We start from the raw sequence: 143468 nt of genomic DNA on the forward strand, positions 1-143468 counted from the left end.
AGGATTGCAAATCTGTTATTGATGTTTGTTTCTCATTTTTGATTACATCTTTCAACTTCAAGTAGTTTTATTGTTATTTGGATTTTTAACATTTTCTCTCAAAATGGCGACCTTGCCAAACGCTCCTCTACTTCACTGGACTCAGTTCAGCAGTTCAGCCAGTAGACTTTAGTCTACTTTGGACCGTAAAATGGCTTATTGTCACTTGCCTTTCCAGATAAAACTAAAAACATTTACTTTTTCTACCAGGTGATCATTGCTGATTTTGCATCAGAAGAAGAACACGATGACCTTGAGGTAACAATCATTACTTACTATATTACACTGAGATTTATAAAGTGTATCCCAAAAAAAGCGGTCAGATTTTTATGCAAAATTAAATCCTCAAAACTCATTTTCTAAATTGGGCTTAAAATAATTGAAATAAAATTACAATTCTCTATGCAATGAATTGATATTCGATTCCCAAGACGATTGAATAGGTTTTTGAGATTGAAATATTGAGTATACAAGTCATAAAATTTGGTATAAGTTATGAAGATTATGGACTATATATAGATTTGTCCGTTTTTTTTGGGACGCACCGTATAAACGCTCGAGACAGATTCTCAATCCTGGCCAAGCAAAATCTTTGATCCGAGATTTTTTTTGAAAGTTGTACCCCTAATGGAGAGCGCTAGATTTAGTTTTCCTAAACACTTATGGTATAGCGCCGTTGAACGTCAGGCTTCTTTGTGGGAAAGAGTTACATCGGATCACCCAAAGTACCTTCATGTTTTTATTTTATTTTCTTATCTCTGATTCTCTTTTCTGACTGTCTGAGTTTCTGAGTTTCTGAGACTTAGTTTCTCATTTCTGACTGAGTTTTCATACCTGTCAATCATTTGTCCATCAATTTCGACCAACCTTATTTTCGACCCGAGCGGGATTCGAACCACCACCAAAGAAAGACCTTCAGATTCGGAAGCCAGCGCTCTATCCATTGAGCCATCGCCGCACATCAAATCCACACAATTCATAACATATTATATCGAACTGGCAAAAGACGGGGGTAATGTTATTATAATATGGGTAAAAGTACCCCTTTTTTAAACCTGACTGAAATTCGAGCCGTTACTAGCAACCCTGCGGGGCCCAAGGCGCCGAGTATGCACCCGGCACAGTGACAAGCCGTTACTAGCAACCCTGACCCTACCTAACTGTTAGTTAATCAATTCCAAACAACAAAACCCCCGGAAAGGTGACTATCAGCGATCCGTGGATAAAAAAATAAAAAAATGAAAAATAAAAAAATGAAGGTAACTTTGGGTGATCCGATATAACTCTCTCCCGTCTCTCCTTCTTTGTGGATACCATTTTCAAAAAATGGCGGATATATCTTTGTCCAGTATGAAGGTCAGTGCTGTATTCAAAGGAAAAGGCAAAAGCTTTGGATTTTTTTTAACACGAAATTTAGCTATTATTTATTTTCCTTCGTGCTATTTCAAAGTATTTCAAAATGTAACTCGGGGTATTAATCCCTAATTTCCCTCAATGTCATATCATTACTATTACTTATACTCTTTATATGAAATTGAATATTTTGATTTTTGCATCTTTTTCAGGATTTCTTTAACAGACATCCCGTGGATGAAGCAGAAAGAGCCATCAAGCAAGCTCTTGAAAATGTTCGAAACAACACTGCATGGCTAGAACGCTTATCAGGTGTATGTTCAATTTTTTAAAAGAGTCAAAGAGCTGAAAGGTATCCACTTTTTTGTACTCTGTAGCAAGTCTGCTTGAAACGGACATGAAACTTGTTGTGAACTGTGATTGTGCACTTTTTTGTACTCTGTGTTGCATCAAGCACCAAGCAAATGACACGCTTTAAAGACAAGAAAGTCGCCAAAATGGTAGACTTTTCTATTGGTTATTGCTAACAACTATTGTTTTGGACCAGACCAATATTGTATTATTCAATGTATTTGAGTGCAGTACCATGAAACTAGTATTTTTTTATTCTCGGAAAAACTTTTCGCGCATCCAGGAGGCCTTTTCGCTGTTTCTTTTCATTAACACTGGCAAAAAAAAGAATTATAAAAAATCTGTTTTCAAAGGCCTCAAAGACTATCGCTTGTGGCTTTTTAACTTGCCGCAGTGTTACTTAAGTTTATATTTGACTGTGGAGTCTCTCTAACTCGAACCTTATTATGATGTCTCTATCGAATGTCTCCTTCACTCGAACAATTTTTCTGTTCCCCTCGGTAAACAATGCCTTATAAACCTTATTCCATATCTCGAAATTTCCTTAACTCAAATAAATTTGTGGACCTAGTGTTGAGTCGTAGACACTCTACTGTATTTCACTGCATTGCTTGCGTATTTCTTTAGAATTATACCAAATGTTATAATGTAAAATGACACAACTAACATGGCCAAGTATAAACCCTGCATGTATTACACTTAATTATATACAATTTACTAAACACCAAACCATGTAACAAAATCTTAGGCTTTATATAAAAATTGAAACAAAAAATTAGATTTTATTTAATTTTGAAATATAAGATATGAAGAAATGAAAGCAAAGAATACTTTGTAGGCATTTTTGCCCATTTTCATAAGACATTGGGTGTTTTAGAGTCCCCAAAGCTCTAAAATGTTCTTATCTTGTTCTTAATCATCAACAATTTCCTATAAGTCATTGTTAGTTCGTTGATAACGTTGCTCTCGGTTGCCCGCCATTATTGGGTTCGCCTCTGATTCCGCATTCGTTATTCGTGCTCCACCTTCTCCATTTTTATAACAATCTCTTTTGGCGCATTCACGATATTTTGGCATTGATTTTTCATTGTTGTTTGCCCACATTCTTGTAAGTACGCTGGGACTAACCTGAGATCAGATTGTGAATGTTTTCTGCACACCACGCTGAAGCTCTAAAGGGATGTGTGAAAACAAACAATCTGACGAATATGCAATCTCGAAATCGTAAGGACCGCGTTCGTCTAAAAGGACTGGGAATGACAACAAAGTTGCGCGATTGTGTTTATGAATAGGGCGCCGTATTAGTTTTTATTTTTCCGGCGCACAACAAGATTCTTGTTGTAGAATTTTCCGCGGGAGGACTATTTTCCTCAGATGTATAATTTTCAAGTGCCTTTAGAGGTTTACCGTGCGCGTAAGAAAATTATGAACATCTGTTATCAAGTTAGCTGGGACAGTATTGTATGCATAAAGCCATAATCAAAATGATTATTGAAATTAACCACTACATATTTTTCGACATATGTTACGCTGGGTGTTTACCTCTCAATGCTTTTAGCTTCTTCTAGAAAAGTCTTTCCCATTGAGTTTAAAGCCCGAAGAGCTAGAGTAGAATCTCTAACCTTTCCCAGGCAAGAAAAAGTAAAGCCAATCATTTCCCACCCAGAACGCGCCTAGAACGCCCCGCAATTATGACGACGGATTGTATCTAGTAGTTCCTTTGTTTTTGAGGACAGCAATTTTTTTAATTCTAGCAATAGATTTTACTTTCAATCCGGCGTTTGTGTGAAAACCACGTACGGGCGTTCTGGATGGGAAATAATTTGTAGTGGCTTCATTTCCCATCCAGGGATGGATCCTTTCGGGCTTGGAACTCAATGGTCTTTCCTTTCTCATGAATAATTAGTAACTATCAACCACTATAGGAAATCTTCCTTGAGCAGTTTATCTCTGTCAGTAGTTTCAGGCCGTGATATTATGATTACTGATATTCAATTCCTTTTTTTTAGAAATGTGATAAAAAGAATATTCGGTCTGTTGGGATATCACAATTTCAGGTTATTAAATTGATCCTCGATTATAATCCTGCTGGACAAAATCCCTAACGCATTAAATTGTCTCCTCAATTTAAATGTGAAAAATTTTGGGACTCGGAAGATATGAACTGAGGTTTCCATTAGATTGACCTTCAATCAGAAAATAAGCAAAAATCTCTTATAAGAGGAAAAAATATATAATCCATATAAAAAATGTCAATCGTCTACAGTTGATTCTCGCTAGTTCGAATTCGAACGGGGAGTTTTATTTATTCGAATAACAGAGAGTTTCAAATTATAGAAAATATCTTGAGAAGGTTTCTCCTTGACGGGGACTGGAAACAAGTTTGAATTTTAGAAAAATTCGAATAATAGAAATTGTGATAAGCGAGAGTTAACTGTACTTTTATCTATCTATATAATATTACGTTTTTTCATATATCTTTACAAAGTTTTAGCAACAACACCTAGGTCACCTTTAATAATTAGCGTACACCGTTTCCTCAAAGAGCCAAAATGGTATCCACTATAGTTAGCTCCACTGCACACATATCGTTGCTGATACCATCTTTTCGGCTATGCAGCTCAAAATGAACCAATTTTCATCTTGAATATAAAGTGTATCCAGAAAAACCGAAAAGCTTTATGAAAATAGAATCCTCATAAAATAAATTTTATTATAACCAATTCAAAGTTAAGTATACACATAGAGGTATAAAGAAAGACAGGAGATGAATTTGTCGGTAATTGGTCGTTAAAGTCTTTTGACTTCTTTTATGTAATAAATCAAAAGAAATTCTAGGCTCGCCCGATGAAATACGACTTTTTAGTAGAACTCAAGTTTGCTCTGAACATTCTTACTATCAGCATCGAAGATTTGTAGCCTTCTAATATACGAGAATAAAATAAAATTTATCTCCACGAAATAAGTTTGCGTTCAATTTTGTCATCCATTAAATTTTGTTTTGAAAAGATATTTTCTCCAGCCAGAAAATAAAAAGTTTTGTATAAGCACACACAATTTCAGACCCAATTTGTAGACAAAAAGTCGCTGGAGAATTTTGGAGGAAAGTATTAAGCAATAGAGTTCACCTTGAAGAAAATGTTGATCGAAAAATCTTGTCATTTGATGAAGGATTGCAAAGTGTACAGGCCTATTTTCTTACACCAATGTCAGAAACAATGAATCTCGTCTCATCTTATTTCCAACACTTAAGTTAGCCAATAAGATTTCACCTATCAACAAAAGAGCTCATTAAAAATGCACGATATATGAGATTATGAGCATGCATACCTCGTAATTTTTTTAATCGTAGGGCGAGCATGGTTACAATAGCATACTTCTCCTGTTTCTTTATACCTCCATGGTATACACTACAGCTCTTCTTTTGCTTGCCATTTTTGAACCAATATTTAAATTCTAACAAATTTTGTACTGTTGAAAAGAACCGCATTTTTCGAGAAAAATGATTTTTTAAATTTTCGATAATGAAGATGAAAAATGAAAAAGAAAGTAGTCTGTAGATGTTCAGGGATGGACAGGGACTCTGTACCAGAGTGTATCTTACGTTTATCGGACCCTCAAGCTTTTTCAAAGCTTCTCAAAGTGTCGAAATGATCAAAGATGAGAAAAAGTGCGCTCTAAGTGTGTAGATTCTTAAAATGGTCAAAAATTTTCCAGAGAATGTACCGTAACAGTCGATTTTCACCCACATTTTACTCCAATTTGGCTAAATTTTCTAAAGGTCTGATTTCAAAGGCTTGATTTTGGGCCGCACGTGCGGTCAATTTTTAATCGAGTACCCCCTTACTATCGGGAGGCTATTTTACCTTATTCACTTTCGCAGTTCTAGGTGTACCAAAAGCATCAAACTTGAAAAAATCAGTACCTTAAAAGACGTCCTTTTTATGAGAACATCGGGTGAAATAAGAAAGTTTCGTGGAAATTTCGATTTATTGCATACAAGCGATATTACGCGACCAAACACCTATCTACATATTGAAAAAACTTTAAACATATAATAGTAACTATATCAGAGTTTAGAAAGATAAGATACAATCTACGTTTCGCCAGTTGATCAAAATTAAGATTCAAAATCTCTCACTACTTTTGTTTTCGATTTTAAATTTATAGGTGATTTTGGAAAGACTTATATTCATTTTCCACTATATTATATGATTTTACTAAATGCAAGAGAGTGTAAATTTGAAATGTGAAGTATGACCATTAAAAATGTTAATTATTTCTAATAGGCCTTAGCGGTATTTTCGATTTTTCTAAAAAAGCGATGCATTGTGTGATTGTTTCGAGTGTATTACAATAGAAATATCTTAGGAATTCCTCGAGGAAATTCTGTTGTAATACCATGGATATACAGGGTGTCCCTAATAAAAGTATCGAGTTTGAACATGCGATTGAGTAGAAAGTTTCAAGTGTGTATTCACAAAATTGTATTTTAAGCTCTCCCTCTTTTTTCTTTGTCATTACGTAACAATAATGTAATGAGCCTATGTGATGGAGAACGTTCTTATATTTTAGCGATAACACACACAAACTTTTTTACTCAATCGCATGTTCAAACTCGATACTTTTATTAGGGACACCCTGTATAAACGACTGGGCATCCATCTCCGTTGTTTTTTTGTAGAAAGGGCTGCTACTTCGTTGCCGCCTCGTTAAAAGCATAAAATGAAACAATAAATTTTGATGATATACCACTTGAGAATACCTTGCTAACAACGTCAAAAATTCGACAATAGACTCTGTTGCTCTACTCCTCTCGCGTCTTTTATCCATATTAAAACAAAAATAACAGAGGCAAAATCATTGTCAGCTTGTCAAAACTCCGACTAATATTTCTAAATTTTGACTTAAAAGTGTCGAATAATTTTAGAGAGTGTCACATTCTAATTTTGATATTCTTATAACACAGGCTCTCAACTTTGGCAAGTTATTTTTTTCAAGCCATAAAAAAATCATTGGAGTGACAAAAGAGATTCAAAAGTATATACGCAGTTGAAATTCTGCATTTCAGAGTTGAAAAATGTTGATAAAATATATTGCAAACTTGTGAAAAAATCGCTTCAAAGAGACAATAAAAGATAGATGTCCAGTCGTTTGTATGTTCATGGTAATACACTCGAAACAGTCCCATGCATAGCTTTTTTTAGAAAAATCAAAAACTCCGATATGGTCTATAGTCGAAGTATTAGTGAAGTTAATTAAATCGGTAAAATCACGACGACGAACGAAAATTTAACAGGCTAGTGAGTTTCAACCAATCAAATTTCGTATTTTCACTAGCCTATTACATTTTTCGTCCGTCGTCGTGATTAACCTGATCGTACTGTCCTTCTTCGAAAAGATTTCGATAAATTAGATAGATTTATGATTATATCCCAAACCGACAAATTGAATACCCCAAAATATGCCAATTACGGTATACGCCTTTTTTATAAGAATGTACTCTATAAGAATATTCATGATTAAATTAGGCAACATAAAATCTCTGATTTTAGCAACTGAACCTAAGAATGTCACTTTTAGAGCATTTTTATAACGTTCACAAAATTGCCATTTTTTGGTTCAGGTATGGATTATACATGCTTTATTCAAGGTTAACTTTGGATCCTAACCTAAGAATACCGTAAGAAAATTTCAGGATGATTTTGCTAAAACACTAGAAAATATCAATGATGACACCATTCTTATTAAAAAAGCGTATGTACCATGGGCGTTAACTTAAATCAAATAAGCGATGTCATTTTCTAGGTGATTAGTTCCTAGTTTTTGTCTATTGTACAATCTCACATTTGACGGTAGGTGTTATAAAACTAATGGAACCCCATGAAAATGTTTCCTCAACAGTAATATATTCATCATAACAATGAACATTGAAAAACACTTGAGGTTCAGGTTCTGGGATCTCAATCTCTTCTGAAACATATCGAGAGTGATTGGATGCACAATCGGAAAAACATTGGTAATAATTTGCATTTCCCTGGCAATTCTTTTGACAACTATCACGATACCATCGAGGGAGATCACAAAAAAGGGCACAATGCTTGTCACCTCTCTCTTTCACCTTTCGAATCATTTCAGTGCTGGTTGTTTCATCTGTTACCTTCTCTATTACTGCTGCATAGGAAGCTTTGCAATCTGACTCGCAGCTATAACTTTTTGAGTGGTTTATGGTTGCAAAAAGCAATAGGATGAAGAATTGCCAAGCCATGTTGTTGTTTCTTTGGCCTGTGACTACCTTTTGTAAGCTTCTTTCCAATTTCAGCATTTATATATACTCAAATCCTAAATCTAATATAGAAAATATTAACACTTCCAAAAAATAATTTGTCAAGGGATTTTTTTCTATCGTGAGCAACATTATTAAATTGGATCACTCAATCTGCAATTTTCTTTTTCACGGGAAATTTTCGATTTGAATTGAAGTTCTTCAATGTATGAATTAGCCAAAAAATCGGTCATTTTCCTAAAAAAGGCTTTTTTTCGTTTGTGACTGGCCTTTCTGGGTACTCCTTTATAGTAATTTTCCCTTTTGAGAACAAGAATATTTTTGCATTGAAGAATTGCTAGTTCCCAGCTCATGAATACCATGTTTGAAAAAATACTCTCGGATACCTATTAGCCGGGGGGTTTAGAAACTTTTAAAAACGACTTTTAAAAGTTAATTTTTGAATCTTTTCAAAGATTCGTTTTTGTTTTTTTGCCAGGCCTAATTCGCGGGCTTCCTCTCAAAAACGTTTCAAAATCCTATCTCCATTTGAACCAATCACATGCAGTGGCGTCCCGCGAAATATGCTACGGATCCTAAGGGTTTGCCACCCTACTTAATTATATGGTTGATTACATTTAGCTTAGATTTGTAAAGGACAAGCGGGGTAATAAATCCGTAATAGCCCCGCTTTTTTGTAATCGCCCTGATGTAAACAAAAATTTCTATTGGTTGAAAGAAAAGTATCGTACGATATTTTGATTGGTTAACAAAATTTTGTACGAAATTTTCAAACCAATCAAAATAAGAGTGTCAGTCGAATGTTTTTTTATAGTTTCGAATGTTTTTATAAGTTTCGAAAAGAATAACGATTGAGTATTCTTCAATTCTTTTTTTGACCATATAATTAACGCGGAATAACATGGTATTCTCGGGTGATTTTGGATTAATAACCCCTCGTTTCATTGAAAACACTTCTGTATCTCACTAAAGTCGATCATTTGAAAAAAAATTCTGATTACGTCAGCAAAAAATTGGATTTTTTCTTTTTTCCTAATTTCTGCTGACGTCATGAAAATTTTGAAAAATTTATTTTCTCAAATGATTGACTTTAGTGAGATACATCTTTAGTGAAAGTTTGAAGACAATTGGATAAACCATTCTTGAGAAATTCAATTTTTAGTTTTTATGACGTCATCGATTATGACGTCATAATTAGTTTTTGCGGTTTTTCGAGAAAATAGGCGAAAAAACAATTAGGTTACACATCAGGTTAGAAACTACATCAAAGTACCCTTCATGTTCAGTCATTTGTTTGGTCGTTTTCTGTCGGCTAATGCGATCTAAAAATTATGGTAATTTTCAGTTTTTCAGACATGCCATAACTTACCCGAGGGGTTCATAAATTGTTTTACCTCTGGCTTTGTTTAAGTTATTCTACCAAATATAAAAAACGTAAGGGTTTAAATCGATGGTTATCGATAAAATATTTGTATAATTCAATAAGAACTTGCTTAAATTGATAAATATTAGATTACAATGTATAGCAATGTGCTTTCCCGGCAACTCCTAAACTTGGGCACATGATGTACGGTTACAAATTTTGTGAATTGCATGGTGGAGTCACAAGATATTTGATACCAATTATTTTAAAGGACATAATTAGGCCAACTCCTACCATTTGCTTGCATAGGCTAAATTTCAAGTGAGAAATCCCAGAAATCCCACTTTTTCCTGGATTTCTTACCCAGAAATTTCTGATTCATAAATCGGATGGCACTCACCCGCCAATCCGCCATCCTGTGAACTTTGTTACACCCTTCGGTCTGGTAACACAATAAAATTTCCAAAAAAATGATTAGTTGTTGTGTGACCCGTTCTAATTGATGGCCCTCCCCAACGGTTTGCGTGATTGCGTGAATGGGCTTTTTCACTTGCGTGAGTGCGTGAAAATTAATAAAAAATTGCGTGAATGTGTGAATCGGAAAGCTTTGCGGAACAAAAATTGCGTGAATTGCGAAAAAAACATTGCGTGAACGTGAATTTGGGAAAAAATATTTGCCTCATTGCTTGAATTGAAGGTCTGCTGGGGGGCTTCTTAGAAGCTGTTTTAGTTATATATGTGGTTAAGGTTAGGCTGTCAGTTCGATCTGTAGAATTTGCTGTTTATGTTTTAAGTGTTACAGTAAACCATGGCTCATTCGAACTTCTATTATTCGAATGTTTTTACAATTCGAAATTGTTTCCAGTCCCCGTCAAGGGGAAACTCTCTTAAAATACTTTCTATAATTCGAATCATTCTGTAATTCGAACAGATGAAATTCCACCCGTTCGAGTTCGAGAGTTAACTGTATAATTTAGTCAGTTTTAATAAGTGACGTATTTTATAATTTCTTTTTCGACGTAGACACCTAATGTCAACGTGCCGACACATATTTCCGTCGGTATTCGACGCCTTTCAACATGACATGTCAACCTGCAGTTGACGTATTGACCCTGATATATTTATTAAAGCTGGTGTTGTCGACGTTTTGTTGTCTGTAGGTTTTTGGACCTACCTCCGGGTACCCCGGTGGAGGTTCTATAAATTAACCCATGTCCGTTCGTCCGTCCGTTCGTTCGTCCGTCCGTCTGTTACCAGCTTTTCTCAGGATTGGCTCATTAGTTTTTTCTGATTTTTTGCACAATGATGCAAAATGGCAATGCCCAGAACGGGACGGAGCCCGATTTTCGAGAAAAAATTTATTTGGGCAAATTTGGGCCAAAAACTACCTAAAAATAGGGTCTTTTGGACTTTGTGCAAAATCTTGTCATTACTTTTTTCTGATTTTTTGTACAAAGATGGAGGGCAAGATTCTCTAAAGAATGGCTGAAGTGGTTTTTCCCCGGAAAATTCTTATTCGCCTTAAAAAACGGATTTTCGTATTTTTGGGGAAATTCCCTTTAACCAAATAAGAAAATATAGCTTTTCTCAATGTTGACTCATTATTTCTTTCTGATTTTTTGCACAATGATGCAAAATGGCAATGCCTAAAATGTGACGGAGCCCGATTTTCGAAAAAAAATATATTTGGGCAAATTTGGGCCAAAAACTGCCTAAAAATAGGGTTTTTTGGACTTTGTGCAAAATCCTGTCATTACTTTTTTTTTTCTGATTTTTTTACAAAGAAGAGGGCAAGATTCTCTAAAGAATGGCTGAAGTGGTTTTTTCCCCGGAAATTCTTATTCGCCTTAAAAAACGGATTTTCGTATTTTGGGGAAATTCCCTTTAACCAAATAAGAAAATATAGCTTTTCTCAAAGTTGACTCATTATTTTTTTGTGATTTTTTGCACAATGATGCAAAATGGCAATGCGAAGGAGCCAGATTTTTAAGGAAAATTTTTTTGGGCAAATTTGGGCCAAAAACAACTTAAAAGGTTTTCTGGGCCTGAATGGTTTAAGTGATTTTCGTATTTGGGGAAATTCCTTTTTACCATTTTACATTATTCAACACACAAGCTTTATTTTTCCATTCTGAATTTTTGTACAATTATTGTCACTTTTTTCTTATTTTCATCTGATGTTAATCATTAGGTAGGTCCATTCAGCATGTTGCTTGTTATGTTTGAGCTGCAGGTGGTGTTGAAGTTGGATTGTCTGCACCATCTGGCAATTTTGTGGAGTGAGCGTCAGGAGTTGCCAAAGGTTTGCCTGTCTATTCCATTTGTTGACATGGCTGTTTTAACTGAATGTGCTATTGGATATTGATTCTTTCTCCCTTCAGGAATAAGTATTTCAATGTGAATTGTAGCTGTTGACGGGAATTGACTATTTTCTTCCTGGATAAACTTTGATTTTTGATCAATCGACGGAACATTTTGAGATGTGTGGTCTTTAATAGGGAGCAATATTCTTGGGGACAATGTAGTAAGCGCTACTGGAGTTTTTTTTCAGTTGTAACAATGAAGATTTGATACCCTTCTCTTGTGATCATAGCTTGAGGTTGTGAGTTTCGCTTTTATCGCTTTTCTATCCAGTCTTTGTACCATACAGGTTTTGATACATCCTCTTTTTCAAAGAGCGACCGTAGTACAGTGGTAGAGCATCCGGCTACGGTTCGCAAGGTTGTGGGTTCAACCCCCAGTCGGGTCATACCAAAGATTCCCAAAATGGTACTTGATGCCTCTCTGCTTGATGCTCAGCAACTAAGAGAAGGATCAAGGGTAAGTGGAGAAATCCAGGGAGAAAGAGTGGCGCCCTCCCCTACCTTCGGGTAGATAGCTATCGAAAGAGGAGCCTTCGGGTCGCCTCCGACTGCGGTCGCAGACTACTACTACTTTTTCATTTTTCATGTAAGCTACATCTCATACGACTTTTGGCATAAATTCATGATATGCACCACTGTAGAGTCTTCTGAGAACTGTTAAAATTTTCCACCCAATACGTCACTTAAACAATAGAAAAAGTGACATATTGGGCTCGGTATCGGGTGGAAAAAACATAATTTCGTTGCAGTGGTACATATCATGAATACACTGTTTCCAGCAATTTCGGATTCTGCATTTAATTACTCTGTTAATGGGCACTGCCACTGGACAAACATTACACTGCTTATATAGATGAGATGTACCAATGATTAGAAGGTTGTAATGGACCATACTCGCGGGGGGGGGGGCAGTCATATGATCCAAACCACGGCATGTGCCGCTTTTAAGGGTAGGTGTTTCGAGACCCTCGAAATGCCTTGTAAGTTTGTACTTTTGATAGAGTGCACTACAAGGGTCTTCTTTTAGCTGGATACACTGTAAGGGTGTGTTTGGGGACTGGTGAATTGCAAGTCTGACAGTAAATTCTGATTTATCTTTATAGTTTTGACTTGCACCCATATTGATTTATTTTGCACATTGTGTCGACATCTCAGGTTCACTTTCAGGTTGCTTCAGCAAAGTAAGATTCGAAATCAAGCTACACTGTAAGGGTGAGAATTGTTCGGTAAAATGCATTATAAGGGTACCTTTTCACTGCTCAAGGGCTGCACTGTAAGTGTCCGATTTTGAAAGCCATATTTAGCAGCACATGACGTCGTTTAGAAATCAAGTGCCCCGCCCCTCCCGGACCATACTACTGCTGCTGATTTGCTCGCCACGACTTCTTTAAGAATATTATCTTATCTGACTTTACGAATATGCGAATCTTATAAGTAGCAGTTCTAATTTTTTATCCAGTGCAGTCCCCGCCTTCATCGTTTTCAATCTAATTGTAAATCTAAAGTTGCTTTCGCATGCACTATATCATTTGATGTATTGATCTATAATGGGAAACATTTGGGAAGAAACTTTGGAAGAGAAAGTGGAATATCATTTAGATATTTTGAAACTTGTTAATATTTTTTAGATGATATTTGGGAATCAACATGCTATCGAATAGCTTTTAAAAATAATTGCTGATGATTGTAATTTGAACAAGCTCTGATATCGTCGAGCACTCTCAGCAGATAGAAGAAAATAGACTTGTAAAAATGAAAATATAAAGGTGTTGAAGGAATGCTAAAGATAATATGAAATATATCAAATCACATTAAATAACTAGCATTATCTGGTAAATAAATAAAATCAATCCTTACTTTGACTTAACGACTACAAAACAGTATAAAAGTAAAAAAATCAAAAAAAGCTCAAGTTAATATGATGCTGACATATTTTTTGATTTTTGCTCTAACCATTATACAACATGTCACGTGTACGGAAAACAACAAAAAAATTCGAGTCTGCCTTCAGCGATGTCGTCATTCAACCAAAAACATTCCAAAATTTCGAAATTGTATCCACAGAAATTGTTTCAGAAGCGTGACAAAGAGTGGAGCACGAATAACGGAGGCGATCACCGCAACAGAGACGACTCCAACAATGCCGGCAACCGAAAAGATGGTGGCCACAACAGAGACGACTCCAACAATGCCGGCAACTGAAAGGATGGTGACCACAACAGAGACGACTCCAACAATACCGGCAAGCGAAAGGATAGTGACCACAATAGAGATGACCCCAACAATACCGGCAACCGAAAGGATAGTGACTTCAACAGAGACCACCCCAACAATACCGGCAAGCGAAAGAATGGTGACCACAACAGAGACCACCCCAACAATATCGGCAACCGAAAGAATTGTGAATAATTGGTCTCATGCGTTACAAGTACCAAAAGAAATTACTGCAACTTCAAGGATCGTTCAGCGATGCTTATTGACAACAATACTAAGGCCCTCTGTAATCGAGATTGACGGAGAATCGATCAACTTTATTTATGAAAAAGTAGTCAGCATCTGTTTTTATTAAGTGTTATGGTAAGTTTGGGGCAGGTAAAGTATCATTCTTAACTATGCATACATTTTTATATTCCATTTTTTTTTCATCATTAAGATAACGGCATAGAGATATTTATTTCCCATCAAGTTTATTTTGGGGTCCCAATTTGTGCTATGTAAAACTATTGTTTATTCTTAAGCCTTGGGGACACAAGAAGTTTTTTTCGCGTTGGTGCAATGCAAGTCTTCGCCCTTTTTTAACAAAAAACAGGCGCAATTGTATTATGGGCAACACCTGAATTGCAATTTCACAGTTTTGATAAGTTGGCCTAAGTTGTGAGCAAGTGTCAATGTTTGTAGGTAAGATAATGAAGGTTTTAAAGTGTATTTTAATTTTGAAAATATTTATGTACCAATGATCTAATTGTAGCATTAGTAACTTTGCATTGAACCACTGTTCAAAATTTGAAACCCAAAGGACTATTTAAAAAAAAGTTATTTAAGAAAACCGTTTTGTAGGTTTTAAGGGGTAAACAACTAGAAGGGCATTTCTTCACTTTGTCGTGAGAAACTGAAAACTGGTTTCTACAAAACATCAATGCTAAAGAAAACCATAGACAGCGTACTTATAACACAAAAAGTTTCAGCCTCAAATTCTACTTAAATTTTCAGATAGGGTGGATTTTCGGAAAATATACCCCTAAGGGTTGCACGTGTGGTAAGTCATTTACCTTGAGTGCCCCCTCCCCTGGGATTTGATGATGTTTTTGGGTTTTGGGTTTTGTATTTTTATATTTGTAAGAACAGGTAACTAATGGACATTTAGATCAAGAAGCTAACTATACCTTTAGATATATGGTCTGTGAGTCTATTACCCTAGTCATTTTCTATATTCGTACATGGAAATTTATAAATTTACAAATTTATTTTAAGAAGAACCAATTATCACATACCGTTCAAGTTGTGAAGGAAAGCTCTCAAGATCCAACAGCTGTGGTAATTATAAGGAATGTTTCAAATTTTTTCCTTTAAGACACGCCCTTCTGACAGACCCATTGGGACCCCTTCCCACTGAAAAAATTGTCCAAAATATCGTCCCCAGTGGAAAGTTATCCTCCAATTTTTGTCCCCAGTGGAAATAGTCAAATAAACCAATATCATGCTATTTTCCCTATCCCCACTGAATTTTCTGGCTCAAAGATAACGGAATTCAAATCCCCAGCCATAAAATACATAGGAATATCAATCCCCGTCGAATTTTGGTCCGTTAATTTTATCCCCACTGGCTGAATGAATCATACCGAATCTGTGAGAAAGGGGTGTTATAAGAATCATTCTCTTAGTGATTATATAATCTTAAAACCACCCGAATTTTTCGCTTCCTGTGTAACACCTACGGTTGATAGAGCTGAGTTAAATTTTTGAATAAGCACTAAATTAATTCTGTCAACTCGGGACAGTCCAAAACCTGGCCTACCTCTGTAGCCCGGCTATATGGCCTACCCTATGGCCTACCTTATGACCTATCAAAAAAAGCTAATTTAAACCTTCGGACGACTTTTTGTTTTTGGGCCAGAGCGCTAGGAAATTTCATTAGGGGGGTCATGGCTTGCCACCGAGCCCAAAAAAGGGACCCTTTAGAGTATTTTGGGAAATGGGCTAAAGATGTGTCCCGCTCAACAGAGGTTACTGACTGTGCTCCATGAAAACGGAAGTTTCCATGCAGACCCCCGTCCAATTACTATCCCGGCACGGAGATGGTTAACCTACATGATGTGACGAGGAAGAGTGTTTCCATCGTGGTATAGTCCTCTGCCTCTAAGATAATCAAATGACTAATAGCCAAAACTACGCGAAATCTATGTCAGGTGTATAAATATAAAATGCAGACTCAAAACTTATGCATTTTGTTTGTTTATTTTGGTCTCATTATTTTTCTAAATGCTAGAAAAATAAAGCCTAACCTTAGCATTGCTTCCAAATTTCAGAGTGATAAGAATCATCGTTTTATAGTTTGCCATAAGGACACGAGGGTAGACCATAAGGCGGGGCCACATAGGTAGGCCAGGTTTCGACTGACCCTCTGACTGTCAAGTCTGTATATATAATTAGGTTTCAAGAATTGATTGTAAAAACAAGTTGTAAAAGATATACGCTGCTGGGAATATTTTTAGCTCAATAATTTAACTTTTGATCAAAAGCTGATTGCCATCGATTTTCAAATATTATCAAGTCGTTTCAATTTGCTAATCTCTAAAAAGCTTGTGAATTGTTTAAATCATATCAGGTAGAGATTTTGAAACTTAAATATAAAGCTTCATATCTCAAAGAGCACTATTGAGGCCCCAACCATGTTTAGATACAAGTCAGCTGCAGTCATTCTTTTTTTCCAATTTGCCGTGCTATCAATCTGCGTTGCAAGTAGACAAAACCAAATTAAAGAATGTCTACAATGTTATCACGAGTGCGAAAAGTCTACTGGTGTTGAGAATCTCCAATGCTGTCTGCAGGAAGAATGTCAACTTCACTGCAAAGAAGACTTCATCTCAGCAATCCGGGATTCAATCCGCAAAGAACGCAACCATCACATCTTTGACACGTGTATCCAGTGTCGCCAACAATGTCGTGGTGGAGCAAACGTAGATTTGTGTTGTTTCCAAGAAAGCTGTCTAAGAGAATGTAACGATTTTTTCAAATCTATCATTGTCGAGAGGATCAGCACTCTTATGGCGACACTAACCCAACAAGGTTGTGTACCGGTCAGTTTTAACAAAGCTGCTCGTATAAACCACTGTATCATTGCTTGCTCTTCGGTGACATCGAACGAGGCAAAAAGTGGTAAAAAATATGAGGTTGATTCTGATTGCTTCAAGCAATGTTCCGAAAATATACGAGTACACCATGAGGGAGTCAACGAGTTTTTTCGACTGAATGAAAATCAAATTGAAGGAAACTTTCTTGGATTGTCTCAAGGAGAAGGGAACGTTGCTCAACCACCTAAAGCAGAGGGGAACCTAGGCTCCGGTAATGAGGAAATCTGTCTTTCCTATCCATCAATGGGTATGCAAAGAACGACATCGGGAACAGTCAGTTGTCATAAAGAGATTCGAAAACAAACTTTTCAAGTTTATGTTAATGGTCAGATTATAATGGCGGATGTTGAACGTGAAGTGTTGGTTTGTGAGATTTCTGACTGAATACTAACCAACAATTACAAAAAGCTTTGTGAAAATTGACAAAAAACTTGTGTATTTTAAAAACAATTTTTCTTTAAAATATATTAAGGATATATTGCTATTCTTCGAAACTTTGTTCGAAACGTGTTACATCTTTGTGGTGCCGTGGCTCAATCGAAGTGCGAGGCCTCGTCTTATTCAACTAAAATGAAAAAAAAACCATTCACATCATATCATATTAGTACTAGTAATCGTATGGTTTGGAGTGCAATTAACGATTAATCACGAGTAACAAAGGAGAAAATAGTAATTTGCACGAGTCCGAAGGACGAGTGCAAATTACGGTATTTTCTCCTTTGTTACGAGTGATTAATCGTTAATTGCACGACAAAACATACGATTCCGAGGTAATCGTCAGTAAATAATCATTAGTAAATCATAGTTTTTTCAGAAAAAGGGAAAACTTTTGACATTCGAATTCTTTCTTTTCAATTAAAAGAAGCTATTGTAACGTAAAATTTCTTTGTTCTTTTTTATATTGAAGAAAAAAATGTCTTTGTTTTTTATTATATAGTAAAAAAAAGTCTCTGACACAGGACTTGGGAGAGAAAAGAATAAGGGGACAAAAGTGTCCCCCCGCCGAAGAGTGCAAAAAGTGGTAATAGTGCAATTAACGATTAATTGCACTCCTCTAAACCAATCAGATTCGAGTAATTTTGCACGGCTGACGATTATATTGTATAATATCTCGTATATTATTACATAATTCTCAAAAAGACAGCATATCCTTGTTTGAATATAATATAAGTTTTAACGGTTGACCGACAATCGAAGCTTTCCTAGCAAGTTTCTGAGTCCTGATTGATACATTTAACCCTCTCTAAATCCAACCTCTGCTATTTGAATCTTTCTGTAATTCGAATCTTTTTGTAATTAAACCTGAAACATTGACCCCCTCATCTGAAAATTGTATAAAATGCTCTCCGTAATTCGAATCTTTCTAAAGTCTGAAGAAAACTTTTAGTAAATTAAAGATCGAATTATAGAGAGAGTCGACTGTATTTTTTCAATCAGATTTATTTTTGTTGAAATGTTTGGTTGGCTGTAGTAAAACAATCCTTATATAAGCGGGATCCTTTTGTACGAAGGTTTCACACTGAAGGATATACCGTTGATGCTATCTGATTCGATCTTCAAGGGGAATCGGATTTTCATCGAATAAGGGATCTTATCGAATAAGAGAGCGTCATTTATTAGAGTTTCTTGTTAACGGCGACTTTAAATCTCATCGAATAAGGGAGCATATCGAATATTAGAACGTCGCATTAGAGAGCGTCAACTGCATATCATACTTACTACACTTGCAGATGTTGCATCCAGAAGCGTTCTTTTGATATCCTTTCGGACAGTGCATCATACACATTACATTCGGACATTCTGATAAACGAAACAAAAAAAAAGATTTTCTAAATATTTATCTTCAATGCAAATTCAATCCTTGGCACTTTGATTGTCGTGAAAAAATCGGTTTGGTCAAGCTACGTAAGGCGGGAGGCGGGAGGCCATTGTGGAAGCAAACATTCGATTTGAGCAAGGAATCGCATCAACAGATTCGAACGTTTGCTTCAATGATGGCGGATATCATGTAACTTAACCAAACATAGGAAACCATAGAATTGATCAGAAACGCAATAAAACCTGTTTAAAAAAAAATACACAGTCAGTTTTGAAATAAAGGAAAAATAAACAAGAACTCACTATTGCATTTACACTGAGAGCAGCCATTTTTGTCCTTTACGAAACCATATTTGCAAAACATTCTACACATGTAAAGTGGACATTCTAGAAAATTGAGACGCCAACAATTTTAGAAGAATAACAACCAGCAGGGTTTCAAGGTTTGGAACAACCAGTTAATTTTAGTTTATTTTACTTTAAGACATCCCTGTCTCGATGCTTCGTCTCGGTGCCATGGTGGCGTTTGTGATAAAACTGTTCTAGGTATACATTCACCCAAAAGAAGAGATATTTGTAACTTCTTCCTGGGTTCAGGGGGTCTTACTTTGACCCTGCGATCGACGGATTTGGCCACATTAAGATACTAAAGAGTTTAAGATTCGCTGGTATTATTATTTTATTTGTTAGCTGAGTAAAAATAATGAAATAACCTCTATGGATAAACTTACTATTACATGAGCAGATTGGGCATCCATCTTTTCCAAGTTCAAATCCATTTTTGCAATACATGCTGCACATTACTTGTGGGCACTCTATGAATTAAATATGTTCAATTTTCAATTCTCAGTTTGCAGAGTATGGCTCGAGATCTCGAGTGCACAACTCGGAAAAAGTCGAGTGCACAACTCGGAAAAAGTGAGGTTTTCAGGTACAAGTGCAGACGGTTTTTTATAGTAAAGGGCATTTTGTAAAATCGCTCGATTGTTTTGTTAGAAGCACTTGTTATACATTTTTGGAAACTTCAACCTTAGAGAAATCGAATAAATTATGATGTTTCCAATTTTTTTTTCGGACACTTTGGTGTGATTTTCGGACAAATATGACGGTCTCAGGCAAAAATCATAGGGTTAAAAATTAATGAAAATTTTGGCTTGAGAAAACGGAGACTTGTTGTATATTTTTGGAAAGCTCTCAAAAAATTAGGATTAGAGATATATTGCAAGTATAGGTGATTTCAGTACCTAACTCGAGATATTGAGCTTCAAAAAGCACAAAACTGGACAAAACAGCTGAAAAACACGGTTTTCAAGGGTTCCACTATTTTCTCCTCAACTGCAATTTTTTGCCTTTTTGGGCCAATTTCCGAGGTATAGGTGCACCTTTTCCCGGACCAAAATTTATCTGGTGCGTTCTTCCAGTGCGGAACTTGGTATTTCCGAATTTTTCCTCGAGTGCAGCCTTGCCATACATAGCGGGCCAAATATATCCCGATGTGGGATAGGTCATTTAACAGGGAACAATTAAAGAGGTGGGTAAGTTTTTAAAGATTTATTGGGCGAACAAAAACAATTTGATACTAAACCCCTGTGAAGTAATAAGTTTTGAAAGGATTTACCTTGTATGAAATATTTGACACTCTTTCCGGACACACTGTACTTATTTAGATTTTTAACACTTTTTTTTCATTCACTTGTCAATGCTCTCTTGCGGTTTTTATGTATTCTGACACTAGACTTGATGAATCATATAAAAATGTGCGGATATATAGGGGGCTGCGGGGTTTTATTATTTTTGGCCTTTTTTTATATGGTCTTTATGTACATGTTTTTTTTATAAGCATACAAAAATCCGAAAACAGGCTCAGAGATTCTTAGGTCGAAAGCTTAATAAGGCTGAAAATCCGTAAAATTCCAGCCAAAAAAAGCCAAAATCTGGAAAAAAACATTTTTCGGCTCAAGTAATGCTTGCCATATGCTTAATATTTCCCCATACCTGAGCCTAGATATGCTTTAAGTGCAATGCTTATAAAAAAACATGTACTTGGTGAAAATGTGGAAAGGTATTCCCCTTGAAATTCCCCTTATCCCTTATGGGCGTGGTGTAAACTTTAACGTGGTTTAAACAGTTAAAGATAAAATAAAATGTTTTCTTACTATTGCAGTCACAAATCTCACATCCATTTTCATCAATTTTAAACCCATTCTTGCAATACATACGGCATTGCTGTTTTGGACAATCTAAAAAAAAAGATAGAGTTGACTTTTTGTTTTGCTCTGTAAGAACAACATCAAAGTGGCCTTTTGTTTCTTTCCATTGTTTCTTACTTAAACTTGCGTTTGAGAAATTAGTTTTTTTGCTCGCTTTTTGATGTCCAACCCACAATTCGAAAATCGACACTTAAAGAGACCATTCTTTGACGTTTTTGCCAAACTTAGTGAGATTATTTCCCCACATTTTGGCTAATTTTTCAAAATTTTAGTCAAAATTTCAAGAATTTATGACTTTTTGAGGGAGTCGATTTTTTTTATTTTCTTAATTTTGGAACCCTTTCAGAGATTCAATTTGCTTTTTATTGGTTTTTGTACTTCTTCCAGGGACTTTTGAGTGTGTAAATAAGGGAGCTTTATGGCTTACACATACTCAGCCAGCACTCATTTTGCCTAGATACCTCCCCACACTAGGTAAAATACATACCTTCTTTCATACATTCGCTATAAGCAACACATGCCAAAACTACCTGAAGAAATGATATAATAGAATGTTTCATTTATTTGAAAACGCCACCTGAACGTTTTAAAAAATTTATGTTTTTATGACAACAACGAAGGTAAAAAATGTCAAAAGTAACAATTATTAAGAACAACCTTGAGTCCTTGAGTCTTGAATGGTTGAATTTAAGCAAAAAAATGGTTGTTGTCTGGGGAATACTAGGTTTGCGAGGTGATGAGCATGTCCGAGCCAAAGTTCGAAAATCGACCCTTTGAATTTCGACGTTTTGCGACCCTCTCACTGACTATTTCAACAATTCTTAGTTCAAAATTAGCAGATTTTAAGAGGATTACCGGACGTTTCCCCGACGGGAAGATTTTTTATATTTCGTAATTTTGGGAACCATTCAAAGAATCAATTGCTGAAGGACCCTTATGGCTCTCTCATACCCTACACCCATTTTGCCTAAGTATCCCCCGGGGTTATTATAAGAAAAATCTTCAAATTTTAATGAATTGGGGAACCTAAATACTGGGAGGGGTTTGGAAATTGTATCTGTAAATACCTCCAAAATAAGGTATTTATTGACAGAAAACCTTGCTATTTAGAGATATTTTGACAACTGAATATACTTTCAAAATTCATTAAACAAGGGGGATTCGAATAAGGTCCGGGGGATTGGTAACAAAATCGAAAAATAAACAGCGGGAGGGCGCTTATAAGGCACCTGAGAGTACACAAAAACAAAAAGATTTCTGATGTTAAAATATAGAATAATTAACAGTTAAGATTGATGAAGCATTTTTCAGAGGTCAGAAAATGTCAAAGTGGACTTACCAAAACTGCCAACAAAAACTTGTGCATTTTTTATATTCAGATAATATTTTACTGCAATATTTGTCAATCCTTTCGTCTCTAAAAAGTCTGTTTGAAAATTGAATGTTAAGATTTTTGTATTTAACTTGTCTTTATTATTCTCTCAAGAGCCAATCAGATTATACTAAATATATGTGGTTCCGAAATACGTATTTTAAGGTCAGTGCAGATAGATGAAATTTCAGTAGATATTGTAACAAGGACCAATTGTATATAATGTTAGTGTTATTTTGATATACAAAGCTAAATAGTTGCATTTACGAAATGATATGTTGTCACCCTATTAGAAAATTATTTTCATCCATGATTTAATTCCTACATATAGACTCTGAAACAATGAGTGCCTGACATCTCTTTTTAAACTAATCTGCCAAATTTTAAACAATAAAAGACCTTATTCATGATATTTTTTCACGTAATTTTGGATACGGAAACACCCCGGTATTTTGGCACTACTGGAAAAAATATCCAGCTCTTTTAGTAGGTCTCCGTATAGAAAAAAATACGGGAATATTGTGAATCTTTCGATTGCTTTCCCGTGTTGTCGTAGGGTTCCGTATAAGAAATATTACAATTCAGATTACGTAAACATTTTGACCGCTTATTGACACTTTATTTCAACAGCTTATAATTTTTATTGATTCAGTTGTACAAAGTATGGGTTTCACAATCATAAGGTTTCAAGAACACTGAACAATAGTCTCACTCCCAAGGCACTCCTTATTTTGACAACTGAACAATGTTACACAGCTACTTAGGTCAAATGTAGAATAAGGTATTACTAGCCGTCCCGGCGTCGTCCGAGACGACTTCTTACTCCTTTTAATACGCTCGCTTCGCTCGCTTTTCTATTTTTCAGAAACTTGTAGGGATTTGTATACAAATGTACTTATTTTGCGAGAAGAAATATTCTTAAATTTAGGCCTTTTTCGTAAAAATTGATGTTTAAAATTTTTAAGGGGACACTAAAATTAATGCACATTAAAAAATATGGTGAAAGTATTTTTAGTTGAATTTTGATTTTTCTTCTCCTTATTAAATTGTATAAATTTGTCATAATTTCTTTTGTTGAAAACCTTCAAACAATAATGTTCTTGACTCGCTAAAAATAATGCTCATGCAAATATTGGTGAAAATTTAGTTAAAAATTTCTCGCGAGAAATCGGTCATACTTTAAACGTGCTTTTTTTTGGGGGTTTTGGGAGAGGAAAGACTATTATTTTCCTCACGCAAGGATGAAGATAAAAAACAAATAGAAATTCAAATTCAGTATTAGAGGTACTTGGCAACACCGATCACTCCAAAGACCACAGTGCTTTACGGTGGAATATAAAGAGTGCCTTTTTTCAATACCTCTTAACAGAGTCAACAATTATTTAACAATTAAACTCAATGCGTAAGTAAAAGCGTTTTCATTTTGCTATCTCAATAGAACAAAAAATAGCAAACATTGATTAAAAAATTTCATAATTGAATTGGGAATAAGTCATCAACTTTTCTCATATTGTCAAGTCCATTAAATTGAAATGTTTTTATCAGAGTATCAAATAGAAGGGAAATGTCATCGGAGCTTTATTAATCTCAAGGGTAATCATAAATATGATGTCTTTTTGAAAACTCAAATTTTATCTTCGACGTATTCCCATGTGAATCAAAATTATTTCATAACCGACATAAACTTTTTTTTTAAAAACTATAAATTATGCTGATAGTGCTATTGCACAGTCAGTTGTGTTTCTCCATCAAGGAGAAATGTGCTATCTTGAATGGAAGTGCACTTGGCGAATAGAATTGAATATACAATCAAAAAGGCGCGAAAAAAATTGCCGTGTATTTAAAGATCGCTAGCGAAAAAGCCTCATGCGAGAATGGGAGAGTTCCGATTTAAGCGTATTATAATATAGATGTCGACCTAAAGCGCACCTTTCCACAATCTCTTACAAAACCTGTCTGTTAAAAACCTGATATGTACGGAAATTTAAAAATTCATTGCCGTACTATGCTAGTTATACGTGAATTGCCAACGGTATCAGAATAGTTTTTAGTCAATTTCAGTCCTTTTATTTCACCAAAATAAATAAGCTATTTTTACAAACAAAATATCCAAGAACAGTTCTTAGTGTGTTAACAAGTGATGCAGTCATCTACTGAGATACAAATAAATACAATGTGCTCAAAACATAAATCTATCTACAAATAATGAATTATGTGATATAAACCCAGTACGATTTCTAGACGACGGCATGTGCCGCCAAAAGAATAGCCTTCAGAATCGGACCCTTACAGTATAGCCCTTGAGTAGTGAAAAGGTACCCTTACATACAGTGCATTTTACTGAACGTTTCTGACCCTTATAGTGTAACTTGATTTCATTTCTTATTTTGATATTGACCTCAGTCTTTTTCACAAACTTCTTCATAACGCTATTTTTTCTTTTTTTTTTGAAGTGCGGTATCGATTATGAAAAGTGAACAATTAGGATTTGGGATGGTGTCAGATGGCACAAAATGTGACCAGGGAAAGGTAAATAGAGAAAAATATCATACGATGAATCATTGGATATACTCACGGTGAAAAATCTGCAATTAATCAAAAAAACTTCGGCTTTTCACTCTATATACCCGGGAAAGTTAAAAGCTTTTTACTGGGGGAAATTTCAAAACATTCAAGATATTTCAAACCAATTTTCTGACTGGTCAGATCCCAAAAAATAACTTTCTAAATCGGACCCTTACCTTGCAGCCCTTGAGTAGTGAAAAGGCACCCTTACATACAGTGCATTTTACTGAACGTTTCTGACCCTTATAGTGTAACTTGCAATTCAGTAGTCTCCGAACACACCCTTACAGTGCATTTGAGGGTCTCGAAAAACCTACCCTAAAGGGCAGCACATGCTGTGGGTCAGACCATATGAGTGCCCCGGGATACAAATATCTAAAAAACTAAGATTTCGTTTCCTTTTGGCTACCAGGTACGTGCGAGCGGTAAGGGTAGTATCCCGAGAGGATTCAAAATACTGATGGTGTGTAGCTTTTTACTCAGATGGATAGCATAGTATTACACTACCTTGTGAAACAGTGTTCAATGATGAACTATTCAGCGTGCTTTGTCTTCCTATGTCGTCTTCAGTTCTACGAAAAGAAAAAAATGTGTGTTTTAGATTAGATAGTTTCTTTTTCGTAAAGAACTTTCGCGTATTAAACCCTTTGCAAAGTTTAGCACTGTTTTTGTAGCCAGATAGTTTTTTTAGTGGAGCCGTAGGCCCTTAAGCTTTAAAAATATAGTTTGATATTAGATGGACAATAATGGCTTAAACAACAACTGGATTATCGAGAATGATTTGTCGAGGAAGAAAGTTTACCCACCGAAATTCAAATTGTCTTGGCAGCTGTTGTCTAGAAACGTTTGCTTGTAAATCATTCATTGTAAAACCACTAGTAAGTCGGATTTTACGGGTGAAACAGTATTTCAAAATGACTTCAACTTCATCACTATGAGGTCCTGAATCTGTTAGATCAAATGCTGGTTGAACCTCGACATGAGATACTGGTGACATTAGTGCGACTTCCTCAATGACTGGTTCATCTCTGGAGAGCTTTGGTAATGGTTTTTCTGGTTTTACTGATGCTTTTCGCTCACGACCCAAACCTTCACGTTGAACAAAACTTTCTGTTTGAGATAATTTACGCTCTTCTGATGCAGGTGGTGTTCCCGGGCAGACGGGTAACGGCATCATTGGCATTGGTTTGGCACTGCTTCGACGACGTTGTGGGGTCCCCGAGGGACTTATTGATGAATTGCTTTCAAAACTTACTTGTCTTGAATTCGGTGTTAAGGATGATTTTCGAGAACCTTAGAAGAAAGTATGATAAAAATAAAATAGTTATTTGTAACAAAAAAGCATAATACACGGGCTGCAAAATTATATCAATGGAGTCAAAACATGTCATTACTCGAAAAAGTTCACGTGATTTACTTGCTTTACTACTTACAGCTGATAACTTTATTAGTGTTATTAAATTCAAACCAAACAGAAATAAATGTCATGTAACAAGCACATAAATATTTCGAGTAAAAGCGTGATTTGTCTTCAGACAACCTGTGTATTGTGATATGGCTTTTTAACACGGCACATAACATAACAGATTTGATTTCTACTTATTCCACTTTGAATATTTTTTACCAACACCTAATTCTTATAACGCATTGCCAAAACCTTATATAAAAAAAGTAAATTTAATAGATGACACACAATCAACACAAACACTACAGCAGATTCACCACTTAAGCTTTAGAGTGATACTACCCCTTATAGCACCGCTTGCACATCTCAATATTATTACCAATACTTCAGTAGCGTAACCAAGAGGAGCGTGAATTTTGTGTAAGAGAACAGACTTTTATGACACAGTAATTATCTATTCATATTTTAAAAAGATAATTACTGTGTCATAAAAATTTGCTCACTTACAGAGATTTTGCGCCCCTCTTGCCGACGCTACTGTAAACGTTATAACACCGCTTGTACATGTTAGGGTGAAAGGAGTTTTGATTAGGATACGTCTCAATATTATTACACGCACCTGCATCAAAGGTTGCGCTTGGTGTTAATCTTCGTTGCTTTATTCCACCATCAATTTGATCAAGACCAGATGGAGGTACCGCACTGCTTTTACGTCTCTGCTCCTCTTTCTAAAAATGGTTTAACAATATATCCTTGTTAATAATACCTCCTTCTCACAGACCCACCGGGAACCCTTCTCACTGGGAAATTTGACCAAAATATCGTGTCCCCAGTGGAATCCTCGAACTTTTGTCCTCACTGAAAATAATCAAATAAACCAATCCTCACTAAAAAATACGTATTATGCTATTTTTTCATCCCAACTGAATTATCTGACTTGAAAACAAAAGAATTCATATCCCCTGCCATAAAAGCTATCTGCATATCAATCCACATCGAGTTTTAATCCGTGATTTTTACCCCCATTGGCGCTGAAAAAATCCTACTGGGTCTGTGAGAAAGGGGTGTTTGATAACCCTTTATTCATAATACAATAATTAATATCTTCAGAGAATTAGATTGGAACTATTTTTACCAGACTTGGATATGCTATCAAATTTTGATATTAGTGACCACGCGCTGGTATAACGATTTCAGATAATCAACTTCATTTCACCCTAAACTTTGAATCTCCTTTCCTGCAAGTTTTTTCAGATGAGATGGAGTTTTTATAAGATACTTTAATAGTTGGTCATTTGAAGTAATAAAAATGACGCGTTCTTTAGAAAAAGTAATAAAATTGTTTTATTACTGGTTAACGACCAATCAAATCAAATAAGAGCTTGTAAAAACTCCATCTCGTCCCAGTTTTTTTGCCGCATAGGCAAACTTTTTGATCGTGTGATTAGAAAAAAAGACCAATCCCAATAAAGAGATTTTGGTAACGTGATCAAAAAGTATGCAAATCGCAACTTGGGTTTTGTCTTTTACCAGCGGAAAAGATTTAAAAATTAAATAAACGGTGGGGGGAGGGGTCCGAAAAAGAATGGGGGAGGGGATCCGTAGAATTTATTCGGGATAATAAAGTAGCATTCATCTACAATGAACATCTACACAAAGTTGTTATCTTTCTTGGTATTAGTAGTAGATCATAAAAATGGTCCCCGAAGATCCTAGCAACAAACCTTTTGTTCGATGACTTTATCTTTAATTCCAGAGAAACATGCATAACAATCTTCCTCGCTATCTGTAGAAATAACTTTAGAAGCCCCAAGATAATCTTTCTTTTCTACATTTGCGACGAGTGCTTTGGCTGGTCGAAATATTTCACTTTGTGGAGGATAGAAAAGCTGAATGGGCTTTCCTTTCTAGAATGAGAAATTGCATTATGGGTAATCAGAAGTTCTAATACTTATTCATAGGTGGTTTTAGACCACGTCGAATTCATCTTCCTCTGATAATTTCAGCGTGGTCTAAAACTACCTGTACCTATAGTGGTGTAGATACTGAAGCGTATAGTGGGTAGAGGAAGTTTCCGATGATTGTACCAAACCTTTTGATTGAGACAATAATTTCAAAACGAGGCAAATGATGTTCGTAACGTAATTTTATGAAAAGGTACTATTGAGTAACTCTTCTTTTCATTCTGCAAAAAAATTGTTTTTCTGCATGATTTAACCCTATTAACCTCAGCTTTTTTGATTTTTGTAGTCCCAGAGGGGGGGAGTAGAATCTAGCCACCCTCGATAATTTTTGATCTAGAAGAGCTATGGCCATGAAATTTGGTACAGATATTCTCCATTATGATATAAATTTCCAGGAAGAAAAAATAAATTGACGACGTCATTCAAAAACCGATGACGTCATCCCCAAATTTCTACCTGTCGACCTGTGACCTCATTTATGATGACGTCATCATTTTTAAACTTTTTTTTAATTTTTAAAATTTATATTGTCAATGGCTATCACGTGTCAAAATTTGAACATGATTGAAAATGATTGAATAAATAGTTCAAAAGTTATTAGCACTGCAAAATTTCGAGTTTTAAGCAATTTTAGATGGGTTTTATGTCAGTTTCACAATAAAGTCATAAAACCTGATCTGGACGACCTATGACCGTAACATTTTGCACAAGTACTCTTAATAAGATTTTGTTAAAAGTCAGAAAGTTTCAGGTCGTTAAAATTTTTTTTCTCTGGGATATACACAAAAGAACTCCAGCGTGGTAGATTCTACCCTATTATAAAGAAAACAAGATAAGATTTTTGAACAAGTAAGAAATCTCTTACAGCGATCTTTTGAATATCTACCATAATTCTTTCATGTCTTTTGTCAGCTTTCATCTCTAAAGCTTGTTTGAGTGATGCTTGTGCGCTTTCATCGTTACCCAAATGGTGATGCGTTGCTGCTTCATTGGTGTAAATCTATAAAATGTGAAGAAAAAACACTTAAAAGTTTCAAACTTTTCCAGATAGTAAGACGCTCCTTTTTACCTCATCGGCCAAAACTTGGTCGGCCCTAAGTGACTAAGTTTTGGCTTGGTGACTAAAATTAGGGCCGATTGAAAATTTAGGCCGACTAAAATTTTGGCCACATTAAAAGTTTATAATTAAGCTTTCCTTAATCCACTTTTCATATCGGTATTACTTTAACAAAGAATTTACGAATATATAATTTTTAGTCGGTCTTAATCATTAGTCGGCCCTTAGCGACTAAATTGACGAGGTGACAAAAATTTGGGCCGACTAAAATTAAGGCCGACTAAGTTTTGGGTGATAAGGTATATCGTCAGCACTATTCTTACATACTTTTGGAGGACCAAGCGTTTATACGCAGCAACAGTTTTATAAGAACAAAGAGCCTCTACCTCTCTTCCTTTGAAAAGAGTGTATGATTTTCCCAGAGAAAGAAACGCTCATCAATTTTTTGTCTTCAATCACAATCACGCAAATCAGCAATCACATATCCCTTTGAAAAAGTCCAAATTACGTATCACGGCTCAAAAATCTTTTAAATCACGATCACGTTTTGACCTCTCATCACGCAATCACGAAGAAAAAAATTCCAAATCACTTAATCACGCTACAAAAAGTCCCTATCACGTCATCACGAAAACCACTTGGGGGCCCTCCTCGCAATGTCCAACTGAGAAGGTTAATAGCAGCAGTCTCAATATGGACTAGCTACAGCAATCCCCCAATTTATATCTGAGACACTTCACATGGTCCCCCTTTCCCCCACTGTCAGCGTTGAGTTCTCGACCATTTCCGGACTCAACACTGACAGTGGGGTCCGGGGGACGGATTTTTATCTTCCAAAAATGTTTAGAAATCTTCTGTCTCAAGATATTTGTTGGGGGATTGAGGGTACGCTAATTTGGAATTCTGTTATACGAATGTTTCGAAATAATTCAAACTAACCCTCTTTAAATTAGTTTCTGTATACGAATTTATGTGGAATTCGAACAAATCAGATTCTCCATTTAAGTTCGAATTAGCGGGAGCTGATTATCACCCTACCTCACAAGAATATAGTTGGAATTTAAAACCAAGTTGTCGATAATCCACAAATTTGTTTCCTCGCAACAGTTCTTGTGATTTTTGAAAGTTTGATAGTGCATCTCGATACCTATGTAGTTATAGAAAGTTTTAATAACTTTAACAAAATTAGATCCATCTTAAAAAGAGAATGTAGCCCAAAACGCACCCACATTAATCGTCATATGGCCATATGTGTAGCATAGAATATGCTGTTTTTACACAGAATACACAGATAGAAAATATGCAGGAAAAGTAAAGAGCTACCAAAGAAAAGTAAAGAACTAGTCTATGGTAGTGGAAATACATATACCGAAAAATAAGCAGTGATACGGAGTTTGAGAGGACACCTCCACCACCTCTTACTAGCTAGGCCCGAAATTTTCATTATCTCGGACAGCTTATCTGTTTTAAAATTATCATGTTATGAAAACTATTTCTTTCTAGACTTTTTCTAACGATAGAATTGTCTTACTCTTAGGTGCCAAATAAACGGTCCCCCCCGCTTGTTAATTTTTCGATTTTTTTCCAACCCCCCCGGACCTTATTAGGACCCCCCCGTTTATTAATTATTGAAAAAATTCCTAGCTTCAAAAAGGAAAATTCCTTGTTTTACTCTAAAAAGCCTAAATTTAGTCTATTTTGACCCTTTTTAGGGTCTTTAAAGGTCCATTTTCCAACCCCCCCGGTAATTAGGTCCCCCCGTTTATTTAATTTCAAAATTTTTTCCAACCCCCCCATTTATTCGAACCCCCCCCCGTTTATTTGGCACCTAAGAGTAGTCTTCAACTCGACAATAATCAACATGGGCTTTCAAGTACGTTTTGATGGTTTTTTCAAGTTTGCCCTTATTGGAACTAATTTTCGCGGGAATTAATTTTAGCGGTTTTTTGGCAAAACCACAAAAATTTGAACCCGCGAAATACAATTTTTTCCAATTTTATCGAAACATTTGAAAAATCTCTAGGAAAATGAAAGAAATTTGTCCACAAAAGGGCAAAACCGCGAAAATCAAAACCCATGAAATGCAATTTTTCCGATTTATTTTTTTTTCGAACGTGAATATTAGTTCCCGTGAAAATTAGTTCCAATAAGTTAGTTATGATTATCATATTGAACTTACTTGTCTTGAAAATAATTTGTCAGTCCAAGGAAAAAGAATCCTAATGCTGAGTGTGGGTCGCTTTTGACTGCTTTTTCATAATTCTAAATGATAGGGAATAGTAAAAAATTAAGTTCAAAAAGTATCATAAGCTTGTTCCAACAGAAAAGCAGGTTTCATAGCTTTTAGTTCGAAGAGAATAAATAGCAAACCCCTGTGTCACGGACCCGGTGGCGCCCCAAAAGAAAATTTGACCGAAATCTCGTCCCCGGTGGAAAACATACCCTACATTCTCAACCCCACTGGGTAATAGACTTTCCAATTGAAGTCAATGTAAAAAATTGCAACAAACAAAACGATCCCCACTGGATGATTTTAGCTTAGGACAATAAAATTTAGATTCCAATTGGGATTTCGATAGAAATCTTATCCCATGGCGAAAATTTCCACCAAGACTTTGCAACAGGGATGTAATAGCGAGGTTATGCATTCGAGATAAATCGAGGGAGACGGTATAAAGCAAAGTTGACATGTCTCCGAAATCACCGTCCACTTTGCTCGACGACAGTAAAAACACCAAAATACAGTCGTCTGTTTAGGTGAGCAAAGGCGATATAGAGCTACACATCAACTATCAACTTTGTTTTGTATCGATTTCACTCACTGTCGCCCTCGATATCCTCCGATACATAAACTCGGTAATAGCTATACCTCTGAAGCACTCTGCAAGTCATTTTTTCTCAAATAACAACACCCAATATTCAATAACATCTTTGCATTCTGTTTTGTATTTTTGAAGACTTCGAGTGCTTCATCAATCCTGTTGATATCATATAGTTGAACTCCTTCATACCAAGCTGCAATATCATCGGCTGAAGACATCTGTTTGGCCATACTGGTTGTTGGTTTAGCAATCTCGTTGGTCTAAAGGAGATGAGTATAAGTTGAGTAAGTTTGCAGCCGAAGGCACCATTTCCTTTGCTGTCTACCCGAAGGTAGCGACGCGCCGTTTGTTGGATATTTCTCCCTTGATTTTTCTCTTTAAGAGATTAGAATAGACCTTTTCATGAATTACGTCACAAACATCACTTGTCTCGTATTCAAACAATTACCATGGGTCTCGTCTTGAGACATTAAATGATTTTTTATGAATATAGGAAGTAGTCTTAATAAAACCCGCTGGCGGGATTTAATCACCATGGCAATAATTTCAAGACGAGGCGAGTGATGTTCCTAACGTAATTCATGAAAAAGACGTTAAGTTAACGTTAAGTTAACGTTTGCTTAGCCGTTTCATATGTTATTAAGTTGAGTTTATCTTACCGCTGTTGATGTTTTTTTTCCCATGTTTTTTAAAAGTTCCATCTTTGTAGTTTATTATCTTCAAATCTTGCTTGAGTGCTCTGAAATTGTTCTACCTTTTCTGATGTTTTCTATCATTGAAATAGTAGGAATAGAAAAACAGTTATGGTATGTTCTGAAATGCTATACCATAAAAGTCGGCAAAATATTATCAAAATATCATTTCTATACGGAAAAAAATAAATTGCTATGAAAAACCAATGAGAAATACAGTGACGTCTGTATAACTCAAACACGCACGCGTTAAACCCACAGCTTTCCGGTTCATAGTTGAATGAATAGGCTTTATGCTACGGTCACTCTTAAGAAAAGACATAATACTTCCATATATGAGGCTCCCCAGTGGACCCTCGATTCACAAAATAGCCCAGATTCACGCATTCACGCAATCAAAAAGTGGATTTTCACGTTCACGCAAGTCTTTTCAATTGACGCATTCACGCATTTCTTTTTAATTTTCACACATTCACGCAACCGAAAATGTCCATTCACGCATTCACGCGAACCCCCGGGAGGGCCCATATATCACAGGAAAAATTTCTATTTCCAAGGTTGAAAATTCAATATTTTTGGGTTGGAAAATTTGATTTAATAATTGAAGGCTGGAAATTTGAGCGATTATCTTAAGCTGATTTGGAAAACGTAAATTACCCATAGGTTTTGTAGAATAAACCAATGTCCTTGAAAAATCAAGTGAAAAAAAAGCAATGTCGAAATGACAATTTTCCAAGGCTGGTTGGAAAAGATGACTTTTTGGGTGGGACATTTTTATTTTTCCAAACAGATTGGGAGATGAAAAAAGCGTCAAAAATCGATGTTGGAAATATGATTTTTTTTAAGATTAAGATTTCAGATTGAAAAACTAGTCTTTTTGCGTTGGAAATGTGTGTTTCTCGAAACAGTTTGGAAAACGTAAAAAATTCATGTGGAAATTACATTTTTGTGAAATTGAGACTCCTCCTTGCAAAACTAGTCTTTTTGCATCGAAAATGTGTTTTTCTCCAAGCAGTTTGGAAAACGGTAAAAACCCATGTGGAAATTACGTTTTTGTACCATTTTCTGCACATGTCCTTTGAGAACACCACAAGCGATTTTTCGCCTAGAACTGTCGTGATATATAGCTAACCTAGATATTAGGCTATAATGTGAGCAGTCAAGCTGTAAGTTTCCGTCAGGTGAGGCGTCCCTTCGGAGCGGCCTCGGTCAATCGCAGTGAGTTCGCACAATGAAGCACATAGGGTACTTGTGTCATAGTTTCAAATGGTGCCCTGCTGAGCTGTGTGGGTGATCTAAGATCAACCACGTATCTGTGCGAACAATAACGAGAGATTGACCGGGAGCCATCGAGCTGAGGCTCGCGAGTGACTGTTCACAAAAACAAAAACCTTGTTTAAGATCTCTTTTTCCACATCTCTGTCATTTCTTTTTGGATTTTGGCTTTTTTCAACCTGGATTTTTGAAAATTCCAACCTTTTTTAGCTTGGATTTTGGCTTTATTCAACCTAGATTTTTGAAAATTCCAAGTTTGTTTACTTTGGATTGTGGCTTTTTTCAACCTGGATTTTTGAAAATTCCAAGCCATGGAAAATGCAAAGATTCCATCCTTGGAGAGTGTCCCAAGTTTCCAGGTTGGATTTTCCATTGGATTTTATCTATTTTCCAACTAAGAAATCTTGAAATTTCCAAACTTGGAAATCGAAATTTTTTTCCTGTGTATATAGCACCTTCTAAAATCCCTGTGTTACAGCACCGTTTAGAAATTGGAACACAAATTTATTCACAAAATTAAAAAAATTTCAAGATGTGGAGTAAGGTTTATAAGGCATTGTTAGCTGAAGGGAATAGTAAACTTGTTCGAGTTGAGGAGAAATTCGAGTTATAGAGGTCCCAGTTAAAGAGACTCCACTGTATTTCGAAAGAGGTCTGTGATTGAGACTAAGAAACTGATAATCGTTAGTATAGGAATTGCTTTACCAAAATGCAAGGCATGCATTCGAGTAATAGAGATATCTTGATTGTTTATACAGAAGCAAGGCATATTTAAACGTTACAGATAACGATAATTAACCTTAAATAAGCAAATGACGGTGCTTGTCCTAACTAAAATCTCATCCCAGGCTCGAACCTGCAATCACCATCTTTTAAAATCAAGAAAAGTCTAAACTGCTCCAAAGTTACACAGGTAAGCTCTGATTCCACCAAAACATTTAATGTACAGAAAGTTTAGAACCATTTAGATGCTTGATGATTAAAAAGCAGGGACTTATGGTCATAATAGCACGAAACTTAATTATCATTCATTAATGTAGAATTTGTTATAAGAATAATTAGACTTTTAATTGCTTATAAATTTCTTCTTGTTTTGTGGCAAAAGGACTAATTGCAGCCAGCAGTGACTGCATCTTAAGTTGACAGGAAACAAAACCATATAATGCCAGTTCAAAATAACAGTTTAGCTTCAAAGAGTTTCTTATGTAGTTCTCTCGTCGAGTTCTAGGACTAAATTAAGTATTTAGTAGACAGGTTCTTAGAGATAAAGCACTAAAGTTAATCAAACACTATTCACGGAGGACATAGAGGATATATTGTTAATAGAATTAAGTGAATTCTCTTCCTACCTTCTCTTTGTAAAACAAATAATTTTAACTCCCACTTTTGATATCTACAATGATTACAATACATACCTTTGATTAGATTATATTCGGATTGGCTTCTCGTGTTGGTTGCCATCTGATTTGTTATTATCATAGGTGGCTTTAGTTAAGGCTGCTGTCTATCCTTTTATACAGTTGAAGCAGAAAATTTTGCAGTGGGGCTGGGGTCTCAGCGGGTCCGTAACACAGGGATGTCTTGACTGCGGTAGTAATCTTACTTACGGAAGTGGCAGCAAAATATTTCAAAGGGCCATAATTTATTATTCCAAGTCTTGTTGAAAATAACTAAAAGATTGGTATAGTGTAAAAGAATAATAATTTCGTAATAGTTCCGTAAAGTTTCGACTGCTTTGGAAAAAACTCTCGTAAACATACGAGACAAAGCAAATGTTCTGGCCATCGAAACAGTATGTTATATATAGTTTGCTCTTATAAAAAAGGTCTAGTCATTCTTATTGTTCAAATTCAGGTATTATTTATTCTGCTATTACATTTAAAGCCATAACAAGATATATTTACAAGGTAGCATCATCATATCTAATACATAAAAATATTTTACAAAATCTCAAAGACATTGATCCCTCTCTAAATCTAAAGTTACAAAAGATAGTATTATTTTTCTCTAAAAAACGAAAAACTTTAAAATACAGAACAAAAAGGCTTAAAAATATTTTTAAGTTAAGATATATTTTTGCAAATAAATAAGACAAAGTGATATAAAATAAATTACTTTCATGTTATCCAACTACAATTTGATGTTATCATGTTATGATGTAGTAGGGTAGCAATGTATTTTTTGCTGCTCCAGGGATTTGATTCCATCTTCGGTCAATTGTGATTGACGTCCAAGAACATCTTGCAGCCTGAAATCAAGTAAAAATATCAATAAGATAATGTTCCAAAGATAATAGAGCATTTGAAAATCATAGTCAATGACATCAAGAAAGTTAAATCGGGGTTAGGTTCTATCTACTTGAATAGTAATCGGGAAGTCTTCTTAGGCTATATCATCTCTTTGATAATGATAGTGTTGTATATATATGTGAAGAAATTTAAAGAGTTTCTGTCCAGCTATCTTCTTTCAGGAATTTGGGTGGCAGAGCAGCATATGCATTTCGTCCTTATTAGGACACGTCAGCACTGCATACTACACCCTGGCTAGGCAGATCGAATTACCTAGCATTTCATATCTCATATCTCTATATAGCGTTGTTGTCAGCTAAAGAAGAAGCCTTAATAGTCGTGAGAGTTAAAGATTTAGTATATCTACCTGAATTCGAGATGCGTTGGTACTTTTTGTTGGCTAGCAATATTTTGAAGATCAGCTATGGTAAATCCTTTCGGTAATCGAACTTTGCTGATGAAATTGTATTGAATTTCAAGCTCGATATCATCTGAAGTTGCCAAAGCTGACGATGCTGGGGTAGATTCAACTGTCTTTTCAACGGTAGCTGTGATTTTTTCTTCTATCTTTGTTTCAACTGCTGGTTCTAACTTTGGCAATTCTTTCTTTGGTGCTATCAGCACCGGTAAGGGTTTATTGGGTCTTGCACCTACAGACATGGATCTTTGTTGCGATGGACCATCAGGTTGATCAATGCTTAACTGTGGTAATACTCCTTTGGGAATGGCTGACACACGCTTTTTTGTTTCTGGTGACTTCTTTTTAGCTGGTTCAGGCATTGCTTCAATCTTGGTGATAAGTTTTTTATTTTGTTTTGGTGAGTTTTGCTCGGCTTTCTATAGATTTGAAAGAAAGAAATACGCGTGTTAAGAAAATTTTTTGGTATTATCATTTGAAAAGTAGTATGAAAAATAACTACGTTTGGCCCAAAAGTTAGATGAAATGTAAATTGAGGATAATCTGACTCGATGCTACTTTGCTGCTTATTGGAGCAGAACCTAAGGATCTTTGATCTAAATCGATTTAAATCGTTTAAAAAATGCTGAAAACGTTATAGGTTAAAGAGATTGCACCCTCAAAGTCTTCCCCGAAGATCCTAGCAAAACAAACCTTTTGTTCGATGACTTTATCTTTAATTCCAGAGAAACATGCATAACAGTCTTCCTCGCTATCTGTAGAAATAACTTTAGAAGCCCCAAGATAATCTTTCTTTTCTACATTTGCGACGAGTGCTTTGGCTGGACGGAACACTTCACTTTTTGGTGGGTAAAACAAATCAAGTTTTGGTCGCTTGCTCTGTAAAAGGAACATAAACATGTTATATTGATGTTAGATTTCATGTTTTCATAATTGATTACCATGAAAAAAGATTATCACAGACATTCAAGAATAAGATTTAAAAGCGAGAGGAATGACGATCGATTCCTAAATCTCGATCCCATAAGAACATTTTATGAACACGTTAAGAATAATCATCAACTGCTACCCTTGTTTACCTTCAGACGGTCAACATCGTTTATGATTCGCTCGTGTTTTTTGTCAGCTCTTTGTTCGTACGCTTGTTGGATCACTTCTTGTGCCTTCGCTAAGTCGTTCAGTCTCAGGTGTGTTCCAGCAATATTTGTCAAGATCTGAAAACGATAAGTAAAGAATTTAAGTTCCAGTTACAGAAAATTCCAATCATCGATGTTCCAATGCAACAGGATGATTCAGTTTCTATCATTACCCCCTGTCTCACAGCCCCGGTGGAACTTCTTCCCACATTTGCAGTGAAAATTTCTATCGAAATCCCAGAGGGGACAGAAATTATTTTGCTCCCAGGGCTAAAAATCCAGTGGGGATGGTTTTGGAGTGCGCAGTTTTTGAACATGGAATTTAGAATCGAGATGAAAACAAAGTCAATTGGACCGAAATTTAACCAAATTATTATTTTTCCAGTGGGCAGGGGTCCCACTGGGTATGTGACACAGGGTTGTTTCATTATTTTGTTAATTACAAGGAAGGAAAGATTGTAATTTTATGTGAAGATGGTTCTGAAATGGAAAAAGTTTAGTACTAATACTAAGTATCTCACGGCAATGATCAGGGGGGGGGGTGGGGGGTAATTAGGCAAAGGTTACGGTTAGGTTAAAGCCTAAAGGTTAACTCTTGTACCCCCGGACAATGATCTCTCCAACCTTTTTCAGTTTTTTCTTGATCGTGCAAAGTTTGTTTATATTTTAGAAGCTTTCCTACTACTGATCCAACCTTTAAAGGGTTATTTGTTTTTCGTAGTAAAGTGCCTTAATTCTTTTGGATATAAAGTATCATCTTACCTCGCAAGCATATAATTGAAATTTGAAACCAAGTTGTCGATAATCCACAAATTTATTTCCTCGTAGTAATGTAAGGGATTTTTCAAAACTTTTGAGTGCATCTTCCAACCTAGAATAAAATTCATCGTAATTTACTTTATATCTCGTATTTTTTCCTTCTCCAGAAATAATTTATATTCCTGATGAATTATTTTTATAGATCTCAATATCCAGGCATAAAATCGTTGGCAAATATTCGTTTAATTTCTTAACCAGATCTACAAGCTTGCTGTGAAAACCTAAAGCTCTCAGTTTTTCTCTTAGTACCGTTGAGTAAAGAAGTGTATACGTTTTGTATAAGAACAGACTATATCAGAACATAAGCCCATAAGGCTTGAATGGCAAAAACATTAAGAACAAATTAAGATCAATTTCTGGCTTGAGGAACTTTAAAACACCCGATCTCGTAGAAAGACAACAATACTCACAAAATGATAAGAACATATTAAGAACGTTTTTAGGTTCAAAACTTAAAAGTTAAGAGCATCCGAAGGCTTCAACAATTTTGGATATTCTTATAAAATCGTGTAGGAAGGTGTAAAAGAGAAGTGGTTAATATATTCTGGAAAAAAGATATCTCACCATTGCTAGGCTAGGATAAACAACTCGGTGCGTAGTGCCTAATACTAATAGAAGTCAAAATTAAATTACTACTTACTTATTCTGAAAGTATTGTGTTAGTCCAAGCATAAAAAATCCCAAAGCCTGATGCGGATCATTTTTCACAGCTTGACCAAATGACTAAAATAAAAAATTCAATTTAGATTGAAAAAATATGGTAATATCAATAATGACCTCAAATTTCTTTCGTTTAAAAAATGAAGGGGTTGGAAACTATAAAAAAATGATTGACAAAGGTATAGCCACGCTTTTTCTGGACCTAGATCTTAAAAAGTTTCTTGTGAAGGATCAAACCTCATTATCTTCAAATATTGTAAATAGGATCATTAAGAACCAAACACTGCATTAACAGTATTACTCAATTACTCAATAACAAGCATTTGAATTAATATTAGCCGTAATTAATTTTAATTATATGTGTATGTACCTCTCCTGCAGTTTGAAGATCATTCTTTCTCAAATAACAACATCCGGTATTCAATAGCATTCTTGCATTTTGTTTGACTGATTTGAATTTCTCAATAGCTTCATCGATTCGATTGACTTCGTAAAGTTGAACGGCTTCGTACCATGACGAGATATCATCTGCTGAAGACATAATTTTTGCGGTACCGGCAGGTTTGATGATATGATTGACCTGAAATGGAGTAATACGAAACATTAATGAGAATCTGGTATTAATTTACAGATGTACGGAAAAATTGACCCCTTACAATATGCCGAAATCAGGTCGCCATAGACAGTAGTCTGGAAATTGGATCCTGTAATTTTACACCCTAACACTTTGAGAAAATTGGATTTTAATACAAATAAAACCCATCAAAACCAATTAAATTCAATTATTTCAATCTCAAAATTATTCACTTAGAATATTATGTATTTATTTGTTTTTGAAAGTATACAATTTCGTCGAGAGTTTTAATTTCCAAATCAAAATTTTATTACTCTCCTCTCGAAAATGCAAACATTAGTTTATCAAAGTTACAATCAAAGTTATGTAAAAAATGAACATTTAATCGTTGACTCATATTTTTGGAAATATCATAACTTTTGTAAATTCTGCGCAAATAAAGTTAAAATTTTCAATTCTAAAGATTGACGAATAATATATTTGAAAACAAGTTTTGCAATTTTTGATAACCAAACATCTCTGCAACATCAAATTCGTTTAAAAAAACACTGTCATTCATACGTAGCAGTTTTTATATCAGAATTGATTTTTATCACAGATTTGTACTAAAAAGTTATCATCAATTCCTTTTTGCTTTTTTATCTTTAAAGCTATTATTATCATAAACCAAAAGAAATGTCAAAATTATAAAATAGATTTTATTGTCAAAAAAGTTAATTGTCAAAAGTAATCGAACAATACCATATTCACAGAGAGGTAATAAAAATTGTTTTAAATAGGTCTTTTTATAAACTTCACAGCAAGTGGCAAAAATGCAATAAAATGATCATAAAAAACCCGATTAAGTTTTTCCAGATGAAATTGCCTTTTAATTAGAAACTTAAAACTTTTTAAAGATAAATCAAAAGGTCAACAATGCCATCTCAGACGATAAATCTAGCATTAACAATAAGCGATAAATACCATTTAATTACCTCCAACAGATCTAATCCTTACACCTAATCCTCCAACTCCGGGGTAGGGGGAACTTGATTGAAAATTTGGGCGAAAAATCAACCCGTACGGTGCATTTAAAAAAATTTCTTTGACCATTTTATCGGTCAGATTTCAGAATTTTACACCCATAAAGTACACTTATTTCATCCTTGCTCATTTTGACCCTTACAGTGGACTTGGGAAGCTTAGAAAAAAGACCTTCTAAGGGCCGCAAGTAGGGTAGGTCATTTTTTTTGAGTGCCCCCGACGCCAGGTGTTAAAACCTACTTGTCTCATCCCGGAACAACCTCATCTGAAAACGACCCATACACGTTTTTTATATAAGAACATCCAAACATTTTTGAAGCCTTCGGATGCTACCTTTTCGAGTTCTAAGCCTAAAAATTTTCTTAGCATGTTCTTGTTTTCAGCATTGTGTGAGTGATTGCGTCCATTTTCCTAAGAAAATAGGTGTTTTAGGGTCCGCAAAGCCTCAAAATGTTTGTAACTTGTTTTTAATACTTAGGTCATCGAAGCCTCATGTTCTTATATACTTTCTTCTTATACAAAAACGTGTATGTGCGGCATAGGGGTAGCGAGATACCCTGCAAAATTTATGGATGAGAGCGGTTTTTACGACACTTTAAAATTATTGTCTTTGTTTTATCAAAAGATAATGAATATGTCATAAACGTCTGAACTCCCTCATAAACTTTGCAGGGTATCTCGCTACGCCTATGTGCAGCCGAAAAGACTTTTAAAATCATACACTCGATCGAAACTGAGGCTAACTTACCAAGATTTGGTTACGTTCAGCATAGTTGTGAAGAAATCGTATTGCGTCACCCTTCATATTTGTAAAATATTTTTCTCAACAATATTTTTGATTATTTTTGTAATTTTTGGTTATTTCAAAACCCTTTACAATTATTTGTGTAACTAAATTGAGTGAAGCGATAATTATAGAGTTTCAGAACTAACTGGTAGATTACAGACATTTATTTGAAATAGGTTCCGTTGCCATCTATTACAGCTACAGATAATCTACTATGACCCATCAATTCTGGCATCTTCTTCTTTCTGGTCACAGATCCGAAGGGGTAAATAACTTGCTTTAAGCCATCACAGGCAAAAAGAATTGAATATCGGAAAGAATATTATTGCTATTGTTTTTGAAAACCCGCAAATGTTCTGATTAGTCAAGCGCTAAAATTATATTGTAATGTCACATGACCTAAGTAGGATTTCCTACCTAACCATGGCACACTTTTCAGCTGAAGCACGATATCTTGCCCCTCAAGCTTTATAGATTTATGTTTCTAGTAGTTTTTGCATGAAAAATTGTATCAAAGTATTTCATCACTGTATTACAATTAACCATTGTGACAGAGGATTACTACTGCTCCTTATCTTAGTGAAAAGCCATCATAAACATATCGGTAATTGGCAGCTGTTTTATTCTTAATCTCCAATGAAAAATGGCACTAAATTTAGGGTAAAATATTTTAGGGTTTAGGGCCTACATTAAGGTATGCAAATCTTCCTTCTAACACGCTCCTTGCTGTGCTGACTTCCTATGTCTATGTTTCCTATGCCCTTAAAAATCTAATTTTGAATCTTTTATACCCCTATTCGATGATGTCATTTCCCCTCGGATTATTTTGCTACACCCCCGTAGAGTACTCCCTAAGAATGTAACCGTGGTAAAAAGATATGTTGTTTTTCTTAACCAATATCTGCCTCTCAGAAAGTCAAGAGTCAAGAGGGAATTTAATGTGTCGAAATCTAATCTAATTTTTCTGCCAAAATATTTACTTCGGTTAGTTGTCAAAACAAGATAACTTTCTTATATAACAAATACTCGGTCTAGCAATATTCAAATTTTGGTTCTGCAGACTTTATCTTCGAAGTGTCGCCTCCAAAGCTTGATAGAATCAACTTTTTTTTGGGCTTTTACTAAAGTTTGCTAGTGGACTAGTAAAATTTGCACTCTTTCATTTTCTGTAATGTTGACTGATCACTTTTGAAGCCTTTAATTTCATCCTAATTTTTTTTCTAAAAGCATTTTTTGTAAATGTCAATCAAATATTTTGTAGGCTTAAAACTCTATACCTGCTCAAGCTAAATCACCACAAAAACTTTCTATGTTTGCATTTTACTTTAACTTTAACCAATATGCAAAAAAAGCTTACTTCATACTAAAATATAAATCTACCAAAACGAAGGTTTTTATCGTTGATTTTTGTTGACTCAGATCTCAGTAACCTAATCTTTAAAGCAAGCACAGTAAATTATATGTAAAGAATTTCTTCATCAAAATATCCAAAAAAATATTTCATCAATGACCTACTTGCCATTCGAGGATATACAAAATGAGTAATTTTTTCAAAATTCTTCAGTCGTTTTATATGTTTACATACAGCAGAAATTGTGTACTGCTCATGCGTAGTTTTTTTGCCAAAATGACGAACATTAAATTGACTCAAAATTCACGGCCAATCAAACTGTGATAGACTCATACATTTTCCCGATAAACAGCATGAAATTCGTAGAATAAGTCGCCAGCAAATAGTAGTTGTAAAGATTACGTAACAAAAAAAAAATTATATACTGCCAAAATATGTTTAATTTTTCAAACAAAGTTTTTGTTTATGATGTCATCATTAGCTTAATTAATTTATCGTGCGAAGTTAAAGTAATTAAGCAAGACGCTAGGGCAAATCATCTTTGTGGTATTTTAACTGATAAAGAATTCCGTGATGAAAAATATCGTCTGTCTTTTCTTTTTAAGAACAAGCAAATCCAAAATCTTCAAGATTAAAATGGGGTTTAGTATAAAGAACTACCCTTGCGTGGACACTGACTGGACAAAGGTCGAAAAAGAGCGATACGAGAAAAATCAAACATTATTATATATTGAAAAAGCGCGTCAAAATCTTAAACTCTTCTTTGGGTTCAATTGAAAGCCCTGCTGAAATGTTAGATAAAGTGATAAAATTTGAAAGCCATTCGGTGTTTTTGAATCACCCTAATTTATCTCCACTAGCTAAAGAATTCCTACCAGGTCACTGAGGGTGGAATGAAACTAAAGTAAAGTTTTATTCGAATTTCAAGAGCTTAAAGAGTCAACCATTGTCGGTTAAGTTTAAGAGTATCAGCAGTTTGGTGTGTTTCATAGATGTTCTTACAAAAAATCATACCGATTAGGAAAAGAAATTTGACTTGGTTGAAGTTACAACAAAACTGATCAATCAAAACTCATTACGTCATCAAATAACAAGCTTATACTAACTGTTACAATGTCTCACCGATAACTTGACGCATACTGCTCCAATAAATCATAATTGCGTTTCTTGCTAGTTACATGTCATTTTTTAAAGCAATCGATAACTTACTAAAAAGCCACTTCGATTTTCTTCAGCTATAATTTCAAGAATCTGAAAATTAGCTTCCTTTAGCCCTATAGGAGCCCTACACAAATTATTGGGAATGATATGAGCGATATGGCAAAGCCTATACCTATAAGTAAGGTAGCAGGTGTGCTTCTGTTACTGTATAACTAAAACGAATAGTGCTGATACAGACGAAGAGAAGCCAGCCCGAAGAGAAGCCAGCCAGCCAGTTCAACAAGCAACAACAATTAAAGAATATCGACCAAGCCTGGACCAAACAAGCTGTTTCAACTCATAAGGATTGATAGTAAATAAGATCGAATTATAACTACTTTTTCAAAATCATTTCTTTCTTTTATATACCCATGTGCCCCATTTTGAAAACAATAGCTTGGCAAAAATGGGTGACGATTTTGTCTTAGCTTAAAGCGTGGGTGTATAAGTTCAGTGGAAATTTAACGGAAAGAGTATTATTTTTGTCATTTGATCATTTGAGCAAATTCTAAGACATTCATAAGTCGTCTTATTAACGTCCCTATTACAATAGTGTCACACGTATGACTTTGGAGACAATAGCGTGTGTCTGATTTTTCTCTCTGCATCTGAAAGTGCTTCGTATTACAAATGATTGTTTGTACAATTGCAAAGGGTAATTTTTTGTACTCTATTTCTTTGAATTTCAATCTTTATTTACTTAAAGTTTTGTCTAAATAGATGACGTCATTACCCATGGTTGTCAGAACACTGCTGTCAGTTCAATCTCCACAAAAAAGCCTTTACACGTGTCTCTTCGTTTTCATTAACTCTTTCTTTGTTGTCATACATAATTCGCATACGTGTCGGCACCATGGTGTCAGCAATTTGAAATTCTCATCTTAAGGTTTATGTTTAGTCGAGACTGAATAATTATGAGGTTAATAAGTCTGCGTACACATTTTTACATCTTCATTAAAAGCTTGTGTTGGTATTATGATGGGGTTTATAACTTTTATTTCTATAAAGAAACAACCCACTAGTTGGCAAGTTTTGCACGAGTTTGATTTGTCGAAACAACAAACGTCATACACGCCTTTTTTAATAATAATGGTGTAAATCCATTTCATTATGGATTATGGATTATGGATATCTTAACTTTTTTGGGAAAATCATCCTAAAATATTCTTACAGCATTCTTAGGTCAGGATCCTAATTCAAACTACAATCAGTGCCATAACATATTGGCACTTTTGGCTAATTTACCATTTTTCGAAAATCGAAGTTCGAGCGAGAATGTCAATTTCGGGCCTTCAACTTGATTTAAACGATTATTTCGGTCTGGGAGGGATTTATTGGTTTCTAGGCTATATTTTAAGCCCTACTGGACCATCTTTGAACTTTTGGATCCTCAGATTTCAAGGTCCTAAGTCAGAGTTAAAACTCTACCCTTCCAACCTACTTTAGAGCACTTGCAAATCAATTGTGGTTTTAAAACACCCCGGTGGATTTCCTTTTTGTGCCAAGTATTTCGTCACCGATTGTAGATGTAACATTTATTTAGTACATACGTCTCAAGCATAAAATGGCATTTTTATGGAGGAGATAGCCTCTTGGGGGTAATTGACATTTATAATTGAAAATGCTCTAAAAATGGCATTCTTAGCTTCAGTAGCCAAATTCCATGATGGTGATATTCTTAGCATTATTCTTAAATTTTTGGCCATTTTCATCATGGACATTCTTATAAAAAAAATCGTGTAATTGCGATGTTTTTCTGGATAGGGTTTGAATTAGTACGATACAGTAGTGGAGTCATATTCAGTCAATTTTTTCAGACAGGTTCTGGAACATTAGGGTCAAACACCCCTGCCACAGCTCTGGTGGAGATAAAGATTTCTATTGAAATCCCGATGGAAATTCTATTGTTCTCAGGTCAAGGAAATTCAGTAGGGATGGTTTTGAAATACAATCTCTTTCAGCTAAACTTTTACACTAGATAAGATTCAGTGAAACGCAAAAAGGTATGATGAAATTAATTTGTCATCCATATCTGTTCCCTGAGAAATAGGGTTGTGACATACCTTAAAAGTACCAATAGAAATCCAACCGGAGCAAATTTGAATTCTACCACAGTCCCCTTCAAGATTTAAGGCTGGATGCTCAAGCTGTAACCATCGAGCTATAATGAGAAGATCTTTGGCAGTTTTTCGGAAACCTTCATAAATTTTTTTTAATTTTCTTTAAAGTTCCTAAAATCAATTTTTGTGATTTTAAGTTACCTTTTCATGGAACAATTTGCTTCTTTTATAGCCTTTTAGAAAGATTTAAAAATGTACCCTTTGGTAGCGCTCGTAAAGACCAGCCCGGTACTTAGGCAAATCGAGGGTACGGTATGTACCGCCCTTAAGGGGGTACCTTTTTTGTATTTCCAAAGTCCCACTAAGGGTCGGAAATATCAGAAAAATCAAATTTCAGTCCCATTAAGGTTCAGAGAAATAGGAAAATTTCAACTTTTTAAACCCGGAAAGATCGAAATTTGGTCAAAATCGGTCAAATTTGTCCCGCTAAGGGTCAGAAAATTCACAAAATTTTCCTTTGTTTTCTCCTTTTCAGTCCCGGTAAGAGTCCGAGGGTCGAAAGTCGGGCGGCACCCCCGTCAGCTCGCAACCCTAGTACTCCCCAGAGGGATCAGCACTCGCAATACATTGCCTAAGTGCTCTCCGTACAGGAATTTCTAACATCCAGATGATCACTGGATGAAATCGAAACAGTGTATGGAATACTTAAAAATCAAGAAAAAATAGTTTCACCATTTTAGTCAAAAAGAATTTAATTTATTTGAAGAAATTGTTTATGGGAGGGATTATAACTGTCATTTGTTTGTTTACATTGCTTTTAGCATGAAAATTCCCCTTATAACTTTCAGACAGTGGGAGAAATCGAAACTTTTACTTACCCACGTGTAACACAATAAATACTTAAGATTTGCTGACAGTGAGATATATAATCTATTCCTTGAAGAACTTGTTATGAGGCATTATATAATGCACTGTATGTCGCAAAACTTTCTACATATGCAAATAACAGTTATTGATTTAATGCATTTAACGTAGGGAGACAATTTTCCTCGACCCCAAAAATACTGCTTGTAGGGGTATTGCTTCGCTTTTGCTAGAAGGCAAATGAAAAAATTAGCTTCGATGAATTTTGAACCCTGTAAATTTTTAAACTAGTCCGCTGTGTCAATAATAGGATCCTTGTACCGGAAAAGTTCTCCGTTCCCGGGGACAAAATCACAGATTTCTGTAAAGCCCGAAGGGCTAGATGCCGTGCTTTAAGCTCTTCAAAGCAAAAAAAAACGGTATATTGCAAAAAATATTGCTGCTATTGTTTTCGAAAGCTTCTTATTGGTCAAGCACTTAAATTCTATTGCAATGTCACGTGACCTAGGTAGCATTTCCTATCAAGCCTCGGCACACTTATTACTTTTAGCCAAAGCACGGCATCTAACAAAATACAACAGAATCTGCAATATTTCTGAATTTGATCAGGAAATCTCTTACTTGTAATTGATGGCGTTTTCTAACACCATTGCTTTCCAACTTAAAATTTTTTTTATTATGATGTATTCGGATGTTTTGCGTAATTTGAGCCTGGTAAACTTGAATACTTGCGCGTAGAAACGGTTCTAAGTGAGCTATCAAGTATGATGACTTTTGAAAATGAAAGATTCGAAAGTACAAAAGTAAACTATTTTTCATTATCAGGAGAAGATAACGAAGTCATTTTCAAGCCCCATCCTACTTTCTGTGGGTGTCTTAAATCTAAGATTGTATATCTTATTGGTTAGAAAATGAGATTGTATGTTCGTCAAATTGTTTGTTTTCACCCATCTCTTCAGAGCTTTAGCGTGGTGGGCAGAAAACAATCACGATCTAATCTCAGGTTATATTCAAGTGGATGTATACTAACGCTAAGAAGTGCTTTCCGTGGTCTCGGTCGGAGAAATAAACGCCTTTTAATGATCAAATAATATCAGAAATTACCAAATCTTTCTTGTCACAAAGTGAGATAAAACACATGACTAATCTTTCATTTGAAAATCAAAATCAGAAAATCCGATTAGAATGACAGTTTTGTTCCGTAGGCGTTTTTTGCGATCGTTGCTGTGACTGAATGTTTGTGATAACATTTTGCAGTAAAAGTCCAAACGAAGTACAATTTACTGACCACCAGAAGGTACTCAGGCCAAATGGACCAAAACAGTCATAAGTATTTTATTGTCGAAACACTTCAAAATTTTAGCTTTGTCGAAGAGTTTGATGTAGGTGGGAGGCGTGCTGTTTTGTGTACGGTTTTATATATTAGAAATAAAGGTACAAAAATTGTACAAAAACAAAATTCAATCATTTTGCTCAATGATTTTCATAAGAACTACACGTTTTTTTTTTTTTAAGAAAGACACTTTTAAGAAACATGAGGCTCAGAATGCCTAAAAACTAAGAAACATCTAAGAAACATGCTGAGGCTGAGAATGAGAAAATAGCACTTTTTAATTCGTTTTTTTTTAAGAACCTTCCAATCAAGGTTCCAGAAATATACATACACAACAGTTAGAAACACTTGAGAAAGTCAGAAAATCAATAGAAGATAGGCAAGATAGGAAAGTACCGTAGATTAGTCAATTAGACTATTGTATTATCGACATGCGTCCTTTAAGCTTGACAAAGTTTAGAAACATGTAAGAAACATTTAAGGATCAAAAGGTCGATTTCTTAAGAAACATTGAGGCTGCTTGGTAAAACTAGTTTCTTGAAAAAACAAAAAAACAACGTGTATTCTATAAGAACAACAAGACTCAAAAGTGTCTATTTCTTAATTAATCAAAACTGCCCAAAATGATTGAAAATCATGTTTGTATGCATATTAGAAGTTTTTTCAAGTACTAAAAATATCTCATTAACCCTCCAAACCCAAGATACGTGTATGCACGTTTCAAATTTGGCAAAATACCAAGTCCCAGACTTAAAACTATAGCTCCTGACCACTTGATTTAAACATCAATGATTTAAACGTAAACCGAATGCTTTATGGTACCAAAACCATTGTCTAACTCTCAAGTTACAAGATTTTATGCCAGATTCAAAATTCAAATAAAAAAAAAAGCGGAAATTTTCATATTTTTCAAAAAATGTTGCGCGCTGGAAAGGTTAAATATATAAAGCGTCTAATGAGTAAAAATGAGTAAAAATAAGGTATCAAACTTTAATTACCTCAAGTTACCTCAGTTTTTCCCTACAATCCTGGACAGAACTATTTGTCCACTCCCCCCCCATCTTCAATGTTGATATGGAGTCGGTGGAACTTGCAAATTTCATCCCTCCGATATTGAAAGTGGGGGAGGGGGGACTCAGCATGGGGAAATGAGTAGTTGGACAGCAGTTATGTCCACGATTGTAGAAATAAGAACATGATTAGAACAATTTTAGGCCCAAAGAGTCACAAGGCTCCACATAAGGTCACCCTCCAGGGGAAAAATTTGCTGCTGTGTTGCTGTTGCTGTGCAAATACTACTCTTTCGGCGTTGGAGGAGTAGTGAAACAATGAAAAGACTGAATGAAGAGAGGGTACTTCTAAACTGTTATTTTTGTTTGGTTAAGTTAAGTAGGCCGTGCGTGGTATATGACAAAATGACGTCACAAGATGTGATAGGTCCAACGTAATCAAAAATCTTTTTTGTAGCGCAATTTTCTTGGAAACCAAAGTTGCATTATCGACAAAAAGTCGTATACCGCGAAAATCAAAAATATAAGCTGATATGTTAAAGTGACGGGTGACAATATTGAAAAATTGCTTCCTACCCCCTGTTGGTTAACGAAGCAAATTTTTCACTTTTTGCATTTTCAAGGCACCGTGAAATGCTATTCTATAGGATATAATAGGTTTTTGACCGCTGTAAATAAAATTTAGTCTTTTTTAAGGGCTTATGAAAATTATTCATAAAATTTGCTTTGGTTTTAGGAAATGGTTTCTTTATTTTAAGTATTTGTCTGAAATCCTGGGACCCCTTCCCAGGGGAATAATTGAAATATCACCCCTAGTGGAAAATAACACTCAAATTTTTGCCCATGCTGAAAATAATCAGATAAGCAAATCCTCGCTGCAAAATATTGTGTTATTTTTTCCATCTTCACTATATAAAGTTTCTGCGGCTCAAAAACAATGGAATTCAAATCCAACGCCATAAAAAAACATCAATCCCCATCGGGTTTCAGTCTGTTGTTTTTGACCTTACATGCTGAAAAAATCCTACTGGATCTGTGAGAAGGAGTATTAGAAAAGCACATTCTCATCTTTCACTTTTCAATGAGCCAGGCATTTCAACAGCGGTTACAAAAGAAAGTTCCCAGAGTTTTTATGGAGAGAAAAAAAACAAAAAAGAAACCCTTTCTGTCATTAATTATACCTTGAGTATACCTTGTTTTATCAACCTAGTTATAAGGTCCTGATGCAGAAACTAACGGAAGTTGAAAGAAACTGTCCCGAACAAAATTTTGTTGCGAGAAAGCCAAAATTATCAACATTCAACATATCACCGAAAGCCGAAAATTATCACATATTCAACAAAGTGACCTCGTCGCTATTTAGAATACTGATACTAAATAAAAGCTTTTCATCAGAATGTCTGAAATGGATTCGAAAACTTGAAAGGGGCTTTTTTAAATGAAAATTGATGAATAATGAAAAATATTTTAAAGTCTTACTGCTTCTGCGTTACGTTGAACCATATTTGATAAAAAGTCCATACTCTGTGCTCCAATAGTTCTGCTCACCCACAATAAACTTCAATAGAAAATTGTTGACTTCTTTCGAAGAGATCTTCACAGTAGTCTGGAGATCAAGCTGACAATATTTCTTTCGCTGTCAATTAATCTATGAAAAAATAAGGCGGGTAGAGGATTGGAATATAGTTACAATGACGCTGCAAAACAATTTCAAGTTTTTTTCTATAGAAATTTGGCTTTCTTTTTTAGGTTTATACAAAAATGACTCAAGTCGAAAACGAAAAAGGAAAAGTTCTCCAAGACGAATTCATTGTTTCATCTAACATTGTACTTAAAACTTAAAATACTAGAAGAATATTAATAGCAGGTTGTCCGGATCAAGCTACTTTGAAATCATTTCATCAAAGCTAAGGCTACACTGATAGTTTTTTCGGGCGGCTGCAATGCAATTAGCGTTGCGTTGCAAGCGCGCGAGAAATTGCAAAATGTAGCACGTCAATTTTTTCTGCAATTGCTCTGCAACGCAATAAAAATATTGCAGAACAAATTGCAAGTGTCTGCAACAAAATCAGTTTGAACTGATTTTGTTGCAGAAGAATCTGCAATTTTTTTGACGATGTATCTGACATTCCAATCTTGTTACGTCATTCGAACGTTGGACCATGTTTTATAATTCGAATGTTTTGTAATTCGAATGTTTGTAATTCGAATGTTTTTATGACGTTTTTCCTGGCTCCTTTTTTTAGATGGCTAGACAGCAACAATTTTCAGGCGGCTGCAATGCAACAATTGCATTGCAGCCGCCTGAAAAAACTATCAGTGTAGCCTTAGCTTAAGGCACCTGGATAAGTGCCTTAGTCAAATTGCAGCCTCTGCAGAAGCTCTTGTAAAAAAATCTCAAAAGAGCGTAGTAAGCCAATGAAAATAGAATCATGAATTTTTTGAATCTGATAGAAAAAAGATAACCTGATAAAATATTGATTAGCAACGGTAAAAATCCACACCGGTCCTTACACTGGTCCTTATTGGCGTTATTTTAGGCTCTTGGCGTAATAAGGGCCGGCGTTAAATTAGGGCCGGCGTTAAAACGACCGAGTCAGAGGTATATAATTTAGGGAACTGGTAACTGGTCAGAAAGATTAAACCATGTACCGTATCGCTGTTTCCTCCTTAGCCAGGAGAAAGCTTACGAAAGGTATGGACTTACCTTAAGGCTTTCCTTTGGCTTTTTAGTACATCCTTGAAAACTTGATATGTTTCCACCAACGAAGGCTCGTAAGAAAAAAAATTTTGAAGCGTTTTTACAAATGGAAAAGAGATTGTGATTTCTATTATGCAAACTTTTTTATAAGAACATCCAAAGTTGTTAAAGCCTTTGGATGTTCTTTACTTTTTGAGTTTCAAGCTTAAAAATGTCCTTAACATGTTCTTATTTTTCCCATTTTTATTTTAACTTTTTGTCCATTTTCCTATGAAATTGGCTTTTTTCGAGTCCGGCAAGCCTTTAAATATTCTTAGCTTGTTCTTAACATTTTTGCCATCGAATTCTTATGTTCTTATACATAGTTCTTGTCCATAGTTCTTATACATAGTTCTTATAAAAAAACGCTGTCATCATAGAAAATCAAAATATTACCAAGTTGAATAACTTGCTAATTTTGACAAATTTTGAATAGAAGGAGTACACGTGAAACAATCTATTCTTTTTTATCGTATTTTACAAATGTTCTTATATAAAAATGAAGTATCAGACCTTCCAACGTACTCCCGTACTATGGCAAAAATGTCGTACCCGTACTATGGCAAGAATGTTGTACCCGCAAAAATAGGTGCTGGGTATATGCAGGCGGGATGAGTCGTTTTTTTACCTTCCCGAGTCTCTCTAATAAAGGGTTGTAAAAAAAACAACCAAAAGTCTTAACCAATAGTATCTGTATGGTTTGGTTTTTCCCTTTTTGAATTATGAAAAGCGTGAACCATAAAATATCTAAGGTTAGGAAATCTTTCGAAAATCTCTCTTTAAGGATCGGTTTTTCGAAGACCGAAGTGCACATAACCACCGAAATTCTCAAACTCTACTAGACCCCTATCTGGGAAAAACCTAGATTCTTTTTATAAACAAAGTATATAAGATCATAAGCCTTCAAGGCCGAAAAATTTAGAAATGTCTAAGGCTTTGCAGGCTCTAACATGTGTAGTTTCCGAATACTCTCAAGAAATGTTGATACCCCTCCTCATGGACTTGGTGTTGCCCCTGCGCAACTTGAAAATTTGTCTAAAATGTCGTCCCGGGGAAGAAACCCTGCAATTTCGTCTTCGTCTTCGACTTTTATTTCTTCTCTATTAGAAATTCAATGTAGAAAATACCACTCCAAAACCCTTCCCACTGTTTTTTTAGCTTGGAACAATTGAATTTCCATATCCATTGGGATTTCGATAGAAATTTTTATCCCATTGTGGAAAAACGCTCCACCGGTGCTTTTGGGACGGGGGTATGTGCTGTCAAATAAAACATTTTCGGAATATTATAAGAAAAATCTTGGGATTAAGACCCAGACAGTTAAGATCACCCAAACAAAAGATTTTATATAAAAAATATATCATAAAATTGACAGACAGTAGGAAGATATAGGATGTGTTTAATCCTTCAAAGATATGATCAGAGATTTGGAAAAAGAGGATAAGAAATGCGCTATTCATCTATTTGAAGCTAGGCTGTAGAATCTTTTGTTTCTATTGAAATGTCTCCGGCCGATCGATTGTTTTCGTTCTGAACCAATCAGAGCGCTTGATTCGTTATGCGCACAAGACTAGAAGTACAAACAAAAATGGTAGCCGTGATTGATATCGAAAGTGAAATTTTTTTTCTTTCTGAAATCGAGAATTTTGTTATTTTTTATAAGCACTTTTCTACTTTGGGCAAGGGATGCAGTGGGTTGCGAGCCTAAAACGAAGCTGGTAAAACTAGTTTATCATTATTCTTGGGCTAAAGTTTCTAAGAAACAATACCATAAAGGCCTCTTCAGTAGGGATAGCGAGGTTGAAAATAAAACCTTGGAGGACAAAAAAACAACAACAAATGTCAAGGAAAGAAAAGGAAAAAAGAAACGATGATCATTCATGATATCAATGCCAGGAGGTCATAAATACCATGAAGGCTTCCTTGTAAGAGCTTTATGAGTTCTAGACAACAAAACATAAAATAATCTTACAATACCATTGAAAAAATACAAAAATTATACCGAAGACATCACCAGGGGATTTCCCAGATATGTTAGAAAAAATATTATATATACAAAAACATCGTAAAAATGAGGTTAAAAAAACTATGCATTTCCATCCAACCCAACAAATAATAGTGTATAAAAATTAAATATTCTTCCACAGTGTATATGTATATTTGAATTACAGATTGTCATTGTTAGTTTGTATTTTTTTCAGTGCATAATATGACTTCACTATTTCTCTGAATATAAATCACAGGTGACTCTTCTTTGCAACTGCTGCAAAAGATTAAGAACAAAAAGACTTTTCAGTATAATTCAACTTCCTTATACACCTCAAATCAATGTGTATTGCATAGCATGAAAAAAAATCAATCACCATTGACTTTACTTGAAGTAAAAAATTGGATATACAATAAAAATGAGCCTTTCCAACTGTGTTCTTGACTAGTACATTTCATACAGATTTTAAGACTTCAAAGTTGATTAAAAATTGTATTATTGCTCCATGAACACTAAATGCAAAAGGTGTATGACTCAATGCTAAAAAAATTTAAATCTAAATTTGAAAAATATAGTTTAAAAATAATATCAGACTGAAAATATGTGATTGTCAAAACAGTCCAGTGCACAATTTAAATTTAAATTATAGAAGCATTTCTGGCTCTTCCTGGTTTGTTTACATTTGGTAGTTTTGGCCTACATGTTCCCTGATTTGATGAATTGTTTTGACGTGCTTCCCAAATTAAGGGGTAGCTCCAGGGCAAAAGCCCCCAAATCAAAATATAGACAAATCAAGTAGACTTATCATCACAGCATGTACCCATTTCATCTATACCATGCAATATGTATTTATGCTTCAAAATTCAGTTTCCAAGGACAACGTGGATAAAAAACAAACATCGAAATAAAGATTCCAAAAAGAAGTTGCATCAAAATCCACTTCGCCAGAGAACATTTACATAATAATGTGTATATCGAAATCCCCAATTTATCGACATCCATCTTTCAAAGGGCATACAGGTCCAACCGCTCAAATCCACTTTTTCCATAAATATAACATCAACACCATAGAATTATTATTCCATTCTGTTCCTGTTGAGTCAAATATATAATACACGTAAAGTTTTCATCAGTTCCCACTCATCTTTTAGCAGACCTTTTCTGCTGGAAACTATAGAGAACAAACATGACAGTTAACATGCAAAAATGTCTGATAATCTTGAGTCAATCGTTGTTGCATCGGCAACCTGTACTTGGATGGCCAATATTTCTATGGGGCGGTGTTGTTAACAGCCTTTCACAAAGAATATGATAACTAGCCTGAAAATATATAAAATGGAAATCTGTATATGAAATTACCCTAATCCGTTAAATACAAAATGTAAATTCCACGGACTAAATAATATTTTGAATGTAGAAGAACCAAAGCCTTGCAGCTTCTGAGTCAATCCATTGACTGGTCAAAATCATGGCCCTTCAGGTAGTCACAATTTATAAATATCACCTGTCAAAGTTATGTTTTCTGAGATGTTTTTGTTGTTGAAACTTGAAATTTCCAACCCAAAAGTCAATGGTTTCCCTAGATAAAGCTAAAAGTACCACAGAGGAAATCAAGTATACTTACTGAATCTCAATTCCATTACCATGGAGGAAGTTTTTCTAAGATTACACTATTTTTCTCATCTAAAAGTTGAAAAAAACAACAAAACTATTAATCGATTTTGCCCTTCTAAAATCGAAATCAAAATGCCGAGAAGTTCTAGAGAGTGCCATGGAAAACTAAGATATAGGTGGTCACAATCAACCTTCCTACTACCCATAAAAATTATGTCTGCAACACAAAAAATTCATTCAGTGCAATACAAGCCAGAGAGAAATGAGTACCAATTTTTCAAAATTTCAAGCATGCCTCATGTCCGCCATCTTTACTCCCAGAATATAGAATGAATTTCCTCGATTTTCTCAGGGGAAACCCCCAAAAGATCAAAGTTTCACTCCCCAGTCTCTTTTTCACAGATAACCCACTGGAAAGCTTTATTCAAGGACTTCTTTCTTGCTTGAACATTGGTTAACCTGTACGTAACGCCATTTTGTTTCGGCCTTCCTTCTTGCTCAACTATTCTACAGCCTTGCTTCTTCAAAGGGTGCCGAATTCAAAGGGAAAGAATAGGAAAACAGCGAGCGGCAGCGGCGTTTCTTATCCTCTTTTTCCAAATCTCTGATTTGATCTTTCAAACTAAATATGGTAACTTAAACGGTACAATCTTGTTCCCAGTATTGTATTGACGATGACTTTGATTATCACCAAGACGACACTTGTTTATTTAAAGCTCGGTTTTCAATGAGAAAATATTGGATAAAACTTGAATCAAAAAAATGAATCATTGTATCGGAATAAAAAGATTTTGTAAACACATTTCTGCACATATTCAAGAGACCCCCCCCAGCGGTTGACATGATGGCGTGATGGAGGGTTTTTCGTGGCGTAATGGTGTGAATTTTGGACCTACTGGGGGCCTCATTCAATTCCACAACCCTCAAATAGTGCTGTTGAGAAACTTAAGTTAGAGGGCCTAAATTTGAAATCAATTAAAATACTGACCAGCGCTTATGTAAACAGTGTTATGTGAGTATCACAGCGTATGAATATAACGTAGTCAATCTTTCGATAAATATTTCTTCTTCAAATACACGTTTTTTATAAGAACAAACTATATAAGAATATAAGTACAGAAGGCTTCGATGGCCAAAATGTTAAGAACAAGTTAAGAACATTTGAAGGCTTTGGGGACTCTAAAACACCCGATTTCTTAGGAACATGGTCAAAAGTGTTCACAAAATGATCAAAATGAGAACATGTTAAGAACATTTTTAAGCTTCAAAAAGTTATGAACACCCAAACAAAGGCTTCAAAAATTTTGTATGTTCTTATAAAAAAACAAACGTGTACAACAAGTAGGTTTTTTTATCTGAAAATTTATAAGCAATAACAATGAGATAAATAAACCTTGATAAAATATTCTTGCATACGAGGCGAATAATTCAAGCGAACGGGATTGACGGGTGCAGCCCATAGGCTTGCACTTAGATCCGTTACGGTAAAAAAATCACTGAAACTTTGTTGACGGATATTCAACCTTTAGAAAGCTTAAATACATCCTTAAAAGAGTATACCTTTAAGGGCTGACTCTGAACATGAAAATATTGATAAAAAAGAGTATACCTTTAAGGGCTGACTCTAAACATTAAAATATTGATAAAAAAGAGTATACCTTTAAGGACTGACTCTAAACATTAAAATATTGATAAAAATATTTGCAAAAAATAGTCATTTAAAATTATTTCATGACCACCTTATTTCACTTTCTCAATGTATTGATTGTCACTTTTATCTCTTTACCACCAGAATGTATTTTACTGGTAAACCATTTGCAACTAATAAGCTTCACCAAGAATTGACGAAACTCTTTTGATCAACCAAATGTAAACAAAGACATTTATAATGTTATTCATAAGAAATATACAAGTTGCAGTTTGTATCATACGTGACATTACCAAATTGTCTTCAAAGTAGCTTAAGTATACTGCCACAGTGTAAAGAACCCTCCATGGTACGATCAAAAGAATATAAAGGACCAGTAGCCAAGTTAAAGTCTTCAAGGCTGTTTCTATCCTATATGTTCTACTTTTTGGTAAAGTATTTGAATTTGTGGTGGTGACATTCCTTGAAATACTTTTGATATATCCAGCAATTTTATTTCGATAAGAGCACATGAGTATCATGGGTAGAAAAGTATCAAAAATACGATAGTAAATTTGCAAGGAACTGAACTCGAATTTACTATATGATTTCTTTAAAACGCAGCATCCATATTGATTTAACTCAACGTCGAAAAGCTCTGGAAGATATATCAACCAAGATGCAATTACGTTTAAGATACTCAAAAAGAAGTATTGTTTTTTATTCAACCGACTACCGAAAGGGCATAAAATACCTCTGTAACGTTCATAAAATATAAAAACAAGAGCCCATATTGATGCTAATGACATTGTCTCTAAAGCCGAGGCTCCAAGCTGGCAAGACAGAGCTGACATTGCCGAGTCTTGTTGATATTTTGATATAACCAAACCCCAACAAGTAACTGAATCAAATATGGCAAGTAGAATTATAAGAAAATGATATGACGACATCTTCTTGATTCGACGGTGGTTTTGATGTACAAAATAAGCAATAATGAGAGTGTTGCCAATGATTCCAATGCTAACTGCTGTATTTTGTATCTTGCTAGTGAGGCTGGTGGCTTCTAGCATACATTTACGATCAATAACAGCTGATGATGTTCCATTTTGATCATACGAGAGCTTATTTGAAGTGTTGGAAAACTCAAAATCGTTTTTCATGACTCCCTCTATCTTCCTTTTCAGAACTGGCAAAAGCGTGGTCGTGTGTCTAAGTAGTTGATTATCAAATGATAATCTTTAAAAATCTATAAACCGCCCAATGTTTACAGGACTGTCCCCTTTTCAAGGATTTACTATTCAAATCACGAGGAGAATCACAAAGAAGACTTTTTAATTCTTTATGACAACATAGAGTGGGTAGGAAGTAAAAATTAAAAACTTTTTTTTTTCGTTAGATTATTTCTTAGAATTAAAATGTAACTTGATACTTATAAGTTGTACTTGATTTTACAGACCCCCTAAATTTGCTGACAAACTAAAATGTTTTGATTGGATAAGGCTATAGACTTTTCATATTACGTAATCTTTGAATTCTTCATAATTGTTACAAACTTGTCCCCAGCCCCCTGTCTCTTAATCGATTTTAAAAGATATATCGATGGATCTTTCTTTGCATTGCACTAATCAGTAAAACTAAAAAATGGGTAAATTGCTTTGGGTACGGAGGGGGGGGGGGAGGGGGTACATAGGCAAAAATAAAAAAGAAAGGGGCCCTTCTAACACCCTCAATATTAGTCTCTCAATAGAAAATTGAAAATGGGGAACGATCTTTCAAACGGGCGTGAAACGTAAAAAAAAGCACGTTTAATAAGAATAATCTTTATAAAACTATATAAGAACACAAGGCTTCGATCGCCAAAATGGTTAGAAAATTTTGGATGTTCTTATAAAAAAACGTGTGATTATTTTCACCATTTTGAGAGTATTTTTTGTCCATTTTCTAAAGAAGTTGGCCATTTTTGAGTCAGCAAATCCTTTAAATGTTCTTAACTAGTTCTTAACATTTTGGCAATCGAAGTCTCATGTTCTTATGTAAATTGTTCTTGTTTTCAAAAAAAATCTCTAATTACACTTCGGGCACTATGCCCTCGTTTTTTGCTCATTGTATTCGGCGTTCATTAGATTCAAGCTTTCTCTGACAAAACAGGTTACAGTTCACAATGCTTACTAAGAACTTCCGAAAGTCTTTGATCAAATACAAATATACGAAAACATTGATGATATTGTTTAAGGCGAAAACACAAGTTGCTGATTGTAGGATTTGCAAATTGTGTTTGATAACAAGTTCTTCTTCAAAATAGATCAGGTACAACGCTACGTTATACAGTATTTTCCATGGAACGATTAAAAAGGTGTAAAAACCCAGTAAATGTGTTAAAGTCTTCAATGCAATATTGTTCCGATTTTGCCGACTGTTTTGGTGATTTCGTGAGTTGTCAGTCGTCCTTATCGTCATCGAGATCCTTTTTACATAGTTTGAAATCTTCCGCTGGAAATAAAACATTAAAGCGGTAGGTAAGATGGTATCGAAAAGTCGGTAATAGATTAAAAGGCAATGAAATTCAATTTTAGTATAAGATTTCTTTAAAACACAACGCTCAAATTTGTCGACTTTGACTTCAAAGTATTCTGGAATATACAGCATCCAGGAAAGTATTGTATATAACAAAGTCAATCCGAAATATTTCTTTTTGTTTAGTTTTCTTTTGAACGGGTATACAATTCCTTTATACCGTTCATAAAATAATAACACCAAAGCCCATATAGCTGCCAAAGATGAGACCTCCAATATTGCGGAACCAAAACGACAGTACAATACAGTCATTGACCAGTTGTATTGATATTTAGATAACAATAGCCACAGGCACATGTTAAAATCTTCAAACGCTAACAGGACCAGTAAAAAATGGTAGGCTGACATCTTGAATATGTTTTTACGGCTAACACACACAAAATAAATCATGATAACGATATTTCCTATGATTCCAATATAATAAATTGTCAATTGTACTTTGGTACTAATATCTTCAAAATCTCCAGTGATACTAGAAGTATTTTCCACTAATACTGATGTGATGTCGTTGGCAATATCACTCATATTAACAGAACTGTTATCATAAGTTCCCATAGTGCTGAGATACTCAGTTGTCAATATGGAAAATCTATGCAAAGCCACCTCATCTCAATCATTTTTTAATTTTTTTCTGAAAATGAGCCAATAGCATGTATCCATGTCAAATCAAAAATATTTATGCATTTTTGGGAATATGTTCGAAAACAACTCGAAGGCGTTTATTTGAAAATCATAATGGTATTATCAGTAGTGGTAGGAGTTTTGAAGAGTTTTATTTATTTGGAAGTCCTGTAGAACTATAAATATAGAAGGTAGCCTGAATAAACACGGTTGAGGTCTATGAATTTCTTGATAGAAAACTTCGTAGAAAACAACAAAGGAAAAAAATTGATCACTGTTTTGAAACGAAATCTATTTATATTATCATTATATTAGACTTGCTCATGGAATTTAAAACCCTAAAAGGCACTTGGATGGCGAAAGAATGAACACTTATTTCCCATCCAAAACGCGCAACCTCCGTGTTTTCCCACAAATAAAGATTAAAAATAAAATTTATCTTAAGGATTTTGGAAAATGTACCATTTAAAAACAAAGAAAGCGTTAGATTTAACCCGTTGTTCCATAACCGCGAAAATCATAAAGGCTACACTTTTTCTTACTATTTTTTTGCGGCAAAGCTTGATGACTTTGACGTTACCCCAGATTTCTAAATAGGATTTAAGTTGTTATAAAACACTAAAGCTTTTTCAGCTATTTCTAAAAGATTCGAGATTAGATTTTAATTCATTCAGAATTCTGGAATATATAGTATCCAGGGAAAAGCTGTTTGTAACAAAAGTCAATCTCTTAATATCTTCGGGTTTTGTTTAAAAAGTTAAATAGCTCTGAGGTTCATCGCATTTTCCTACTAGTAGAATCACTTCCATAGATTATTATTCGTTTGCTTAAATTTCGGAAATATTGTCAATCTTAGATTTGCGGAAAATGGCGGAAAAAGGAGAGATCTATGCACGCTTTTTTTATAAAAATGGTGTTTTTCTTAACTCTTTGGGAAAAATCATTCTTGTATATTCTTATGGCATATTTTTAGGTTAGGATCCAACCTAGACTAATATATACCACGAGAGCAAAGATATGGTATTTTTGGGAAAGGTTTTAATATTGCTGGAAGATAATTGGCAATTTACAGGTTAAATGCTCTAAGAATCGGCATTCTTAGGTTCAGCTGTCAAATTCCACGATGGTGTTATTCTTAGCATATTTTTAATTTTTTTTGGCCAATTTCGTCATGAATATTGGAGTATTATTATTCATAGGTACCATCCGTACTCTAATCTTCATTTCAATACTTTTATAAACCAGTGTGTGGTTGCCGAGAGTAAATGAAGTATTATTTCCTTTATTTTGATTTGGTTAGTAGTACTTTTATAAGTAGATACAAAAATTTTGAGCTCTTCCGAAGTTCTTAATTTTCTTTATTCTTTCGTGAGTTTTAAGCCTGGAAATGTTTTTAAAATGTTCTTATTTTCACCATTTTGTGTGTATTTTTATACGATTTCCTAAAAAGTTGGTTGTTTTTGAAATCGCAAAAGCCTTAAAATGTTATTTTCGAAGCTTTATGTTCTCATACAGTTTTTTCTTATAATAAACCTGTACATATATCCACCTCTGATTTATTCATTTGGTTAAGTTTTTATGTAATTCAATTAATCCCTAAACATCCTGACCTTGATTGATTATATGTCCGGTTTATGAATCTCCAAAGTTAGATTTTTCCCGGACACACCTTATCAATTGAATTGAATACGGTATACGGTTATTCAAGGAAATCACTAACTAAATCTTTGATGTAAATAAATAAACAAAGTTGTGAATTGCTTCGTCATCAGAAATTGGTAATTAGTGTTAATTTCGTCATTAGCAAGTTTATGTATTTTCGTTTTTGAGGACGACTGGGTGACTGAAGCGATGACGGCAAAAGTGCCTATTTTCAAACCCTGTGTCATAGTCCTGCCGGGTAGAAAAATACCCTAGATTTTTTCAGCCCAACTGGAATATTGACTTTGATTTCATCCCCATTCAAATTTCAATAGGAGAAAATGCACTCCAAAACCATCCTGACTAGGCTTTCTGACCTGAGAACATTAGAATTTCTATCCCCATTGGGATTTCGATAGAAATTTTCATCCCCACTGTGAGAAGAAGTTCTGGGGCTGTGAGACAGGGGTGTTTTTCAGTTGTCCTCGGTCAACCAGGAAGACAAACCAGAAACTTAGAGTCTTCGCCGCTGAAAAACATGATTGTCAAAGTACATGCCAATGCCTATTACATCTACTCTCATGTCAGATTAATGGTATTCAATATCTCTCGCTTCTTGGTATTCATTGACCTGCTTGAAAGCGCACTTGAAAAGCGAATAGTAGTAAGACACTATGCATTCAACTCGGGACTCCTAGCTAGAAACCAAGCGATAACAACGTGTAGGTCCTGATTTGAGGGATAGAAGTTTTAATTATTAGCCAAATAAAATGTTAGTGGCGTAAAGGATGCTCCCTGCCTCAATAATTCACTGAGTGTTTCCAGCCAGCTGGAAGCTAAATCGGGGTGGAAAATATTTGCTTTTAATGGATTGAGATTCGGGGTACAATAAATGTGGAATTGTCTGCAAGAAAAAACAAAAAGATTTTAAAGTGTCTTTTTAGTGCATTTTAATTTATTAGGGAATGTAGTGTTTCAATTCTGAGTTTTACACTCAGAACCTTAGCATCTTTAGGATCAAAAAATATCAAACATGTTCCAAAATGGTCTAGGATATAGCCTGTAATCCACAACGATGTTTTATGTTATTAAGTGTAAAAGCTAAAATCACCATTCTCACCCGAACTTTAAATTCTGAAAGCAGCGAAAAAGCCCAAAAACTTTAACGTATTTCGATGTCGATTGTACTAACCTCGACGAGTTACAGGTTTAGCCGCTGTGGCCCGAACAAAATAATATGACTTGTAGGATTCTCTCTAGTCTAGTAGTCCGTAGAAATTTAGTCATTTTTGCCAAAGTTTGCAAAAAAGTAGCCCTAATTGGAGTTGAATACAAAAAATGTTTGACTTCTCCAACTTCTAACCAAAGATAAATGTTGGGAACTGAATTTTCAATCTAGTGTTTTGCGACCTTGGACTGGTGTTAGCAAATAAGGTGACCTGCCCAGCGGTATCCACGTACCTCTTTTTGCTTTACCTTAGAAAAGGATTTTAAATCATATCGTTTACAGTTGGAAAACTCGATTGGGAAAATTGAACGACTTTCGGGTGAAATTTCATAGTATTGTACCAGTTATCATGGATACTTTTTTTCTCCTTTGAATAAACCTCTGTTTGCTATCAGAGTGTGTCCACTGTAATCCCTTGGTCTGTGACACTGGAGTGTGCTACACATTAGAATGACATTGAGATAACTGTCAAAGATCTCCTTTTTATCTAAAGAAACCGAAATCCTAAAACAAAAAGATTCAAAAGAACATTTTCAAATCTTCAATTTGACTGCGGTTGGCTCTTTTTAAGAAACATATTGTGAGTCATTATGGCATTAGCTATTGTTGCCTTACTAATCATGTTTTCGTTTTCCTTTACATCACCTTGTTATAATACCTATGGTAAAAATAAAGTACAAAATTTTCTAAATCAGTTAATTATTATACAAATGTAACTTTTTTTGTAAACAAAGAATGGATACATTGTTTTTCCGGGCGGTCTAGGTCAGCTTACTGTCCGCTCCAAATCAAAATATAATGCATGCTCTGATTTCACATCCGGGTGCCATGACGTCCATTAATGCATTGTTTTTTTGTTCAATTTTCTGGTTGAGTTGTGTTTTTTGTATATTTTTGTTTATATAAGGGGCTTTGCCATCTGATTTCAAAAACATTTTCGACAGTGATATTCATCCGTCCAGATTATTTTGGCTTCTGGTAGCCAAGAATATTCTGCGAGCATTTTGTGTGAATATCATATTTGCTGGAAAACCATCAAGCAAGAAGGTGTTAGCCTTGATAATCCAGTTTTATCACGTGATTATTGAACAGGTAAATTTAATGTTAATGATATAACTTACTAATTAAGTTTTAATTTCATTTTGGATCTAAATTGAGTCGGTAATAGTGTTTTGAGTTTTTTCCTTGGATCCAAAAACAGCTTCTTCAGTTTGTTTCATAGATTCACATTGATGATAATTTTGCTAAAAATATTTTCTTTATTTCAGCTAATCTTTCAAGTCAACATTCAAGATGAAACTGTTCATTCAACTTAGCGTTTTATGTGCTTACTTTATGCTTGCTAGAGGTGAGGCTTATCTTAATAAAGTTTTTAGAAAAACTTACTCTATTGAACTGAATGGCATTCGACCTTTTTTTGATTTTCAGCATTTTCTTCTTCTTCTTCACTCTTGAGTCTTAAACTACTTATCCCATATTCCCAGGACAAATTTTTGCTTTTCCTTGAATCGTTGTGTATTCTACTTTTACGGTTTTGACTTAATTTTCTAATGAAGATTATTCTTAGATTTTGTTAAATTCTTTTCCATAGCCCAGCTTCATTGTTCTTATAAAATTTGTCCCAATAAAAACATGTTTCTTCTTGTTACATTCTTATAGGTTACCAAACATGTGTGGACTTTACGGTGAAAGAAAATTTCTGTTCCGAAAATAATGTTTGTGAGTTACCGATCGCCAGGATAAATCATCCTTGTCCAGCTAAATGCGGTCGATGTGGTACGTTCTTTCTCGTCAAGTTGTACTCCTGATCGATATAAACAACAATCCATTCTTTTTTATCCATTTCAAACCAAAAGCCATTATTACTGGGTTGATGAAGTTTTGATTTTAACCGAAATCTATTTTTGTTTTTAGAGCGTCCAAAACCGACCCGGAGAAGCAAATCATTGAAAGGTAAGTTGAAAATGAAAGAGGGAAGAGGGGGCAGGAGGGGGTGATGAGAGAGAAATAAATAAAGAGTGAAAGAGTGAATTGAAAGAGTGGTAGAGTGAAAAGGTGATATAATAACGAGTAAACGAGTGAAAGAGTGAAGAATGAAAGAGTGAAAGAATGAAATAGCGAATGAGTGAAAGAGTGAAAGAGTGAAAGAGTGAAAGAGTGAAAGAGTGAAAGAGTGAAAGAACGAAGGAGTGAAAGAACGAAAGATTAAAAGCTTGAGAGAGTAAAAGAGTGAAAGAATGCCGAAAGTATGAAAAAGTGAAAGAATATACAGGTGAAAGAGTGAAAGAATTAAAGAGTGAAAGAGTGAAAGAGTGAAAGAGTGAAAGAGTGAAAAAGTGAAAAAGTGAACGAGTGAACGAGCTGAAGAGCAAAAAATTTTCCAAAAAGCCTGAAAACGTGAAAGGAGTGGATGAAACAAAATGTAAGAAAATGAGAGGCTATAAAAACATAAGACTGTCAAACTTGAAATTTACGAATTGATTTCAATTTACAGATTCCTGCCTGCAATTTATCAATGAGAAAAGGAGTTTTCATAAGAATACGCCTCCTATGGAATGGAATTACGTCCACGAAACAGATGCGCAAGGTTGTGTTCAGAACCTCAACGATTGTTTAAACAATCAAGTGCTGTATGGATATATAAACTTACCAGATTTTGGTTCTTATGCTGACTCAAATGAAGATATTTGCAGGATGGCTATTGATGAAATGTAAGATTGAACCAATAGAACTTTTCAACCCCTATATTTTTATAATATTTTCAGACACCTTTGCTAGGTTGCTCAAAAAGTTTCCTTTTGATAATGATGATGATGGCGATGACTGACTTCTTTTCGCAGAGGATGCCCGGTTCTGTATTGGGCGGTCTATGATTCGTCTCTTCCGAACCGTTCCACTGCCTACCAGTTTGCAAGACACCTGACACACTTTTTTATTACTTATTTTATAAGTACACAAGTGTACCTTTAAATCTATCAATCTAAATCTGACGAACTTGTGAGGCTAGCATTGTCATTGTGTTTAGGATTCTTTTCGAATATTTATTTCTAGATACAAAGAGGGCAAGAATTACAATTATAAAGATCCAGAGCCAATGTTCTTCACAGATCATTTCACTCAGTTGGTTTGGAGATCAACTCTTCAAGTAGGCATTGGTATAAATGAAGGAAACATTCTAATATTCTTTACAAAGAAAGGCAATGTAGCTGGTGAATATCTAAAAAATGTGCTTCCGTTAACTCACGAAGGGTTGAAGCGTGCTGCAGAGGCTACTTCGTCTACTACAACGACCACTCCTACAACGACAACGACCACTCCTAAAACCACGACGACCACTCCTTCGACGACAACGACCACTCCTAAAACCACGACAACCACTCCTTCAACGACAACGACCACTCCTACAACAACAACACCCACTCCTACAACCACGACGACCACTCCTTCAACAACAACGACCACTCCTACAACGACAATGACCACCTCCACAAAAGCATTCAAAAGAATTGTTAAAGTGATAAAAAAGATAAAGATAGTGAAAGTGAAGAGAGTAGGCAAAAAATTAAAAGAAGCTGCAGAAAATCTAGAAAAAAGTACTTCTTCAAAAACAGCAATAGAAAAGCCGACAACCACCACCGAAAAGCCGACAACCACCACTGAAGAGCCGACAACAACCATCGAAAAGACGACAACAACCACCAAAAAGCCGACAACAACCATCGAAAAGCCAACAACAACCATCGAAAAGCCGACAACAACCACCGAAGAAGTAAAAACAAAAGTACCAAAAAAAGATAGGAAAGGGAAAAAATCAAAAAAAAAGACCAACATAAAATCTAAAGAATCAATTGTTAAAGCTGACCACAATAAAGTACAGGAAAAGGCCACCAAAGAAATAACAACGAAAACCAAAGAGACAACAACGAACACCAAAAAGCAAACAACAACAACCACCAAAAAACCGACAACGACCACCAAAAAGCCAACAACGACCACTAAAAAGCCGACAACAACCACCAAAACGCCCACAACGACCACCAAAAAGCCTACAACGACCACTAAAAAGCCAACAACAACCACCAAAAAGCCGACAACAACAACCAAAAAGCCGACAACGACTACCAAAAAGCCGACAGCAACCACCACCAAAAAGCCAACAACAACCACCAAAAAGCCGACAACAACCACCACCAAAAAGCCGACCATAACTACAACGACCACCGAAGAAGATCTATCAGATGACATCTCAGAAGGATTTCCACAACATTTGAGAGGTAAAATAAACACTGTTTTTGTTAGTAATTCTACAGCTATAGATTAGTTTCGAACACCCCTTCTCACAAACTCACTGAGAACCCTACCCAATGGAAAAATTGCCCAAAATATCGTCCCTAGTGGAAAATTGTACAACCATTTTTGTCCCCACTGACAATAATCAAATAAACCAATCCTCACTGCAAAATATTATGTTGTTTTTCCCATCCCCACTGAATTTTCTGACTTGAAAGCAATGGAATTCAAATCCCTAACCATAAAAGATATGAGATTATCATTGCCCATCGAGCTTTAGTCTGCTATTTTTATCCCCACTGGCTGAAAATATCCTACCGGATCTGTGAGAAGAGGGTTTTTTTCGAATTTGCTCCAAAATTAAATGGCAGTTTCAATCACTTAATAAGGTCAATAGAATTTGAAGGCATATATTATCCAACAATTAGGTAACAACCGGTGGGACCGAAGGATTTCCTCAAAAAATCGTTCTGGTGATGAAAATATCTTAAAACATCTTCTCACTGGGAAACTACGTTTAGCCAAACTCTCATCCCCAGAAAATTCTAACCGATTGACTGAACAGGGGTGTTCTCATTTAGAATACAAATTAAGATTTTAATTACCTAAGTCATACGCGAATCTCGAAATCCATGCCATTATAACCTTTTGAAATGATTGTTTTTGTTTTTAGATATGTTTTTGAGATTACATAACATCAGGCGGGTAAGACACGTGGATACTGCTCCTTTGGAATACAGTACAGAACTTGAACAATCATCTTTGCAGTGGGCCAAAGATTTAGCAGGTCATCCTGAAAAATATTATATCGAGCATGAATCTCAAGACACGAATCCTTATGGTGAAAATTTGTACGCTGGTTGGGGTCGATATCAACACAGTGAAGAAGCTATTGAATATTCTTTTAAAGGATGGTATGTTATAAAGTATGAACTTTCTTTTAGGGTATTTTTTTCATCCTTGCCTATTACCGAAGGCATTCAACGAGTGATATTGTGCAGTTTTTAATGTATAATTTTCATTTAGAAAGTTAGACCCATTAGTTCTGGATCGGTGATCTATAAAGACATTTTTTTCTCGAATTTTTTAGTCATGTGATAAGAATTAAAGCCGATCTCAAAGGGAAATATTGTTTTTCAAAACTGAAGCTAAGCGCTGTATGTTTATAAGAACCTAAAAATTTACAAAGCAATAAAATATCAGCCTAGACTTTTTTTTACATGATACGATCAATGATTTTTATATGATATAGTTGTTTGTGCATTCTTCGAATCTTGTACCCAGAGCCAAGGGCTCCCCTTTTTGATTTTAGACGTACCGTCGTTTTGCATAAGATTCCCATTTCCGCACTAAGATTCTTGTCAATTTTCCGGAATATTTCCGCTGTTTTTCGCAGGATAACCGACATAAATTTCGAAAGAATTTGTTTCTAAAGGTTTGGAGAATCTTGTCTTTACTGACGAAAAGTGTCTAACTTTCCGAAGCTTACTTTCCAACTCGGTGAGTCCTGGTCTTTATCCGCTAGAAAATCGGCAAAAGAATCTTAGTGCAGAAATGGAAATCTTACACAAAAACGATACAGTACGTTGGGACCATTGAGTTTAAAGCCCGAAGGGCTAGAGTAGACTCTCTAACCTTTCTCAGGCAAAAAAAAGTGAAGCCTTAAAAAATGCACCGTATTTTTGACGACAGATTGAATCTAGCAATTTCTTTGTTTACGATTGATATTTTTTTCGAAATTTAGCGGTAAATTTTAGTTTCAATCTGTCATTTGAGTAAAAACCACGCGAGCCGCTCAAGGCCGCGCAATTTTGGTAGGATTTGTTGGCTTCAAAGTCCTACCAAAGAGATTGACTTCTAGTCTTCGGCTTCTACTTCATTGGTTGGTACAGATCCTTCCGTGTGAGCGCTATCATAATCATTTTAAAGCGAACTAAGGGACTGGGCTCGAGTTTGACATTTTTCTCTTTTTTTAACTTTATAGGTATGACCATGAAATCAAGCCATATTATGAATCTTTCAAAGGTGAATTTGACTTCTCAACTGGACACTTTACAGCAATGGTATGGAGAAATACAAAAAAAGTTGGATGTGCGATCGCGCGAAATGATCACGGGGATAAAACAGTGACTGTTTGCAGGTATGATCCACCAGGGAATATTCTTTCAGACATTATCAAAAATGGTGATAAAATGACTTATGTATTGGAAAATGATCAAGTCGGAGATTTGAAACCAGGATATACGTATCATATGTAGAGAGCTATATACTGAAAGACAACTCTTTCAGGAATATGTAGAGAGCTATATACTGAAAGGCAACTCTTTTTCGCCATTCACCACATCTTTATGGTCCATTGCGTCATCAATGTACTGCGGTTTTTAAAATTTTTATACATCGGTGAGAGTTACAGAGAGTACTTTGCAATTGCGAATCCAAATTACTTCTGAACTTTCACTTTTCAGTATATATCAATTCAGTCCACTTTCATAATGTTTTTTACAAGCACTTGACATTTCCATTACTTTGGTTAGTGGAAAGAAAACATTTTATTTGAGGATATTAATGGTGGGACTGTACAACCCAGCTGGTACACAACGTTGTTTCGACGTTCACCTAACATATGGACCTTGTGAGCGTCAGATAAACGTCGAAACAACGTTGTGTGCCAGCTGGGGTATGTTGAAAAATTAAAAGTTAAGAAGTAATTTGGGATCGCAATGGCAAACTGTGGGTATTGTCTGGAATTTGTACTTGTCTTTTTCGGTTACTTAATCAAAACGCCGAAAAAATGATAGTTCGCTAGAAATCCTCTCGCACACAATGTATAGAAAACTTTCTCCATAAAAATATTACTAATTAGTCGCAATGAACTAATTAAGAGCTAAGTGAGAGTGTGTCAATCACCGTACTAAAAATAGCACTATGGAGCATCAAGTGATATCCTTTTTAAACTTTTATCAGCCATATTTAGAAGTGTTAATTTTAATGCCAAAAATACAAGCAAAGTGCATCCTGATTAATCCAAACTTATTCACAGACACTTTACATTTTTTTATAAGAACATCCAAAATTTTTGAAGTCTTTGTTGTTGTTTTTAACTTTTCGAGTTTAAAGCCTAAAAATGTTCTTAACATGTTCTTATTTTGACCATTTTGTGAATATTTTTTAACATTTTTCTAAGAAATAGGGTGTTTTTGATTCCACAAAACCTTAAAAGATTCTTAACTTGTTCCTAACATTTTGGCCAGCGGAGCCTTATGTTCTTATATAGTTTGTTCTTATAAAAAACGTGTATTCAAAGACATTTTTAACAGTTTCCCAATTGAACTCACATGAGGTATATAAAAATAATTATCCTCGTTGAAAAGATAATCATGTGTGGAAAGTTTTGAAAAAATGAAAAGGAAATAGTGAAGTTTGGAAAACTTTGAGCATTTACACAAGGAAAAGCATATGCGTATTAAAGTCTGTCCAGATATAATTGGCAGTGGAAACAAGAATGCCTGTAACTTTTGATAGTCAAATATAATTATGGAAATTTTTTTTGCTTGTTTTAGAGAATCAAAAGCGCTATATTTGAAAGTATTTTTGGCTGAAAAATTCGCGATTTTAAGCGTTTAAATTTGCGATTGCAAAAATTGAGCTTTTTTTCTACTTATGCTAACACGTTCATTTTTACACCAGTGGTAGTTCAACCTTAGGTTAAAAAGTTTGTTAAATTTCAAGGCAAACAAAAAAGTCCTTCGGAAGATATGGGACCCGAAATACCCCTTGGTAGCACTTTTCTGTGAAATATCAAATCTCCAACTTATTACTAAAAACGGGGGTTATGTTATCTTTTTTGAACAGCGCAATTAAAAGTTGGAAAATGTTAAGTGTTGGTGCATCGGTAGTATTGCTATTGGTACCATTTATTAGTTCGAAACGAAGTGAAATCACAGTATAATTGTTTTTATTGAAAAAATAAGCATGAACTTATATTGCCTTTGTTATTTTCAAGTCTAAAGAACTTTTCTAATTCCCAAAACACTAAACACAGTTTGGCTATGAGGTCATTAAAGGGATCGTAAAATGTGTTATGATCGAAAAACTGTTTTATCAATCATATCACTACCCCCGTTTTTAGTAATAAGTTGGAGATTTGATATTTCACAGAAAAGTGCTACCAAGGGGTATTTCGGGTCCCATATCTTCTGAAGGACTTTTCTGTTTGCCTTGAAATTTAATAAACTTCTTAACCTAAGGTTGAACTACCACTGGTGTAAAAATGAACGTTATAGCATAAGTAGAAAAAAAGCTCACTTTTTGCAATCGCAAATTTAACCGCTAAAAATCGCGAATTTTTCAACCAAAAATACATTCAAATACAGCACCTTTGACTCTCTAAAACAAGCAAAAAAAATTTCCATAATCATATCTGACTATCAAAAGTTACAGGCATTCTTGTTTCCACTGCCAATTATATCTGGACAGACTTTGTATTTAGATTTTCATATCTTCTCTACTAGATAAAAATTAAAGTTCCTTTTGCCAATTTCTAACCAATTGTTGCAGTCGTTCGAACCCAATTTGATAGGCTGTAACTTTTGATTGTAGAATAATTTGATTTGCTAAACCTAGAGCTTTCCAAATATATTATTCTTGACGGCTAAAAAAATAATTTCTATTTCTAGATATAATTTCTTAGATTGTCATCTTGATAAAATGTAAATGTATTTTTTTAATATTTAGATGAAATAATCAGATATAATATTGTATATTTTATAAGGAATTCGAAGAAAACGAAAACAAATTTAAGTAACTTTTTTCTTTTATTTTTTCCTGTCTCTTCTTCTGTATGAACAATCCTAAACGTTTGCTTATACATAGTATCCAATGAATTTTCCCTTGTCTCTTTTAGTTTTTAATTTTATAAATTTGCACGTTTTAAACATGCTTGATGAGCTTCAAAGGGTTTAAATTCATCATTCTCTTGGGCTCGGATCGTAAATAAGCTTAAATCGAATGTTTAATTCCCGCATTTGGATGATCCAAAAAAAATAAGGGGTACAAATTTTCTTAAGAATTGCTTTATTATAAAAAAGACTAATTTTCTGAATTCTGGAAAATTCTGGAAAAACTTCTAAAGTTGTCTACAAATTGTTAGCATTAAATCCCTGTTACCCAAGCCTCGGCATTTTCAGTCAAATAAATTTCCCAAGTACTCATGATAACTTAAACAGTTATCAATTGATTAAATACAGGTGTTTCTTTAAAGATATCTATTTCTTAAAACCTGTCCTATCTTAGTATATGTTAATCAAAAATGAATTTTGAGACATACAATTTTTAGTTATTCTCAATTGAAAGCGAAAATCTTTGATAGAACATCTATAAACACAATTATTACAAATCAATAAAAATCATCAATTTTATTTATAAATACAAATATTAATTATTAAAAGTTTTTTGGGTTTGGATTTCTTAGAAAAAAAAATAATTACGAAATAAAGAAAACGATAGTTGTGTCACTAAATAAAAAGCTTAGTTTAGTAAAATTAGTCCCCGAAGATTCTTTAGTTCACCCTTTCTAGAATGGGCTTTTCCAGAAAAAAACGTATACCCCCTGTTGAGGAGGCCCAAACTTTTGTTGATGGAAATGTTGGAATTCCAGCCAGTTTTATGTTTAAACCCCTTTGGAATTCCGAATTTTTGTAGGATTTATAATATTAGTTACCTCCATGAAATTCCAACTACTTTGGCAGATTTTTGTATATCCCAATGGAATTCCAAGACATACCCCCCTTAGAACAGAAATGGACTTCCTCTAAAGTGGATATATGGTTTTTTTCTGAAAAAGCCCAATACCCTCTAAAGACTAGATATAAATTCCTTGAAAATACCATGGTGCTCCCCTGAGAAAGAATCAACAGTTCCCTAAAGACAGATGTGAAAAAAAACTACAAAATAAATTTATTATCCCCTAAAAAGAATTTTAAACCTAAATAACATACCGATCGATTGGAATCACTATTTCATAAAATGATTATAATTAAATTATAGTAGTAAAACGTATGCACATAAAAAAATATTTTTTTAAATCATCTAACAGACAATTATTTGTTTTAAGCCGTTACTGATATTAGACTTATAAGCAAAACAATTTTCGATTTAAATTCTTTGAACCCTTTCTCATTCTTGATGAAAAAAATATCAAGATGCTTTAAAATGAAAATGCAAATGAAAATGCAATTTTCATTTAAACTCTGTTTTCAAAGCATAGCCCCTGCTGTTAATTATGTTAAAAATTCTGACGGCCTTAATGATTACTCAGAGGTCTGCTCAAAACTTCGTTCATTGATATACCGTAGTAATGTTTATTTATCAAAACATTATGAAGGAGCTAAATAGTTTTTGCTCTTCATTCCTTGCACCAGTTTTAATAGTGCCAGGGTTCGGAGTATATCTTCCCTGACAGGTACCTTCTTTTAACAATTACAATCCAAATATAACATATGGTGTATTTAGACAAAGCCGTCATGTTTTTTGTTTACTGTTTACCGCTGGCAACTAAATTGACAACAAAGGAGGCGGTGGTTGAAAGAACGCCTAACCATCCAAGGGCGTATGAATATCCGTATGTCATTTCCATGGCTTTTTCTTCAGGGCGGTCAGATGGTAAACTGTTTCGTTTTGCCCAGACCTATTGAAAATGGAAAAAATAGAATGTTTTAAAGAATTGAAATAAAAACTTTGCAGAGCTGCATGTTAACTATAGATATTGTCGAGATCGAACTTAAAATCTAATTTGATCAAATATCAGGGGAATAACAGAAGTTCAAATCAGTAAGACAATACGATATTTTCTAAAATATTTCTGAAATTTGAATAGCTCAGATTGATCTTAATTCTCTGTTAGATGACTTGTAAAATTGAATTGTATATACTCACCATAGCCCAACTGTTGCCCCAAGTTGGTGGAAGGGATTCTGGGAAATATAAGCCTTGATCCATATGAGTGGCGACAGAGAATGTGGTGACACCAATCAAACCAGTCACAGCTAAAATTAAGTAAACATAAAACATGATCAGAAAAACGGGGGGCTCGGAATAAGCAGGGGGGTTGGAAAAAATCTCAAAAATTAATAAGCAGGGGGGGGGCTTGGAATAAAAATGTCCTGGGTGGAAAATTTTCAAAAAGAATGCTAATTAGCGGGGCCTCCGGCAATTAGGTACCCAAGAGTATAAACAAAAGGTTGGGTAATGTCGAGTAAAACTTTATATGAGTTACATGATATCTAGGCACAACCAAAATGAAACAGATTAAAGTCCCTTAGATCAAAACAACAGGAAAACAAATTTGTGAGCAAGACGACGAGAAGAGTAAAAATCTGTCTTCGTTGGTAGGACATTTTCAGAGACATTGTTGGACTAACCACCCCCCCCCTCCTCGATGAGAAGTTGGCCAAAAGTTGATCATGGATCAAAAACCCTGTTTCCTGTTGAAAAACTACACAGAGCTCTCATCACCAATATTCTACATCAACATTTTGCAGACGCCTGAAAGATTTTTGAATTGAAAAAACAAAACAAAAAAGACCTTACCTGCTACAAACATCAAGATTGCTGGTAAAGCGAGCGATACGGATGCTTTTTGGTTTCTGTGCTTGATAACAGGTAATTGATAGATCAATTTGACGGCGTATGCAAAAGCAATCAACACAACGAGACAAGTCAATAACATGAAAGCGCGTACAGTTTGGAACCAGTCTGTAGACAAAAATGACGAAATTATACAGTGATTCATTGCGAAGTTTGATTTCCAAGAATTTGCTTTTATACACCTATTCGACCGTAGTCAGGCAGATGCCACTTTATTTTCTAATTATCCCTCTAAACTAGATCCAATCGTTTCTTTACACTTTTTTCTATTGTCTATAGGTGCGAAAAAAGACTGGGACGGTTTTGGGGTGGTAAAACAGACAAAAAATGCCCGCGCGGCAATTGGCGGCTACAGTCGAAAGGTGTATTAAGAAAATATAGAAATTGCATCGACCCATATTTTTGGGCTACTAAATATGTTTCGACTTGAGCTGTGAAAACCATTTGGGAAGAATTCTGTGAAACGTAGGAAGAAATAATACAATTTACCTTCACGCTGGGGCTACACACTAAATTAATTTTCTATAAATTCTTCAGTTTTAATGGCATCAAGAAATTCACTTAAAAAACACCAGCCCACTCTACAATTGAGGTTTAGTTCATCGTTAAATTCAACTAACCGGGAGCATTGTTAGCAAGTGAGGCCATGCATTTATGATCCAAGGTTGCACCGAATTTGATATCCCTACAAATTCTCCACAATCCGTGTGTTATGAAAACATCAATACGCCCTTCATGATCCTCCCGCCAATTGGTGGACATGGTTGCCGCCACAAGGAGAACAAGAGTGACCGCCATTAGGGAGAGTGAGATAATCCGCCATTTGGGTTCCATGATCAATCCTAATGAAAAGTAAAGAAATGTTTAATGATAAATAAGTGCTCGAATAACAGAAAAAAATACATCTTTAATGTAATGTTCTAAAGTTTTTTTGTTCTATAGATTTGCTGCTTTTATATTTTACGTTTTCTTTTAATGTTATGTTATGTATACACCTATGTTTTTTATAAGCATAACGTTTATAATATAAGCACTACAGGCTCAGTGTTTCCTACCAAAAAAATGGCTCTGTTGTTTAAGGACAATAGCATGGTAAGTATAACGTGAGCCTGGTATAGGGGTAGACACTCAGTAGCTTAGACAGGAGGGGCACAAAATTTGTGTAAGAGAGCAGATTTTTATGACACTGTAATTATCTATTCATAATATAACAACATAATTACTGTGTCATAAAAGCTCCCAAATTCTACGCTACTGACACTTAATACATGTATATGTATCAACTTTTAGCGGCCCGATCAGGTTTTTAGGAAACTGGTAACGAACGTCAATTTAGTTAAACTATTTTAATACTTAAAAAAGCTTGAACTCTACCTCCGAGATTCAAAGAAAATCTCTCATATAGAATAGAGTTTCGGCGGAAATTTGATTTGATTTGCTTTAGTGACAGTCTAGAAATGCCGCGCGCCGATAAAATTCGTTACCAGTCACCTGGAAAGCCAACCGGGGTTGATAAGGCGTTCTTTCCCTCTAAGCCGTCTGTTAACGTAATACTTTTTACATGTTCTTGATCCAAGAAAATTTATGGTGGAGAATTTTTCTTCTATCCGCCCTTCCTTGTGAGGAGCTTTTATCTGATATTCAAATTTTTCGGATTGGCTGCCGTCCACGCTAAAGCTATAAAGGAGCGGGCCAATTTCCCATCGGAGAGGAATGATAGTCGACCTTTGATATGCTGCATCCCTAGTCGGATTCAACTGCCCTTGCGCGTAAAGCTAAAAAAATTTCGGTTGGACTCGCTAATCCCTAAAAACGAGGACTGGGTTACCAGACCTCCCACTGCAAAATCCTTGACGCGATCTTGCAAAATTCCGTAATCTAAACCTTCGAAAAATTTTCCAACCTCCAGAGCTTCAGCGTGTATGTTTTCTACAGTTAACCCCCCCACCCATTTTGAGCAATATAAGGCTATCTTCATCACACGTGTGTTTGTTTTGAGAATCTAAGAAAAAGGTTGGAGAAATCCTGTTCATTAGAGTAGTAGCATTGGGCTTTTTCCAGAAATAGTCCTCCCTCCCCCTGTTGAGGATATCGGATATCCAGGGAGTTAACGATCTTTGTTCAAAATAATTTAGGTACATATGCGTTTTATCCATTTTGATAAGGCATAAAGGCAAAAGTTAATATTATATGACTTTGTTATGTTGCAATGATTGTGGTCGAGAAATTACAAAATCTTGCAATTAGTGAAAAGTAACATTATCGCATGAAGATTAAAACTGCCAAAAATACACGATAAGTATGCTTTTCAACCAACCTACACAAAACAAAGATGATGTTATAAAAAGGGTCATTAAAAAACTAATTAAATTGTCATTAATAACATGAGTGGCGTGATGAAGTAAAGAACCGACAAAGCTATGTAGTTTTTTTCATTAGTAAGTCACCAACGAGATGATCTACATGATAAGAATTGAAAGAAACAGCTCATTCAATACACCTTTTCGACCGTATTCGCGCAGTCAGGCGTGTGCCACTTTATTATTGAATTATCCCCCTGAACTCGATACAATCCTTTTTTTACACCTTTTTCTATTAGCTATAGGTGCGAAAAAAATACTAGGACAGTTTAATTTTAGGGTGGTAGAACGGACAAAAAATGCCCGCGCGGCAATAATTGGCGGCTACGGTAGAAAAGGTGTATAAACAAAATGTTTTATTATTTTGAGCAGTGTACCTTCAATTGAAAAATAAAATTGAAATAAAACATTAGCTCAGTCATAGCATAGGTTTTTTTAGAAAAGTCTTTAAAAATTCTTCAAATTTCCTTAAAAACAAAACCCGATGAGCTGGCAGTTCCATAAAATTTCCATACAGGGAGGGTGGACGAACCTTCTCAATTCAAATCTAAACTATACAAAAACAGAATCTTTCCGTAGAAAACATTACGTCATGAATATCATGAATAATATTTATATGTATGATATAGTGTCCTTGGATCCAAATTCAATTTTACCTTTTCGAAAACTCTTAGGGTTGACAGAGTAAGTTCGTTTATTGCCCGCAATGAGCTGTTCATTTCCTTGGCTAGCCATTGTTCTTTGGTTTGGATGGTTCTTCCAATGTGCTTTCTTAAGAAGTGTTAGTAATTTTCAGAATCTAAATTCATTAAACTCAAAATAATTATGACATACACTTAAAAAAACAACAAAGTACTAACTAAAAATGTTGACAAAGATTCTAAAAGTTAGAAGAAAAAAAAACTATTTTAGATTTAGTAAAAATTAGAAACTTCAAAAACTTTTCTTCGACAAAGCTAGCCCTCTTTTCTCCTTCTTCTATCTACTTACAACAAAATTTCAACTTCTTCCACTTCAAAAAGTAAAACACTATCAGAATAACATGTTATTTAAAAAAAATCAATAGGTCATTCTCCTTCAACGAATATATAAAAATTACAAACTGTAAATCATAATAAGGATTTGTATGAGGCACTAAATACAAACTTAAGTTTATCCCTTTTCTCTCAGAATACAAAGTCAATCTAAGCTTATTTGAATTTTCTTGTTTTTTGCCTTCTCTAATTTTTTTTTACAATAGGAGAAATTCAACCATGGCGTCTTAAAGATACTGTAATAAATTATTTAAGTCTTCATCTTTTACTCCGTGGTTTATCTAAACGAAAATTTACCAAAAAAGGATTTATCTTGTAAAATTTTATTCTTACTCCTTAAAAACAAACTTTTGAAAATATCATTGTCTATGTTATAACGAATAACTTTAGGAACTAGTAACTTCAAAAAATAAATTGTCAAGTCTACTTAGTAGAGACGTTGTAATACCAATAAAACATTTCAAAAGATCTGACTAAAGACAAAATCATAAAACTTCGACATTAAAATTTCTATTAAAATTACTATTACTACTAAAGTAACTATTTTGTTGTACATTTTTAGGCTCATAAAATAAGGTTTTAAAAAGGCTAATAAAGATTATCCTGTATAAAAGCACTAATTCATTGACACGTTTTAACAACAATAAAATACACCAAATAGCTATCGAAAGAATCATAAACAGACTATATACCTATAACGGTAAAAATGTTTTCTAGGTTTCAAATTTTAAGGTATCTGTAAAAAGCATTATTATATCAACGTCTCTGAATGTAACACATTTTGATTTTGATAGTCAGACTATCCAATTAGTTAGACTGCTTTCCAACCTTCATTGATACTGTATCAAAAAGGTGTTATTCAACTCCTCAACTTCTCTAAAGACTACAAAGATTTCAAAAAAGTTTTAACTTAGACAAAAACAGCAACAAAAAATACAAATTTCAAAAGTAAAAAAAACAACAACACAAACTAATATATAAAACTTCCTCGAATAATGCCATAGCTTTACTCCCCTACCATACCATCATAGCAATACTTATTCATAAAACTTACTGCTTCAAAATGCATATTATTACTAATCAAAGAGCAATTTTTCGCTACAGAACTGAAACACAAAAAGAATAATTAACCTTAAGCACCAATTAACTTTGGTAAGTAAATAAGGAGCACTCGTTATTTAATTATTACATAAACAAATTTTTCACTGGACCATACAGGACCACTAACTACATTCCTTTCTGCAAAAGAATAAAATCAACATTGTTGGTCTTTGAACTCTCAAATGCAACCCAACCTACATCAAAACGAGTAATAATAAAAACATTTTTCCTATATCAATCAAGCTAGTATTTAATCCTAAACCATGTTCTAATGAGTGACTCCATTCAAAGAACACATCTCACATAGTGTGACGTGATAATAGAACATATTAATCTTTTTCTTTTAAAGAGAAAAACATAGGACAGCATAGCATATAGCTCTGAATTAATATACTACAATGAATAGAATCAATCATTTATTACTATGTCTTTATACGAACTGTACAGAATATTATAAGGTACCTAGCCTTTTTGTTATATTATCTCAACTCTATTTCAAGTTTACTGTAACTACTGTATATCTTCGAAAGCACATCGAAAAAAACCATCCTTCTTGAGATTTTATCACCAGTGTTATTTATTGTTCTTTTTTAAAGAATTTCTGTGATACTTTTACCTTTTCATGACAGTATGTGGAAAATTTTTATTCTTAACTCTCAAAAATCAGCAGGAAATTCTTTCAAGGGAAACAGTTTAACATGAGTGACTTATTGTTTTCAAAAAACATTATACAGCTAGTAATCTTTTTGTCAGTTTTATTCTTTGACAGTTAGCCTTTCAGTTATGCATTGATAATATGCATAATCTAAAAGCAATTGGAATTCCATCTTTATTAAAGAAATTTCATTTCTCTACAAGATTGGAGCAGATTGGAGAGAGAACAACATTCATACTGGAAAGAAATGCAACATTTTTATAATTAAGTCTTAATGAAAATTTCATTAAAAAAAACTTTAGCAGAGGAGGAAGTGTTGAGCGAAAACATGGTTTTTAATGAGATTAATTTTTTGACAACATTACTACAACACTGCTACAAGTAGGAAATGTAACAACATTTTGTGATATTTGTTACCATGTTAGGTCAGTTAGCTGGTCAGTGTATGACTGTATGAAAAATTGCTAGTATATAATCTAAATACTGTTGATAGTTCTTACCTTAAGACTAAGTTCTCCAAATTTTCATACAGATATAAAAATTCCTGTCCAACTATATTCACTCAGGAGAGGGTGGCAGATCAGCATATGCATTTCTTCCTTATTGGGACTCATCAGCGCTGCATACTGCACCCTGGCTGACCAGATTAATTTAAAAAGCATCTCTAAACCACAAAATTGCTTGTGGTTCAAACTGAGAGAAATAGTAGACATAAGGGAAATTCCCTAAAGAATTCTTTATTGAATCATATGCAGTACGCAGCACTGATGAGTCCCAATAAAGATGAAATACATATGCTGCTCTGCCATCCAAATCTCCTGAGTGAATATAGTTGGACAGAAAGTCTTATTTCTTCACATATATATACCTTGGAATTTTCTTGGAAATCAAACAATCAACGCAAAATATTATGGGCCATTTTGTGATATTTGAGAGGCCTTATGACTTTTCTCACAATTATAATCAAACAAAATATTAATAGATTCTCAATCAGCAGCGAGGTTATATGTTTTTGAGAAATGGAACTGAAAGCTAAGCTGATTGATAATAATTTTCAAATTTCAATACTTGAAAAGTAAATTGTATCAAATCTCTAGTTTATACCTTATGCCCTTAAGATTAAAATCACTTTAGCTTTCCCAACTCTTAAGAACATTTCTTTTTTAATTAGCCCCCCCCCCCTGAAAATTGCTGGGGGCTAACCCTCTACACTTTATGACAATGACGACAAGACATTGAGCATTCTACATTTCAGCTAGTCCAGAAAGATAATACCTTAACTAAAGGTTTTAGTTTTACATAAGTATTCCTGTTTCATATTAGATGGATATTGTATATCTTATATTAGGCCAGTGTCACCTATTATTATACAGTTTGTGTTAGATTTTGTACTGAATAAATAATTTATTTTACTTTTAATGACCAATCTTGTGCCACATTCGTGTCAACTCTATGTGAAAAAGCTTATAAGTTAAAGTTGAAATTGATGAGTACAGCAAGCAACAATATCAAAACCTTTAAGGGAGCTAATGTTTGTGGACTGAAGGTATCAAATGGGTGGTTTTTCGGAACTTAATTTTAAGGGATAGTATTAAACCTTTCAGTCCCACGGCACTGGGCTGGGGTTAATCTGTACCCTTCTTATTTCGATCATGTGTTTATAAAAATTGTTCAGAAACTTCTAATGCTTTTTTATCTTATTATTGGAGTTTTGAGCTTATCAATTCTTTTTTGACCCAAAGGATATGGCCCTGGTTGTTAAAATTATCAGAAAGGTACTGCTTTCTTGAAAATTTTTACATTGATAAAAAATTTCTTTGGATATTTCTTGACACTTTTGTGTTTTAATTTCCAAAAAAAAGTCTTCTGCTCTTTTACAATCCTTGACTAGGTACGCTCAACAATTAAATGGATAAAATTTTAAGAGACCAGATTCTTATACTTTTAAAAGCTATTCAGTCCTGAGTGAGAAAGTTGAAAAAGTCAAATTTATTTTTGCTCTGGGAAAGAAGCACTACCATTGAAGGACTGAAAAGTTTTAAAAACCCCTCAAATCTTGGGTGAAAAAGAGGAAAGATGATTAGAATAAGTTATTAAAAAAGAATTGTCTCCCTAATCCAAAAAGCTTAAATTCTATAAATAATTAAATCATAAATATTCATAAAAATTGTAGTAGGCTATTTATATAAAGGTTTTAGCCTACTTTCGATATTTGGCATAATTGCAAAACTACCTAAATAATAATAAAACACAATTTGAAGCAACATGTTTTTCTTACCTTGTTATGTATTATATTATATGAAGAAGAAAAAATTTCTTGTGGAAGTCTAATCCAAGAAGGTTTAATAGCAAGCATCAAATCCAAATCACGAAGAAAAGAAAAGAAAACGATACTTCAAAAACTCAATTGTTAACAGGAAATTCAAAGAAAAAAACACTTCAAAAATAATTAAAAACGCAGTATGTCCAAATAAGTATTTTCATTTCATAATTACCTTCATTTTTGATAGGCATTAGTGTTTAGTTTCGTCCACTTTACTTCCTTGATTAACCATTAATTATACCCTTTAATGATGCTAAAACCCTTTTACGAGAAAAACCATATTGGAGATTATAAACATATATAATGACTTTTTATCAATAGTCTAAGAAAAGCATGAATCTAGGGCAAGATTATCTTAGTTGCCTAGCAAAAAATTTAGCAAAAAGTTTGACAAACTTTCATATTTCCTTTGTTTTTTTATACTACTGGTAGCTATATATATGTCAGGTTTAAGCTTCTTATCATTACAGGGATAAAGTGATAAAGGATCAGGACTCATAGCTCTATTTTCACACAGGACAGCATCTTGTCTATGAAAAAGGTCAACTTTCTTAAAGATTGCTTGAGCTAGTAAAATGGTTTAAGGGTAAAACACTGGTATAAATATTTTTTTTTGCTTTTTTGCTTGCTGCGCCGGCGGTATACTGCTCTCTCGCTCTCCCTTGGGGGAATGAATAGCATGATGGCATGCATGTTATGTTGTACTTGTAATCATAGTTACTAACAAAGATAAGACACCATTTTGAGTGACTCATTTAAAAATAAACAAACCAATCAACCCTCCCAAAACGTGCCAGAAAATCCATTATTAACCTCTCATTTTAAAACCATACCAAAACTTTTTGTGAAACATTATACTGTAAAACAACAGACAAAATTTGTCCGAAGGTAAATTCTTCTTTTTACTTGACAGTCACAAGAGTAACTTCAAGCTCTATCAAAAACTTTTAGATTATAAACTAAATCAATGATAAAAGGATAAAAAACAAGTGATCTAGAGTTTATACAGCCCCTTCAATCTTGATATGATGCTTGAGTGAAACGAAGAATACCTTTTTTTAAATACAATAATGATGAAATAAAATTGAAGAAAAGTAATAAAGCCTTACTGTCAGTATGAAATCCTTTAAGATATTTGATTCAGCGTTGAATAACGAATTGATACAACAGAAATTTCTTACTGAAGTATTTATGAATCAAGTTTCATGTGTCAACAAATCACAATACAAATCTAGCAAATCGTGAAAGAGAAATCGAGAAACATAAACAAAGATTTTTTACCGCTATTGAAGCTTTTTGCATAATTTATGCGCCATCGATGACGTATTCTTTTAAAATGAAGAACTTTCAAGCAGAAAGAGAGCTTTAATTTTCACGCGCGTCGGGTGGGGAGAGGGACTCTTTTTATGACGCGTCCCCCTCGTGTATCCAAGGCTTTATTTACGACGTCACAGACTTTTTTCCTGCAAGGGCAGACGAAAACTTACGACGACACTAGCGGAGCTTTTTAATTAGCCTCCGTCTCGGAAGAGGACTGGGCCCAAATTTGCGGACGTTTTCACAGTTTCACTTTCGTTTTCGGCTATGCGACAGCGTTTTCAAGCAGAAAGCAGAGGAAATCTGTGAAATTATGGCAGGGAATGCTAACCTATTTTTCCAGTGTTTCTCAAGATTAGAGCAAGATTATTGTTCTAGAAAGTTCATAAAGGCCTAATAGTTTCAGATTAGTATGATTTCATCAGAAAAAACATTTACATCTAAGCTCCTTATTGATATGTGAAGGCTACCAAAAATAGCAATGTCCTCCATCAGAACAACTTTAACATAAGGGACAAGGACAGTCAAGAAGTCTACTTCTTTGTTGAAAATTTGCACAAAATACTTAGAGAAAATGGTACTATGGAAGCCCATTCTATACTCCTAAATGATAGTTGAAAGATCAGCAGTTGAGAGGGTTGATTAAAATAGAACTCAAAGCACACAATAAAGTATACATATATATTTGTCCAGAAAGAACTGGTATGTTGTTTGCTTTGTTTTGGTGTTTAAAAATATATACTTATCAGTCCTAAAAAAATACAAATTTGAATATGATGAGGGCAGCGAGTCTGGTTAAATGTTACTATATTTACAAGAAAGGATTACTGAAACAATACTACTGTATATATGTACTACTGATGAACTAAACTCAAAAACTAAAACTTTACCATAAATTTACATTACGACAATTTAAAAATCTATCTTTAGTAGCAACAAAGAAAAAAACATGGCTCAAAGTTTTAAACTTAGAGCAAGTCAGAGCTTCAATTCACAGATTCAGTAGGTATAAAGCTTTCAAAATTTGAAAACAGACACTGCATTGGTGTTACTACAAGACATACTATCCACACGGTTTTTTCGATTCATGAAAAAAATAAAGTATTTATCAAAAAAGGTTCTCCTCTTTTTTTTTGGTAATCAATTCCAACAAACAACAATCAATATAACAGTTTTTTGAAAACCATCCCACAGTGTAAACATTATCAACCAACTAAACCCACACCGCCAAAATTGTAAAAATGAGTCAATATAATTTCTATCAATAATTTCTCGTAAAATGTTTTTTTCCAACATTCTGATACCAATCATGGCTGGAGGCATCATGTGTAGAGTGACTGTGTGGCATTTCATTGCTTTTAATGATCACAATACCAAACATCAACCAAACAAAACTGACGCCAAGCCAAATCTGGCGATTAAAAATTTCCATGAAAATTATAATTGAAACTTATCTCGTAAAATGCTTTTTTCAACATTCTGGAGGTGTTCAAAGATAGAGCTATCATATGTAGAGCCAAGCAATACATGAAAAGTCATTTGCTATCCCATTTGCCATGAGATATATGAGTCAACAAATCAAACAAAAACCAACAAATCATGTCTCTTCACTTTCATGTCACATCGTGTTTATATGGGGTATCAGAAAGCCAATCCACAAGAAGAGCCATCTTCCTTTATTATGGAGTGTTCCAAAACTATTGGTAGGTTGTTTGGAAGTAAAGAAACCCACACAGTTTGCTTTATTTTGAAGATTTAACTTGAAAACAAACTGCATCTTTCCAGTAGAAACTCATGTTTCAACCTGCTACATAACATTGGTCAGTCGGGTCGGCTACTAACATGTAATAGTTTTATAATAGCTGAGCTTGAGAATCCCTAGGCAGAACTTGTAACATGTATTATGTGTATAATTATGTCAGTCGACTTGAATCATGATACATTACTCACATTTCACTGGATGCATTTTCGCTGTGAAATTATCCGCAAAATTTTCTGACCGCGTTCTGAGACGGAGGCTAATATTAACTTAATTTTATTTATTCGAGCTGTGATACTCACGGTAACATATGTAACGTACGATTTTAAATTTTTATAGAATCTAAATGAGACTTTGTGGTTGAGTACCTTTTTCGAACCGCATTCTTGCTGTAACTAATCGTGCATTAAATTTGTAGGTATGTAGGGTAGGGTCCTCGGTTGCTGAAAAAATCGCAAGCAAAGTCGTATCCAGTCCCTTTAGATCGGGTTTCTCCCCAGCCTTATTTGAACAATGTTCAATCGGCGCCGAAATATATTGCATTGGTACTTTTGGGTATTTTAACGTTTTTCAGAATTTAAAGATCGGATGAGAATTGCATTTTCAGTACTTCCACTTTGTTTCATTGGATTTTTCGATTTGGGAAGGGTCAAGTGGCTTCCAAAATATTTCCAAAATATTTAGATTTGAGGGAATTGCCCTTTTGTACCAAATATTACGGTGGGGATTGTTGACCTTTTGAATCCTGAACCCTTGGTCTTTCAAGTCTTCCTCGTGTTAAAACTCTACATCCCAGAAGTATTTTAGAGCGCCTAAAATCATTTGTGCTTGTGGTGTTTAAAATTTCGCAATCCCCTTTGTCACAAGTATTTTGTCCAAGATTATTGAAGTCAAATACGAGAGCGGAGAACCTTTCTTTGAATTCTCAAAAAAGGACTGCAAATTTTCATTGCAAACGAGAGCTTAACGCATAATTTAGAATAGTACAGCATCGTTTATCAGAGGTTCTCAGGAAATTTACTAGTGACCTGCAATTCCATCGAGACCGGAGCTAATCGAGCTATGTATAGAGAAATTAGAGTGTGTCGACTGCAAATTTGAAAAAAGTCCATTTGTTAGCCATAGTGTCCTAGTAGGTTGCCCCCCCTTGAAATTGAAACCCCCCCCCCTTTTAAAAGGGGGGAGGACACTATGGTTAGCTTGTTCATGTTTCGGATAGTACTATGAAAAGTTCTATCACGTGTATCAGTAAAGAGAGGCTATATAAAAGGCTCCCAATGGTAACCCTCATCTAACACCGTGAGTAGATATCTGACCTCTCTTGATCACGGTTTTCTTTGAAATAGAGCTGTGCTCATAAACGTAATCAGGGTCTGATTTGATATAAAGTTTTTGTACCAGTTGTCACTGATACTTTTTCAATTTCTATTTCTATTTTCAATATGCTATTTGAAAGTTGACACGGTTAAAACAGTTCGCACCTTTTTTTCCGTCTAGCCTATAGTCCAGCTTACCTTTTCGTGGTCGGCGCGAAAAATACGAAATATGACAAGCAGTTAAGAAAAACCAAGCCATAAAGATTGCAATATCTTCCCTTTCCCTTCATGTTACTTTTAGTGGTATACACGCACAAAATTGACAAAAATAACTAAAACTGAATGTGAAACAAGAAAAAAGCCAACAATGAAATCAGACTACCGACTTATAAATGGCTGATAAATGGACACCAGTATAACGGCGGGAAATAAGTTTGTAAAAAGAAACAACGTGAAATTCCAAAGACAGTCAGGAAATTAAATTCGGAGTGACACAGTGCAGTGCTCACTTTCACAATTGTGAAAACAGATAGTTAGCCAAAACGAGGCAAACACTAAAAACTTGCCTCAGAAAACCTCAAAGCATCGTAATACTTAGGGTAACAGGATTCACAAAAAAAGGAACACCTCATTTAATATCTATCCACCTACTAAATTTATTTTTACCGTGAAGTTTGCGAGACTAATTCTTTAAAGCTTTGTGGATACTTTTAAAAAGTGCACCGTTAAAGTCACCAAAAAAATGACCAAATCACAGATCGTTCCCTGAAAGTTTGTCGAAAATTCATTAAACTGAAATCACCCAATTGGATCATTTAGAATTTAACAAACAATATATATAATCTGAAAGTTCGCAATTTCCATTTTTCCTTGCGTATTTTCATTTAACCTTGTCATTAATTAAGGCGAAAAAAATTTAATTTATTGTTCTACGGGAAGACCTTCAGAAAAATATGGGCCGGTCGGTCGGTTAGTAGGGGGGAATTTGTAAAATCGAGTATAGGTACCGAAATCACCTATACTCGCAATATATCACTAATCTTAATTTTTTCAGATATTTCCAAAAATATACAACAGGTCTCCGTTTTCTCAAGTAAAAATTTTCATTAATTTTTCACCCTATGATTTTTGGCTGAGACCGTCTTATTTGTCCGAAAATCACACCAAAGTGTCCGAAAAAAATTGGCACCTAATTTATTTTGATTCCTCTACCCCTTAGCTTTCCAAAAATGTATAACAACAAGTGCTTTGACTAAAAAAATCGAGCGACCTCAAAAAAACGAACAAATTTCCCCCTACTAGGTATAGTAAAAATAAATTTTTGCCCCCGCAAGGAGCGCAGCGACTGAGGAGGCACTCATAGCTTCACGCAATATATTGGACTGGAATCTCGATTTTTTGCGAATTGTTTTTGTTTTTGTGTTTGCGTCGTAATCGGCTTTCCGGCCAATTAAGTGTTCCGCAAAAATATGGCGGTAAATTATACAGCGGTAAATGTTATACATATTTTCATATTACGTTATATGCTATTACCATTATTGCGTATTACATTTTATTAGTTTCGATTTAGCATTGAAAAGCTGAAGCGAGTGTTATAGATGCAAATTATAGAAAAAGTATAGTGATTACACCATAACACGAATTACAATATTACTTGTGCAAATCAAAACAAACAAAATGGCAGACTGGTTATGATGATGAGCTGATTCATTGACTGGAAAAAGTGTTTTGTATGTCAAATTTTGTTTCTTGTCTTTCAAACTGAATACTAAATACTGTAATTTAGTCAGAAGTTCATTTCAGCAATGATTTCAATTCTTTTACTGGAATCTTTAAAGAAGCTTGCTCAAGTTTTCAAATGTACATTTGATATTTTTGTTCAAACTGTAATTTATCTTTGTCTGTTATTATATTAATAACTAGCTTTATTGTTTATAGAGCTTCTTGAGCTTTAAAGACCATCATATGGTCGTAACTCGAGAAAGTCCTTCTTAACTTGGTAAAACAAGATACCGGCAAAGTACAAAAAAGTTGAATGTGCACATGAGTAAAGTTGAATCCAAAAGTGGTTGAATGTGTTGAATGTCAATCAATATTTTTTTTTGGTCTTCAAAATAGATTTACCTCACTTAGAGTGTTTTCACTGTTTGTGTGGTAAATCTATTTCAAAAGCCTGAAAAAAGTTCGTTTACATTCGTTTAACTTTGCATGCGCACGTTCCACTTTTTCATGCAGTTGTAATAGAGGCCGTCCATATAGTCCATTCATAGTACGTACGCAAAGATTTTCCAAAAATTTGATACCCCCTCCCCCCTTGTACGCAGAGAACAATAGAAATGATGTCATTAAAACAATAGATGTACGCTTTTGCTAAACCCCCCTCTCCCCCCTTCATTGCGTACGTACTGTATGAGTATGGATGGCCCCATAACCTAAATAACTTACGCTCTAGGGGTTTGTTGAAATAGCTCCAATTCTAGCTTTCCAAGTTAAGGCATTTAACGGTGGTTAGAGTAGGCACACAGACAGTCATACAGGAGGAACACCACAAAGTGAGAGTATATAGCTAAAAACCCAAAAAGTCTAGTTTCCTGAAGGCCCGTCTCTTCATTGTCTGCGCTGCAATCATAATTGCTTCAATCCTTTCAGCTTGGAGAAAAGATTTCATCATGAAAAAGTACTATGCACTTGAAAAAAAATTAGGCACATTTCAACTTTTCGACTGTACGCCTGAATGGACCACAATGACATTCCTTTATTTTTCTTTTGACTGCAATCACAGCGTACGCAAGCCGGGCCTTAACTAGGATTGGTCTATTTCAGATGGCGCAGAACTTTTTGATAAATTTTATGCGCAGTATCATCTTATCATCTTACTATTGTTTATTAGGCAAAGTAGCAATAGAGATTTGTTGAAATATATAGCAGCCAATGAAAAATAAATAAGCTATTTCTGATTGGTTACCTTGTTGATTTATTCACCGCACCGCTATATATTTTGCCTACAATCTAAGATGTCTGCAGCATTATCGGAAAAGGTCTATTTAGTGAATGATCATGACATATATTGTTGTAAGAAAAAACAAACAAACAAGGAGATGTGAAAGTCAGTAAGATAATGATACCATGATTTTCGAAATATGTTTTTGAGAAGCTTTTCCAGCTTTTCCTTGAATTTTATTAAATTGTCAAGCTGCATGAATTCATCAAGTATTTTATTAATGGAATATGATTTTTTTTCAATCAATCAATAAATAATTAAATCAATCAATTATTCCTGATTATTTTTATTAAAAGCTTTATAACTGCATGACATGACCTTTCTGTGGGGGCATTTAGTGAAAGCTATGACTAGTCTTAAAAATCTATGGTCAGAAAGTCAAGATCTAATAAGATTATAACGTTTTGAAATACTAGACTTTTTTCCATTACCATTATGATACTTTGAATTCACCTAAGTTCTGGGATAAACTTACACTTTTTCAACATTGTTCAGTCAAAAATAATATGTGCATCCTCCAGATTTGCAAATTCAATATTATTATTTTTCCGAGTTTGGGAAAAACAGGGTCGGTCAAGCCCAAAGATCAATAACTTAATTTGCTTTTGCTTTACTATAAAAATTCTCACTGGATCACTGAAACAGAGCTATTTGAGTAAATACCTTACTCTCGCCTGCAGTATTCAAACTCGAACGGGAAGTTTGCTTTACATAGAAAAATTTGAATGAAAAATGAGTATTCTACCAGGACGGGAATTCGAATTTAGCAAAAGTCCACTGTATGGCAATTCAATCATTCTTACCTCGACCGAAGTTAGCCATGGTTGATAAAATGCACAATTTCGTCTTCCTCAATTATTTATAAACTTCCACTAATTCATGAATGTTGGCAAATATGCTAAATTTTGCTACCAACCACCGCTATATTAAATTCAATATGTATGTTCAAACAAAGTAGATTGACTCTCTCTCTCTCTATTTTTAAAATCTCAAAATAGTGTCAAAAATTTATAAGCTGACTAAATCCTTTTTCTTTTCATTGATGACGTTGAATATTAAATTCTTAAACATCTGCACAAGCTTTAAAATCACTGAAAAAATCTACAGTATGTATTGCATCTTCTTGCCTTATCAATTTGGTAAACGGAACACGACAGCTAGCAATCAAATAGTATAGAATCTTGTTATTTAGTAACTTTCCCATATGCGATACATTATTGCTTTTTGACATTTTGTCATAAGAACAAACTATATAAGAACATAAGGCTTCGACGGCCAAAATATTAAGAACAAGTTAAGAGCATTTCAAAATATTTGTACACTCAAAAACACCAAAATTCTTGAGAAGATGGACAAAAATAAAAGGAAAATAGGAAAATAAGAACATGTTAAGAACATTTTTAACCTTAAAACTCAAAAAGCTATGAACATCCGAAGGCTTCCAAAATTTTTGATGTTGTTATAAAAAGAACGAACGTGTATTACTTTTTGACGTTTTGTCATCAGAGAAAAGTAACTTCATAATTGGCTTAGTTTTGTTTTATTTGATGTCATCCCATTGTGACCTTCCATGAGGTCATTCTTAAGACTGTTGTAAATTTGTTAAACATATCTTCTTTATAAGAAAATCTATTGCCAAGACCTGAGACTTGAAAATATTTCGCCGTTGATTTTATAGAATAAACAAACAAAAAAAACAATACAGCCTCAGTTGGGCCAAAAGGAGCATTGTACCTCCTGTAAAACCCTACGTCAGCCCTGCATCAAAATTTTCAAACATTGTGTTGATACTGACTTCCACTTCCATGACCATGACCAAAAATAATATCCAAGGTGAAAGAAAATACCCAGAAATTTCATCCTCATTGGAAATTTTTGGAATCTCAACCTGAATTTTTGAACTGTAAAGAATAGAAGATAACAAAATTCCAAACCATTTAAGCGCCTTAATATTGTTGAGACAGGTGGCATTGATGTAAATTGAGGGAACCAAAATTATTTCAAATTTATTATCTCTTCTTATTGGGACATCCCGAACACGAACCAACACGGGGACAAAGCACCTCATTTGCGTATTTGATCAAAGTATCTTTGTTCTGATTTGTTTAAAGGGACATTACAGTAGTAAAATGTAAACATTGCGCGAACCACGTGTCATTAAAAAGAACAATTAAAATCACGTGTCCAAAACAAACTTGTAAAACAATTGAACAATCAAAATTAGCCATATTTGGTTTGATTTTTTATTTTGACATGTGACATTTGTTTTGATTTTGTATCCGCTGTATACAGTTTGTTTACAAATTTCGCAAGTACTGTTATGTCCCTTTAAGGAGGAGCTACAATCAATCCTCTGTAAGAAAACTTAAAAAGCGAGTTGCTAACAAAAAATGGATTAGTCATCAATGAAATAAGTCGGGCGACAAAACAAACCTTATAAAAATTGACAAATTAATCTCTTTCCTCTTCTTACTGGCTATTCATCTTGTACACCGCCCCTTTCAAATTACAGAATGGAAATCGTGGCGGGGCAATTTGAAACAAGGATGTTTCTTGTAAATAGCTAGCGAGTGTCTCACCAAAGCCCATATAACCTAATAAGATGTTGTTTCTTTTTGAGTTACACTTTGAAGTGTTTCAACGCAAATTAGATTGCTTCGCTTTCCAGCCCTAAAACCTGGGCCCAAAACATTCATAAGAGTGGCAAAGGGATATAAACGTTAAACTTCAGAAAGAAGGCGTGTATACACCCCCTTCTCACAGACCCACTTGGAATCCTTCCCACTGGAAAAATTGACCAAAATATCGTATCGTATATACTCTAATTTTTGTCCCCTGCTGATAGTAATCAGATAATCAAATCCCTACTGCAAAATACTGTGCTATTTTTTCCATCCCCACTGAGTTTTATCGCTCAAAAACAATGGAATTCAAATCCAAGCCTTTAAAAACACCTGAAAATCGATCCCCATCGCGTTTTGGTCCGTTATTTTTACCCCCACTGGCTGAAAAAATCCTACCGGGTCTATGAGAAGGGGGTGTTTGTATATTAGGTCATTTCGAAATTAATCGCTCCATACATAGAAGAACAAGGAATCTCTGTTTACTCGAATTACTTTCATCCCTGGCGCGTTCAAATAAGTAATGAACAAAAAGTAAGTGTAGAGTTAAAAAAAGAAAGAATATTTTACCTCCTTGCACCATGATGACCTTATGCTTGTCTCACTCAATCTAGAATTCTGCGAGTTGATTTTCCCGGTATTAAAATAATGTTACTCTAAAACTAAAAATGAAACCGTTATGGAAGCGAGTCTTACTCCTTACTCGTCTATGAGTCGAAAACATTGGTTTTTCTTGATCTCAAAGGTAAGACGTAAGACTAAGAAGGTTCTCAATATATTTTCAATCCTCGATCAATGAATATAAACATACAAAATCAGCTCTCGTAATACACCATCAAGCAGCAACAAAGCAATTTTCAAGGCTGATGACCTAATCAACAGAAATTAAAACCAATTTAGATCATAATCAAATACCTCAAGCACTTATCAACCCAAGGAAGTGCACAAGAAAACATTCTCCTTGATAACGAATATTAAAAAACATAAACAAGAGGGATAACAAAACACAACCGCGCCTTTTTACTTAGAGTATCAGTTACCTCATAATGGCCAACACCAACAGAAATTCGAGAGTGTGCCAAAATGTTAATTTTTTGACTCACTATTTTTTCAAGCCTCGGACCCTTTTGATTTAAGAACTAAATAGTGCCTATGCGAATAGCAACCCATAGCAACAACACGTATTCATTTGCATGAACATTTTGGAACTCTCGCTTTGGGGTTTTCAGTTTTTCCAATTTCACCGATTCTCCTGCCTTCTTGTTTCCTTAGTAGGGATAAAAACTCCCATTGAAATCCCAACAGGGGTAGAAATTCTTTTGTTCCAAGGTTAAGAAATCTAGCGGGGATGGTTTTGGAGTGCAATTTTTAAACATTGAATTTTCAATGGAGATGAAATCAAAGTCTATTTCCCAGTGGGTCTGAAATTTCTGGGTATTTTCCCACCGGGAACGAAATCTTTGTCAAAGTTTCCAGTGAGGCTGGGGTCCCAGTGGGTCTGTGACACAGAGGTGTATATAAGAAATAGGTTTGAGTGGATGATACCTTGTATCAGCAGTAGCAGATGTAGAAAAGACAATTTCCAAAATCTTGCCCTTCCTCTCGCCTTTTTCAGTAAGAATAATATCTGAAAAGGCACATTTTTCTCGATTTTTATTCTTCTCAAAATTGGGATTGTGTGCATTTCAAAACGAATTTGCGTTACTGTAATGCTTGGAAACTTGGAAAAAAATTGCAAGAGTGCGTGAATTAGGGTTTGCTAGGGGGAGGGGTGCTGAATATTGCAAACATAAGTTTGTCTACCGTGAAAAGCACATACCGGAATCATATATATCGACCTGTGACGACCAAATTCAGATTCTATTCAGCGCGCAATCAACGCAGAGAAAAGTAACCATGACGTCAATCTAAGATCTTGGATTAAGTTCAAAGTTGATATTATTTTCGAGCCGTTGAACACAACTCAGAATAATGTCATCAACGCTTTTTAAAAAAAGTCGGGGTAAAGTTTGCTTGCATTTAAAAATGACTGAACGACGAGCTTAGATCTTGAAAACTCCAAAGCTACTTTTCTTTTCAACTGTCAAAATTTCGCGGTAAAAAAGTTCAAAAAAGAAAAGCATAAATAGTATTTCAATTGAAAGTAAATGTCAAGAAAAATACTTAAATTTTGTATGAGGGATGTCAGTCGGAGAGAGAATGAAAGAAAAGTATAATGAGAGATCTGGATCTGTTTTTGAAATAAACTTTTTTCAATGATGATGCACAGGACAAAGATCTCTTATTCTTCTGATTTTGTTATGAGATAACAAGAAATATTATAAAAAATAGGAAGGGAATATGAAAAACATATTTTGACACTTTAAAACCAGATCCAAAGAAAAATGCAGACAGTTAACAACAAGCTGTTCGTTGAATATTATCGAAGAACTATTGACCAGTCTTGTTTTCATTTTTCCTATCTATCTCAAAATAACGATCTTTTTGAAAAGGGGAAAGGATTTATAATTGATGACTAGAACAAACTAACTTTGGATCTCTGGACTAGACTGGACGGGGAAGTATGTAAGAATAACCTATAGAAAGGAAACGATTCCATCAACATTTTTCAGGAGATCTGGTCCAAATCAATTGGTTGAATAAAATTGAGCGAGGTGAATTATTCAAAGTCCATTGTGCATTGTCAGGGAGAAACAATCAAGAGTCAAGGGAAAAATCGCATGTTCACCACACAATGTCGGATATTGGACTTGGACAAACTATGCTCTGGGCATGTGGTATCTGTGCACTAATTTGTACATTCGGACCATTTTTCTCAAAATACTATCTAGCATATATACTCATGTCTTTCGCTTCCATTGTACTAGTGACTGAAATTTTAAGCAGATTATTAAGAAAAGAAGTTCATTTCAGGAAGAGAATTATACTGGAGAGTTCACTACCAGAATCTAAAAAGAGACCATTGAAGAAGCAACATAATCATGCTGGTCGAGTTGCTAAGAGAAGTATTACCCAAAAAATGACACATTTATGCAGCCGGGCATTGAACTCTCCAAGCAAAGTTCAATTATCACCGAAAAGACCAACTAGAAAAGTCAATCGCGTTACAACAACAAGTGTTATTAAAACCATGTTAAATCAAGTAAGAACACCATCCAAAAAGACATCATTGACTTTCTTTCAAACTGCAAAGAAATTAGAATGGAAAAGACGGTCTTATCATTTGAGTATGGAAGAACTACGAATTCGTAAATGATGGAAGAGCTACGAATTCGTAAATGATACAAGAGTTCGAATACTTCAACCGTGGCCAATATGGACTTTAAACAACAAATCTGGTCAGATTCTTCAAGAGCTACGAATTCGTAAATGATAGACAAAAGCTAGGTTTTCATCGCATACGGAAATGGACTTTAAACAACAAATCTGGCCAGATTCTTCATGTTTTGCTGAATTTTGTTAAATTTGGAGACGGGAAAGCCTCTTTTTGCACCTCCCTGAGAAGGAAAAACTTTGAACACTGCTTCGAACGAAAAATGTACTGGATATTCTCTCTGCTTTCTCTACATTACAGCAAATTGAGAGTAAATATTACTCTTTGTTATGGTTACACCGTCTAGAATGAGAACACAGTAAACAAGGAGAGCCCTTCATAGCGTTTCACCCCGAAAGGATAGTGTGATCGGTATAGTGTGAACATGGTCTTAGATGATTGACTGCATTTAACGAGGGAAGGATGTACCAGCCACTGACCTTTATATAACCCTGGACCAAACAATATCTGCAATCTTTGATTGGAGTTTTTTTAGAATTGGTACCCAAGGAGAAGCCATTGCAATGTTAAAAATTAACGTCTAACGCCGCTACATCATCAAAAGAATTTGAGGAAAAGTAGACCTAGCGCTCTCGATGCATTTACACCGCTATCGAGTAGTGCCGACATTAGGGTACCAATTTTCAAAAAACTCCGATCAAAGATTTTGCTTGGCTGGGATTGAGAAGCTTTGTCCAGGGTTATATAAAGGTCAGTGGTACCAGCGAATTTTCAACGAAGAAAAACTGAAGATAAATCCCCGAGCTAACTTGATTTCTTTTTAAAGATTTGCAGAACTTTCAAGGCCAATATCAAAATGATATTGATACTGTAAATAATATTTTGAAGCAAAGAAAGAATATTGATTTCACCTTAAAAGTTTCGCCTGAAAAATATTCTTCGAACCATCAGCAATGTTGTACCACTTTATATTTTTTCAATCTTCCAATTGGATTTGTCCATTTCAAGGCTATGGACTACACATTTCTAAAGAAACTTCCCGAAAAAGGCGGAATTAGCACAAATGAAAACGAGACCATATGATGCATAATTTTTAAAAGACCTTCCGGTAGTAAAGTTTATATTTTCAGTTTGGGTTAAAAGACTAAAAGGAAAAAAAAAGTTCATTAAAATTTTAAAAACCTTTAAAATACTATTTACAAGGTATACTACTAATGAAAACTTATTAAAAATAAACGTTTTTAAATTTCTTGTCGAATATCATTCCTAAAATTACATTAAAACCCAATGAACTTGCCAGAGTGTCGGGAGTAAATCAAATTAATCAAATCATTAGTGATGTAATACTCGTAGTATTCGAAAAAATGGTAGTTCCAGACGAATATCAAATTGTTTGAAATTTGAATTCAAAAATTAGACAGAATTGTAAATTCCAATTGACGCCCTTGCCCTGGAAACCCAAGCTGTTCTAGAACCTAATATTTACAATACAAGTCAAGTACTGCACAACTTGAAAATGATTTTCCGATGTTTCTTGCGGATTCGGCCGCTAGATAAATCCTTAAAATTCAAGTTTTCTAGTTCAGATGATGGACTAATGTGGGTTCATTCATGAGTAGCAAAGTATTATAGCAGCTAGACATTATCCCAGTTAGGAAAGTAGAATCGCGTTAGGAAGTTGATTTGAAATCATCATTAGATGGGCAAAAGAGATTTAGATCTCTCGTTACACAGAAGAATGTCATTTTTCAAGATATCCAAGAAGCCAAGGTGTCAAATCAAAAGCTTTCAATGTATAGTAAGACTTGTATAATGATGAAAGAGGACAAAATTATAACTCACAGTCATATTTCAACGCTTTCAATAACTGCATATCCTTCGGCATAAGTGTTACTCGTTTAGCATGAATAGCGCAAAGGTTTGATTCTTCAAAAAAACGTACCATAAAACTTTCAGCAGCTTCTTGTAAAGCATCCAAAGCGTATGTTTGAATTCTCAATTGCTCAGACCCACCTCCGACAGCATTAGATAAAAGTTCTTTTACTAATCGACAAAACGATAATTTAGGAATCAATTTGTGGTCGGTTCTTTGGTAAAATCTGATTTCACGTAACGCCTTTGTTCCAGCTTTCCATTTCCTGAAATACACAAGCGAAAAGATAAATTAGCAATAAAACTCACGATCTCAGGGTGCTTTTGATCTTGGGTGCCTTATAAACGGGGCCTTATCGTACTACTCAAGACTTATTTGGACTTAAATTCAGAATCTAGACAAAACATATTTAGAGCTGCTGAATTTATAGAAGCTTTCTTTGAAAATCTGTTCTAAAATCGATAACCGAAGGGGTAGCTTTTTGAAGGTTTAAGCAAAGGCTACATTGAATAGTTTTTTTAGGCGTATGTATGTAAAGCCTTAGCTTCAGAATAGCGGATATATTTATTTTTATGAAAAAGGATGAGAATTGATAAACGAGAGCTCTGATTAGCTCCAAGCTGACCTTTAATTCACGCAATCACGCAATTTATTTTTCCAAACTTTTGTTCATAGTACGGGGGAATTTATTCGATTTTTTAAGGTCGCTTGACTTTTTTAGTCAAAGCACTTGTTATACATTTTTGGAAATCTAAGGGGTAGGGGAATTCAAAAATAATATAGGTTCGCACATCACGCAAAGTTCCAATTCATGCATTCACGCAGATTTTGTGAAATTTTCACGCATTCGCGCACGTAAAAAAAGCCCATTCACGCATTCATGTAAACTGTCGGGGGGAGGGCTGGTTTTGATCAAAACAAAGGGCGGGGGAGTTTTTTTTTTCAATGAAGATTTCAAATTTCTACCAAATTTTAATCGTTTAAAAAACCAAAGTTGAAATACCTCTTTTTGATACCGCTTTCATTTAATCTTGAATTTGATCTGTTCGATTTATCTGGACTCGCAGGTGTTCTTGAAGGGCTTTTCATTTTCTTTTTACCACTTGACTTCTTGGATGGTGCAGGGGTAGATGCTGACTTCGGTTCATGTCTTAGCTGGTTAGCTTTCGTTTTTGCCATCTGCTGCCTCTATTTTATATAATAGTTTCTTTTTTTTCTACTTTTCTAGTCTGTAAAAAAAGAAAATAAGTTAAGATTGGTTAGTACAGGAGACAAATACTATTATAAATCATACCGATACTATCACTTAGCTTAGCATTCAGCCAGGTATAAGGGTAAACTGGATGAGACTCAAACATCAAACACATGCGATGTACTCATCCCATAATACAGCGGTGAAGCTCACTCAAAAAAGTTATCCTAGGCCGCTACTAAAATTGTAAAATGACATATATTTCCTTCATCAAAATAAATTACAAATATTACTAATAATAAAAGAACAAAGAATATAATTTACAAATTTATAAAAAAATCGAACATTCGTTTAATGTACATAAAATTAGGAACGAAAAAACAAAAAAAGTGGTAAAACCAGGTAAAACCTTTGACAGGTAAAAATGATGGAATATTTTCAAAAACAGATTATCAACCTAAACGTGGAAAATACTAGACAAATTCAACTCAAAACTTGGATGTTGTGTTATATGAGTTTTCTATTATATTGAGGCAATTCAACTGCTCGCTTTCCCTAATCCTGTCAAAAGTCTATTCAAAATCATTTTTAAAGGAATAAAATAAAAAGATTAAAATTCGAGTCCATTATTTTTCAGTTTTTCTTGACATGTTCATTGAGAATTGAAGAAATCAGTGTTTTGTCTTGGAGAGCATGCTCTACTTCATTTTCTTGCAGTCTGAGGGTAATCTGAGGAAAAAATTGAAAATGAAGAAAATCAATTTTAAAAATTTTACGCCTTTAGAATATTGAAATGGAATAACATTGATAGAGACCACAAAGGGAATCAAGGTAAATTATATCCATTATAATAGTTTTTAGGAATGTCTAAGTGCTAGTCCTTTCTTGAGGCTTTAAAGGTTTAAAAGTGTTTTTAAACTCATTAAGTCAATCAAATTTGGGAGATTCTTTACCTTGGAGTTCCTTAGATCTTTAGTCTTTTTGATAGTGATAATTCCTTGTGATTCTAAAAGGTTGCAAGCACTTGACATTTCTTCATTTGTTACTCCAGCCATTTGGCGTGATTTGCAAACGCGACTGTACGTTTCATACAGCTAAAATACGAGGAAGTCAAATTAGTTGCATTGAATCTTGAAAGGAACTAAACAAATCTGCACATAAAACCTGAATATTTAACAGCAATGGTACTTTTTTCTATTTTCAAGATAAAACAAATTTTTTGTTCTAACCATGCTGAAGCATCGAAGTTAACACAAAAATAACTAGGTGACAATACACATTTTTTATTCTAAAATCTTTTGTTTAAGTCGTGGCATATTTTACTAAGAACTATATTTCATGAAAGAGAACGGTATACAAACCTTTCCAGTTGTAACTTCTTTCAATTTCTTGTCTCGTAAACACACCATCAATGAACATATTACAAGTTTTTGTTGTAAAGGAAAAGCATTACTGCTCTTGCTTGATGACGATAGGCGTGAACCATAAACTTCAGAACAGACTGATGCAACATGTGCCAAGGTAACTTTTTGAGGTTTATCCAGTTCTCCTGATCGTAATTTTTTCTTTTCAGCAGATTCCTTAATTTCTACTGCTCTTCTAAAAGATCAAGGGAAATAAAATTTGATTAGATAAGAATATTATCCTACCAAATTTTGAAATTTTATGCTGTATTTTAATAATAGTTCTCTTACAGATTGTAATTTTTCTTTCAGATTTCAAAATATCCCTACATAAAATAAAACTTGGAACCATTTTTACATCCACATCATCAAAAAGACTAGATTTTCAAAAAAGCCTAAAAAGTAGAATAAGTTAATCAAACTGTTGAACAGCACTAACCTCAAGATATCAAGAGCTTTTCGGATGTCACCAGTGATTGCGTGGACTTTCCTAGCACAAAACTGTACTGCCATTGGGTCAATTTCTGTTGATCCGATCTAAAAAAGTAGTTATAATTACCCTTAGCATTCAATTTTGGATATTCGGCAAAAAATTAGAAGAATTTAAAAAACGGATTAATGCAGTACCAGTGAAATCGTCTTTTTAGAATTATAAAGACTTGAGGAGGGTTTGTCCATTTTACTATACTATTTATGTAACCTCTTTAAACAAAGTAATTACCTCTTTTATCCTGGAATTTAAAATTTCACTAATTTGATCTTTGCTGTATGGAGAGAATTGAAGTAACAATGGTTTGCCTGAAAATTAAGAGCAAGGTTGGTTATGAATTAATTCTTTCAGAACTTTCTTTAAAGAGAAAATATTACACTTAATCTGAATAAATCTGAAGAAATTACAGAAAAGAGGTTTCTTACATGTATCTTTAGATTGTAATCGGGGCAATATACGATCTGTTAAATCCAAGGCATTTGCAATTCCAATCAAAACAAGTCTTGATTTTGGTAAGAAGGGCAATTCAAACAATTTGTATAGGACATCTTGGTTTTTACTTTCCAGTTGATCAATCTCGTCCAGAATCAACAATCTGAAAATTGATCAAGACCAGGTAAACAAAAATGAAAACATTCAAAAATTGTTGTGGAGAAGATTCAACACTAAGAAAGAAAGTTTTAGTAAGAAGAAAATTATGAAAATAAAGTTATTTTTTGTTATGTCCCACATTTATTTAACTATAAAACAAAACGTATAAGATTTCTTACATCCTTGGTCCCTGGCTTTTACATTTGGTCTCCAGGTATTTAAGAGCATCTTTGGCAGTGAAAGGTTTGGAATTTCCACTCAGCTCTGAAGCAACTTTTGTAAAAATATTTTGTGATGACTTGATAGACATGCAGTTTATGAAGAATGATTGATACTTCTTACAAGTGGAGCACTAAAAACAAGAAGAGAATGTGAGTAAAAATTCTTGACAAGAAAATTGACATTGTGAAAGAGATATCCAATTTTTTTCAATTAATTTAAGAACTTGATATAATATAAAGTTTTACCAGTCCACTATATTTTCTTACTCACCTCCAATTTATCAAGGGCTTTGGTCAAACATGCAGTCTTCCCTGTTCCAGGTGCACCAGAAAGATATAAGCTTCCTGGTTGATGATTTTTCATTGTTTTTGTGATGAAAGAATCTATAAGATTTTGTTCTTCTGTCCGTCCGATTAAATTAGTTGGAATAGATGTGTGTAAAGCCTGGCGCAAACTTCTTGGTGATAAGGCTAAAATGCATAGAAGAGAAGAGATAGACTAAACCTTTTTCAACAAAAAAAGTCTAGATTCCATACACTTTCTTTTAATGAAAAATTTGACTTGGCTCTCCCAAACTGTCAAATAAGAATGAAATCAGATCCATAATAATTCTTCAGTAAAAAATTTAAATTGAAGTCACAAACCTGTTACAGGTGTATCAATATCAAGTTTTCTTCTGACAATAAGGTTAGTTGGAGTGCACGGTAAGTTACTTCTGTCAGCTAATGGTGATTTGAGTGGTGACAAATTTTGCTTTCTCGGTGATTTATATGGACTGGCATTTTCGTCAGCTATTAAGGTAAAAGAAATATAATGATTAGAGCAGTCTAAGGAGACCTAGATATTGGTATGGTAACAGAAAAAATTCAACGATGTTATTTTGTAACCACATACCTAAATTTCAGTCAAACTTTTGAACACAATACTGTCTATATCCAACCAAACATCTCAGATAAGATAAAAATTAAATAGGTGGAAATTGATCTACTATTAAGTTATCATCATTATAACATCTTTTTGACATTTAATTTATGTAAATAAACTTTCAAGGGTCCCTTAACATTATAACAATGAAAAATGTCCATAAACAAATTTTTATTCTTTCAAAGGGAGAATCATCTTTAAATGAGCATAAAGATTGAGTCTACCCAAACCCCAAACAAACTATTCTCCACTCTTGGTCTACCAGTTGATTGAAATATTTCTACATAAAATATCTTATTAAACCAAGGCTCGAAATAACGATTTCAAGTGGGTCGGACAAAATGTCCGATCAGGGTTGCTTTAGCTTGAAAATTATGATTTTTGGGTCGGACATGAAGCCATTTGGGTCGGACAATGTCCAATGTCCGACTGTTATTTTGAGCCCTGTAAACTGAAGTAAAATTATTTGGCTAAAGTCTTTGTTGCTGAGAAAGTTGTCACACTCTGAGCAGGCATACTACCGTGAAGTCAGGTAATTTGCATCAATGGAAGCTAACATGCATAGTCCTCAATTGAATGACCTGGCCATTAAAATACAAAGTTACTCTTAGGTGCCAAATAAACGGGGGGGGGGGTTCGAATAAACAGGGGGGTTGGAAAATTTTCGAAATTTTAATAAACAGGGGGGGGGGGCTAATTGCCGGGGGGGTCAGAAATTGTACTTCTGAAAAGCCAAAAATAAGGTAAATATAGGCTAAAATCAGGCTTTTTGGAGCAAAATAAGGGGACTTCTTTTTGCCAACTAAAAATGTTCTTAAAATTTAATAAACGGGGGGGGGGGGTCCTAATAAGGTCCGGAGGGGGTTGGAAAATTTTCGAAAAATTAACAAGCGGGGGGGGGCGGGGGGGGGGGGGGGTGGAGCGGCGTTTATTTGGCACCTAAGAGTAAATCAAAACAAATTCTCCTAATCATGAAAGTGATGTCGTGCATAATTATGTTTGATATCACTATTAAATTTGTGGTTACATGTCCAGCAGTCATCGAGAAACATCTGAATTCCTGCCATCTTAAAATTTATGACTTTTTTATTATCCAACCACTAGTCTAAACTTAAAACTCCTATATCAGGATTAGAAACTACTTTAGGCGTACAAACTTTCGCGAACAGAAACTTTTGGCCCTTTTCGCGAAAGTAAATGTATTTAAAAATTCTAGAAAGGGCCATTCGCAAAAGTTAATGCTCGCGAAAAATCCTTGACAAAATAGAAAATCTGTAAAATTTAAACTTTGAATAAAATGTAACTTTATGGCACATTTTAGCCTGCTAAAAGACTAATAAGTCAAAGGACAAATATTTGAAAGCCAATCCAAGTAGTATTGGTCCCTCTAAGCTATTTTTTCATGTGAAAATTCTCAATTTTACGTCTTGATTCGCGAAAGTTTATGCTCGCAAAAAATATTTTTCCGTTAAATTTGCGAAAGTAAATGTTGTGAATTTCGCGATTTTTTGTCCTCGCGAAACTTTCTGCTCACGAACGTTTGTACGACATGTACATGTACAAGTAATCCCTGAGAGAAGTTTACATAAAAATCTGCAAAAAAAAAAGTTGTCTCTTCTTCCCAGCGTTCCTTTGCAGCTGTTCATCAAATTTCCACCAATGAGGTTGCCGCATTTCAAACAGCCCTTCTTTTTGGCACCAGTGGCCTCTCAGTGCCTTGCACGACAGGCAAATGTAAAATCTCACCCTTCATACCGTCAGTGGTCCTAAATCCAACAGCCCTGCCTAAATCCGACCCCCCAAAAACTGTTGTGAAAAAAAAATCTATCTGTACAAACATTCCCTCTCCAAGTTGAACAATAAACTATTGAAAGAACTCTTGAAACAAAACATCTAACAAGACACAAGATGACTATAATGTCAAGATGTCAATTAATTTGATCAAAAAAGTGTGAGTTGTAAAAATAATTACCTCTATTTCATTTTTCAGCCCAGGTCTAGGTCCAAGGCAGAAAAATAGGTCCTCCCAAAGATTTAGGTCCCCCCAAATATTTAACATTTCTTAAGCAGCCCCCAGTCCAACACCTAGTATAAAAATTTGTTGATTTAATTATTGTTTAGGAAACTCACATATCTATTCTAGAATGGAGTCTAAATGGCAAAAGGTTGACAATTTAGCCCAGAAATGGCATATAAAATGGCACCAAAATATACACTTTCGGATGGCTTTCCAATTTCAAAATCCAATAAAAAAATTCCAGATATCTTCGTTTTGACTGCAGACTTTTATCAAATTCTTTTTGTTATGGCTTGCTAACACTTCAAGGAAGAAATGAAAAGACATTTTTTTGAAAAAGAATACATTGCATTCCAAAAAACAATAAAAACGTTATAAAGCGGAAGTTAAAATTGCTGAAACTACCTATCTTTGTAATCAAAGCGCTGAATATTACACCTGCATACTGCTACTGCTGCATATTATATATGGTTGGAAAGCTAAAAGAAAGCTCTAAATTACTCAAAAATAATTAATTTTATAGCTCCACTACACAAAGAACAATTGCTTGTCAAAGTTGGACCTAAAATTGAAGATTTTCACGAGCGTCAAATAAAAAACAATCAAATTCAAAATGGCTATCAAAACGAAAGTAAAATTAGCCTGTACCAGAAATCCTGTAATCTTTATACACGAGTTTAGGTTTATACTGACCACACTGTTTTATCATCATTCCAACGAGGCCAAATTTCGGTTTGTACAGAAACTTGATTGCCCTCTCTTAGGGGCGACGTCCATATTCAAAGTCGCCACGCGTAACGGGAAAAGACCGTTAGTGGGTAGGTATATCGGAATGTTGAGAGTTAGCTGTGGCATTGATGACCAAAATGAAACTCCACTAAAAATTCCAAGGAAAAAATCAAAAATCGCTTATCGTAACGCTCACTTCTTCGCTTTTTCCTTTAGAATGCTATCCAAAATCCTTTCCCTGAGCAATTTAGGGGTGGTTTCAGAGTATAACATTCTTGCTTTGGGAGTTTTAAAAACAAAGGCCGTTTAAAAATTGTGATGGAATTTGGCCGTTGTAAACATCTGAAAATGGCGACCTTTGTAGCGGGCCGTTTGTTTTGATTTTAGCGGGAATGAAAGCTTCGGTAAAATTTTGGTCAAATCATGAAGACTGTTAAGGTGGTGGGTAGGTATGTTTGAAAACTAACGGTCTTTTCCCGTTACGTGTGGCAAGATTGAATATGGACGTCGCCCCTTAAAATCAAAACAACAAAATAGCCAATGTAACTAGCTAAACCAGAACATTAATTATTCTGACTGATTTTTTGCTAAATTGTTTTTCCAGAAATTCTGTCTGAGCTTTTGTTGAATTCCACCATTTCACCTGAATGCTGAAAATGATATGAGAGAATACACTGCGCTTTCTCTCTCCTCTGCAAACTGTGAAACCCCAGATAAGTTAAGTTCTAAAGATCTTTTATTTTCACTGTTAGTGCTGTTATAAAACCAAGAAAATCTTACTTTGTTTTGTGCTTCTTTTCCTGGTTTTGATGGGTTGGACCTTTTCAAAAACATCATCATCAACAATTTTCTTTGAAGTTCTGCTTCTAGTCTTTCGACAAGGAAAATCGATCTTGGATTGAGTATCAACGATGGAAAGATCTTTGATCGCCCTTCTTGTTTTTGATGGCATCTTTTAATCAGTATTATTATGTCTGAAATGCAGTATAAAGTCACAAATTTTCAAACTTGAAACGTCCACACACTATTTTCGCCAAAGCAAGATTGTGCAGTTTTGCCGCTAAAAGTTTTCCCGCCTGAACATATTTTTGTTGTCACGATTTTGGCCAATCACCATCGTCCAAAATAACCAATCAGATGGCAGGAATTCAATCCGGTAAGGTTAAAAGCGAGAAATCGGGATTATAAGATCGCCATTTCACACGCCCACGCCCACGCCCACGCCCAATCTCTAAACAAGAGCCGCGAAGATGCAACTCATCATGATATCCATATCATCACATCACATCACCACATACACATATCTATCATATCAATATCAACATAGTGAAAACTACAGATTAATTTCTCATACATAACGCAGTTTTCAGAGAAAAAGCATCCAAATACGAATCCTCTAATATTCTTAATTTGAGCTCTCCACGAAAATTTCAAGAATTTGGGCTCCGCCCTCTCAAACCTAGTTCGCTCCCTCCGTGTATTATCAGCTTTTTGATGCTTACTGATAGCGCTAGATAATACCCTAGCATTTTCTGTTTTTTCGAACGCGTAAGATTACATAATATTAAAAAAACACGTCAGATTTCATTTGTTCTTCGATTTTGAAGTCATTGCAAGCGTTTAAGGCCGTGTGTAACTGTGTGTAACGTCAGATTTTGCTCGCTCCCTGAGAAAGGGGGGACTCGCATCAGCCAACACCAGGGTATTCTCTATCTAGCGTCAATCAGTAATGTAAATAAATCCTGGGGTACACAGAGACGAGGATGGCTCCCTCTCAGTCCAACTGACTCAACATACAACTAGCTAGGTAAAATGATATGCTGAAAGAGTTTATCCTGGCCAAAATATCTGGTGATTAAAAAATTAATGGTCTTTTTAGTTTAATTGCACGTTATTCTCAAGTCTATTTCAAATGATTTTTATGATAATTATAATTATCGATCATATTAAACAATCAAAGTTAGGTGTTAGACACTCCCCTAACTTTAACCCTCTAAGTGCCAATATGTTGAGTATTGTGGACATGGGTTATAAAGGAGGGCAAAGCCCTCAAAAATCCAAATCCTCAAAAAGTTCCGTTTTTTGGCCATTTTTTGGTCAACAAGTGATCCAAAAACCTCCAAATTTGGCCCTTACTTTATTTTGTCCGTTAACGAATTGATTTGTTAGTTTTATACTGGGTACCTTTCCGTCATTCTTCAGTCTACTAACCTTCCTACCCTTTAGTTGCCGCCCCTTTCTAAATTAGGCGGCGCCGAAGTCGCCCAAAAGAAAGAGGAGACTCCAAGCTATCCAACGAGCAATGAACGAGTTTCTAGCTCCTTCTAGATAAGGAGATATAAGCCTTTAAAGTTCTTAAATGTCTTTAAAAAAAGGACCGCGCCACTTAAGTTACAGGGTTAATATTATTTGACCAAAGATCAAATATGTCTTTTCCTTTCCGATGACTCCAACATGATAAACTCTTAAAAGGTAGCTTTTGTAACAAAAACAACAAGTATCTCAAAAAAGAATGAATTTCACTTCAATAATTCTATAGTTGAAACGAGTATTCCTAAAATAATAGGAACTCGAGAATCCAAAATATATTAAGGGTAAAACATCATCGACAACAACAACATTTAACCATCACAGGCAAAATTTGGAAACTGTTTAAAAAAGGCCAAATTTATTATATGGATAACAGAGTTAGATGAATAATCTGATATATAATTACCCCCCCCCGGCGCTTTTCTCCCAGCCCAGATTCCCCGTACAGCACATATGCTATATAGCTCCATAGCTACGACTCTTTAACTTCGTAAGAGACCGTAAGACATTACTAAAATCGTTTAGCGAGACGAGTCAAGCAGGCTGCCTTTAAACTTATCTTTCGCAGATCATGCACCGTACCGCAGTATCTCCAAATTTTTATAATTTTACTTTAGTTCTTTTGAATAGGCCATTTCACAGTCACAAAGCGTAATGGGTAATCAGGAACCACTGCACGCTAATGACGACTTACTATTGGTCCAAAGTTTTGAAAAAAATTGGGAAGATTTTTGCGTCTAGCCAACCGGAAGTCGTTACTAGAGCGCAACCAGTCCTGATTACCCATGATTCATTTCGAAATGGCCTATTGTTAAACGAACTTTTGGGAAAAGATGGCCGTAAGTACGGTAATAAATGAGTTTTCTAACATGGTTATCAGCTAAAGCAAAAATAATTCCACTAAAATCAGACCCTTATAAAAAAACATTAAAATTAGAAACGACCCTTTATCCCCAGTTGATCACCGGACCTTTTCCGATGGATTTTTCTCTGACGGACGTCTTTCCAAGTGATGGTATTCCTAATGGATATTTAACGATTTTTTAAAGACCGGTTTACCTCCGACGAGCGAAAATTTGGAACGTACTTTTTCCCTGGATAAAAAAAGTTTTGACTAACAGACCAAATAGTCAGCATAATTGTGAGTGAAAATCGTAATATTTGAGAAAAAAGATTTTCTGATGAAATGTTTTAGCCACAAACGATTTGGAAGCGCTGTAACTTAGGTTAGAAGGGTAGATTTTTAACTCTGAGTTTTAATGCTAAACCTAGTACTTAGGAGCTTAGGATCTCAGGATCCAAAAGTTCAAGAATAATTCAATAGGGCTCAGAATATAGCCTGGAAGTCTATAAACCCCTCGATTCGATAAAATTTACCATTAGCCCAAATTTTAAAAGCGACTTTTTCGCCCGCGAACTTTAAATAGCTAAAAACGAGGAATTACCCAAAATTCTCAATATATTTTGACCGAAATTGTAGATAGCTAACAACGCTCTAGATTTCCGTGACGATCCCAAATGGTACCCTTTGTTTCCCGATGACTAAGAGATGTTCATCGCGTCACTACACGTTTTTTTTATAAGAATGGTTTTTTATTCATTTCATTATGATATTCTTACTTTTTGGCAAAAATTAAACTAAAATATTCAGAAATCAAGTATCTTACGGAAAGATCTAGTTTCAATCACCAATTCCGCCCTTCTCCTCTTTTTTTCTATTTCCTATCTCTAACTCTGTTTTTTCTGACTTCTGGACTTAGTTTTTCTGAATTTGACTATTTGAAGCTATTTTGCTAATTCTGAAACTATACTCCCACACCTCGATTCGAACCACCAAATGCAAGCAACCTTGGTTTCCAAACCCGACGCCTTACCACTTGCACTATCGTCGCACATCAAAATCACGCAATTCATAACATATTATACCGAACTGGCAAAAGACGGGGGTAGTGTTATTATAATATGGGTAAAAGTACCCCTTTATTTTTAAACCTGACTGAAATTCGAGCCGTTACTAGCAACTCTGCGGGGCCCAAGGCGCCGAGTATGCACCCGGCACAGTGATAAGCCGTTACTAGCAACCCTGACCCTAACTAACTGACAATAATCGAATCCTGATCCCCGAAAATTACCACGGACTAGAAAGAACGAAAAAAATTGAAGGGGCGGAATTGCTGATTGAAACAAGTTTTCACCGTATCTTACCGATTACGGACGAAAGTTACGGCATGCGAAATATTGAGCATGCGCTAAAAAAAAGGTTAAGGTTAGTCAACGTGTCATCTCGCATCAAACGTAAGGTCGTGTACTCAAACTTATAAGCTATTCGTATTAACGATTTTCTTTATATTTTTTCACGTTAAACTTCGAGTACAAAGAATGACATGGCAATTATCAACCAGCAAGACAACGGATGTACAGATTTATTACTTATTATTAACAGCCCATGGTTTTTTGTCCTACCAAAAGTCTCCAGAAAAATGTGTCAACTATGTATTGTTTGAATCCTTTTTGATACTGATAAGGCTGAATAAGGAGTAAAAGTTGAGATGGGTATATTCATAGGTTAGGGTCCCAATTCAACCAAGATTTAACATGTAATACACACCTGAAGTATAAAATAGTATTTTAAAAATGTTTTGAGCCTTACTGGGGCAATTCACAGTTAAAAATGCTTTTAAAATAACATTCTTAAGTTAGGTTCTGCCAAATTCCATGTGATATTTTTAGCATTTTCTTGATTGTTGGTCAATTTCATCATGAATATTTTTTTAAAGTAAATTCTTATAAAAGAAAAGCATTATTTTTGGATATTATAAACCTACATTAATTGCTATAGACATCGGCCTAAATTAGTTGGTCAAGAGTCTCAGCTGAAACACTATATAGGAAGATTAAAATGATCTAATACCGTCTATGTTTAAGCTGAAAAGCTAAACTGATTTAATAGAATACGAGGCAGAAAACCTTTTATGGAGCAAAAAAGGGGCATAAATAGAGGTATGAGTTGAATTAGAATTAAAAACACTTAAAATAAACAAAATAAATTGTGTGGAAAAGTTCTTGCATAATCCCTATAATCTTATCGTGAGAAAAGAGAAGAAATGCTTCGTGAAATTCAAGAGTACTCAAGTGTATACCTCTCACAGTGAAAGTCAAATATAAAGTTTAGGCACTTTTTTTCTTTTCGGAGTATTCACCTCTTAGTATCCCACGTAATCTCAATATTCCATTTTTTCTCGAATATCACAACCATGATTGTACCTCAAAAACCATGACACTCTAAAACAGACATGTATCATACAGTATACCTGGTGTGAATATTATTGAACTTTGGAATAAGTGCAATGCAGGTAAGGACAGTAAATTGTTATTGCATCATCTCAAAATAGTCCAGAGGATCAGAATGGTTTTGTTGCGTAATTTTTTTCTTCTTACTTTTAAGTAGGTTGAAATTTCAGGGCATTTTTTCCACCAGACTAATTCTAGGTCGATTTTTCTATGAGGTACACTTTTTTTTATAAGAACCAGTAAATTTTTGCTGAGGCTCGGCTGTTCTTATTTTTTTGGCACTTTTAGCCTTGAATTGTTCTTATTTTGTTCTTATTTAGGTAAAAAACAAGTTTTGGCTATTTACTTTACTATTTAGAGGATTTTAGAAACCAGTGATTCTTTTTGCTATAACTCTCTAACTTCAGCCTCTCCACTGTTCTTAAATTGTTCTTATTTTTTGGCATTTTTGAGCCTCATTGTTCTTATAAAATTGTTCCCATAAAAAAAAAGTGTAGGGGTTCCAAGCGGTCTATGATATGGGGGATGTTAAAGGTTTTGTTTTTGCATAAGTGTTCCCGTTTCATATCAGACACATATTTCATATCAGGACAGTGTCTTGCTATTGTCATATTATGCTGACATAAGCGAAAAATGTTTTTCTTTTCCTTTTTCTGACCAATCTTGCTCCACATACGTGTCAATCCAATGTGTAAAAGCTTGAGAATTAAAATTAACGATATCACTACTATTTAAAAACAAAACTTTTAAAATGCACGTGAATATATCTCAAAATATTTGATTTAAAAGCAAAATTGCCTTTTGAAACTTAAACTTTTGAGATCGATGACAAAGGGATAAATATTTGCGACATCACCCGATAAAATAACAAAACTGATACATTTTTGAAAGAAAAGTTGAAATCTAATCTTTTACTTTCTCAAGGTCACGTGATAAAAATTCTTAAATCAAAATTTACCATTATGAATCGAGTCAAGTTATCGTATGATATGAAGGTATATTAGGGAATGTTAGTCGTGGTTATCAAATGGAGTGGGCCTAATGGGCTCATGGAGGGGGAGTAAGATACTCTAATACACAACGTCGTTTCAACGTACATATGTTGTACATAACGTACATTATATACGGTACCAGCTAGGATTATTCCTTCTTACTAACACAGAGAAAGAAGTCGACCCAGTAGACTCAGAATTTCAACTTGAGACAGGGTGTGGTAGACAGGTAATGCTAAGTACGAGAGTACCTCTTTTTTCCTTGAAAAGACAGTTAATTTTTTCAATACATTTTGAATCTTGCTATTCGATTATCTCGGCTGCCGGTTTTTTTCAATTGAGAACCTCAATTCAAAAAAAGTTTATAGATCTTAAAAATAAGGGCTTTCCAAAAAAGATATTAACTATTTTGCTTGGCTAAGGCAAAGACAAGGATGGATAATCTTGTCTGTCAACTCGTCTGGAGCGGTAGACCATCTTCTTTTCAAATTCGGTAACATTCTACAAAGCTCATGAAGGTAACACTGAGAGTAATTCTTTTCATGACAAATGACAAATAATAAGCCATAAATAGCATATCACTTAGATCTGTAAATTATAACACCAAGTGCTTATTTCCGTATTTTGTCAAAATACATCAAAAAGGTTGAAAGACGATTTGAGAAGACTTGCAAGAAAATTCATGTTTTAAGATTTAAGATTTTCGTGTTGATTTTTAGTGATTTTCAACCTTTGGATGATTATTCACCATGTGGCTGATTTGGAAATGTGAAAAATTCACTGGAGTAAGAGTTTTCATCTCAATTTTCACCGGGGCAGGGACAAAACTCAATTTCAGGTATTACTTGCGGCCGTAAAATTTCCAAACTTTGACCGGGGTACAGAATTTCAATTGATTTTGAACGGGCTCACTCACTATACTCTTTCTGGCCATTTTCACTGGGTTATCCAACTTCGCAATTCTGACCTGGTCGCTGATACAGAGGAATTGCTTAAGTTCACCATGGTCTAATGGTCAATTCCTATGTCTATGCTGAAAGAATTTAAAGTAAATCCTAAATTTTTTTTTACACCCCCTTCTCACAGACCCGGGAGGTTTTTTTCAGCCAGTGGGGGTAAAAATAACGGACTGAAACTCGATTGATATTGATATTCCCATATTTTTTTATGGCTGGGGATTTCAATTCTTTTGTTTTTAAGACAGAAAATTCGGTGGGGATGTGAAAAAAGTAAATATTTTACAATGAGGACTGGTTTATTTTATTATTTTCAGCGTAGACAAAAATCAGAGGATAATTTTCCACTGGGGACGATATTACGGCCATTTTTTCTAATGGGAAGGGGTCCCAGCGGGTCTTCGAGAAAGAGGTGTTTTCTATAATATCTATCTTTCATATTCAGCTCTTGTAAGACTGAAGGTCTTTGATCGCATCGGTTGACAATACGGAATTTTGTTTTAATAAAGTATATTTATAGATGATGAGTAAACACTTGTTTACAATATACAAGTTTCGTCTACTATTTCCACTTAGCTCTGCAATATCATCGTCACATCATGCAAAGTGAAGAAGGTTAAGTTCCGTTACCTATGGTAATTTTAAATTGATGTTAATTCAATTTGAGTTTGTGAATACTCACTGTTTTAGGATAAAAAAAGGGATCTTAATAAACACCTACTGATTTTTCATTCAAATATTTTTCCTAGGACTCTTAATATCACACTGTTATGTAAATCAGTGTCCGCATTAGCATTAACTAAGGCACCTTTTCTTTTATCCTAAGGAAGCACTTTTTCAACTTTAATCCAATATCTAATTGGGATGTTGTCGAAAGACAATAGTAAGAAGAAAACAAACATTTTCTTCTTCCCTACTGTGCCATATTCCATGCTTCAAGAAGTTGGTATATATTTTTAGAAGACACATCTTGTAGTTTAATCCTATTTGTAGAGTCGCTTAATTATAATATCGATATGGTCTTGATAATGCTTAAGAACGACATCCGTACTGCATGGATCTTAAATACAATACGGGATACTGATACCGAAATAGGTAGGATATTCTTCATATAACAGCATGAGGAATTGTGTTTACGAAAACATAATATATTTGATATCAATAACGCCTGATTACTAGTTTCACACTTAACTCCTTTCGATAAAGGTTGAGTTGGAGTTATTGACACTATCGGGTATAAGTTTACACCATAGTCATCAACAATTTGTGTCAAAAGAGGAGCTGAGAAATAAAATGGTAACAGAATTTTGGTAAAATCGTAAAGAGGGAGGAGTGTTTTATTTGATTGTTTTGCTTGTATATAGAAGAATGTCTCTCCTCCTTTTTCAAAATTTTTTGATAATGTTGCGAAAGGATCGAAATAATAATTTGAGGAAAGAAAATAAGGCGATCGAGTTGAGATTGTAATTTTAGACAATTTTTTTTAGAGTGAAAATGACTGGTCAGTGATGACTGGTAGTCTGGTAGTGCGATATGATTCACTTTTTTATTTCTGGGTGAATCAGTTTAAGATAAAGGCAACATTTGGTTTGATAGAATCACTGTGGACATACTGCTTTCTTATTAAAGGGAAATTAACGTTTGTATTCAAACCATAATTTTTTTTAAAAGTTGTGGTTGTAATTAGGTTTTTAGGGTTTTTAGGGTTTTAAGGTTTGGGCAACATGTATTTTTATTCGCTGCTGTAATCATAGTCATAATAAAAAACACCGGTCTGGCTATGTATTGTTTTAACTTTTTGTTCAATTTTATTTTGTTACAAACAAAAGACAAGTTGCGATTTGCATACTTTTTGATCACGTTACCAACATCTCCTCTTGGGATTGGTCTATTTTATAATCACATGATCAAAAAGTTTGCAAAATAAATCGATTTTGGTACGTAAGCTCCATCTTTTAACAATAAAAAGAGACAAAAGTCTTCCAGACCAGTGTTTTTATAATGGCTATGCTGTAATCTTGTTTATTCGGTTAAACCAAGTAGTTTGTTCGGATTCATGTAAAAAACTCTAAATTTGGTCAACTAGTTCCGTTATTACGGGATTTTTAGGTTTTGCCTGGAAAGGCTTACGGTGACGTCATCACGAAACTTTCAACCTTCGTAACTTTTGATAGGAAGATTTTTAAGACATGTTTTATACCTCAATTTTCATCAGCATTTCATGCTCTTTCCGCTGGAACCATCACATTTTGAATATTTTCAAAAAAATAATTTTTTGCCCAGCCACCCGATGACGTGGCCAGGTGGCAAAATTTGGTGTTACTGTTTCAAATTAAGTTTTAGACCCTCTAAGGATCATCTGTGCCAAATTTCATGCTTTTTTCACCATCTGAAGTATTTCTGTCCTAACAGACCTCACTAAAGGTAATAAGAAATTGCTTTTCAAAATTTTTAGAATAGAGCAAAAATATAATACAACATAGAAAATTGATTGTGAAATTGTGAGGTGGTTTGAAGTGTAAGAACATAGTAAGAAACACACTTTCAATTTTGGATGCTTTGATGCAGTTTTTTGGTGTGGTTTTGGTGATTCATAAAATAAAGAAGAACACTATATAACATTCAATAAGATGAGACGAAAATCGATGAAGAAGAAGATGAGAGGGGTCATCAAAACACATGGGAAAGCCATTTTACAATATGCAGTACAATACCATTACCGAAGTGCTGATGGAGAAGATGAAGTCTTTCACAGAAGTAAGTAGTCTACATTCAAACACCCCTTGACTCAAAGCGATGGTGGAATTCTTTTCTCACTCAGTGGGGATGAAAATTTCTATCGAAATCTCGATGGGGATAGAAATTCGTTTGTTAAAAAATTCCAGGAGGGGGAGGGATGGTTTTGGAATGCAATTTTTTCCATTGACTTTCCATTTCAAGTGAAGATTCGACCAAAGCCAATTATCAATGAGGCTGTGCGTATCTTTTCCAGCGGGGATGAAATTTGGGGCAAATTTTTCAGTGGGACATGGGTCCCAACGGATCTGTGACACAGGGGTGTATTCAACGCTAAAAAATTCCATTTTCAAAAGCTGGGGTAAATGGCCAGTAGATTATTGATGAGACTGGGCTGGGCGGGCTGTTTTTTCTTTTGCAATTAGAGCCTCGATTTGCTCTTATACTTTTCTTATTTATAGGGCTCATTGTTCATAAATTATTCTTATTTTTTGGCGATCTCGAGCCTCGTCAAGTATAGAAAAAGAGTGTATGGTTAGGGTGGCTTGCTAATTACGGTGATATTTCTGTGTATTTTTTCACTGGAAATTTAAAAAGGATTATCCCATCAAAAGCCACATCATAATTAGATTTGCGTTAATTTTAATTTTCCTGTGCTAGATTCTATATTGAGGTATACTCACTTTTGCATACTCTAATTATCAATTATCTTTATTAGCTTGTGAATATAAAGTTATTTTAAGTTGGTCTTGACAAAGTCTGAGATTTTAATGAAAGTAAATTGAAAGAGTACATTCCAATGTCATAGGGAAGTCTAGGAAAAAAGCTAATTTAAATGTGGTAATACATTATCAAAAATTGATAAACAAATTTGCATCCTTTTACTAATGACATTAAATTGTGCTCAATTTGAGTATATGATAGGACTATAATAAGCGGTAAATGATACGTTGATTATCTTTTTTTTAAATGAGATCATGATGATTATTTTAGAAAGTAGCCTCATGGACACATTTATTTTCAATAAAAACATTCATATTTTTTGAAGCCTTCGGATGTTCTTAACTTTTTGGATTTTAAGCCTAAATGTGTTCTTAAAATGTCCCTATTTTTGTCCATTTTCCTAAGAAATCGGGTGTTTTAGTGTCCACAAAGCCTTAAAATGTTCTTAACTTGTTCTTAGTATTTTGGCCATCGAAGCCTTATGTTCTTATATAGTTTTGTTCTTATAAAAAACAAAACGTGCATCCCTCTATAACTGACGATAGGATCGTCTAATGTTTTACGAAAGGATGAGAAAATTCAATCATTTAATGACAAATTACAAGTTGCAAATACTTATTTGGATTATTTCAATATTTTTGATCACGTTATCATGTTGACCTAATAATGTCAAAATATGCAAAATATTAAGCATACAGTAATCCGCCGTCAAAAAATATCCAATTTTATTTATTTAATTGTACGTGTGATGACGTCACCACGCAAAATATTCAAAATATTTGAGACAATCAGCAGTTGAAAAAAATAGTATTCGATAAATAAAAGGTACTTGAAATATTGGGTTATTTAAAATTGTGCTGACGTCACCTCTCAAGTATAAACATTTTTTTTTATCATCAGCGTTTCGAAAATATTTTACTCATGGGTTGAAATATTTTGGGGGAGCTAAGGAATTTTGAGTATTTATTGAATGTAAAAAATGCTACAGCACTAACAATCCAGAATTTCAAAAGCAAATTTATTAACACGCCTTAAGCGCACATCCATGAGCCTCAATCAATTTCCTACCTTCCTCTACCTTGTCTTTTGACCTTTATAACTTTTGTACTAGCCTATTTCAATTAATCGTGTTTTAGTACATGATATTTTTCTACGCCGCTTCCAGTAATCAAATTTCAACTCGAAGAGATCGAGATCAATTTTTTCTATGTTTAACACTAAGCGAAATCTGTACAGATTTGCACGTTTTCCCCTTTAAATTAAATTGAATAGAAAATATCATGTAACATATGCAAGAATCCTATGAATATGAAATAATTAATCGTAGAAATTTTAGCGAGACTAATTTTAGCGTTTTAGCGAGTTTTCCCTATTTTCGCTAAAATAAATCTCGCTAAAACACGCCGAATCGCCAGATCGCTAAAATTTATCCGCGCGAAATTTCTGGTTATATTGCCTTGATACATTTTTATCAATAGGAAGGGTTTCAGTACAAAGAAATGCTAGAAAACGAAAGCGATTAATAATGTAATACGAGTATTCGCTAATATTTATCCACGCGAAATTTTTTGAAATCGTGATTCGCTAAAATAAATCCAAAAAAAATCAAGATTTTCCTGACGCGAAAATAAGTCTCGCTAAAATTTCTACGATTAAAGTAGGCTAATACCCGTTCAGTTATAAGACTTATAATGGACAGAATGTAATTTTAAAGAAAGTTTGTGTTTTTCTTTATAATACCTTTCCTTCCTTCGAAAGGAAACGCTGGCATCTTTCTAGAAACGTTAAATGGTTCGATTCGGAAGGAAGGCGTAAGAATAGCGTGGGAACATGGTGAAAGAGTACTTTGATTGCATAGTTAGTGTCACCTAAAACAGTTGGGGTAAATAATGAGTTTTATCACTTTCGATTACGAGAGACTATGATGGGCCACTTGGAGGAGACAGCTCCATGATTGCCATCAATGCAAGCAAAATTCTAGCCTGCAAATTGCGAAGAAAAATTACTTGATAATTCTAGCTTCGATCATTTTGTGGTCGTTGAGCAATAGGTATATACCCTAAACTACACCCCGGTTTAGTAAGAATGGCGAGAATTATGGAAAGTTTACAGGAATATTCACTTTTTCGATTGGGATGAAAGAGGACGGAATATCTTAATCTTATCTCTCAGGTTGTGGGTAGAGGGCCCATCAGGTCTGTGCCACAGGTGTTAGAAACTAAATATTATCATTTTTATTCTAATAATCAAAAAATTAATAAAGGCTATTTTTTTCAGGATAAAGGCAGTGATTAAAAGCATGCAGGAGGAAATATATTGCAAATCTAGTTGAAATTCTGTTTGAACATTCAGGATATAAGTATGTTGTTCAGCATAGGTTTATTAATTTTCCTTAAGCGGTTTTTAATCATGCTAAAAGGACGGATGCACTCTCCGATGATAATGTTGGTATTTTGTATTTTGGAGTAAATTCAATGAGGAAATGCTCTTTTGAAATCCATTGGAAAGAGTTTTTGGAGAAACAGAGCACCAAATTAAAAGCCAAACAACTTTAAGCTACAATTCGTTAAAATTACTAAAAATCTACTTAAATTGCGAGTGATTCTTGGAAAATCTCTTTCCCTTATGTCAATATTGATGTGAGGTTTTTCCAGACGGCTACAGACCCCTTTCTCACAGCCCCGGTGGAACTTTTTTCCCCAGTGGGGATAAAAACTCCTATTGAAATCCAAATGGGGATAGAAATTCTATTGTTCCAAGGTTAAAACATCCAGTGGGGATGGGTTTGGAGTGCAATTTTTAAACATTGGAATCTCGAATGGGGATGAAATCAATGTCAATTCCCAGTGTGGCTAAAATTTCAGGGTATTTTCCCACCGGGGACGAAATCTTTGCCAAATTTTCCAGTAGGGCTGAGGTCCCAGCGGGTCTGTGACACAAGAATGTTTACAGTCTTTCAACCCAACAACATTATTATTGAGGGAGAAGATGTTGGCCACATTGAGTGATGAGAAATTGTAAGATCTTTCCCAGCAAAAACAATTTAACAATTTACTGAGATTAACTGAATCCATTTAGGGGCAAAGTAAATCCATGCTACTGAAAAAGAACGTTTGGCCATATATCTCTTTTTCCATTCCCACCAGGTTTGATTGTTGTGTTTTAAGAAGAAGATATTTCTGGGTGGTCTGCTTTCATGACAAAAAAATCCGATGTTTCAGACGTGTCAAGAACTCCAAGTAGAACTCCTTGAAAAATGAAGAAATCACATTTATGCAAGACACATTTTTGATATACTTTGCGATGAGAGAAAACTGATAATTTGTTGGCCATTTTTGAAAGGTTAGAAAAGAATAGCGAGACATCGGTAAATAGATTGAATATCGATTATCAAAGGTTTTAAATTTCACTGTCTGTCTGTCTCGATGGAAGTCGATCACGTTTTATGCTGGTCTATTTCAAATGTCCGAGATAAAGTAGTCAAAAAAATGTTCAATGAATAAACAGTATTACTAGTAGACCAACGTCCGAAATTCAGGACAGGCCTAAAACTGGTTTTAGTAGGGCAGCCCTTTAGATCAGGGCAATTTTTTGATATTATGCTCCTACGGTAGATTCGACGAAGATTTTTTTTCGAGTGAATCGATATTAAGTGATGCTTAGCTGTAATTATATTCGAGCTTAGCATTCTAGTATCGTTTTTTGCCTTACTAGTATACTTTAAAGGAGAGAGCCAAAATGAGCATCAAAACGATTTGATTTCGATTTCACTCGATGCCGAATCGCCCGTTAATACCTTTTACCTTCCCTAACACATATTTTACATAATAATGTATCATAAGATTTCGCAATATTTTCGTTTATCCAATTTATGAATCATAAAAGAAACACGGATTGAATTTTTTGGAAAGTGCTGTCATATTGGCCAACAGCGAAGAGCCTACAAAAGCTAATCTGCAATCTTATAAAGCCTTGCAAAAAACTTCAATCGGACCAAGACTGTTACTCATTAACAAGAAATGGACATTTTTTTCCCGTACACAAAAATTGTTTCTTGATACTTGAGTAATCACAAACGACTTACAAATTTTAGGTACTGTAACAGTTTTGTAATCGAATCTGGTCGTGAGAATGTATATAGTAGGAAGATAGTGAGACAAGAAAAAGAGGGATTTTTTGTGACATCAAAGAGTAGTAGACATTCTTCAGATTTTTTGTTAGGACGTATTTGATGATTTCGAAAGAATATCCAGGAATCAATATCTTGTGCGGCGTATACTTATTAACCACAAGGTTTTCTCTATAGACTTCATTTTTTCTACTGCTTTGTGTCATATTTGTCCGAAAATCACACCAAAGTGTCCGAAAAAAAATTGGAAACATTGAAATTCGGACTCCTCTATAGTTGTACTTTCCAAAAATGTATAACAAGTGCTTTGACTAAAAAAATCGAGCGACCTCAAAAAACGAACAAATTCCCCCCTACTAAAAACTCTACCGCCACTTTTTTCCCGTATACCTCCCTGGACGCCCGAACTTTTAAACGGACGATAGCATCGTCTACCTTCTTTGTAGATTGGTAGATGTAATACTGTCAATCCAGCTGCTTATAGTAGCATCGATATTATTGCTTTCGAAACAAATGTATGGCGATATTACGAAGTTCCTATCAGAGGAGGGGTTAAACTTTTTTTATGTTTGTAAAGTTTGTAACATGGGATTGTTTTCTTTCGCAGATACTTACTCACTAACTTACAAAATCATTGACCACAAATCATGCAAAAATCTTTTTTTCTCCGGAAATTTGAATCGTTTGAAATGGTGAAAATGCATTTGATATAAAGAAAAAACCACAAAAATTGCTTTAAAAAAAATATCATCTCACACTGTCCAGATTCTCAGTACAATCTACTTTTAAGAGGCTCCAATCACCAATCAGCTGCCCTATATTAGGTCTCAGATAGAACTTACACTTGCGGATCATCAAGAATTAATTTTTGGCTTACTGGCTAGAATGCTCTTAAATCATTTGAGATTTTTAGGCTTAAATTGTGAAAAAGGTGACCTTAAAAAGACTCAAAATCTTCATGTGGTTGGTCTTAATTTAGTTCATAAGCGTTTGCGCATTAATTGATTCATAAGGCGTGTAATTTTGATCTCAGGTGTTCATGTAAAGAAGTTTTATGAAGCAAGCTTTACTTTTGGTAAACGCAATAATTCCGGTGTCCTTGAAATTCCTGTATAAACATAGCTTCATGTTTGTTTTCATAAGAAATAGTCTAGATAAATATATTAAGATTCTTTGACTATATCTGATAATCGGGCGAAAAAAACAACAAAAATGTGATTGTTTAGTTCTTCCAAAGGAGACGGATTGCCAACTAAAGTATTTAGTTAACGTCAATACACGTTCTTTCATGATTTAAAGTATGTCGTTTTACCTTCAAAGAATGTTTAGTTGCTGAAAAAGCATCACGCAGACTTTCGAGTTATCACGCAGATCTTTTATTTGAGATACTACATCACACTACACAAGGATTTGAAATTTGGAGTTTGATTTCTTGACAATGATATGGTTCAGGGGTAAAAAATTGTCATTGTAGATTGGTCAAAAATATTTTTATGGGATTTGTTTTGCTTAAAATGATTAACACCACTGATCTATAAGTAATAAGCTGAAAATCGGAAAAGATACTCCGCTGAAAAAGTGAACAAATTAATCAAGGCAGCCAATTATATCTAAAATATTTATAGACTGAAAACCTTACTTTACCTTATTTACCGTCACGAAAGGAACGTTTTTGGATTACAGGTGTCAACGGACAGGATTAAAAGCGGAAGCGGAAAAATAAAAATAAATTAGAGTTCCGTTGATTACGTCAATGGTTGGCACTAGAAGGAAAGATCTTCAAAGAGTCAATCGCAATCCAGGAATAAACTTTGTATTGAAGTGTCTTTTCACCTTGATACTACTTTAGAAAAAATTGACAGAATTTATTGTCTTCCACGGATGGAAGATTTGAATGTAGCGCTAAGCAACAATCAAGTAAATTAGAGACGATACAACCTAATTAACTCCGAAAAGAAAACACTGTAATAATTGTCGGGAAAAAGAGAAATTAACAGAAAGAAGCACAATATAATTTTCAACAAATCCGTCTATTGTTAAAGGAATTGATTTCTATTGTTAGAAGAATTGATTTCCATTATTGCTGTTGCTGTTGTTGTTGACTTCATTATGTTGACGGAGAATAGACTTTTGTTTCGTCACCATCAACCGCAACAACGAAGAACTGTTGGAAAAATTCTTCGATTGTATAATCACAGGCGAAGAGGTAATTATATGAAAAATAATTTTCTCTTTTGATGCGTGTTGTTTTGTTTTGTGTCAAAGATGTGGCAAGATTTTTTCGTTTTTCTTCTATAATTTGAGCAAAGTAGTTCTAAAACAGTTGATGATTTTTTTTAAAGACATGATAAATTTTTCAAATTATTTTAACGTTTGTGAAATTGGCAATGATAAAGATTTTTGCGTTGAATTCTATTGTTTTTCATTATCTTTCGAAATAGCACAAAATTCATATCATTCATGTTGGCTTTCTTCACTTGAACAATGTTTACATATTGTTGCAAGGCCCCTTGCAAAATGTTGAAGAAAAAACCATAAACTGCAATGGAGGGGGATCATATAGCTTTTATAATTTGCCCGATCAAGGGTTTTGAATTACCGTAGATTTATGCATGGAAGTCCTTAGAATATTGGTCAAAAACATTATTCTATTAATTTAAGATTATACCGTTTGATTATGTAGTGCTATTACTATATTTAGGATTTATCCTTGAGCGCCTTGAGAGTACGTGTCTGCAAAATAGAAAGATCTAATCAATGCGACAAACCAAACAACATTGCCAAAACCTTTGAAAAGAGGCGTATACAAAAAAGGTGGGACTTTAAGTATAGCGAGTAATGATTGAGCATCTGTATATAACAAAACTGTATAGTCTTTGGTAACCAAGAGCTAGCTGGCACACAACGTCGGTTTAACGTTCGTCCAACGTTATAGGTTTCTCACTGAACGTTGAATTAAGGGTATCTAACACAGTCAAATATCACCATTCTGTGATATTTAATTAGTTGACATATTTTTAGTTGATATCATTAGAAAAAATCACAAAGACCTTCGTGCCGTTGATTTTGTAAGAGACTTCACTGCCGTCTATAAAAAGTACCGTTTATTTAGCTTGGAAAGCACCCTCTTTGAAAGAATGAGTGGAATGTATACTTATTGTTCATCTTCAAATAGCAGGATGAGCAAAATTATGGCTCATTTTCAAAACAAGCCGCCCAGTAATGAATGAAAGCGGTCTTCATTTTAACAAAATCATTACTTTGTATAAAGTACCTGACTGTCAAATCTGGTCAATCAATATCGAATTTGAAAATTAATGACCAATTGAAGCTATAATGACAGAAACCTTCGTCAAACAACCAAATTATGTTACAAATCTATTGTTTTTGAGAAGATTTACATGTAAGCCATAATTACGTATAATTAATTTTGGCCAATTTCGATCAATTCAATTTTGGTTTTCAAGATATCAATTTGTTGATACGGCTGGTTTGGTTAGAATGATCAAATTTGTTATTGAATTTTCTTGATTTTCGTTTTTAAAAAATTGTCTGGTTGTTTTTTTTGGTTTTGCAATATTGTCTTTAGTGAGTTTATCTATCGGAGCGATATCGAGGGCAAGTCGATAGTTGATGTGCGGCTCTTTATCGCCCTTGCTCACCTAAACAGACGACAGTATTTTGGCGTTTTTACCGTCTTTGGGCAAAGTGGTCGGCGATTTTTTTTGCATAAGTACATCAAACTAAGCTGAGAGTCAAATTTGCAGACTTGTGGCACAATTGTAAAACCGATCTGCCAGTCAAATGCATTTCATTGGTATGATCTGATTTGAAAGATACAATTATTAATTCTCCATACCACTAACAGTCTCATACTTTTATACTTTAAGGACCCTTGCTTGTAGTTTAAATTGAGGAAGAGCAGTAAGCAGTAGATTGGCTGTGGCTAAGGGATCAGGGGCCATGCTTTATTCAGAACATCGTTAGTACATGCTTCTTGTTGCTTTTTGGGTCGAAAATTTGAGTCAGAGAAGTGCTTGAATGATACCTAGCTTAGACCGGTATTGACGATAACTCCTTCCTTTTGTTTGTTTTCTTAAGACTTTTTTGTTAATTCTAATGCATGAAAACTTGGTTGAAACAGAAATTGTCTATGTTTGACCGCATTTGAATCCCCGATTCCTGAAAATGAGGAATCAATCGGATGAATTTAACTGAGCATTGTTTCCTACATCCCCTTCTCACAGACCCACTGGAACTCCTTCCCACTAGAAAAATTGGCCAAAATATAGTCCCCAATAAAAAATTATACTCTAATTTTTGTCCCCGTTAAAAATAATCACATAAGCTAATCCTCATTGCAAAATATTGTGATATTATTTCCACTCCCACTGAATTTTCTGGCTCGAAGACAATGGAATCCCCATTCATAAAAAAACATGTAAATATCGATCCCCATAGAGTTTTCGTCCGTTATTTTCACCCCCACTGGCTGAAACAATCTTATCGGGTCTGTGAGAAGGGGATGTTTTTCTTTTAAAATTTTCTGTATATTGCGTGTCTACACGCCAAGCAAACTTTGTTATGTTTTGCCCGGAAGATGACACCTGTTAAGAACGACAATGTACAACGTTTTCATATAAGAACAAAATCTTTAAAAAATACCATCTATTATGAAATCACACCAAAATACTTTCAAAATTGCTGAACATTTTTGAAGAATATTTTTATTTAGCCTTTAGACCAAATCTTTAGTTTTTTTGACGCGACCTTACAAAAAACGTGTGACTGGTTTAAAACATCATTTTCTTTGTCTTTCACTAATGATATACTATTAAGAGAAGAATGGCGGTGTTGTTTCCAAGCATCATGAGATTGAGAAAATAACCTTCCTGGTACCGAAATGGTTTTTTAATGAAGGAAAATTCTTTCTTGATTGAAAAATTCGGATGTAGATCGAACCGTTGAGGAGGTTTATGTTTTTTATAAGAACTATTTTATAAGAACACGAGGCTCGGTATTCAAAACTTAAGAACAAATTTGGAGAAACCTATAAGCCTTGCTATTATAGAAATTACTAAGGAAGTACTAATTCTGACTGATTTTGTTTGGTACTTTTAAACATTAAAGCGTTTTAAGTAAATTAAACAGCAGCCAAGATATTTACTGGTTCTTATAAAAAATATTGTTCTGTTGTTTATTCTTTTTCACAGTTGGTTTACTGCCTATACTGACAATCAATTCCTCTAACTCAAATTTTCCAATTTTCGGATCTGATTTATTGCTTCCTTTAAGAGCTTTTGTACGGTACAGGATTTCTAAACTTCATTATGATTATGTTGTGTTTAAAAGTAAATGTCAGATGTTAGAAATAGTTGTTGGCACAAGAGTCAGAAATCTAAAAATATAAGATTTCTCATTGATATGCTCATAGATACGGCTGTAAACAAGTGTAAATCACTTTGCAAAGTGCACTTGAACTTGTTAAAAACTTTCCCTTCCTTTTTGCATAACTATTATACACTTCTGTCTGAAGTTTTGGCATTTTTCAAGTTTCACCAATATGAAAATATTCAAAGGTTAAGACTCCTGAATTGCCATATACGGTATATCACAACGAGACTTTGCACTCCATCTTTGTGTGTTTTTATATCTACAGGCTGTGAGAGTTTTGAGTACCCTAAAATTCGCTGATATATCGTAACTTCCATTGTTCATCGCGCGTGAGAAAATAAAATTGCCTCTTGAAGTGATACAAGACCACCACTGCTATTTTGGAGTGCTCTTTGGTTTGGTATTATAGAAAAGAATCTTTTGTCAGTAGTATAAAGCGTCCACAAGTCTATCAAATCCTCAAAAGACAGACACTATAAAGATTTGAAGTCGTTTCCAGGTCACTTCTTGAGCAATATTTTGCTAATGACATCGGTAAAAATACAGTCCATTCGCTTTAATACTGCAATTTTTTGCTAGCATGTGGAAACCACACCAGTGTACAATCTCCATCGAAATACATTAAGAATTTGGGCTATTTCCTCATTTTTCGAAATTTGAAGTTCAGGCGTGAAAGTCGCTTAGGGGCTAACTGTCAAATGTAATCGAATTTCAATTTATGGGTAGAGTTTATAGACTTCCAGGCTATATTCTGAGCCTTTTTGAAATAATTTTGAACTTTTGGATCCTCAGATCCTAAGGTCCGAAGTCCTAAGTCTAGCGTTAAAACTCACCTAAGTTACAGCGCTTCCAAATCGTTCGTGAAATTTTCCTTTTTTCTCAAATATTACGACCTCGATTGTGGCATGACAAGTTCCTTTCAAGGTTTCCAAGCGAAAGAGAGTGCACAACTTAAAGCAAATAGAAATTACTATGATCAGTCTCTGACATTGAAACCAATCTGTTTCGTCCACTTGAAGATACCAAACGTCATGAAGTAATACTTCCTTCCTTTTTACCACAAATTACTCGTGCAAACTTATCACCAATGGAAATCAGATCAAGAAACTGTGATGTTCAAGAGTTTAACAAGCAATGACTAATCAACGAGTAAATATAACGTTCATTTTGATCATCAATTTATACGACAAATATCTTTGTCTCAGCATTTTCCTGTGAACTCTAAATCTCCACTAGAGAGGGGCCAAAATGACAATATAAGAAGGAAGGTTGTTTTTAATCTTTCTCCAACACGGAAAACGTGTCCCTTTTTTCCTAGATGCCTTAATCACTGAAAATAAAGGCTTGTCGGTGAGATAAATAAGGTCTGGACCAACTAAGCTATTTCTAAAGTTAGCCATAGTGCAATGTCTTTACTAAAAAGTTGATTTTCAAAAATCTAACCATTTTTCTCTAGACAAAACAGGAAGACCTTACCAAATTTCTAAAATAAACACAAGAATGCCATAGAAATGACTAGCAAATTTCTTGGCAAAAAATACCGAAATATACATCAACAAAAATGTCGAAGGTGCTTGAACACCTACCTCCTGTCCTTAAGGTTTCTATTTATATTATGACGTAACAACTCTTGGATAAGTGGTTAAGGTGTAAGAGTTAGTATCAACTTAGCTTGTGTCATCTCCTTTTTATAAAAATTGGCATTGGAAGGTCATAAACATTAGTTGGCATGTCCGTTTAGGATCTTTAATTCTTTTTACACATTTTTTCTTTTATATAAGCATAACTATTATAAGCGTATCAACTAGGACTCAAAATAATAGTTTTTAACATTATGCAGAGCCTAAAAAACGTGTCTATTGGAAGTTTGTATGTAGATATTTTTAAGGAACAAGCAGAAAATCTTATTGGGCGCCCTGGGCTTCAATAAATTATCTAGAAGCATTTTAACACCTTCTGGAGGGGTCTCAAAAGCTCATATACAGTTCGTAGTTTGAGCTCAATTTCTTTTGTTTTTTCTTCATGAACTTTTCCTTACAATTTTCAATAGTTTGAGTGTGCAGCCTTCATAGTCAAGGTGGTCGAGAAGTTTTTGAAATTAGAAATTTTAAATACCAAAATTTTAGCTGGCACTTTTTTCCCCACTTTTGGACCGGGAATAGTTAAACAGTGCGACTAATCAGTCCCCCGGACAAATTAAAGTTTTTATGAGAAGAAAATCAGTTCAAAATGTTCTAACAAAAAAGTGAAAGATACCCGCAAATGTTTTGATAAATCAAGTAGGATTTTTTTTGTTTTCTTGAACCCTGAATGTTTTGATAATGTATGAGATCATCTTTTCTCACGATCATTTGTTTTTGAACCCCCTAACTTCTTTTTTCATATATAAAGGGAATGGAGAATCAAAGACATATATCAGTTCATCATGTTAATGTTTCGATTCTGATTTTGTTACAAATGATATCGCGTTTTGGGTCATTTCACTTGGTTGGAAGTCAAGTTATAACTTGAAATAATTCTATTTGCTAAATTGATAGATTGAATTTTCTTTTTTTTGCGAAATCTATATTGCTCTTGGGTCATCAAATAAAGCAAAAGTCTGACTGAATTGTATCAGAGAGTTCAAATATTCAAGTTGACTGTGTTAGATTGGATGTTTCTGTCAGTTCTTGATTTCGATTTAAAGAAGAACGGTTATGTCTTGTTTACTGTTGCGAAAAGCTGCGTATTTAAATAGGCTCGAGTTCGAGTCAATTAGAGTGACGTCAAATGTCTGAAGAGATTGCATTGATGCGCTCAGATATTCAGGCGTTATTTGACTCGGATAAACACAAGCCTTGTTCTTTTGTACATGTCGTAGGTGTTGGATGATTTTTAAAGTTCTTCTGGCTAGTGTTATTAGGATTTTAATAAACAATTACATTCTTCCCGGCTCGATGTTTTGCTCGACGGTTTTGTAACGCTATCAGTTACCTTCAAGTTATCATCAAGTTTTGTTATCAGCAACCTCGAGGTGTTTGTGGGGAAAGAGATGCATTGTCAATCTCTAATTTCTTATGTAATGTTGAGTCACAATTTTCAAAAAGAGCATGAAAAAAAACAGAATACAGGAAAATAGTGCTAAAGTAAGGGAAAAGTACCGCTAAAGGGAAGATTCTTCGAATTTCAATGCGAGGGTTGTGTCATAAGATGCAAAATTATTAAACTACTAACAAGGTCATAAACTAAAGGTGACTTTTTGATTCCACCAATCAAATGAAAGATTTGTCAATAATGAACCAATCATAGCCACGTATTGGTTAATACTAATATCGTCATTAAAATCAGCCATTAATTACGCAATTACTCAAAAGCGGTAAAAAGATTCGAAAAGTCCCACTTAAATCAGGTTGAAACTTTAATGTCGTCATTTTCTTTTATAAGAATAGTTTATTAAGAGAATGAGGCTTGATTTTGACCAAACTTGAAGACAAAAGCCTTTTAACTTTTAGAAATGATCAAAGACAGGATTGAAGATTTTATGTACTTTCAAAGTTCTCACATAGTATAGAACATAACTTAAGAAAGACTTCAAGAACACTTTACGTTGAATATCACAAAAGATTAAGAACATCTAATAATTTCAAAGAATAAACCTATTCTTATGAAGAAATGAGTATGTATAACTGGTTAATGAACTATTGTTGTTAATGAACTATTGTGGTTAATTTGAATTTTCGAATGATTGCGAAAGCAGTCCCACTAAATGGAAATTAAGTAGCAATGAAGTCATGCTATGTATTCTTGTTCTTTTCGTTCTAAAGAAAGCTCATTTTGTGACGAAAAGGATATGGTTTGGAACACAGCTGAATTATTTTTTTGACACAATCAAATTTTGGATGATAGTAGAAATATTGAAACTTTGAATAAAACAGGTGTTATTATTTGAAACAGGGATTTTGTTTTGTTAGAGTTGATTATATGCGTGTTAATGTGTGACGAAATGATGAAAAAATTGGAATAAAAATTCAAAAGCTTTGAAATAATATACAAGTTCACAGGACTGTGAGTTGATAAAACATACACGTTATTTTTTATAAGAACAACCAAAAAGCCTTCAGATCGTGTTCTTAACTTTGAGTTTTAAAGTCTAAAAATTTTCTCAACATGTTCTTATTTTTGACCATTTCCCTAAGAAATAGGGTGTTTTGGATCCACAAAGCCTTAAAATGTTCTTAACTTGCTCTTAACATTTTGGCCAGTGAAGCCTTATGTTCTTATATAGTTTGTTCTTATAAAAAAACCTTTTACGTAACAAACATAAACAATATGATGATAATAGTTTTATTGGCGAAAAGAATATTTTTCTTCGTTTCGTTTGTTTATTTGTTTGATGTGATGACGCTGTATGATAAGGTTGGTCTGAAGTTGTTCTTATTGTCAGATTGATGGTTTTTATGGTCAGATTAAAGGGGCGTTTTAATACCGTAGCATCTCTAAGAATTTAAAATAAATTTTAGAGGAAAATTGCAGACGATGCTTTTTTATTGCCTTGGATATACACGTTTTTTTTTTTATAAGAACGTCAAAAATTTTCGAAGCCTTCGGATGTTCTTAGTTTTTGGATTTTAAGCCTAAAAATGTTCTTAAAACGTTCTTATTTTCAGAATTTTTTGAGCATTTTGATGTAATTTCTTAAGAAAATGCATGTTTTTAAGTCTCCAAAGCCTTAGAATGTTCTTAGAATGTTCTTAAATTTTTGGGCCTCGAAGCCTTATGTTCTTATATAGTTTGTTCTTATAAAAAAAACGTGTAATAGTTATGATCCACTTATTGTAATGGTTTACTTGCTTAGTAAGGGATTTAAATAGGTGCTGGTCGATTTGGTGTATCAAATATTCTTTCACCTCTTCCAGGGGAGGCATAGGAAAGCGTTTCATCACAAGCAGAGTCGCATCTAGACAACTACATAAGTCAGACAGGGTCTAACTCATTCAATATAGCTTAGTGCTTAAGGTCAGAACTAAAAATATTTTGCTCTAATGACGTGAAATATTAATTTTTTAATGAAATTTTTTGTTTTCAATCAAAATTTCAACCCGAAAGAAGTGAGATTTTACTATTTAACATAAACAGTTTTAGTCAAATTTTTGTCCCTATGTTCCTATTTTAAACAACAGCAAACTTCAGAAGTGTGACGTTATGCTTAGTTTTGTTTCGAGACAATCTCCCAATCGAAGTTTATTTTAAACTCTATTTTCTTTTGGCCCTTATTTTGAATAACAGCTATGGCAAAGATTAATAACTTTCTCCTGGCGATATCATTTAAAGTTTTTACACAGTTAATTTATTCAAAGAGCAACTTTAACCTTAATTTGAGTTTTAGTCTACTATACTTCAAAAACCTTGACCGACTTTCACATCTCAAATGATAGCCTTAGGAATAAACAGTCTTAAAATTCAAATTTCTTTTACGAGACTTTCAGGACAATCTCTCAAAACAAGATGAAATAAATGGTTGAGAGACCAAGCCGAAATAAGCCATCAAAAAATATCCTCAATCTGAAAATCACAGCAAAGTTGTTTACTTTTTTCCTATTTTGGTTTTCTAAATAACGGATAACTTATCCCCAATCCGGAAATTCCCGACTAGCGGGTCCGGAGGTGCTAATCGCTCTAGAAAGTCTCCTTGATTGTTGTTTTTGAATTGGGCGCTATATTTTTCAAAAAGATCATCATGGGGGATCAACATTCAAATTGATACTGTATATTATCGCTATCTTGACGATATTCTTGATTCGCTTTTGAAGCTTCTTTGATCCTCTTTGAGATAGAATAAAACGCGTTTCAGATTTTTCTCTCTTGTTGCCAGATGAAATATTTTGAAAGTCAAAAATTCTTGAACTCTAATCGATCGATTACTGATTTTTTTTTGATAATCGATATCTATAAGAGTGTCTTTTTTGAAAACAGCTTTTTCTTCGTGTTTGGCGATTGTATTTATTTCAGTGCATTTCATGTTTGGATAGCTTGGTATAAGGTTCAAAAGATGTTAGAGCTACAAACGTTTTTCAAATCCTCAGTCACGATGCTTGTGTTTTCTTAAATCGATATAGAAGCATTCGTCATTAACAAAATTTTTCTTCAAAAATTTGAAAAATAATATTATTCTTTTTTTCATCATCAGATTCAATAACATTTGAGAATACAATCTTATCACCTCTCAAACGAAGCATGTCTGAGAATGGTTACCTCAACGCTGAAACTGCTGTTCAGAATCTGACCATCACCACATCTGCCAACACCACCACTAAGCCACAATTTAAACGTCAGAAATCGCTAGATTTAGAGGAAGATCAGCAACGATCAGTTTCGCCATCATCATCACCAAAGATGTTCTCATCACCAGAAGGTAGCATCAATACAAACAGACGTGATTCAAATGCCAGTTCTGATTCACAAAAAAGTGCTAAGAAACCAGCATCTTTGGATGAAATACAAGACCTGTATAGTGCTTTACAAGACTTGGTCAAAACGAACGTGAGTACAACACCGTTGCCAGAACGACGTACCAAGATGTTGTCTCCATCACCAATGAGCAGCCCTAGGTTGAGTGATCGTTCATTAACAGTACCTGAGAAAACACTCAGAAAAATCTCCTCAAAAATCACACCGTCTTCTTCTTTTGAGAAAGAACAATGCGAAGGAAGTCCAACGCCACGTTTGAAACATCGAAGAGGAGTTTCAACAGGTACCATGGATTCTGTCATTAATTTAATGCGAATTTCACCGTTCCCAGGACGTAAATTTTCACACGATGTCAATACAACGAGTCAAAAAGACAGTAAAAAATTATCCACTTCTAAAACCCCGAATATGGTCTCCTCCAAGGCCGGTAAGAAAGAACGCAATAGTGGCGATCATGGAAAACGTTGGAAAGGCTCCAAATTATTTCACCGATTGCGATCGAAAAGTAATGCCGAATTATCCGACAACGACGACAAATTATCAACCGACGACGAGGAATGTGTTCGAGAAAAAAACCGCCGAATGTCCGAAGCCGATGCGTTGAAATTGAAGCGTAACCGAGATAGTGGGTTAACACCACCGCAACGTAAAAGTTTACAAGAGGAGAAAAACAAGGATATCGAGAATTTAGTTGCATCTTTAACCATCAAGAGTTCTGATTCCAATTTGTTACAGACACCGAAAGAGACCTTTACGAACCCTTTGAATGAGTTAAATCAACTTGAGAGCTGGTTCGAAAAAGCATCCGTTGCACTAAACCCTAACGTAGGACGTTATATCTTAAATGACGAGTCGAGTAGCGACGCCGCTTCACCAAACGTACGTGCTAACCGATTCCGTAAGAAGAACGGTAACAAACGTACTGGTCCGGGAATACGTAGAGCAAACTCTAACGTTGGAACGTCGCACCGTAATAAGGAGGAACGACGCGCCAAAAGGAATAAAATGACGTCCAAAAGTTTCGACGCAACCGGATTAGCGCACGCTAAAAGTACACCTGATTTATCCAAAACAGGTGTTGAATCAGAAGATATTTTAAACGATACAGGAATATCGTATAAAGTTTTAGGACAATTAAATCATTTCACTGAAAATCGAGTGCGTGATTTAACACCGAAAGACAATAAGAAGGAATCGAAGAGAGTTTCTTTAGATGCTAATTCAGTTAAACGATTACCTGACACGCCTTTATTCTATGTACCTGGGGACGAAGAGAATGGAAGACTAAGCTCGAGTGAGTTATCAAAAACATTTAAAAGGCAGAAATCAGAAGGCTCAATGTTTTACACCGAGGAACAAAGCAAAAACGCTAAAAACTTATTATCTCCGCCTGCTGAGTCAGCAAATTCATACGAAAAGCCTCAAAGAAGTGAATCCTTATCAACTCCTAATAAATCGAATAACAAAAGATCGAACAACAATAAAATAAAGAACAAAACAAGACCCAAATCAATGTTTGACTATTTTGATCAAGAAATCTTAGGGGAGGATCCTAACGATGAGGTTTGGTCGTCCGAAGAAAAAGACATTGTACAACAAAACAATTTTGATAATAACGCTAATTTTTGTCGAGCCAAAATCATGAATAATGCACACCGACTATCTTTATGTGATTTGACCAAAACGACTGTGGTTCAAGAGAAAACTTTGTGGGACAAGTTCAGTAAAGTGGCAGCAAGCAAGAAAGCTAAAGCTTGTAAGTATCCTTTTCTTTCCAAAATATTTATCTGAAACTTTGAATATAGCCATGAGTCAGAAGAAAATTTTTAAAGATCTTATCAGCTTATATTTTATGAACGATATATTCAGCTCCCGTTGCATTTGTAGAACATGTTTAGCTTCACATTTTTGTTAAGTTTTCTTTTGTCATGATTTTCAATTTAGCACAACTTTGCATAAAATTCTTCTAAAAATTACAAAATAGGTACTAACTAAAAATCAAGTTTCCAGATTTCTTGAAACATTTCTTTAACAGGTTCGATTTCTCATTTTCTAGTGATGGCTTGAATCTCAACCGAATCTCTAACTGACCGAAAGGTATATGGACAAAGATGAACAAAATTTATGTATAAAGATGTTTAAATATAATTATGTTAATTTATATGAGTAATATATCATTTTTACACACCCTTTTTTATTCCATTTTTGTACAGAATTTATGATAAGAAATTGAGAAAGTTGAAGAATCTAATCGTCAAAAATCCTGAATAAGTTATTGCCCAAAAAATCCTGATTCAAATCATCAATTCCTTAAAGGGTAAACATTGCGTGAACCACGTTTCATTAAAGAGAACAATTAAAATAACGTCTCCAAAACAAACTTGTAAAACAATTGAAACAATCAAAATCAGCCATAGGGTCTGTTACGAAACTAGTTTTTATGTCGGACGGACAAATCGATACTTTGCCAACCTATTAAAAGTGAACTCAAAGGACCTAGGACCTGTAACTAAGGCCAAAGTTTTGCCTTGTGCTATATTTTATGAAAGTAAAAAGAAAACAGAAATATCAGCACATGAATATTTTTTTTTTTGCAAAAATGTTTTTCATGTCGGACGGACACGATAGAAACACTGATTTTCTACTTTTTGATGAAATCTTGCATTGCTATCTCAAAAATAGATGCACCGACTCAATTTTTGGGATTTATCAAGATTCGTATATTGTTTAGAGGATGGAAGAAATTAGGTTATTATCGCCATGGATTAATCAAAGTTATTGGATTGGACAGGCAAGTCATTTTTTTATGTCGGACGGACATGTCGGACGGACATTCTGCGACAAAAAAAATCGATGTTCTTAAATTATTGCCTTTAGAGTTTTTAACCAATCTTCCTAATATTCGAAAACTGTGTTCAAAATTCCAAATTGTGAAAGTGAACAGACCTTTTTTAAATTCAAATCAAAGAATAATGTCCGTCCGACATAAAAACTATCAGTATCAGAGAAGTTGGTGTTATTCTCACTAAATATTTTTGCAGGCTAAACAAAACACACCGGAACTTTGAGACATGAATTGAAACTATTTGCTTGTGTTTTTTTATATTATGATAAGTTCCCAAATTCTATATGAAACGAATTACAAAATGTCTGTCCGACATAAAAACTAAAAGCTATTTTCATAAACATAGACATACAGAAAGAACTCTAAATGAATGTCAAATAAGGTATTTAAGAGGACAGAAAGCATCCTTCGTGGTACCACTGGTTACAACTTGGGCATCTCAACCAGCCGTCACCATTTTCCCCCATGATGCATTTGGCGCACGTAGTTTCGATCTCCTCTTGATCAACGGTATCGAAATGGCCACAAGGAGTGGTACCATCCTCTCGTTCATACCATTGAACATAAAAGGGTTCCTTGTCTGACGCGATCCGATAAAGCTTCATACAATGGAACTCAGCCCATGTAATCTGCAATTTCGCCATATGCACTTTGAGAATTTGCATGTCCGCCGTGTACGGTGCTCTTTCGATGTTTTCAGGTTCTGCCATAACCTCTTCGATTGGCATGTACACGCAGTTGACATTTTTTGACAGCTTTTGAGCGCAGTTTGCGAATTCTTCTGGGGTTTTGATGATTTCTTTTCCAGTCATCACTGCTCGGTAGACGAGGTTCTTGATGCATCCGCCAAGGCCATCCATTGGTCCTTTGCCATGGTGCCTTTCGTTATAATATCTGGTTACGTTAAAACGCTTGGGAAACAGTGAGGTGAGTGCAAAGACAAATTTTGAGCGGAATTGGCTGCTGCACCCGTCACTCCATATATGGAGGTCGATTGAATCGTAATGATTAAAATGAGGGTGTTTCGCTATCACGATCACGACATCGACAACTTTGACAATACAGCTATGGGCAGCAATTCTGGAATGATAATTTGCTTCTGAAATAACAACAACATTTTCGTGGATCAACTCATTGTTTCGCCTTATGTACAAGACGGCTGTGAAAATGCTGAAAGTAGTGTGTCCAAAATAAGCCGATTGGCACTCGTCTTGTTGTTTGTTTTCGTAACTCTCAGCATAATCCACATGCACGAGAATTGCATTCCCAGGCATATTCTCCTTTAGTTTGCTATAAACAATGTATTGTTCATTTCGGATGTGAATATGAAGCTTCAGTTCTTCAATTCTGGAGACCATGACTTCTCTGATTTCGTGAAAAGTGACGGACTTCTGTGTTTTGGCAGCTTTTCCATCTACGTTCACCCACTGATAAAACGTGATATCATCATCTTCCTCCGTCTCACTGTCTGAGTTGTCGTCATTGGTTGATTTTGCCGATGCGGAGTCTTGATCCAAGAAATCTTCTTCGTTGATTTTGACTGTTGGACAGTCTTCACAAAGACTTTTCACTTTTCATGCAATTTTCACCGGCGTTTTGGCATGTAAATTCAGCTATCAGGTCGTTGACGGTTGATGGTAATCTTGCGTCGATGTTTTTCATTTTCCTATTAACAGCCGTTACGAGGAGGCGAATGTTTTCACAAATTTCACACGTACAGGATTCGTGAGGAGTTTGATTCGAAAACTTGTACTGTTTGCGCTTTTTCAGGGAATCGTACAGCTGTCTAAATGTCAAATCCCTTTGGAAATCTTCCTGAAACGTCGGGCTTCCTTCAACTTCGCTATTCCCATTCACGATGTCAAGTAGCTCCCTTATTGTCCACTGAAGGTATCTTTTTTGCGCATACTCCCTTTTATGCTTTGAGGCCATCAGCTGTACAATCTCGTTTCTTTTTCGTGGGCTATGCGGCAGGCTCTTTTCAGCTTGTGATAAAGAACGATATTTTGTGCTACGGTGCTTAAATGCCGAATTAATGGAAGAAGATGAGGTCGATGGCTGGTTGGCTGGAGTTTCAGGGTCTACTGTATTATTGTTGGTGGATGGCGGCGGTGAAGATGGCGGTGGCGTTGGTTGAGTCGTGTCGGTTGTGTCGTTGACGTTGCTGGCACTTGATTGTTCTAAATGTACAAGATAGTTAAGTTTATTTTGTATCCGAGATGGAAAAAAGATTCTTGCTTCCTGAGGAATCTTCATTTTCAATTTTGATTTCGAATTGGTTTTTGCTAGCCTGGTATCCAAGGGGGAGACTCTTATTGCATTCAGTTATTTACTTAAAAAAGATAAAACAAAGAATTTGAGAATAAAGAAAGAATTTACCGTTTTGTTCAAGTAATAATTTTTTTTGTAGTCTTCTCTCCCTTTTGGCTGCAGCTTCTTTTTTAAGCGTCGCCTTACGTTTTTCAAGATCTTGTTTTGCTCTCAGCCTTGCCAATCTTTTCCTCAATGCATCGTTCGCTCTGGAAGCTTCTAGATCTTTTTCTCTGTATTTCTTACATCGTTCAGCATTTGTTGTCGGATTAGCTTTTCTTGGACGCCCCATTTTTGTGACCGATTTCCGTTGCAGTTTGTCTTCAAATGATCATGTATGCTATCATTCTTGCGAATAAATCACGACACTTTTAGACTATTCGAACGTTCGAAACTTAAAAACGTTCGAAAAGTACATCACTCGCGTTTAAGGAAGAGTTTTTACACGTGCAATAGAATAATTTCGCAAGTTTGTGACGTGTGTTTTGAAAATAATATTCGAAAAGTTTCTTCGCATTGTATCTGATTTGATAAGTAGCATACATACAAAAAAAGTTTTTATGTCGGACGGACACAGAAATTTTTTGTTGAATTTAAGGGCAGGATTAGTTTAAAGAGTTACGCGGGCCTACACTTATACATATTTTTTAACATTAGGATTTACAAAAGTGCGACATACTAATATCAAAAGTAATATTTGCAGCACCAGAAGTAAATTTCAGTGTGTAATTATTCTTTTTTTCAGTGTCGGACAGACACTTTTACACAGAGGGAAAGCTGATAAAATCTTTACTAAGGACGAAATGAAGTAAAAAGGGTTAAGGGTTAATACTCGATATGAATAAAAGAGCTTAAGTGATACCTGAATCGAGCTATTGACCGTCAGAGGACTAACATACATGGCATTTTGATATTTATGTCGGACAGACATTATAAATTTAATCGAAAATAGCATTGATTTGAGTTTCCTTTAGAAAAATTGATGTTTGAAGACGTATTTTAAGCCCTATTAGTTGATAGCTCAGAGTTAGTGGTAAGACATGCACATGTTTTTTTCGTTCTATTAAAAATATTTTAGGTGTCTTTTATTATGTCGGACGGACATTGTAATAAGAAGCAGCATTTTCGGCGAAATCTTGATTGCGACAGAAGTAACCATTGAACAATTCGAAACTGTTAGTGATGTTAACTTATGATCTAATGCAGTTACAGGTATTTGAAGTTTCCATCAGAACCCATCTATGATTTACCAAATGTCCGTCCGACATAAAAACTTTCCAGAGCACACCATAAGAATTGAAAATTTTCAAAAATTTTTCAACTATTTGGATTATTGTAGTGGAAAATAGTTTTCCAAAAGGTAATCAAAGCAGGAGAAAAAAATTTTTTGTGGAAATTAAGAAGAAATAAAATTTGTGAAAATGCACCACGTTTTGTAATACACCCCATATTTGCTTTGATTTTTTATTTTGACATGTGAACTATGTGACATTTGTTTTGATTTTGTATCCCACTGCAAATTTCGCCAGTTCTTGAATGTCCCTTTAAACAAAATTTTTGAATCTTTTTTGAAAAGGAACTTCTTCGTATAACCCTCCTATTCAGGTCTCCCGGCCAATTTTTTTCCATTTAGTAAAATAGGACACTTTTTGGTAAAATTAGTACTTAAACAAACTTTGCCAAAAAAAAACTAGTATGATCTAATTGATCAATTTTATGAAGAAGAAAAGATAATGGTTGCTCACCATGGTAGGGCAACGTTGAGAAATTTTTTGATCTTTTAAAGTCGAGCAACATTCTTTTGACTTTGCATGAAAATTCTACATTTTATTGCTTATTAAAGTTTGGACAAATAGGACAACTATTCAGAAAGTAGGAAAAACAGTATTAGGACGTTTGGGATGGGAGCCCTGTTAAATCCAACCAGATCTATAATTTTCAAAGTCTTTGCTTTTCTCTGCCAAACCTGTTAAAAATTGAAAAGAAATATACCAAACAATTCTACCTACTTGGCACCAAAAAGAACAGCCCTCGTTGTATCAGACCCTCCTTATTTTGAACATGCAAAAGTAGGCTAAGAATTGACTGCAAGGCTTGAAGATTTTAGCGGTGTTTTCAAATCTAAAGTAAACATAATGTAGATATAATGTACTCACAAGACATCATGGCTGGACCAAATAGAAAAATACCATCCACGAGAGCTCATTTCTGTTGGATCAAATGTTTATCGTATAGAAGAAAAATAGCCTGAAATGATAAATAAAATTCCATTAATAGCCGAAACATTGGAATAAGAAGGTAGATTTATTCTCGCTTGATTTAACTTTTACTTAAGATAAAAATCATATATATTTAAGACCGCATTTTGAAGACGCTAGAAATTGACAAAAAGGCATGGTAATGACTGGCTTTATTCAAGAGGCGTCGTCTTGTTAGAACTGTCAAGACTATGACTTATACTGTCCGCCAGTGTGCGATATTAAACAAGCAAACAAAGCCAGTGTCATCTCATCCTCATCCACGGTGTATGGTAAATTCGATACCAAGTACCAACATGTTTCTTTCTAGCCCTATTCGCCTCACATATGGCATGAGTATACTCGGGCGAAGGTAAAATAACTTGTCAAGCAACTCACAGCACCGAGTGGGAGTCGAACCTCGATCTCTTGGACTGTAGTCAAGCTCAATACCCAACACACTAGCGCGCCTAGGTAGAAACTTAGTAACAGAGTGATACGTACCAGTAATAGTTCTTGTAAATATCTTGAAGTTCATATTTATTTAGTCATTATTTCCTTTAAATTTTTCTAGTCTGAAATAAAGAAAAAGTAAGAAAAGCAAAACAACAGATTCCAACAAGTAAACCATATCCCGGAGGCCACTTAAGGCCTGAACAAACGTACCATCTCGAAAGCAGACACTTTGTCACTTTTAAGGCCCACCTACACCATCATACAAAGACATGGCTTCTTTTACAATTAAAGCTCATAAATACATTCATCTGGTGTGAGTATGCAAAAGTAAAAGTTATTCAAGATTTTCCGATTAAAATAAGGTTGTAACTCCTGGTAGGGAAAGTGAACTTTTGAAATGACACGTAAATTATCAGGGAATTAACATCTTTTTTTCGTCCGTATGTTATTTCTAAACTTTAAAAATAATGTCATAATAATATCTAAATATAAAAATGAAAAAGTGTAAATTTCGACCTCAGAGTTAGACATGAAAAACCACTCGTCACGAAATCTTGGATAAGGAATAGATCGTTCGAGAATAATGCATAGATTTTAATGATCAACTTTTCAATATCAAGATTTGATTTTGGATCTATATATTTTACAAAAACCAGAAAAGCACAAATACACATAAAATAACGAAATTACAATCCCAAATAAATAATTCATTTTAGTAATGACCATTTCAATTGATCTTTAGCAGTTTGGAGTACCTGGAAAAAATAAACAAAAGAAAATTGTGTTTAAAGAGTTGAATAAAATTAGATATTAGGTACTGTTATAACAGTTGCATATAACGACAACGAAATTTCTGACATATAAATTGAGAGATATTAATAAACACAAAAATTAATATACATCTACATACAGAAAAATTCCAAAACACTATAATGGAACACAACTGGTTGCGATAAACAGTATTAAAATCACCCCAAAGACATTATTGGAAAATCAGATGCGCCCAACGGGTGGAAGATTTAAAATATTTAGTCGACACCAAACTCAAAGGTAAATTGGTTAAAGCTACCTTATTAATATTACAATCACCGACAAAATATTTGAGCACAAAAGTGAAATAACCTTAAAATTTTAAAACCGTTAGCAATTTTTAAATACGGTTGGAAATTAGAGTTTTAACTTTTGAATTAAGACTAAACGACTAAAAGCTTAAAAGTGTTCCAATACAATAATGCTAAGTTTTAGCCTGGAAGCCACTTAAACCCTCCCAAATAAAACAATCCGATTAAACAAAGTGGAAATATACTGAAAACACAATTCTCGCCCGAGCTTCCAATTCTGAGCAGCGTTAAAATAGGCAAAATTGTCAATATATCCCGCCAGTAATTGTAGCGGGGGCTCAAGAAAAGGCTAAGTTTTGGATCATTTTCATGAAATATAGAAAGTTTACATTTTCTATATTTATTTATTTTTATTATTTCCTTATTAACTTTGCTAATAAATGTTTTTGCAGTTTTAGTAATTAGCTTATCGGGTGTTTCAAAAAAAAATGTAAAAGTTTGAATTGAGATTCTGAAGAAACTAATGTTAAAAATCTAAACTTTTTCAGAATTGGAAATAGGAAAGGCTAAATTAAAAGTTTTGAGCTATTATACAATAAATATGGTTCAGCCATTTCAAAGCAATAGCGAAAATACGAAAAAAATCGAGACATTGAAACACAGACACGTTTACGACAAAACATTCAAGAGAAAGAATAATTTTTCTTCTCTTACCCAGCACCCAATTAGTGTAAAGTAAATGCACGTGCATGGTTATTGTGAACGGTTAACTTTTTAAGAATTGTTTATTCAATTCCGTCTTGGCTTTTCGTAGCACCTACAAAAAGTTGATTACAGAAAAGGGTTACACCACTGATAAGAGGGAAGACAATGTGAATTTTTTGAAATTATATATATTAGATGAAGAAAAATTTGATTAAATAGAGAATGATAGTGTTATGTGCCTTTTCTATATGGGTGGTTACTTTGAAATGAAAATTATTGGGATTTAGGTGGGAATAGTGCAGTGTATATGGTGGGTGTAGGGACTGGGTAAGGAAGAATGCAAGGTGGAAAAGTTTGTGAGCCTTAATTTTAAATTCCAAGTGTACATTTCTAAATTTTAAAGCATATATTCTCGAGAATAGGACATAGTTTTAATACTGATACTCTAAAATCAGTTCTTTGATTGTTTCAAAATTCAAATACAAGGGTCTAAAATAGTATATATACTGTATTAGATTCTGCGTAATTTTTAAGAAAAAGTTGACGAAAAGATTCAACTTGAAATGTGTTAGATTTATTTGCTTGATATTTTGTTGCATAAATTTCATGGAGCCAAAGCAAAAACCATTCCCCTTTTCACATGTTTTGGTATTTATAAAAAAGTATCACAAATATATATCGAACTAGCCAGAAATGTAGTGAAAAAAAAGTTTTAAGAAAGTATACCTGTGACACAGACTGTTCAGTGATAGGAATATCAGCTTCATTCTGAAAGTGAAAAAAAATATATAAATTTTCATTTTTCATGAAACATTCATTGCCCTCTAGTCTTTTTACTTTCATTTCAAAAATATGCATTCCACTTTATGTATATATAAAGATCAGAGATCTGACCTTAA

At 34.5% G+C, this 143468-nt stretch overlaps 11 protein-coding genes and 1 long non-coding RNA gene across 22 annotated transcripts in view; 4 read left to right on the plus strand and 8 right to left on the minus strand.

Moving 5' to 3' along the window:
- Window positions 1–2571, plus strand: part of LOC136822106 (puromycin-sensitive aminopeptidase-like) — a 27272-nt gene extending 24701 nt beyond the window's left edge. Inside the window, exons 24-25 of the mRNA XM_067078322.1 lie at window positions 250–297; window positions 1605–2571. Coding sequence (XP_066934423.1) covers window positions 250–297; window positions 1605–1724 — 168 coding nt within the window. The 3' untranslated portion in view covers window positions 1725–2571. The remainder of the gene's footprint in view (window positions 1–249; window positions 298–1604) is intronic.
- Window positions 2572–13895: 11324 nt separating this feature from the next.
- LOC136822107 (hepatitis A virus cellular receptor 1-like) lies at window positions 13896–14324 on the plus strand. The gene has a single exon (XM_067078323.1). The coding sequence runs from the start codon at window positions 13896–13898 to the stop codon at window positions 14322–14324; it is 429 nt and encodes a 142-aa protein (XP_066934424.1).
- Window positions 14325–17515: 3191 nt separating this feature from the next.
- On the minus strand, window positions 17516–22613 carry LOC136822079 (antistasin-like). Its single transcript, XM_067078290.1, has 7 exons — window positions 22474–22613; window positions 21622–21664; window positions 21081–21164; window positions 19656–19739; window positions 19228–19311; window positions 18826–18906; window positions 17516–17671 (listed from the first exon to the last, which is right to left on the minus strand). The coding sequence occupies exons 1-7, from the start codon at window positions 22498–22500 to the stop codon at window positions 17664–17666; spliced, it is 411 nt and encodes a 136-aa protein (XP_066934391.1). The 5' UTR covers window positions 22501–22613; the 3' UTR covers window positions 17516–17663.
- A 1934-nt stretch (window positions 22614–24547) lies between these two features.
- LOC136822069 (NADPH oxidase activator 1-like) lies at window positions 24548–35754 on the minus strand. The gene is made up of 10 exons (XM_067078280.1): window positions 35702–35754; window positions 32979–33088; window positions 32367–32579; window positions 31677–31759; window positions 30536–30644; window positions 29306–29440; window positions 28201–28383; window positions 27096–27204; window positions 25878–26364; window positions 24548–25643 (listed from the first exon to the last, which is right to left on the minus strand). The coding sequence occupies exons 2-10, from the start codon at window positions 33018–33020 to the stop codon at window positions 25547–25549; spliced, it is 1458 nt and encodes a 485-aa protein (XP_066934381.1). The 5' UTR covers window positions 33021–33088; window positions 35702–35754; the 3' UTR covers window positions 24548–25546.
- A 366-nt stretch (window positions 35755–36120) lies between these two features.
- On the minus strand, window positions 36121–52585 carry LOC136822039 (neutrophil cytosol factor 2-like). 2 transcript variants are annotated; one of them, XM_067078259.1, is made up of 9 exons: window positions 52517–52585; window positions 51289–51457; window positions 39978–40187; window positions 39588–39670; window positions 38891–38999; window positions 38072–38206; window positions 37686–37871; window positions 36942–37411; window positions 36121–36534 (listed from the first exon to the last, which is right to left on the minus strand). In XM_067078259.1, exons 2-9 carry the CDS (start codon window positions 51328–51330, stop codon window positions 36438–36440), a joined length of 1332 nt encoding a protein of 443 aa, XP_066934360.1. In that variant the 5' UTR covers window positions 51331–51457; window positions 52517–52585; the 3' UTR covers window positions 36121–36437. The 2 variants fall into 2 exon arrangements, with proteins under 2 accessions (XP_066934360.1, XP_066934359.1); XM_067078258.1 differs by lacking the exons at window positions 51289–51457; window positions 52517–52585 and adding an exon at window positions 41953–42099.
- A 2968-nt stretch (window positions 52586–55553) lies between these two features.
- On the minus strand, window positions 55554–56250 carry LOC136822062 (uncharacterized). The gene is made up of 2 exons (XR_010848853.1): window positions 56161–56250; window positions 55554–55856 (listed from the first exon to the last, which is right to left on the minus strand). It is a non-coding gene; the product is annotated as an uncharacterized lncRNA (long non-coding RNA).
- An 8884-nt stretch (window positions 56251–65134) lies between these two features.
- On the plus strand, window positions 65135–70605 carry LOC136822108 (uncharacterized). The gene is made up of 7 exons (XM_067078324.1): window positions 65135–65189; window positions 65501–65617; window positions 65756–65794; window positions 66336–66552; window positions 66893–68115; window positions 68805–69045; window positions 70116–70605. Exons 1-7 carry the CDS (start codon window positions 65135–65137, stop codon window positions 70387–70389), a joined length of 2166 nt encoding a protein of 721 aa, XP_066934425.1. The 3' UTR covers window positions 70390–70605.
- A 2849-nt stretch (window positions 70606–73454) lies between these two features.
- On the minus strand, window positions 73455–93918 carry LOC136822115 (uncharacterized). 6 transcript variants are annotated; one of them, XM_067078334.1, is made up of 5 exons: window positions 93833–93918; window positions 76396–76617; window positions 75719–75883; window positions 75065–75174; window positions 73455–74816 (listed from the first exon to the last, which is right to left on the minus strand). In XM_067078334.1, exons 1-5 carry the CDS (start codon window positions 93843–93845, stop codon window positions 74664–74666), a joined length of 663 nt encoding a protein of 220 aa, XP_066934435.1. In that variant the 5' UTR covers window positions 93846–93918; the 3' UTR covers window positions 73455–74663. The 6 variants fall into 6 exon arrangements, with proteins under 6 accessions (XP_066934435.1, XP_066934433.1, XP_066934436.1 ...); XM_067078332.1 differs by lacking the exon at window positions 93833–93918 and adding an exon at window positions 91445–91609; XM_067078335.1 differs by lacking the exon at window positions 93833–93918 and adding an exon at window positions 84358–84469.
- A 3728-nt stretch (window positions 93919–97646) lies between these two features.
- On the minus strand, window positions 97647–99634 carry LOC136822074 (histone H3, embryonic-like). Its single transcript, XM_067078285.1, has 2 exons — window positions 99413–99634; window positions 97647–98674 (listed from the first exon to the last, which is right to left on the minus strand). The coding sequence occupies exons 1-2, from the start codon at window positions 99586–99588 to the stop codon at window positions 98368–98370; spliced, it is 483 nt and encodes a 160-aa protein (XP_066934386.1). The 5' UTR covers window positions 99589–99634; the 3' UTR covers window positions 97647–98367.
- Window positions 99635–99840: 206 nt separating this feature from the next.
- LOC136822120 (cell division control protein 6 homolog) lies at window positions 99841–140343 on the minus strand. The gene is made up of 11 exons (XM_067078347.1): window positions 140267–140343; window positions 106758–106951; window positions 102952–103098; window positions 102578–102777; window positions 102265–102437; window positions 101920–102089; window positions 101726–101802; window positions 101444–101541; window positions 100963–101200; window positions 100555–100695; window positions 99841–100330 (listed from the first exon to the last, which is right to left on the minus strand). The coding sequence occupies exons 2-11, from the start codon at window positions 106927–106929 to the stop codon at window positions 100235–100237; spliced, it is 1512 nt and encodes a 503-aa protein (XP_066934448.1). The 5' UTR covers window positions 106930–106951; window positions 140267–140343; the 3' UTR covers window positions 99841–100234.
- On the plus strand, window positions 115980–135206 carry LOC136822119 (uncharacterized). 4 transcript variants are annotated; one of them, XM_067078342.1, is made up of 3 exons: window positions 115980–116283; window positions 132675–134711; window positions 135012–135206. In XM_067078342.1, the coding sequence occupies exons 1-3, from the start codon at window positions 116157–116159 to the stop codon at window positions 135020–135022; spliced, it is 2175 nt and encodes a 724-aa protein (XP_066934443.1). In that variant the 5' UTR covers window positions 115980–116156; the 3' UTR covers window positions 135023–135206. The 4 variants fall into 4 exon arrangements, with proteins under 4 accessions (XP_066934443.1, XP_066934444.1, XP_066934445.1 ...); XM_067078343.1 differs by lacking the exon at window positions 115980–116283 and adding an exon at window positions 122410–123320; XM_067078344.1 differs by lacking the exon at window positions 115980–116283 and adding an exon at window positions 124901–124931.
- Window positions 140344–141391: 1048 nt separating the features above from the next.
- The window catches only part of LOC136822046 (coatomer subunit zeta-1-like), a 12053-nt gene continuing 9976 nt past the window's right edge, over window positions 141392–143468 (minus strand). The window contains exons 7-9 of one of the 2 annotated variants that reach the window (XR_010848842.1): window positions 143296–143337; window positions 142579–142681; window positions 141392–141558 (exon numbers count right to left, since the gene is read on the minus strand). Coding sequence is in view for 1 of the 2 variants with exons in the window: in XM_067078265.1 (XP_066934366.1) it covers window positions 141511–141558; window positions 143296–143337 (90 nt within the window). In the remaining variant the exon portion in view is untranslated. The remainder of the gene's footprint in view (window positions 141559–142578; window positions 142682–143295; window positions 143338–143468) is intronic. The other variant, XM_067078265.1, reaches the window with a different exon arrangement.

The sequence above is a fragment of the Clytia hemisphaerica genome, unplaced genomic scaffold (assembly GCF_902728285.1).
Source record: "Clytia hemisphaerica strain Z4C2 unplaced genomic scaffold, Clytia hemisphaerica genome assembly, whole genome shotgun sequence".
NCBI lineage: Eukaryota > Metazoa > Cnidaria > Hydrozoa > Leptothecata > Clytiidae > Clytia > Clytia hemisphaerica.

What these genes read in the sequence shown, in the direction of transcription:
- LOC136822119 (XM_067078342.1), top strand. Translation starts at nt 116,157, where the DNA reads ATGAGACGAAAATCGATGAAGAAGAAGATGAGAGGGGTCATCAAAACA. An exon ending in AGATGAAGTCTTTCACAGAA is followed by an intron (nt 116,284 to 132,674) that starts GTAAGTAGTCTA and finishes TTTCATCATCAG; the next exon opens with ATTCAATAACATTTGAGAAT.
- LOC136822120 (XM_067078347.1), bottom strand. Translation starts at nt 106,929, where the DNA reads ATGCCATCAAAAACAAGAAGGGCGATCAAAGATCTTTCCATCGTTGAT. An exon ending in TAAATTCCAGGATAAAAGAG is followed by an intron (nt 101,542 to 101,725) that starts GTAATTACTTTG and finishes CTACTTTTTTAG; the next exon opens with ATCGGATCAACAGAAATTGA. An exon ending in AAAGCTCTTGATATCTTGAG is followed by an intron (nt 101,201 to 101,443) that starts GTTAGTGCTGTT and finishes TTGATCTTTTAG; the next exon opens with AAGAGCAGTAGAAATTAAGG.
- LOC136822108 (XM_067078324.1), top strand. Translation starts at nt 65,135, where the DNA reads ATGAAACTGTTCATTCAACTTAGCGTTTTATGTGCTTACTTTATGCTT. An exon ending in TTACTTTATGCTTGCTAGAG is followed by an intron (nt 65,190 to 65,500) that starts GTGAGGCTTATC and finishes ACATTCTTATAG; the next exon opens with GTTACCAAACATGTGTGGAC. An exon ending in AGGATGGCTATTGATGAAAT is followed by an intron (nt 66,553 to 66,892) that starts GTAAGATTGAAC and finishes ATTTATTTCTAG; the next exon opens with ATACAAAGAGGGCAAGAATT.
- LOC136822079 (XM_067078290.1), bottom strand. Translation starts at nt 22,500, where the DNA reads ATGCACAAGTTTTTGTTGGCAGTTTTG. An exon ending in AGTTTTTGTTGGCAGTTTTG is followed by an intron (nt 21,665 to 22,473) that starts GTAAGTCCACTT and finishes TCATTTCTTCAG; the next exon opens with GTAGTTTTGGCATGTGTTGC. An exon ending in CCCAATCTGCTCATGTAATA is followed by an intron (nt 19,312 to 19,655) that starts GTAAGTTTATCC and finishes TCAATTTTCTAG; the next exon opens with AATGTCCACTTTACATGTGT.
- LOC136822107 (XM_067078323.1), top strand. Translation starts at nt 13,896, where the DNA reads ATGCCGGCAACCGAAAAGATGGTGGCCACAACAGAGACGACTCCAACA.
- LOC136822074 (XM_067078285.1), bottom strand. Translation starts at nt 99,588, where the DNA reads ATGGCAAAAACGAAAGCTAACCAGCTAAGACATGAACCGAAGTCAGCA. An exon ending in GAAAGCGGTATCAAAAAGAG is followed by an intron (nt 98,675 to 99,412) that starts GTATTTCAACTT and finishes TGTGTATTTCAG; the next exon opens with GAAATGGAAAGCTGGAACAA.
- LOC136822039 (XM_067078258.1), bottom strand. Translation starts at nt 42,009, where the DNA reads ATGAAGGGTGACGCAATACGATTTCTTCACAACTATGCTGAACGTAAC. An exon ending in ACACAATACTTTCAGAATAA is followed by an intron (nt 39,000 to 39,587) that starts GTAAGTAGTAAT and finishes ATTTTATTCTAG; the next exon opens with GTTGGAAGATGCACTCAAAA. An exon ending in TTCAATTATATGCTTGCGAG is followed by an intron (nt 38,207 to 38,890) that starts GTAAGATGATAC and finishes TATCGTTTTCAG; the next exon opens with ATCTTGACAAATATTGCTGG.
- LOC136822115 (XM_067078331.1), bottom strand. Translation starts at nt 78,870, where the DNA reads ATGGCTAGCCAAGGAAATGAACAGCTCATTGCGGGCAATAAACGAACT. An exon ending in CCCTAAGAGTTTTCGAAAAG is followed by an intron (nt 76,618 to 78,791) that starts GTAAAATTGAAT and finishes ACTTTTCATTAG; the next exon opens with GATTGATCATGGAACCCAAA. An exon ending in AATCTTGATGTTTGTAGCAG is followed by an intron (nt 75,175 to 75,718) that starts GTAAGGTCTTTT and finishes ACTTAATTTTAG; the next exon opens with CTGTGACTGGTTTGATTGGT.
- LOC136822069 (XM_067078280.1), bottom strand. Translation starts at nt 33,020, where the DNA reads ATGGAACTTTTAAAAAACATGGGAAAAAAAACATCAACAGCG. An exon ending in GAAAAAAAACATCAACAGCG is followed by an intron (nt 32,580 to 32,978) that starts GTAAGATAAACT and finishes CATCTCCTTTAG; the next exon opens with ACCAACGAGATTGCTAAACC. An exon ending in CCAAGACAATTTGAATTTCG is followed by an intron (nt 25,644 to 25,877) that starts GTGGGTAAACTT and finishes TTCTTTTCGTAG; the next exon opens with AACTGAAGACGACATAGGAA.